Raw genomic sequence first — 144,179 nt, 5'->3', positions numbered from 1 at the left:
TCAGGAAAAGGACCTACGAACAATTCACCCTCACTGAAAAATCTTTCTCTGATACTTGCATGCTAAGCAGCCAGGTCAGCATTTATTGCATCATTAAACAATATTTGCTAAGTTCTGCGTTGCCTCACAGTGATATTACCAAACTGAGTGGTGTTGAAGCATCTTTTGCTTCAGTAGTACTATCAAAACATGAAAAAAGTCTCTTAGACTGAAAAAAACCACCCTATATTTATATGACACCTTCCAAACAGGCGCGTATGAGTCAGTCCTTGACGGTGCTGTGTCATATGGCCCAGGGTGAATCCTGGAACAATTTTTCCCAACCTAAAGATAAGTGTGCATGACGTCTGGCCTGATTCAAGAGTGAACATAAGCCTTTCTGAAACTGGATTACAAAGTGTATTCGCTTCAGCAGGTGGTGCTGCAGAACAGTCCTGCCCTAACTGTGTCTGCTTTTGTAATACTGTATTTGAGAAGTACTGAATTTATACTTTACATTAAGCTGATTTTCAACAGTTTTCCTTTCTTTTATATGTGCTACAGAAGTGTATATTACTTAATGAACACCCTGATAGGTACGTGTTGCTGTGTAATTAAAGGCTGGGGGGCTGAAGGCAGCACAGCATGAGCCAAGGCAGGTATTTGAAACAGAACAATAATTCAGCAAGCAATCAAAATCCTGAGCTTCTGAAGCTAGAAGGTTCAAAGCACTTGGACTAGCATAAGTGTACTAACACAAGTATGATAAAACTTCAGGAGGCAGAAGCTGTAGGTGTCCGGCACCACAGGAGGCAGGATTTGCTGAAGTTAACTGCGAAGCCAGGAAATTGGAAATTTTAACACCAGAGTTCAGGAACTGAAGTGCTGGAGAACTGGAGAAGTTGGGACAGAGAGAGAGATGAAAGGCTCCAAGTGCAGCCCTAATAGGGGTGGGGGGAAGTTGATTTATTTTAGAGAGACTGTGGCTTGTGCCAGAGTGATTTGGTCCTCCAACTGTAAAAGGAACGAACTAGTGAGAAGTGTTCACTGTACATTGTTGTCTTGCAAGGTATCTAAGAAATCTTAGACAGTAAATCTTTAAAATTTAAAAAGTGCCCTCAGCTGTGGGTGTTTAAAAATCTGTTGCTGCTTTTAGGACGACTTTTTTGAAGAGTTGCATATTCTCCATTGTTCACATTTTCTTTACTTTCAAGAATGCTCCATCAAGGATTTGCACCAGACAATAAAATACTCAGCCCATGGTTGTAGTCATCAGACCTAAAGCAAAGGAAGATGATCTTGCAGCTAATGCTCTTCCCTGGGACCTAGAAGATTTTAGTGACTGTGTCATCCCCAGACCCCCATCAGATCCTGAGGAAGTGCTAACAGGACAGACCTGGGCTTGCCTTGCCTGGCAAACATCAGGAGGCAAACCAGCCATGTTGGCTTTTATTACACCTAAACTAATATTCCCCCTGAGAGGAAAAGATCACCAGAAGTTCTTTGTCTCATGAGGTAACCTGACAATGGAAGAAAAAAAGAAGGCTACTTAGGAAACCCAGCCTGTGGATGGGCAGGAGACCATACGTAGTTCCTGGTGGGAAGAGTGGACTGTCTTAGAGAGGTTGGCAGGGCTTGCATGCAGGAATGGGGAGAAATTCCTCTGCTGCAAGGAACCAGCCTGGTATTTGCTTGAGCTTGGTTGCTTTAAAAGGACAAGGCAAAAGGGAATATGAGGAATGCGACATTAGAATAAATATTTTGAACAATATCCTAAGATTTTTTTAATACGTGGAACTTTTCACAAAGCTCTGTGGAGGTAGCCAGAAACTGGTTGTCTCTAAAGCCAAGAACCAAAAAAATATTGGTTTTTTTTATAATTTTCTATACTTTGAAACATGCACATTGTTCAGGTAGTGTAATTTTGCATGCTTCTCCTCTATAGCCATCCCCTCTCTTTCCTGACAAACAGTTAAAGTAGATCCTCACTGCATTTCAAAAATAGATGTCTTCTATCTCACTGGGGCTATGGCAAAAAAGAGGGGAATTTTCTGTACTAATAGTTTTGAAGATCAGAAATCCATAAATTACACAAAACACCGAAACAGTTTCCATTTCCACAGCAAATACCAAGTTCCAGGCTTTCAGATAGCATAGTTAGTGCTGTGATTAGCAACATCAGTTACCAGTGCAGTTGCCTCAGGTTTCCTCTGTGACATCTTTGCAGTATTAACATAGATACTTTGCAATATTAACATAGATACAGGACCTTTCAGCATTACGTTATGCAGTCTTTTAAGAGGCCTTCCAATTGCCATGATATTACGATATCAACCATGTGCTTAAAAAGAAAAAACTCTTAACTTACTGGAAGATTTTACAATATATTATGAGTCTTACCATGAAGAAACACCACATTTTTATTTAGCCCCATTCAGGCCTGGTTTTCCTAACATGTTTGTCCTACTTTTCCCCAGAGCGACTGATTTCTAGACACATGCTGCAGATTTTCTGCTCTGCAGCTCATACAAGTCCCCAGAATAAGCTGAGCTGGTTCCTGATTATCCTCAAAGCATTTGCAAACTAGCCCAGCTTTAATGAGCAGATGTAACACAAACAACACAGGTTTGCAGGTTAGGCTGATGCAAATACATGCCCCATGCCTTTCTTCAAGATGCCACTTGAAAAAATCTTCAGTGTAATGAATATCCCCTAAATAAAGTGTAAATTGTCTTTAGACACAAACCCAGGATTACTGAGCCCAAAGGTGAATGTGAACACTCCTGACAGTGCCACATGGCTGCAAGAAAGCCAGGCTGGATGCCTGGACACGAACCTGGATTTGCTACATCACACCACATTTTGATGCAGTCTTTTCCTGCACTCTGTAACACATCAAGAGGAATATTAAAGTATAAATATTTTCTCCCTGAATTACAGTCCTTCAAACTTATTCTGTGTTTAGGATAAGGGAAATGTATACGTTGAGATGCAAGCCCAGAGTATATTACACAAGAAAAGCACCTCTGAGTGAGTCACAATAGGAAACTTAGATGCCTAAAATGTACATGCAGTTATGTTCACTGCAGTTTAAAAATAAGTTAACGTGCTTAAAGCCAATTTGAATAGGACTGTAAGGGGCAGCAATGCTTATTTCCAGCATCTACTATCTTGTTTTTATGATTTATAGAATATATTTGGGAAAAGAATTGTTTTCAGGTTGTTCCATCATGAAAATTAGGTGAAACCCACCCCTGTATTGCTTGTGGAGATGAAGCACTGCATCTGGTTTGCATATTGGAAATCTTCACCTTCTTGAGGTGTGCAAGGCAGCCTAAGGGAAGCAAAAACCACCTTGCATCCTCCCGTGCAACGGGCACCGCGCTCCTTGGCGAGAGATGGAAACGAAAGAAGAGGCATTACTTTCAGCCTGCTCGTCTAATCCAAACAGTCGCTTTTGCAGCATGTTTTTTCTCAGCAAAGGGAAAATCCATTTGGCTGGTGTCATTTCCTCAAAGCACCAGCTATTTGCAGTCCTTTTGCATTTGCAGGCTTTATGGCACTTGTGCGATGGGCGGTTGGGTTTCAAGGCACTCTTACAAGAGGCGGCAGATACAGAGCATGCCACAGGTCGATCCTGTCTTGAATCATAACCACATTAGCTGTCCCCATGCAGTCACAGCTGAGACTTACGCACCTCAAGCTGATTTTTTTCCTCTCCATTTGCACATGATGCTCCAGTTAAACACTTGCCACCCACCACCCCAACTGGTGGAGAGAGAAGTGGGACCTGGGAACAGCAAGGGCTGAGTGGGGCTGAGGGGCTCCACATTGACCATCCCCTCCCTAGCCTAAACGTGAGCTAGTTCTTGCTCTGGCAGTCCCAGCCTGGAGCTCTGCTGGGGAGGGGGAGAGTAGCAGGAAGGTTTCCACCAGAGGCAAGCTGTGGAAATGCTTTGGAGCAGGGCTCTGTGCAGACAAAACATCAACTCAGCTGGCTGGCAGCCCCTGCAGTAAGGATTTTGTTGCTTGGTCTGAGGCCAGTACTAATGGGGACTTAATGGAGGAAGGTCCTCACACTGTTACTCCTCTCTCTGGAGCAAGGGCAAAGCAAGCAAAACTAGAGTCAAAACCTGAGCAGAGTATCTATCTAGAACTGTCAGGGATCTAGCAGCAAATCTGTCATTTCTGCTCCAGTACATTCGTCAGCTACCTGTCTCTGATTATTGTGTGTCCAGATCAACCTGCAGAGAAGCATAGTTCTGTTACTTCAAAGGCTTTCTTACTGGCTAAGGATTAAACGAAAATTCAATCAAAAGAACAAGACAGTATTTCAACTGCAACCACTTGAAGTTCCACTCTGAAAATAAAGGCTACACAAAATAGCATTTCAGACTTTGCAGTAAAAAATGAAAAAATGCAATACAGTCACAGTAAAATAAGGAAAAAGAAGATTCCTCTATATGCCACCCCTAGAGACACAAGCAGTAAGGACCGAAGTGCCGGTATCTGCAGTGTCTGCTTCTGCCCTCTAATATATTTATGCATGCTGGGATGTACTTTGTGGCAATGTATCTTCTTGGCCCTGTAATTATTGCTTATGAAATAATTCTACTGGCAATCCACTGAAAGGAATAAAATCCTCCCCTGCCCTTTCTGAGCACAGGTCGGTAAAACCCAGCAGACAGAACCAGAGGGTGAGTTTCCAAGGGCTAGGAGCAGGAGCTACAGTACTCCGTGATTGTCAGCCTGGCTGTTATACATGCACAAGTCCTGTCTTGGGTAAGAGATGATGTCACTGCATCAGCATGCACATCCTTCCTGGAGATAAGCCCCAGATGCACACCATGGGGTATGCGAGGTGGATGCACAGGGACAGCAGGACAAGGTGGGGCAGTGCCAAAGAGAGAACAGAAGCTCCTGGGAAGCTCTCCCAAGCTCTGACCTGGGCCTCCTCTGGGTATTTCTCTGCGAGGGTGGGATGGCACGAAGCCCGTTCCCTTGGTCTGTGGGGACCTGGTGTTTTGTGGGAGCAGAAAGTCCCAGCTGTGGGAGGTGTTTCCCAGTGGTGGTCCCACCACATGCCAAGGGAAGGTCCTGAGCAAACAGATGTGCATCCAACACATCTGCTAGGAGGTGTCTGGTGAGTGGGAAGACACTTGGCTGCTGCTGGAGGGGCATTTTTCACAGTAGAAACTTGTTCTTACCAGCCACTAAATCCAAACAGAAAGCGTGGGTTGCTGTCTCGGCTGTATGAGTTGATAGGCTGAAGTGGCCTAGTTTTAATAGAAGAGGCACTTTCAGGTGAAATGTTGAATCTTCTCACCCCCGGGAGAACATGTCTCATCAAAATTTCAGATGGCCTTGGGATCTTGGTGTTTTATAAACAAGGCATTTCCAGATGCATAAATGAGAATAGACTGGAATACCACAAATTGGTCATCCAGGGAAAAAAGTAAAGGAAAAAAAGAAAAACTCGGGAATTTACTTAAAATATATGGAAATTTATATGCAGGCTCAGGAGTTTTATCCAGCAACAATTCTGTTGCTCTTTCACGCAACTGGAGTAACTGGGAATTTCCTACATCATTCCTTCTCTCTCCCTGGGGTACTTTATACCATGACCTTTGAGGTGAGGTTGCTGGGATAGGTGGTGTAGTCTGTGGGGTGTAGGTCAGATGGGGTTGGTTTTAGGGACCCTTCTGAACTAAACATCCATTTATATGGCTATCTCGCATTACATGGGACAGGGCATGATGACCCAAGTTGTCCCTTCCAGCTTCTCATTAAAGAAAAGTAGTGAAAGAAATGTTTGTTGTTCTAGGGCTCTTTTTAATTGCCATGAGGAAGCTCTCATATAGTAAAGCATATATTGTTATCAGTCATAATACTGTAATGCTAAAAGAAGGTTTGATCTCTTTGTACTTATCATCCCCCTCTCTAGTGAAAACAACATGCTTTTCTTTTACATGAAAAATAAAACAAAGCAAAAATTACTATTTGTGCTGAGTTTTTTCCAGTCCAGCTATACAGAAAGTAATTTTCCAAAACTAAAAAATGTGTTTTAAGTCTTTAAGGAAAGAATGAGATCCTTGGGCTGGTATTGTTAAAGTACTCTAGGGTCTTTAAAGTGCTGCATTCGTTCCTATGCAATCTTTTCCATCCTTCCCAAATATCCTTGTAATGATTCAGATGGTTTTCTCTATTGTGTATTGCTATTTTTCATAGCCAGAGAGGCTAGGGAAGGAGTAAGGCCCTGCAGTGCTTGTTGCTGTGCTAACATGGAGTGGTAGAGGCAGCCCTTGCTTAGGGTGACCCACAGCCTACACACACACACAGACACTCACACACTCTTGTACACACAATCACACGCACGCTGATGTTGGCATTTACTAAATTCTGAGACTTTTTAATCACAATGCAATCTCAGTATGGAATTTTTGTAGCATGTAGCCATATTGTCCTTGGCAGGCTGTTGTATAAAGATCCTAATCAAAAGATCATTGCAAGTTCTGGAAAAAAATGGTTTTGTTTTAGAAGAACAAGCTCCTTGACTGCTTTGGATAACCTGTTCCTAGCATCTATCAGTGAGAGGCTGCTCCCCGCTTTGGCTCAGGTCTTAAGAGTATTTAACAGGTACAATTGCTCTTCTGGCAGCAATATTGCAGTTCTTGGCAGTTTTCAGAGCCTCTGATATACTGTATCCCACACAGCTACTTAGTGAACCTGGAAGTTATGGAGTGCTAAAAATCAGGGAGATGCTTGGAAATGTGCTTGCTTGGAAAGGCTGGATGAGGTTTCCATGTCCTGCTTCCTCCACATGCCACTTGTCATTTGAAAATGTTCTGATCAGGTTGTTAAATCACTCTGATGCTAATATGCTCCAGGTGGTCCTACGCTGCTGGGAGCTGACATGTGTTTCACCACGGAGAGACACAGCAGTAAGTGCTTACGAAATGGAAACACTGCAAAGGCTGCCAGTGTTCATTTGTTCAACAAGCAGAATGGTCACCGCTGATTATAATGCACCACCACACCTCCGGTGCAATCCCTGAACCACAAACAGAACCCCTGCAATAAACACAAATAAAGCCAAGAAAGGGCTGCTGAGATGTAAATAAATAAAACCATCTGCTAAAAATTGACCTAACCTCCCTTAGAAAAGCCCTCCTTAAAACGGAGGGTGGCTGCCAAAGGTGTGCTGCTTGCCGCTGTGCTTAGGGAACCGTGGTGAATGGCTTTTCCAGGCTCAGAGTGGATCCTTCTGGGTTCATGAGTTCTGCAAGTGGGTCCTTTTCACTTCAGCACCTGAACCTGAGTCACAGCACCCTTTTGGGTCACCTCTGTTAGGAGTCTGGAAATCAAAAGCAGACAGTGGAATACCTTGGCTGACAACAGGCTGTATGCTACACCCAATGCAGTAGAAACGTGTTAAATTTTCCCTTAAGATGCCTGGTGGCCAGCCCCAACCTCTGCTTTCTTTGCAGAAGACTTTTACGTAGCATGATACTTACACCTCAGTACCTTGACAAAAGTTAATCCAGCATCATGTAAGTCAACAGGAATAGAACGTCTTTATGAGAATTAGATTTGTGTGCATTGGATACCCATCACCTTGCGTGCAGGTTGGGATTGTTCAGTGCCAGCAATGGCCTGTATCTTTCGGCAGTCTAAGCCCTTTAGATATTTACGGGTGTTGTATGGAGTGAGAATAGATTAAGAAACCCCTGGCCCAGTCTGACTTGTCAGAAGGAAGCCTCAGATATTTATGACTGAGAAACCCAAGGCCCATTGTTAAATTTTATTTTTTTACTATGAGTCTTTGACCTGGATTTTCAAAGACATGTAGGTGCTGAGGAGGACCAAGAGGTTAGTCTCCCATGGGTGGAGCAGACCTAAGCTGCAAACAGATCCAACAGAGAGTAGAAAGAGCTTTCTGATGGAAAGTGTGCAGCACTTCAACATTTCTCCTGGACATGGCTTCCAGCAGGCAGCTCTACTTGATCGAATATTGGCTGGAGGATAAGGAGACAGAAACAGGCAGTAACTGGACAAATGTATTAAGCTCTTTCCTGGGTCTTTCCCTCTGGAGGGATGGTGACTGGTCCTGCAGCCAGAGCACAAGTCATGCCCTGAGGAGGGTCAGACACCCCATGGCCTCCTTCCCATAGTCTATCCATACATCATCCCAGTGTGTGGGATAAATTATACAGCCAGCATGGAGATCAGAGCACTTCCAGTAGGCAGAAAAGTATTTTATGGCAATATCACCACCCAAACATAAAATGTCTTAACAGAGGAAACTATCAGCCATGAGTATCTGTGACCAAAGGCATTTTTTAAGTTCCAAAATATTCTGAGTTAGCTAATATAGATGAGGGAATAAAAAATATCTGTCCTTTCCTCTGGCCTGATGTTAGTGGACAATTTTAATAAATTCCTTGCTTGGAGCTTCTGCTCCTCAGCAGCATGCCCATGCCAGCACGGGCTTGGCACCCTTGTCATTTGGGTGCTGCATATAGTCATGGCATACAAAGACCCCCCCTATTTTCTGATCTTGCAATGTGGCTTAGCTGACATGGACACACCACAGCTGAAGGTCTCGGCACCTTAGGGCTGAAAGATGAGGCTAAATAAAGCCTCCCTTCCTCCCTTTTTAAACGGTAGATTAAAAACGATTGAATTGAATCACTTATGTATGTGGGAGCTCTTGTCTTGTAAACTTCTGAATAATATAACATGATATACCAACAAATCTAGTATCTCCTCCATTTAACGTTAATATGAACAGCATAATTTTAATGGCAAGGTCATTATAATGGTTCCTCCTTTAGCAAACCTCATACCACAGCCCTAAATACTGAGTGATGTTTTCAGCCACCAAAATACCCCCTCCCTTTAAGTATCAGAAATGTCTAAGAGAATGAGCATCTAAATGTTTTCCAACTGTTTCACTGAATTTGTCAGCTTGCTGGTTAAAAGTATTTGAAGCCAATATTTGTTTCAGTCACACTGGAAGTTCGTTTTCCATCAGTTCCTTTCTGCTTATTTCTGGCATTTCTTTTACTAAATTTAAACTACATTTCTCAGTCTGTTTGTAAAATGGGGTTTTTTTGGCTTCAAATTGTTATATTAACTAGCTACTATAACTAACTGCTATACAAACTATTGTGCTAAAACTAAAAATAGACAATTTGTTTATGAAACTGTCTTTAGAACTGGGGAAACTTTCAAGTCAAGGGATACATTCCTACTGAAATCTCACCGTTTGGAGAAAGTTGTCACTGTCTCTGTCTTTATAAGCATTACATTTTTTCATACGTAAGCATACAGCTTTTCATTTTGCTTTTATAAGGAAGCACCTTTTCCAGGTCAGTATTGTCTCATTTAGATTTGGTCTTGTTTCTATTCAGCTCTGAAGTCTCCTCAGGTTATTTGGCAGCCACCATGATTTTAGCTTGATTGTGATTGAGTACTCCTTGATATTTCCAAGTATTATTTTCATCATTATAATTATGCCTCTCATTCTCAATGTAGTCATTAGTGGGAGGAGTTATACCTAACTATTTTACCAAACAAGTATTTTTCAGATGTCGAACTGCAACAGCAATAGGTCTGCAAATAACCTGTGTGCAAACTAGCTGAACCCACCATGCCAACTTCTGGGTCTTCTGAGTGAGAAAGAGCAGAGAACTTCCACCACGACTGTGCACATTCTGCATGTTGAGACATTTATCAGTTCAACAGAGACATTTATCAGTTCAAATTTCTGCTCTAATAATCCTGGTTTTCATCTACTGAATGTTGTGCCTTTTCACCCAAGAAAGAGTCAAGTTCTGCATCTGTTATTTTTTTGGGTGGTATTACCATTAATAGGAGACTTTCACTTTTATTTTCAAGGGTAATTTATTGTACTGTATCTCCATGCTAAGTGATTCATGGGAAACCCAGTTTAATCCATTGTTTGTGGAAGAAAATCCAACTAGAATTTTAACTAGATGAAGCAAACATAAATTATTTTGTTGCTTCTAAGTGGACTGCACACTGATCCAAATTAAAAAATGTCTTTGAAAGTTGATTTGGGACTGCTAATACTAGACTGATTCTATTCATCCATCCAAACTACTGGATCTTATTGACTTTATCAAGTACAAGGCTAAAATCTTTTACTAATCCTCAGCTCCTATCAGTCTTTACTGTCATACACCACCTCTGGGTTTGTGTGTGAAAATCCAAGAAAACATCTTAACTTTTACAAAAGCTGTGTTTCAGCTGAAGCATCAGTAGGGCATCTCATTCTGTAAAGGTACTGCTTTAGTCCTCTGATAGATGTCAGCTTTACTGTGTGCTCCTGGATAAGGTTGGGGATCTCCACTCTTGGACCATGGTGTATCTGCAAGAAAACAGAAAATCTCTAAAAAACATTTGGTCATATAAGAAATCCCATACTTTCAGTTAATTTAGGTTTAATTAAAAGAAAAAAATATTATATATTGCATATGAACCACTGCTAATTGAAAAATGTGAGTCCAATCCCCTGAAATATGAAATTAATTAAAGTAAAACATTTGGGCTTTTTCTGAAGATTGCATTTACCCATTATCCACGGGTTTCCTATTTCATTTTCATGTTTGCCTTCCCAGCCATATGGGCTAGAAATGAACTTCTTTTTCAAAGAAATTTGAGACTCTTGCACATTAAATAAGTTTAGCTGATGGACCTCTAAAGAAAATATTCATTACCAAGCGACTTGCAATAAAAACTTTCATCAGTGGCATGGTGCGTGCAGTGTTGTTTTTTGTGAGCTGGCTCCTTTGAGTGTTTGGTGTGTATTGCTCTCGGGTGTCTGGCTGACCTCCAGCCCTCTTTCAGGGTCAAGGCAAATGTTGGAAGCCTACTCAGTGAACACAAGTCCGTGGACTGGCCTCATTATTGCTGCAGGTGAGTTGGTTACTCAACAGGTAGTGTTCCTCAAAAGTCAAGTATTTGCATTCATCTATTTTCACAAGAGATTCTGCTTATACTTTTGACTTTAAAGCAATCACTTTACGTGCTTTTGACATGACAAACACTATGTAAATAATAATGCATTTTTTGTTCTAACACCTGAGACTCTTAGGAAATACCAAATCTATGCTGAGCTAAAGGAGGAGGAACTGCGAACACTAGAAAATAGAGCAGGCCTTGAACCAATTAGCACCACATGTTTTCATTTAATATATTTATTATGGTTTCTATTAAAAAGCCATCATTTGCCCAGTTACATAATGCTATCATTTTGTGGATGGCAGCACTGGAACTGTCTTTATAAAATATGATATTATTTTGGCTCATTATTCCAAGAACTTTTTTCACTTTACTCCTGCTAAGTTTAAGGAAGCAGAGTGAGGCTGATCCTGATAATTTAGAAGGAAATAGGTACAAATTTTATAAAATAGTAGCTGAGAACTAGTTGTACAGGTGAAGTGAAATGTACAGGAAGACACTGTCACAATTCCTGTTGCACTAGACACCATTGATAGAGGAAGTGGAACAAATACATAAATCAAATTACTTCATTGCTACTCAGGGTCTGCCACATAGCCCGGGACAGGCCCAGAGTCTGCAGCTTGTCTCTTCTTTGTATTTTGTCTCACTCCAAACTATGGAAGTTCTTCACCTCTCTCAGCATGAGCAGGATATTCGCCAACACTAGCTGATGTCACTAAGGAAAAACTCCCTATGTTGTGGTTGAGGCTCTTACTGAGGTAATTTTCTCCAGGCTGCAAAGGTGACTGTAACATGCCATCCTGAAATGAGGCTAGATTTTCCAGTGCCCCACATTATCAAAATGAAGGTCTGCAAAGTGCTTTCTCAGCACTGGTCAGGGAGCTTAAACCCATTAAACCTCAAACTTCAACTTTTATCACCCCTTGCTGATGTCACAGGCCCATTCCCAGTCCCTTAAGGCAATTTCCCAGCTAGTGAGTGACTTGCTGGGAGTCTGAGAGGGGAATACTTAGTTATCTATGTTGACATCACTGAGCTGATATCAATGTACATCCACAGATTTATGTCATCTAGAGATCAAGGCTTGGGGATGTTCCCATATCTTAAGAAAATAATACAGCTCATTGTGCTCTTGCCCTTCTCTTCTCTTTCCTCTCTATCTTCTTTATTTATCCCAACCTTTTGTTGCAACTTCCCCTCCCCTTCTGACACCATTTCCCATAAACAATTACATTATACTTATTTTTGATTTTGTACTGGTATGTATCATCTTACCATGTGTTTCTATATAACAGACCATATACATTTCTACACCTTGACTTACATGAAAAATAAAAGGAATGAAGTCAGACATTTGGTTAAAATTTTCAAATTTTGATTTAAAAGTTAAAGAAATAGTACAGATATTTAAAAAAAAAAAAAAAAAGGTTGGAAGAAATGACATTTCAACTCATCATTCTGAAATCTCCTGTCTCTCTGCCCTGGTTCGTGGTTGAACTGTTTGTCAAGACTCTCTTCAAAATGGTCTTCTCTGGATCTACTCTCTTTGCAGAGCTGGTATTTTACATCTGAAGACAAGCACAGAAACAGAAGTTTGTGATTCCATTGAATATAGGACGAATTCCACTGATTTCCATGGTATTATTTGAGCAATAAGCAACCATTTGATATATATTTTTTAAAAAAAAAAAAGGAAAAATCAGATCTAAAATCTGAATTGAGATCTCTTTTCCAATGAAAAGTACCTTCAACATCTGGTCTCATTCTGCTTAATGCCTGACAGTGCTTAGACTGAGTATTTATTACTGAGAAATTGTTTATTTAAATCACCACAAAATCACAAATATCTGCAAATAAAGTACTTGGGGTTTTCTACTGTTCAGGACAAGGACTATATCCACAATGGCCCAAGTTTTGAGTATATGATTTCTTGGCCATATCATTCTAAGTTAGTTAAATAGAACAGTGGGGTTTTGAGGATATTGTCTCTGGGAATTCCAGCAACAGTTATGTGGATTAGCACATAGCATAATCACAGTTTTACAAGAGTTAGTTGTTCTAAAATGTAGGATAAAGATTATATTCCTGATGCACAGCCAAATAGAAAATTACCCTTTTATTAATGCTCTAACCTGAGAAGAAAAAAACTGTGACTCGGGACTCATTAGAACATTAAGAAATATATTAGGATCTTTTCTTCTTTTTCTTCACGCTTTCCGGCAGTGATAATAATAATAATAATAACAACAGAGGCTCTACCATTTATAAAATTGAATATATTGTCTTGGTTGCAACACAAGGACTTTGCTTAGCTCACCTGCACTCAACATGGTATTTGTTTATGTAAATTTTTATTAGCATTTAAGGTTAATAATTTTTTTTTTTTTCGGTGATCGGGAAATAGGGTTAATTTTTCTTACTTTCAAATGAAAGCCCTATCCAAAGGAAGTCAACAGGACATGTGTCACTGACTGCAGCACTAACACCACCAAATTCAGTACACGTTACCCGTGTCATGTACCACACAGCAGTTATGGCACAAGGACCTGGTAACTTGAAAGGTGGGACACCAAACTGTCCTAGGTCCCATGTCCTTGGTGACTCATGTCCTTCTCCCTAGCACAAGGAGAGAAGAATGCTGAGTAACACCATGGACTTATTCTTCCACAGACAGAAGCATCTTCTGCCAGGGACTGCAGGGCAATGAGTTCAGGGATCAAGCAGAGGAAGGCTTTGGGGTAGGTCATCACCTTGGCTCCACAAAACCTGAGCTCTGAGGGTACTACACTGGCCTCTTCTCAAGAAACCTTCACAAAGGCAGAGTGCATTGCCTCAGCTGGTCTAAGGAAACCAACAACAGTCAGGATTCAAAGCCGTACAGATTGAGGAGTGCCACTGAAATCTCTCTGCTGAGCTGATCTTGTTTGGTTTTCTTTACTTCACTTAAAGAACATATCTGGATGTGCTTTTGTTACTGGAACAGTCTCTGGAAAGCGTACAATGACTGTAAGCAACAAAATATATTTTATTAATGCACCGTGGGTTATTATCAAGACATGGTTGCAAATTTGGAAAAATCTGTTCTTATTTAAATATAATAAACAAGCTGGGTTTGAGATTTGCAAAATAGTATTTCTGTCTCCAAGTGTGCATTTGTTCACACTGATAGATATGAAGAATAACTTTCTAGAAGTTGCACTAGAGAAAAATGAGTGTAGGAGAATTAAGGAAAGGAATCTGAAGCAGAAACCACAGCATCACAGTACAGGAAAAAAGGAAGTATCTGTTGTAACTTGTACAGCAAATTTATCTATTGCACTGACATTTTGAGGCTGTAGTTGGGGGTGCTTTGAGAGTAAATATTATTATACAAAGAAAAAGAGATTGCAGGGTCCTGACAAAACTGGATGCCAGCAACTTGATTCATTGCCTCGAGTAATTCTTGCATGTAAACAGAAGCCCCCAAACCCACCCCTACATACTACTGAAAGTGTTCACTGTTTTGTTTTGTCAGCTGGATGAAAGTCATGTCACAGTTTGTTTAAAGAAAAAGCTTTTTATTTCAGAAAACATATTCCACAGTAAGTCACAAGAGACCAGTCTGTATAGCAGAAAGTGCAACAGAGATCTAGGGTAATCCTTACCCTGAGCATACAAGGGTAAACAAAATACATTTTCTAACCTAAGAAATCTCTGCCTTTGTTGGATATATTGTGTGATGAAACCACAATGGTTTTACCTTCTAAAATATAAACAGTTTTTTAAGAAAAGAAGGAAAGGCTTCCATTAATGTTCCTTCTCTTGAGTCTGTCCTGGGGGTGAATAACTAAGGAATAAATAAATTCTTTGTGTTGCTGCATCCACACCAACAGTGTTTGAATTCAGTGATTTTTGCACACAAAATGTATCTACCTTTTCTGAGAACTCTAGATATCTGTCACAAATGTACTGGTGATCTTATCCTGGGGACTTAAGATATTTTTGCCTTTAAACCTTCTCTCCTCCCAATATTTAAATTCACATGCTCTTTGGGATCTGCTATACACATTTCACATGCATCCTTCACCACTTAGTGGTGACAGAAAAGAAGAAAAGACAAATCAGCCAGAAAAGTCCAGCTCCTCTAAGAGAACAGTAAATAGGACAATTTAACTTCAATTACTCTGTTGTGTCTTGGGAACATTTTGAATACTTCTGGCTTGGTATTTTCCCAAAAAGTCAAAATTGTCCAGACACACTAATAAAAAAATAGAGAACAATCAATTTAATTTCTAACTGGAGCAGATCAGAAAACACTCTTGCATTTATTTTTCTTGTCCAAGTCCCAAAAAACATCCCTCAACTCTGTGCTTTGAATTTGTGAGACTGAAGTCAGACAAAGAATGAAAAGCAGCCAAATACTGAGTAAACATTTCTCAGGGAAGGTGACCATGATAGCCAATCCATGATAACTCCTTGGCTTACTCTCTTTTTAAACTAAGGGAAAACCTTTTGTTATAGAATAATTTTCTACAGATTTTTTATAATGTACAAAGCCAGTGAATATTAGCCTTTTACAATTCTATCCAAATTCTGTAATTTTTAAAGATGTCTTAGATATTCTCTGATTAGCTGAAAATAGAATCACTTGAATAATCTTTTTTCAATTAAGATGTGATCTTTAATAAAAATGGATGTTTCCATTAAAATATTTTCAGTTTTCTCTCCTTTTTAAGATTGGCTCAGTGCCTGTAAAGGCAATTGTGTACTTGTAGCCTGCATGGGCTACAGCCTGAGACAGAGTTCTTATCATTCCAGTAAAGCACTTTTATTAGAATATAAGGTACAGACAGGCACAAAGAGCTTTTTTTTGATGTTTCTGAAAAAAGCCCAATTGAGATGACAGGTCTCCCAGGCTAAAGAATAATGACCAGACTGAAGACACTAAAATTAGAGAAGGTTTCTCACCTTCTCACCTGGCAAAAAGTTTAAGTTGGCACGGATTTGTTTTCATCAGTTTGTATTCAAAGCACACTCATTGCTTTTTTTTTTTTTTTTTTTCCCCCCCAGAAAAGACTGAATGCTTTGCAGATAGCAGATTAAAGCTGGCATCTCCCTAGGCCTTTTTCAATAGTGGACTTTGCCACCATGTACTGAGAAGATGATTTTCTTTGCCAGAGACAGCAGAAGGTTGCTGTTCAAACACAGTGCACTCTGAAAAGGCAGCTGCAAACTCCTCACCCAGTGATTTCTTCCTTTGTTCCTGAACCTGAGATTTACTCATTTTCCCCTTATTTATCAGTTGGAAAAATCTCCTGGCTTCCATAGTTAAAGCATTTTAACCAGAGGATGGGAGAAAGAAGAAAATGGAGGAAGAGGGGGAAAAATACTTTGCCTAACTCTTAGCCACCAATTGAGATGGAGGCTGCTAATTGCCTCACATATTCACAGCTTCATGCCATGTGTTTTGTCAAGATCACAGCCTTTCTCCAAAACCACGTCAAAGCATCAGTCAACTCAAATGATGTCAGCACACACAGCCTCCCCTTCCATCTTTGCCATCTCCACGCAGTTCCCACGGATGGACAAGTGGTGGGACAACCTGTTGGCTTTATCCCTGCAGCTTTGTAACACTTTGGGGGTCAAAACTGAACATACCATAAGTCTGAGAATTGCTTTGAGTGCATGTGGTGAAATCAGCAGGTCTCTGTTCAGCATCCTGGTCCCACGGCATGCGAGAGACAAGGTTCATCGAGGCATGCCATGGCACAGCTGGCTGATAATGACAACCACAGCAGCACAAGGTTGATGGTGGACATAAAGGAATATTTCCTGCACATTGCAAAACCTGTGCCACTTTGACAAAAGTTGCTTTTTTTTTTTTTTTTTTTTTCAAGCTGGCTGATGCTAGAGAGTCCCTGGAGCCCGCTGGGTCTCGAAGCTGGTGATCTCATGATACTTTTAATAATCAGAAGTTACTCCCATGTGGCTGGGCTGATAGACAGACTGACAGGATCTACCTTCAGGGTAGAAATTGGTCTGAAACTGTAACTGCAGCACTGAGGGATTGATGTGGAGAGGTGCTGGGTTTTCATGGTTGCCCCGGAATCCGCAGGGGTAGGATTGCTCTGTACTAGCACAGGATGAGAGGTGGGCAGAGAAACGGAGCTAGAAACAAACCCAGCATTTCTATTTTTTGCTTTTTTCCAGGAAGCAATCCCTCTCAGCCGGGGGCTTTTGCTGGAAGGCATTCAAAGCAATGAGATTATTTAATTTATTTCTTTTAGTTTGTATAATTTGGGTGCTTTAAGTCAACTGGACCAGGTTTTCTGCCGTTGCAGCCATGGCAGTGCAGCTGCCACGACGTGGCTCAGCAGTGACCGCCACCATGGGGCTTATGGCAGTGCCCACTGCGGGTCTTCAAACCACCATGGTCTCCCAGAGGAACAGGGGAACCACCAGCCCTACCGACTGGGCACTGATTTCAGAGGCCACAAGAAGGGGGAGCCTGTGATCTGCAGACAGGGTGGCTCATAAACACAGATTACAAGGTGGGAGGGAATTGCTCTCTTTTCCATCCCCTCTGCCTTTGTGCCCAGCCCTGGCTGCTGGAAACAGAAACTTTCCTTTCCCCAGTTTGTTCTTTCTAATTACCACCATTTTCAGCATGCGGATTTTACCATTAATTTTATTGCTTCTTCAGCTATGCTTCTTATCCCCTGAATTCCCCGAGCTTTACATCCTAGCAGGGTGACTGTACACTTTGTTTATGCTGGTAAATCTAAATTATATTCCTTAATCACATTTGTATGGAAGATTAGTAGCTAAGCAGGCTGAAGAGAGGCGGTAAGTCAATCAATGAATTAACCTCCTGGTTAAATGCCATAGCATGTGACAGGACAAATGCATCATGATCCCTCTTTCGTTTAGAAATGTAAATTTCAACAAGGGAGATTAGTGCAGTTTATAATGACCTAGAATGTTTGCCTTAAAAAATGATACCCCAGATGTTGGCCAGCAGACAAGGATTCAGCCTCTAGAGTCTCAACAATATGCTTGCAACATGAAAAATGTGCTCTTATCAAGGAATGGAGACTCCAGGCTCAGTATTGATTTAAATTTATGAGCATATTTCAAAGGCAGCAGAGGATTTATTTAGTACAGACGACTGGCTGAAAGAATTATTTAGCTTGCTTCCCAGGGCCAAGCAGAGAGGTGCCTGTGCAAAATTGTACATGTAAAGCCGTTCCCACGTTGTACAAAGGGGGAAACCCAAATCCTTCCATCCAAGTGACAGGGAAGACAGAGCAGCCATCAGCCTTGAAGGAGAAGCTCTGGCACAGGAGCTTTTCTTTGAGTCCACCTGCAGTACTGGGGAAGTAGCTGTGGTGACAGCTGGAGTCTGGGCAACTCTTCAGTTTTGCATCTGGAAGGAGAGAAGATACCTGACCCCTGGTGGCAGCTAGATGAGCTTCTTGCTCATTAATGAGAGCTGAAGACTATCGTATCCCTTTCCTTGCATTCTTGAAGAAGAAACAGTTTGTGAGAATGACTAGTGAGGATGAAAGATTTACTGCAAATGTCCTCATTTCCCTGTGGATTGACCAGCTGCAGCAGGGAACTTTTTCTGAGGTGACGTCCTTCCAAAACTGTCCATCATGAATTGTCTCATGCCATCCTCTTCGGCAGGCTCACACCACTTAATTTAGTTGCATGTAAGCAATCTCACAGGTCAATGTGACAAGGCAAAACCTTCAGCTTGCAAAAAAACCCCTTAGTATTTTACTATTCATTGACTGTCCCAGACTTCAAATTCTATTTTGAAATGAACATTATGGATTTTTTTTGAAGGAATTCTAAACTTAAATGCTGATTGAATCTTATAAATTTTTAAAGCTTGAGAGAGATTTTAGATTTTCTTTAAAAATTACAACCTCCCTTTTTACTTTTCAAGATCTTCAGCTACTGCTTTCTCCAAACTCTTCAACTCTCTAGAGGTGCCTTATTTCTCTCCATTAGATGACATATAGGTTTATCCATGATAAAATACTGACGTTCAGTTTTTCAAGGACTAATCTGACAATTTTTTTCCCTTTGATTTGCATTTTTAGTGAATAAATCTATCATTAGGATATTTTTTAAACATCAGAAACATTAAATACATTTTAAAATGTACACAGATGTGCATTTTGTCAAATACAATGACCAAAAGTTCAGATGCCTTAAATTCTGTTCTTTATATAATTCACACTGGACAAAATTTAGAAAGGTGCCCTTGATATCTGAACCTATCCAGGACAGACAGCTCTAGGTGGTGTTTAATAATAGCCTCACAAGTTTTCCTCATTCACCCAGATAACTCAAAGGGAACGAGAGAAACAAAAGATGGAAGTAGAGAAAACAATGAATATAACTCTGAAAGAAAAGAGAGAAACTGTAGAAATAGATTATTAATGGAACAGACTTGCTGAAAATGATATGGTCCTTTAAAACCATAAGGCAGTTTTCAGGAACAGAATCTTGTCAGCTTTTAGAATGAGATTATTATTACATTTAAGTGAAATTGAATTTGTCATGTTATAAAAATGGAGATCTGTAAAAAGATATAATAATTTAAAGGAATTCATTTCCTAATGGAGTCTTCCTGGAGAAAAAAATCCAGTCTGGCCACAGTGAGAGCCCTGGCATCTACAGGGAAAATTGCCTGAAGGAGTCCAAAGGTAGAGCATAACCACTGCTGTATCTCTGCCATTGATATTCCTCAATATCCAAATAAAGATATCCATCCCAAACCACAGGAAACTAACTATATGTAGAATTGAATTAAAATTAGAATTAAAAACCAGTAGAGTTAGAATTTTTGAAGAAATTACAAAACATTTAGGGGGGAAATGTAAAGACGCAGTGATTCGGTGTGCAAGAGTTACTTGCCAGGTATCAAGGTGTAGAAGGAAATAGTAGTGAAAACTAATATGGTAACAAAGAAAAATGAGGTGCATGATGTTGAGGTTGTATATAACTAAAGGAACAATCTCCTATTCCATGTCTTTTGGGAGATCTCAAAAGGTGAAACTTTTATTTACACAAATTTTTATTTGTAATCACTTTGCCTGTATTTACATTGCCACACATATCATCACAAAGGTCTGCCTCACACTTTGTAGATTAAATGTTCCTTCTGCAACTCAGAAAGCATTGACTAAAATTTGTCTTCTGGCCTGAGCGGAAATCCACTGTTGCTTTATTAGAAAAGTTGCACTTAATTTCTATTTGAGGGCTTGTATCTGTCCTATGTATGAGAAAAAATTCAATCAGCTCTAGCTACATTAGTGGCAATATGTGGCAGAAAATACAGGAGAAAACTCACAGTTTAGATCTACACTTCAACATCTGGTGATTTAATCTAAATGAAAGCTTTTTGAAAAACAGACCATTGTGAGTAGAAGGGCCAATGACTTTTTAAAATTCTTCTAGATTATTTTAATAATTTAACAAGTATTTATTTCCATTACTTACACTTAAGAAAAAAAAAATCTGCCATCTTTTTAAAGGCATATTTTCTTGTTGCATATACATTTGTGGTTAATACAAATCAAAAGCCCCACAAGATTCTTCACAGCGCTTTAGGGGAGGTTTAGAGGATCAGACAAATTGAGATTAAATACATGATGTGAAAAGTTAAGCTTGTTACTTAACACCTTCATAATAAAGGTCTTTGCTGCTCATATGATGTTCATAAGTATGACAGAAAAATACAGCTCTGTGCAGTAGTAAGTATGAAGTGTGTGTCTGTTAAGTTGGGACAATTCTTATAACCTGAGAAGTGTTACAGCATGAAGACACTCCAAACTGAATTATGCAGAGATACGTATATTATATACTACACCCTATTTTGGAGATAGACCCTGAGGAAAGAATTTCTCACTTAAAGGGAGACTAATTATATGACCTTTGTATTTTGAGGATCTGTCTGAAGAATTTTAATCACTCAGACAGCATGAATGGTTCAAGTCAGCTCTACTTACAATCAGTTACAATGTGCAAGAAGTTTTATCATTAGAACAAGCCAGCAAAAAAAGGCACCTTGATAGAAACAGTGCTGTTTACACTGCATGCTATGACATGTATTAAGATTTATCTTTTTCATGATATTAATCAGGAAATCAGGATACCAACCCTGATCAACCTATAGCAGCAGGAACAATATTAGGCCAAGCTGGGACTGAGAAGAAATGCAATATATTTTCCAGTTTAAGAACACTGAGTTCTACTGACTTTTTTAAAAACATTTTGTGGGATATGCTGTGTTATTTTACACAGCAGTCCAGTGCCATAAACCTCTCAAGTATCCTTAGTAAAATCATGCTGTTACTAAGGCCACAAAAGTCAAAAGAGCACAAAGGAGCCAGTGCTGACTAGCGCACCTTGCAAAGGAAGCAAATATACTCTTTGAGGTCTGCTCTAAGGGAGCTAGAATAAAAAGCTTTGTAGGGTCTGACATCTGTCAGCTAAGATAGATCTAGGCATCCTCCAGGCTCTGAGTAACACAGAAGCATTGCCTTTTGGTCCCCTTTGGACAGAGAAACACAGTCAGGTGAGAAAGGTAAAGAAGGAGATGAGATGCATAGAAGAGAGTCATCGAATGGAGAAACTGCAGTTTGGATGGCAATAGAAAAGGAAGAAGATGAAAGACATCAGTGGAAGTGTTATGAAATGCTTGTGCTACCTCCACTCTGTAGAGATTTTATATGTAGCTGTGCATTTCTCACAGTCATTAATAGTCACCAGACTCAGAAAAACAGCTTTGTATATCTTTTTATAGGCTTGCCAGCTGAGGAGATCAATAAGATCACTTATCCCCCTTCTAAACATAGAATATATTAGAGATAACTTGTTTATCTCTGTAACTTGCAAAGATGTTTTCAATGCAAACAGGAGACTCAGCCTTCACTTTGTTAAGCAGAACAAACTTGAAGTTTCTCATTGTAAGACATCTCTTCTAGGCTTTGAATTATGTATTACTTTTAAAAAGTTCTGCTTCCTTTTCTTTGTAGAACTTACATTTTGTTATGGAATACTTACCCCCAATTCCCGTTAAAATTAGGGCATCAGACTACTTTTGAAGACCCTGGTTTAAGAGCTTACAGGTTTCACCAGTGACTGTTACATTCTCCTGATTCATCTTTCTCTTCTGATATCTCACATTTGATCATATCCAGCTACCTCAGCCACGTGGTCTGAGATTCTTTGAATTATGACATCAGAAATATGAAGTAGCTTCAATCTTTTGTCCTGGAGCAGTTCAGTAAATTTCCCTAAAAGACTAACTTGGCTTCCCTGTATTTATAAAGATGAATACATTTTACTGTTCATTATCAGAGAAGTGAATACTGACTCAGTACTGACTCACGGATAAGAAAAGGCCACAAAAGGACAATTCAAACCTTTGGCATTATTGGGAGCTTCACACATAGAAACTCTTGCATCGCTATTGCACTAATGATGAAAATAGGTTTTAAGAAGCACAAGACAGGCAAGACTGTATCTCCAGCCTGAGTAGATTGCATATGAAAATACCGAAACTGAGCTCAGCTCAGAAATGGAAGTTATTGTCTCACTTTTCAGACACAGCAGGTCCTTAGACCTGGGCTTATGTGATGTCTTTTCTTCCCAGATGAATCTAAGACCAAAGGGAATGTAATACACAGTTCCGCTTGAGCCACAGGTCATGAATCAAGTGAAGAGCTCATCCTTGTGCTTTTGTTAAAAGATTATTTTTTATATACATTATATTGCCAGCTGATTTTGCAAGAAGTCCTTTGTTATTTACTTAAATATTAGCTCAGCCCGAAGGAAAAACAAGAAAACAGTTTGGAGACTTTATCATCATTATTTCAAGACTTAATTTTGATCCCAGTATCTGGAGCTGAACAAAAACATTTCCCTTAATTACAACTCCATGCAAAGATATTTCATCATCCTGTAAACAAACTGACACAGAGCCAAAGAATCTCTACCTCTGCACATCTCTTCCATTTTCTACTTTTCTGATGAGAGCATGATGAGGCAGGACACTAAGAGATACAAATACCTACAGACGGTCTGAAAATTCATGCAGAGGTAATCTAAAAGGTTCTTTCTTTGTCTGCCTGTTGTCCTCTTTGTTGTAAGAACTTTTTGTAGCACATTGCAAGGTTTTTGCTAGCTCTGCTACAACGATAGTGACCTGTAGTGGCCATGGAGCCAGCATACCTTGGCCCCTGCAGAATCTGTGGGGTGGAAGTCTCTGGGAATCAGCCAGTCCCAGTTATCTGCATAAATATGGAGACACCAGCAGCAAAAACTGGGTGTGAGGATTCCCTAGTATACTGCATCAAACCTATTCAAATCCAAAAAATCAAACACTTCTCCTTATTGAACTGACAACTTTGATTTGATTCACTTCTGCATTGAAACCTAAGACCAGAAATTCTTGTTATGGGCTTAGGGATATCTATAGTAGTGATAAAGATAGTAACACATTTGTAATTTGAAATACATGATGATTTCATTTCCAGAGACAGACTCTGCTATCTGATGGCAATAGACATGAGGGAAGCCAGTAGGTGGTTAAAAGCAGCATGTATGGGATAGTGATTACCCAGCCCTTATGCTCCTATTGCTGATCCTGTTGAAAAACATGCTGGTATAGCTGGGGGGCCTTATAGAAATTTGAGTCCTATATTCCTATAGGGGAAAATTAAATAAATAATTTTCTGTTTCAACAGCTGTAGGAAATGCTTAGATGTACCCTTTAATTTCCCTCATCAATCAGTTCAGATTGTTTTTAAATGGGGATCATAGGGGAGCCATATGCTCAGAGATATTCTTAACACGTAGTTCAGTCAAACAGAACTGAACTTGCTCCCTAGGAGGCTAATTTTTCACTGTAATGCTGTATTCTGATTGAATTTCCTAGCAGTTGGTGGTCCGTTACATTGTAGAAGGGCCATTTCAATGAACTCCAAAATAAAGTGACAGAACAGCTCGTCTCGCTTTCTTCTAATTGCTTAAAATATCTCCATATGCGACTGACAACACAAAGGTTTTGCAGAGAGCAGTGATAAAGGTTCCTGATCAGATCAAAGCAGAAGATTGTTGTAAGATACTGTATTCATTATTTCAAAAAAGACTTTTCTTTGTCATAATCAAGACTCATAAATGTGGCTTGATCGGCCTTTTGCTCTGAGCACTCAACAAAGTCTGTGAGCTTCCACCTATCTTTCCCTCTAATCAGTAAGCTCCTCTTTTGTGGGGTTCAAGCTCTGCAACATTAATAATTTGAAGGAGATCATACATGCAGGTCCTGCCTCAGATCCCTTCATGTGTGAAAACATGCGTGCTTCCAAAAGGAGTGGCTAGCTCTGAAAAGTTGCTGACATTGAAATGCCCACAGTTGTTTTGAGAGAGAAATATTCACAAATGTCCATTTTTTTTGCAGCCTTTTATTGCTTATGAAGTAGGCCCTTGGACAGAAAGGGAAGAATATTTCAAGTCATTTGCAAAGCCTCCAGCTCCGTTCCCTAAAGCCACCACTTCATCCTGGGATGGTTAAAGACCAGGGTACCTGGCTCAGCAGCTCTGGCCGTGATTGTGACACACAGGCAGCAGCTCTGCAATACATCGGGAAGGTGTAAAGTGTGATGGCAAGTTGGCTGTGGTGGAATACCCCAGAACGGAAAATATTCAGTTTTATTATAAAAAATATTATTTCTTTGTGTGAAAGTAGAAAAAGTGAGCCCAAGAACATATATTGAAAGAATCAGCAACAAAGGCTGAAGCTTGTGTCCCAATTTAAGGCCAATAACTTGTTCATTTTTTGAGACATGCAGTTGCACCCTGTTGCCTGGGTAGGGTAGCCCAGGAGGGAAGGTCAGCCACTCACTTGCTCTTGCTCTTGAAAGGGACCAGGTTCTTTCAGACCATGTAAATCAAGACTGAATCCATTCTGAGTGAGAGATAAAATATTATAAACTGTTGTACACAGAAGGGAAAAAAGCAAGAACACTGTTTCTTTTGCTAACGGCATGTGCTCTTTGCAGCCTCTAGTAACAGCTCTCAGCATGGGAGATATTTTATATAACAACATCTGGTTACATAGTGCAAATAAAACAACAATTTACATAAGGGCATGTGAAAAGGTTTGACATATGGTATGTATTTATGAATTTCAAAGAGCTGCCTGCATTTAGTTTACATTCAAGTATTCGCTGTGTCCCATGAAAAGACCCCATGTATAGGCTGTATACATGATTGGATCTTTTTGGTGTATTTATGCATGATGCTGAGCTAAGGTAAACTCTAATTGGCAGACTCAGATTAAGCAGAGATTAAGCACAATCTCCACACAGTACAGAGAAATATGGCAATATTTTCTACAATAAATATCAGTAACAAATTCAAAACTGAGAAAAAAAGTATCCCAATTCATAGAAAAGGATTATGCACCAAATACATGTTATTTACTTTATTGTAAGAAATTTCTTGTCATGACATTAAACATCAAACATTAATACCTAGTTTTGATCCAGAAGTGGTAAGAAGTCTCCCATTAAGTAGGACTATTTTTTATTGTTTAGATGGAACATATATCAGAGCACTTTCCTAATGCTTGTCCTGCTGAGAGAAGATGAAATGTGCCTAATAATCTAGAAGTCATATTGATGCCAGTCATTTGGTTGAGGTCACAATGAACTCAGCCACTGCAAATGTATAAACTTGCTCATTTCTGCTCTTATCTTCTGACGTTCTGAGTCTGTGAAGTGGCCTCAGGAATAAAAGATGCATGACTAAGTAACTTTGTTATTAGTTTACAGACCTATAATGTCCACTTCATGCCCCTATGTGAAAATGCATCATTTTCCAGTAACCAAGAACCCTAAATTAGCTGATTTCAACTACTTTACCCTGATTTCTCTCCAAATCTTAAATTCAATACTCAAATGGTATTTCCAAACACTTTGTAAATGTATCAGGCTAGTGAACTTGCATAACTAAAATTCAAACAAATGTGAAAATTCTGTGGACAACATTTCCATCAAAACAAATTTCTAGAATACCAACATATAAAACGTAAAAATTACAATCATGTTAACCCTCCCAACCTCAGCTAATGACATTTTCCACAGAGGAATGAGAAGCTGTAAATTTGGGATGGATTTTTATGGTTATCCATTCTGATCTACTACACAATACAGGCTAAAAAGGGAGTTTTATTAGGTTATTTCTACACCAAAATTCATAACTTTTAAAGTCATTCTCACTATCACATCTGTCACCAGTTGAGTTGTTCCAATAAAGTTTAGCCTTGCTGTTAAAAATTTCTGTTTTGCTTTTTATTTGTTTTATCAGTCAGTTTCAGCTACTAGAGCTGATAATTCCATCATTTGCTGAGCCAAAAGAGCTCTCTGCTGTTGGAAACCTACTTCCACCCAGGGGACTTCTAGCCCACAGTCAAGTGTTCAGTTGCATAGTGCAAAAACAGTTTTTTTAGTTTTTGGAAGGCAGTATTTCTTATGCTGGCATCCTTCCTATAGCTCTGTTCTGAAACATTTCTAAAATTGCCAACAGTTGTGTGGGCTGGCATTGCAAACACTGGCATTTCAATTGTGGTGAAACTCAAAAATACTTTCTCACCCATCTCTCTTTCTCAAATTTTTTAAGTCTCAGATTTCACCTTGAAATAGTTATTCTTCAAAACAGCATTGAGAAAAATGGCTCAAGTTGAGATGTTGTCTATAGTGTGAACCAGGCAAACACAAGAAGTGACACTGTTCACTCTTATAGAGAAGGCATCTTTCTGTGGTATGGTTGGTATTGTTTTGGACTATATGTCATAGCATAACCACTTCATCCAGAGTAGAAGAAAGACATGAAGTTTAAAAAATGTAAGATAATAGCCTCTGCCGATGCCGTCAAGGCTAGCAACAGTCCAAAGGCTGAAGCTTTCTAATTTATTTTCATGCCTTTCGTAAAAATACAGCTCTCATTAAAAGTGTGGAAATGGACCAAAAGCTCTGCTTCTGCAAAGTGAAAGCAATTTGCTGGTTGAAACTCCACATTTACGTTCTTTGAATGTTAGCTATGAGAATTATTTCTATTCTGGCTGATGCTACCCTCACCCTGAGGACTGGACCTGGATCCCCTCGGGCTTTCCCTTGCATCACCCAGCTGCTCTGGAGGCTTCAGGGGCTGAATCGTGTAGAGCAATCCACAGTGAAGCTTGCAAGAAAGGAACAAGGACCCCTTCTGACAGGCACAAGGAGTGTCACAGCCTGTTACATCCCTCTGCACACCACAAGCATTAAGGGGCACATCAAGAAAGAGAAATGAGGAGCGGACAGGGCAAGCTGGCTGCAGACACATCGTTAAGGACACTCTTTCTTCCCTCCAACAGCCTGGACAGTAAATTCACTTAGTGGAAGGCAGGACTGGGTCATCTATTCCAGAAAACCTAGGCAGCCAGAATGAAACATTAATTTTCCCTGCACCAGATTTACAGCAATTTATACCTACATGTGCTTTGTCTTGTATGACCAGTTCAAACCAGTATTCCTGGTGTATGTAGCTGTGGCAGCACTGATGGGTCTCAGCGTGAGCCATGCTGGGGTCTGGGTAAAGGAACATGTGTGGTCCTTTCAACTGCTTTCATTATTAATTATAATGGTCATTTATGTACAATCCCATTTAAGTGGATCCATCACATCTGAGATGATTTTAAGAAAATGTTGAAGAAACTAAAATCAAAGAGGCTCCCTCAAGCCATACAAGATGACTTTAGTTCTGTTCGCTGTCACCAGTGGCACTGAAGAAACCTCCATGGATCTTCCTTTTTAGTGCCTCCTGCATTAATTGATGTCCAACAGTTGAGCTGAGCAATGGCCTGGACACAAGATCTTCCTCACCTTTTCCTGATGTTCAGAGGAGACTCCAAAGTTATAATCTACTGGCTGATATCTTCACACCATGTTAATTGTGAACATGTGATTAATTGTGAACATGTGATTAATTTTATTAGTGTTCTAGATGTTGTTACCAAATCCCAGTTGGATTCTCTAATTAGCCTGTTCTCTTAATTAATTAGGCGTTTATATCCATACTGTGAGAATGTTTTTTCTAATAACTCTTGTTCCAGTTGGCCTGGCTCACTGGATTTTGAGAGAGAATATGGAGGCTGCAGAGATTTAAAGTTACTGCTGATTTCTTTTCCCACATTCTTATTTTCAAGAAATGCTGATTATTGATGCTCTGGGTAAGGAACAGCCCATAGTTTGAACTGACTTGTTAACAGACAGCAGAGAATTTATGTGGGGTGATACACTGTAAGTAGCTCAGTCACCATAAAACATTATTAATTGTAATTTTTATTGCAATGGGTTACTATGTAATGTAAACTGTCATAGTTTCTGTTCTGGTTTGGAGACAGATATTTGGCCTGATCTTGGAATCCAGCTACTTCTTGGTGCCTGCCTACATGCAGCTCTGCTCAGCATTGCCCATGGACTTCAGGGAAAATCAGAGAGGCTAATGAACCTGGGGAGCTCCAAACCACCAATGCCCGCATGGTGAACCCCCACAGGGCTGTACACAATAACATACTAACAGAAGAGGGAAGGAAAAAAAAAGTATATCACAACTCACTATTCCAACAACATAAGGGAAATTATGGGAACCTAGTGTTTAGCAACACAAACCCTGAACTGCCACCATTAATTGCTTTCAAAACAGTCAGGAATAGTGCTTTGAAATAACCGACAGTGACTCTCCACAGCACATCTGCCCCAAAACACGCACCGAGGTCCTGGTGAACACCTGGCATCATGATGGACAGACAGCACTCTCGGGGAAGCTATCAAAAGCAGACAGGGTTTCACACTCCTGCAGCTAGTGTCGCATGAAGATGGATTCTAGGGTCTTCACTGGGCTGATTCACTGCCTGTCTGTGGGATACAGTAACATTTTCTGGGCATCTTCCAAAAATTCCATTTACAGTTTAAATTAATCCATCAGCCCTGGCCTTGTCATAGGATACATGGTGGGGGGATCCAGGGACTCAAACAGGTCTGGACAGGAAGGATTGTTTGTAGAAAAAGTATCAATACAATCAAGAAGCAAGAAACCTCCTGAAACAGCATCTACCCCTACAGGGAGGGACACTCACACCCTTTTACTACTGACCTAGGATCGTTATTTATATTGAGCTCATCTGCATGTTATATTTAGAGGTTGGCTTGGCTGTTGCTGCTGTTTATTTGGTATTACGATCTGCATTTATTTAGAGATGTAACAGTAGCAATTTGAGCTAATCTGTTCTGACCACTATCATGTGATAGAAGCATTAATCTAACTATCCAGAGCCACACAGAAAGAAGAATTAATTAATACTGAAGTCACCCACACATATCACCCTTTTATCAAGAAAAAACTGCATAATGACATCAGCCTTCGAGAATGTCAACAGACATTTTTAAGAGTTTCTGCTGCTTTTGTCCAAGAGCATTCAGCTCCTCTGAGCTTCTGTAAAAGGAGTTAAATATCCAATTATAACAATTTTTACCATCCAGATCATAGCCTATTCTTCAGAATTAGCCTGAATTAATGATAAGTGTGGAGAAAGGAGAAGTTACACATCATTATCAGCTGCGTGTTTTTCTGGACAAAACCAAATCCCTGGCCTCATTTTTAAACCCTCATTAGCAGCACTTGTAAAGGAGGTCAGCCTGCTCTGCATCCAGCCAGCAGAGCTGGTCCCAGCAGAGAGGGACTGCGTTGCCCAGGGCACACGGGCCATCAGGCCCTCGCTGCAACACCTCTTCCTGATGCTGGGCAAAGGTTTAGCAATCCCTCTTACAACCAAAATGGCAGCGATTCATGGCCAGCACCTCCGAGAAATCAGAACTGGCAAAACCAACTCCCTATGAGAAGTCCAATTTATACAAATGTGGTCCTCTTGTGATAGTAACCCTACATTCAAGTACTGCGAAGCTTTCAGAAAACTAACTTTTCCTTTCTCTTCCCTTTCTTTGTTATATCCATCCCTTCCCTCTCCTTAGGGCTATCAAAGAGCTTGTCTTTCGACAGCACCCTTGATAATGTGATTTGCTGGCAAACACTGTGTGCTCCCAGCTTCATCCATACTATTCAGTATAGATGTGTTTCCTAATAATCTGTATTATTATGTTACTTATAGGGCATAAAATATACATTACAATTATAAATCTACATATTGCATAAAGTTATATTTTGAGCATAACTCAAAAATTTGCATGCCAAATTTCTGCATTAGGGAAATATCTAATTTAATACAAATTTTCAAACCCAAAATTATCTGGTAATATTGAACCTGTGTTCAATAGACAAATGTACATGAAAGTACAAGTGAATAATGCTAATAGCTCTTATTAGCGGCATAAAAATGCACTTCTTCCAATGAGAATAAACAGAGAAAGTGAGTTACAGGAAGTTTAAGCAACATGGTCAGGTTCACACAGCAAGTCAGTGTCAGAGTTCAAAGCAACACTCAGCTCTGCTACGGCTCAGCTTTCTGTGCTCGTGGCTGGACCACGTGTTGTTGCTAGTGCAAAGAAGCTGGACAAAAGGAAAATATGCAAAAAGTGCTGCTGTGCCTGGGGTAAAGGGAGAAACTTAGAGAAAAAAAAAGTTTTCCTCTCTCGAGTCGTATGTCTGATTTTGAAAGAGTGCAATATTGCTGCTTGTCTGTTTAGAGATGAACATGCTCTTCTGATTCTCCAGAATTAATAGCTTTTGATATTTTATTTATAGAAGCACAATTACAGTCCACTCCGAAGAGACCAGAATCACAACTGTCCCATTTTAAACCTTCCTTTATAGCACAGACATTTATTTTCTGACAAGGAAATGAAAGAGACTGACAGACCAAGCAGAAATGTCTGTCTGTAAAGGCAGTATACCTCAATAGATTGCTGTTGGGCTGATAATAAAACCTTCTGGTTTCATCCTATTTTCTTGGCAAAAACAGCTATTGGAAAAATTTGAGGCACTGAGAACACCAACACTGTAATAAATGGAGTAAGGAGCCACGTGAAATGATGGCACAGGCATTAAGGACCAAGCTACAAAATAACTGGGTGGTCTGAAAGGGAATTGAGATAGAAATTCAGGGGATTGTTAATTGATGTGGCCTGAAGAAAGTCTTTTTGGCCCAATGGAGCCTGGAGCTGGCTGTATGCCTTGGCATCGTGGGGCTGCCCACCAGGCAGAGCTGCACCACTGGCTGCCGGGGTCCCCAGCACCGCTGACACTCACAAGTGAGGCTCTGTAAACACCGCCTCATTAGGGCTCTTTGAAAAGAAAATTGTTGAGCATTAGAGCTGGGAGTGATGTCTGCACGAGGTTTGCAGCCAGCGGACTTTGCGTTCGCGGCAGGTCACAGGCGGGATGAGGTTTTCATCTGAACCCAGGCACGTGGTTCACCTCTCCCACTGTCACTGCAGTAGATGAAAAATGGCAATGCTCTTTATGCAGAAGTATTTAAATACTAGAAAGTTTAAACCAACAGAAACCAACATCCGCTTCCAATAATCTTAGATATTGCAAGGATTTTTTTCCAGATTAATGATTATCTGTGGAATTTGGCTGTCTGTCTGGAATTTAATGTGTCTTGCTTTGCCTTTCCCTACCCTACTGTTGTCTTTTAAGCTTCTGGTGTTTTCCAGAGCATTTTCAACATTGCCTTTTAAGTATTTTTTCTTTCGTGACAGTCTTAGACAAGTAGGCAGGAGGAATTTGCACATGATTGCGCAAAATAACAAAAAACAAATCTTTTCCATTGCAATTACAAGGTTGGCCTCCTCATATAAATTATTTATGGAAAAATACACTTAATACTGTTACCCAGATTTTCCAAGATAAAGGAAGATGAAGCTAAAGTTGCTGCACTGTAATCCATTAGTCTGGTATGCATGATGGATCACAGTTAGAAGCGAACCATGTAGAAAGTAGCTGTAAGTGATCCTCCAGCTGACCCGACCTTTTAAAGCTAATTTTCCACTACCAAGGTGAAGATACATCTGCTACAACAGAAGAAAACTTTCTAGGCACATCACATCCTTCTTCCCTGCTGTGCTGGCCCTCATGTTGCTTAGACACAGTTCACTGTGCAGCCCTGGAGGCAGTAGATGTTTGTGGATATGGGAAGGCTCATGACATAGAGTATTTCACATCTGAAAATATGACACTTGGAAAACCCTCAGTTTGTCTGAGTGGATTCCTGAGTGTCTAGAATAACTAACGTTGCCTTGCAGTGAATTGCTGGGACACACAAGAAGATTTACGGGCATCTAAGGGAGATGACCACTGATGAGCCTCACGTCTACCTGAGCATTCTCTTCCTCCTCCTTATGGCTCAGAGCCCTTCACCCTTGTTCACAGGCTGCTAATTAACTCAGGGCTTTCCCACCCTGTTCAAATGGTTCTCACCAAGGTCTTGAAGCAATCCACCTGCTGAATCAAGAACCAAAATAGTTGCAACTCTAGAATTAAAGAAAGAAGGACTGACAGCTCAGCTCATCATAAAAATTCAGGGAAGAATATCTGCTGCCAAAGACTGTATTCATATTAGTTTATGAAACTAATCATGACGCATACTCACAGCTGTTAAAAAGACCAGAAGTTCTTAGCAGTGACCTGAATTCCACATATGGCAACTTCATTGGTAAGGCAGGTATTATGAGTGAAGTTTCCTTTTTCTTCTGCACTTAAGATAAATATATGTGATTTAAATCGAATGTGCCTATAAAACTCCCTTCCGTTTGGTGATGTGCTGCCTACATGTCTGGAAGCTCACTCGGGAAGAACTTTCATCAGTCTGCTCCCCTCCCTTGCCTGCTAGTCTTGCGAGGGGTTTGGAAATCACACACCAGAAATGTTAGTGCAGAAGTGGCAGCTTCGGACCATCATTGTCTCCTGCATGAAAAGAGCAGCAGTACCTCCCCTCTACAGATGGTGCATTTTCCCCCAGGGGAGACCTATGACACAATATTTTGGCCATAGGCAGAGGCACTGGAAGAGCATTGCAGCCTTTGGGAAAAGGGAGGTTGATGTAAAAATAAGAAAAAAAAAAAAAATCCTGAGCTTGCAGCAAATGTCCTGGGAGTACTGGAGGCACAAGTAGCATGTGCAGGCAGAAAGGACACTGAGCATAATTTCTTCTGAATTCTATGTCCCCTATATGGCTCTGTAATAACTTGATGCCTATGGCTGCTCATCACAGTGACTTCAGATTTTCTTCATATCTCCTGCTCCCCTGTCCTGACTGAGTACCTTTGGCTCACTTCCACACCCCCAAATTGCCGTCTTGGCAAGAGGATTCACATGTTTGCATTGGTCTGAAGCTATCTGTATGTTGAGAAATCAGCTCGCTAAACAGAACAGAAAATCATTAAATTCACAGTGCCGTTTCCATCTCTGGGTTTATTAATTTGGATGTGTTTCCACTATTCAGCCAGTTTTCATACTATGTGAAGGGAATTTATTTGTCATCTTGATTTTTCCATTCAGTTCAAATGAAATCCATCAGGGATTCCAGCATCACTAGCGACGAGGGCACTGCAGATGGACAGACATCTGGGAAGACAAGCGGACAGACAGCTTGGTGACAGTGCAACACATTGGGACAGGTGTTTTCAAAGACCCTATTAAATAAATTATCTTCCATGGGGTTTGAGGGAGTAAGGATGGAAAAATGATGCTTCTGTAACACCTTTGGCAGTTTTAATTTGTTGGAGATAATCCAGAAGTATAGGAAGGGTGTGACATTTTTATATAATCACTGTTTTTAGATGAGTGTTTACAAGCAACTTCTACAATTTATAAAACATCACGACCTCATATGACTGTAATCTCATTTAAAATACATGTAAAGTACCCTTAAAACCTAAAGCTGTCACTCAGCATTAACTAATCAAAATATGTGAGTGTATGATGGAGTTCTCTGGAGAGAGAGGAGCTAAGTTTTCATTTTTCCTCATTTGCTGTCAAAGAAGCCTTTGGTAATGTTCCCTGCAAATGATCTGGAGCCTCTTGTGAGTTTCTGCCAGGATTTTGTCCAAAGTGAACAAAATACGGATGATGAATGCATTTGAAAATGCTTGTTTATATGCAGAAGAAGCATCATATTTAATACACCTTCAAATCACCTGTGAAACTAGATGTGAAAGGTAATTACAGTGCAATGTTATGCCTACATAAATATCAGGCCAACCTCAAGGCTCAGGCCTGCAGATGTCCCATTCCCTGGGTTGCCAGCCTTACAGGAGGTCTTCTGATCTCATTCCAAAACCACTGCAAATCTTCTGAGATTTCCCATGAAGTGTAGCTCTGAAACTGTGGCCGCTGAGAAGCAGGAAGAAGCGATGAAGCAGAACAGAATCACAAGTGTGAAGGCATGTCTCAGTAGCAATATTTGTATTAAAATCTGCGCAAGTGACACTGAAGAATCAGGGACCCTGCTTGACTATATAACACCTCACCATCTGGAGAAGCAGCATGGGCCTTGCTCTGGGCTCAGCCTCTCCCCTGATGTGCTGTGGTCAATGCCACTCAACAAAGAAGAGGAGACCCATCCTAAGGCAAACGTGTAGGGACATGGGCAGGAGAGGAAGAGAAGGTCATATGCAACAACTGCACATAACAGCATCCTTAAAAATGCCAGAAGAATTTTGAAATCACTTTGTACCAATTTCAGTATCAATCCAGTTATAGCAGTAACAAAGAAATAAGAAACTCACTTGTCTGGATACTGCTGCAAAGGAGACAGCAGTTCTTTTTACTATTAGTCACAAGTGATTTCCTTTAAAAAAAATTATTATTATTATTGTTAATATGATTATTTCTGAGATAAGCCATTTAAGTCCTGACGGATGCTTCTGGAAATTACTCCCTACTCAGCTGACAAGTTTATCTGGCCTCAAGTGAAGTTGAGGTATTTTACTTGGACTGTGTTTGCCATAACCAGTACACAGCAAGCAAAACCAAGCTGAACTGCACTATGGGGTGTATTCGGCTAAGTTTCAACGTTTCCAAAACCCAAATTCAGTAAGTCAAATGTTAATGATACTCCTTATGATATAACTCTGTTGAAGTCAATAATATCTCTAACAGTGTTGATCCCATTAATGAGTGGGATATACAACCACACTGTGAGAAATAAACCCTGTCTTAGACATCTTACAGTTTAAAAGGGAATTAAAAAGGGAGATGCTAGTCTCCCAAAGGTCACTTTCAACTTAAGACATTCTGTGACTTTTAGAAACTAAATACTTAAGATAGATTTAAAAGTGCAAGACGATTTTCACCATTCCACTTCCTTGGCAGAATAAGTGCCAAGGACCTATGCAGAAAAATATATTAGTGTATTTCAAACAGTTGGGCATTTGTGATTTGAGATGGAAAAAAATTCTCTGGAACTTTACAATTTATGTTATGCCACATATTAGTAAATATCTGCATAGCCTTAAAGCTTCACTGCATCTTTAAGCCTATCACTTCACCCTTTCGAACAGTTTTATCTAACATGCTGGCACAAGCCCTTTTTTAATGGCTATAAGTCAAGTTCAAACAAGTTTATTACACAGCTGTTAAATTATATTGGCATATCTGGTAATGTAAGTCTGACAAGAATCTTTGATGCCTTCTGTATGACAAGTGAAAACTCATTTCAGAGCTTTTTTTTCCCCATAAATTATTGCATTTTCACTGTTTTTGTAAGTGAATGCATTATGGAAGGTATTTCCAGCATATTGTCAGAAATATGTGATTACAAAGATAAACAAAATCAGCTCTTCCCACCTTCAAACAAATACATTAGTTATAAATAACGAAACTTCACTAAATTACATTGAATTCATTTGACTTTGGACATAAGATACACAGAGACATAGTTATCATATGGAAGTATTATATTATGTGTTTATTTGCCCAAATGAATCACAGCCATGAATACTACTTGTATCTGAAAGGAATAATTCCTTGCTGTTCTGTCTTTAAAATGCAATTCTTAAATACAGAAATTTTAAGGACTACTCTCTGATGACGTTGCATTTGCCAGCTCTGTTGCATTTAACATGACAAAGGCTACTACATTTATGTGTCTCCTTCAGCTCCCACCAGACTGAGAAGTCCATGACTTCTCAGGCTACACTTATGCTGTGGATATTGAAGAAATCTCAGGAAAAATGGTCTTGGAGTAGGTTGCAGACAAACTCCACATTGCATTTCCCTTCTGCTGCTTGGGATGTGTTAAACATACTGCTCACACTCCACATGGCACAAGTACGGCAATTTTGGTCCAGGAAATACCAGACTGAAATGTGAGAGTCATTACTTTTTGAAATTCCAATGTTGGCAGGTAGGTGATGTCCATGGGAATTTGTTGGAAGTGGCTGTTTTCATACAAGTAAACCAAAAAGGACGTTCCAGTCGCACATCACCAGCAGCCTGGCTGTGTGCACAGTGGGGCATTTCATCTCATTTTCTCCAACTGTTCCATGGAACTACTGTCATCCAGTCATCTCTGCTGTCTTAATGCTGGCTCAGTCTTACATGCATATAAAATTTACCCATTTTTGAACAATGCAAAAAACTCTAAACCACTGACTAATGCAGACCTGCAGTCTTTCAAATACTGACAAATCAACCAAAAATGAATAGAGTTAGAAAAAAATAGTATTAGTTCTCCTTTTTGTATTGCTAGCATTACAGTTTTTTTAATCACAAGGCAGCCTCTTCAGTCCCTTTCCTAGTGATAATCCTGCTGGCTTTGATCCAGCAGTGGCTGCCAAATGCCAGGGCAATGTGTTGTCAACATAAAATCTACGGGCATTCTGGGGCATGAAGAAGTGTAGCTCTCATCATAAAAAAAAAGAACTATTGCATTCTTTGCAAAAATGCCAGAAATTCTTTTTGCTTTGTTTATGTCACTGGTTAACGTCGCCTTTCTTAAAATGGTTTCTCCTCATCCGTTCAGCACAGAAACAAAAAGTAGAGAAAACTCTGGAAAAGAGTACGTAGAGATTTTTAATTTCTCCAGCAGAAATGTACTGATGCAGATACATCTGATCTAAATATCCCTAAAAAATAATGATGATGGATGCAGTCTCTTCTCCACATTCAAAGCATTTCTGTCATTAACTGAGTCATCACCTAAGAGGATGACTTTGGGATGCTCAAAACATGAAAATCCCACAGTTACATTTCTTGCTAAGAAAAGGGTTCGTATAGTGAAAATAATATCATAGCACAGGGAAGTATAAAAGAACAAGGAACTTTTGTTTCCATGGCAATCTGAGCTTCTTCTCCAGACACGAGCACAAAGGCAATATGCTGAATGATTATCCGAAGGTCACGTTGTTCATACAAGAAAAGTTAGAGAGAATACACTGAGCTAATTTCCCCCGTCAGGATGCATGTTGCTTTTCTAGCCAAGTTAAAATAAGCAATTGCTAAAGGAAATAATTGTCTTCATTAATGTCATCTGTTTATTTTAAAATCTGTTTTCCTAAAGGAAACAGCAGCCTGCTCATGAGGGAGGGGAGCATAACTGGCTGTTCTTCAGACTTTATGTCATTATTTGATACGCTCAGAGACAAATGTTAAGATCCCACTTATTTTTGACATCCCTCACCTGGTAAAATAATGACATTCCCTTTAAAGTCAAACGCCTCTTATTAACAAAAATGAGAAAAATGTCTCCATATGAGACTTTGTTTTTGTTTCCAGTCATTTTTGCAGTAAGAGCCTCTCTTTCAAGGATCTGTCTTATCAACAAGTGCAAATAGGCTTTTAAATGCCTGGAAACCCCAGGGATGCACGCGGTGTAGGCAGGTAAGCAGAAGGACAGCTAGCTAGTACCTGTCTCTGCTACATATGTAAGAAAAAGGCATCTAAGAGACACATAAATGTTGAATGCAGTTTACTTTGTATTTCTCAATGTCAGTTTTAGGTTTCCATTTCCTCTGAGATGGCTTGACCTTGTTGACAGCAGGGCTAAATGCTTTATGCACAAAAGAAAATGACTGTTTAAAACGTGTAATTCTGTTTTCTTGCTGCATTCTGTGCTCCATGATTTACTACCGGTCTGAAGTACAAAGGAACAGAAACTTTACTAGTGTTCAGAAGGGGAGTTATTTTTAGTGTTGTTTTGTTGCCAAGGCATATAGAAACCTTATGTTCTACCTCAGAAAGTTACCATGGAATGGCAGTGAAAGAGGGATGCCTATTTCTTCATCTTTTATTTTCAACCACAAAGCCTTTTTCCAATTAAAAAAAAATGATGCACATATTCCAAAGGCAAAATTGCAGGAATTACCAAGCAGTTTGAAGTTGAATTAAGCATAAAGGTGCAATCCTTGATTGTGTAGTACAAATACAAAAGAAGATCTTGAACCAGGACAGTGCTTACACATACAACTCTACCTCCCTTCAGTAAAAATGCATTCCTGAATCTGAAGTTCATGGAGTTATGGCTGTTGACTACCAGACAGGGAGAAACAAGGCTGCAGAGGTGGGAGGGGAAGAGCGTGACACATAGAGCCTATTTCTCACAAACACAAACACTAGTTCCACTAAAGCCATATATTGTCAAAATGGTGTATGTGAAATAAGAGCTGGGAAACACCATCCTGAGGCATAAGAATGGCAGGAAAGGGTGGCTTATGCATGTCCTCTCGCCGCTGGCACCTGAACATCTCCAGCCTGGGGGTGACATGGAGACTGGCCAGGCTAAATTTTGCTGTAGCTAGGGGTGAGGGGGAGCTGGGAGCACCTCCTGTTCTAGGGGTGTTGTTGAAACTGGCTCAAAATACACGGCTTGAGAAGTATTAACTCAGCTTAGAGGGTGAGCCATCACCTTTTAAATAAATACATCTTTGGGAACAGAGGGGGAAAGCCCTCCTCGTTTGCAGATAACAAACATTATGTTTCACTTCAGCAGGACAAAGATTTAAAGGAAAGTGTAGAATGACTTACACATTATCACTGGCATTCGTCCAGGAGGGGAGGATAATGCTAGTTACAGTTGTTCTACAAAAATATTAGTTTGCTTTATCTCCTTCCACATCGACTACAAGTTTTTAGAAGCTATTGTGATACTTCACAGGCAAAAATAAGGAACAGCCCTTAGGCCAACAACATCTGAGCTTTCAGTGAACTTAATACTCCCGTGCCACTCTAAGAAGAAAAAACAACTCCTTTCCTGTAAGTTGTGTGTTGCTAGGATGCTGACCGAGAGAAAAAAATGGTAAAAACATCTTATGGTGAGGAAGACCAAAATTCTGCCTAGATACAGACTTTTGTGTGGTTCCAGCTGGCTGAATTCATGCGCCCCAAAACCAGAGGTGGGTTGGGAAGGAGCAGCAATACATCCATACCCACAGGAAGTATTAAAATGTAAGAGAAATAAATATAGGGGAACTGGTTATTGACACAGATCAAGACACAGGAATAGAAATTGATAGGTGCATTTGGGTGAATAAATCTCTTTTAAAGTACACATGGAGTGAAAAGAGAGAGTTATTTGTGGTGACTGCAGGAGGTGAAGGAGTGGATATGGCACTGCCTGATGTTCTGCAAAGTTTTCACCTGCAGAAGTGGAGGCGTGCAAGCAAACCTTGAGCCCCTCGCTGTGTCCTGCTGGGTACATCCTCGTGGCTGACCACAAATTGCTCACCAAGCATCTCCTCTGGCTGGGGTGTCCCCAGAGGCATGCTCTGTCGTGGCTGCTCCTGTTCCCAGCAACGCAAGCTCACATGATGGCCTTTCACCTCAGATCACTTGGTGAAGAGGCCCTTGCAGGGACTCTCAGCTAACTGCAATGCATGGAAACTTCACTGAGATTGTCACTGCTTTCTTGCATTTGCTTGTAATCTGCCAGCAGATTCAGAAATTATTAAGAGTGAGATGAAAGAAAGATGAAATTGCTGGCAGATGATTTGGCCAGTAATTTTGCCACCAACACCTCACTTAACATGAACATTCAGCAATGAGTTTTTGGATACGTGAATAATAAGGTATTGTGATGGGTGATCTGGGTAACATTTGGGTGGATATTTGTGTCACTTAAATGTATTTTTTTACATGTATTAAATAAGTACAGGTCTGCTGTTGGTAGGAGAATATATTTGCTGCTGTACTATATGAAGCTATAGTCATGCATCTACATATGTAGAGCTGCTATGCATACTCACCTATTAAAGAGGTCCAAACCCAATATGACACATGGCTATAATATATAGGATAAACTAAAAAAAAGTCCACACAGTTGTCTCTTTATAAAAAAGGTATTGTATGGGAGAGAAAATACATGATGTTTACATGGATACATTATTGAAATGTACACATGTAAAGTTGCCAAAAGCAAATAATGTAAAATTCCCCCAAATTGCATTCCTCAGTTCTTTAATTAATGTACACTTGAATTTATACTTTATGAACATACTTCTTGTTATGCTTGGAAATGTAAATCCTCTTCTGTTTCTAACCTCTGCAATGAGTTAAATAATAATTTGCAGCTAAAGCTCCTTTAGTTACTAAAAAAAATAGGTCATTAATGATGTCATGGAAAAGTCTATTTTTCTCTTACTTCCCTAGGTATGTCCACAATATTTGCAAAAGAGTGACTGTGATACAAATGGAAACAAAATTATACACATTTTCTGTAGCTTGTGCTCTGCCCTCAGAATTTAGGACTAAGGGAGGAGAGGACTGGATACTTTGGAAAGGGAAAACAAAGTAAGAACATCTGTGAAATCGCTAAGACGGGATATCCAGGATATTCCGCCTGCCACTGAATACAGAGAACAAGCAGTCTGTTTCACATACCATAACCAGTGGGTCTTAGCTCCCACATTGCACACTCTGTACCAAAGGTGACAAAGCCATCTATTCCAGATAAGACTATCTGAAAAGTTTGATGGGAAGTAGTTTGTCATCAAATTTTATTTTTTTAATTCAGTAAAGCAGTGAAAAAGCAAAGTATATTTTATTCTAGGTTTAGAAAATGAAAATTTAAAATAGAAAAAGACATAGTTTTCAGATTTTAAAAAATGTAAAATTGAAGGATGAAAATAAAATTGCTAGTGAAAACACATTTTCATTTGTCTAAAAGGAAGGACAACAGACACAATATAATCACTAAAGTCCTTTTGGGATAGTGACTAAGAAAGCAAAGATGGTCGTTAAATACATGGGACTGGATCACCCATAGTCTGGAAACCAACTATACCAAAAGATGTAGGTACTGAGATATTAAATTATGGTTATTATGGTATTAAAGTTATGAGAAACACACACATGATTGCAAAGGCAGAATAAAGAGTGGGGTAACAGATGTAATACTTTCTCCTAGATGACTGAACAATGACAAGAAATACAATATACATGATGAAAATATAAGCTGGTATTTTCAACACGGGAGTAAGGATTCGTATTTCATGTGAGTCAACTGCTGCACATTTCCTTCAGCACTGAAGGTTATTTTAGAGGTATGAAAAAGATGAAAGATAAGTTTTTATTCTCAAATTGATTCCATTAACAACACTGGGTTGCATGTGTGCAGCTCTTAGCACAATACATCCTAATCTGTTTAGAAGATGTTTCAGAGAGAACAAAAGTCAGGACCACTCCAAAAAGAGTGAGAAAAAGGGCCACTGATGAAACGTGTCCTTCCTTGTTTTCAGCTGGGCTGAGTCCAGGGAGTTCCCTTATACCCCAGGAGAAGCCTCTTATAAACTGGCACATGCTATGTGTTGAATTATAGTAGTTATATATAATTTACATAACTTTATATATATAAAAACTATATATAAACTATATATAACATATATAAACTATATATAACATATATATATCAACTAATATAAACAAGGGAGGCTGAGACTGGTGCTGGAGAGGGATTCTACATTTGTAAAACCTAAAAGGAAAAAAAAAAAAAAACATGAAAGGGAATATAGCACAACATACATGGAATGAGGATTATTTGCCACAGACCACATCACACATCTCTTCATGTATGCCCAGGGTCAAAGCACAGGCAGATGCACCCTGCCAGCCACTCTGTATGCCCACCCCCATCTGCACAGCATCTCCTGGGGGAGGGAAACACTTTTGTAGGCAGGCTGGGAGGCAAAGGCTGGCTGCCAAGTTTACTTTTCTTTGAATAAATGCTCTCTTGGATCAGCTGCATGCGGGAAGACTAAAGAACTGTTAGGGGATTTAGCTGAAACTGGCTTGTAACTCTGTTTTTGGAAGAAAGCAACAACAACAACAAAAAACAAAGAAGAAAAGCAGCAAACTAACCGCGCTGGAGATCCCACCTGCCAAACGCCGGTGGAGCGGAGTGCTTGTCCGTCTGTCTGGCTGGTGAGCCCGACGATCACATGCATCCCCGTCCGGCCCCCTCCCTCCGCAGCCCTCCGTCCCGCTGCGTTCCTCGCAACTTTTGCGAAACTAGCCCAAAGCAGAGGCACTTTTCGCAGGCAGGCTCCTGTAGCCCTCTGCGTCTCCTGGGGGGAGTTTGCCAGCTGCCAAGGCACTCTGTTCTCCCTGTTTCCAAGTAAAGTTCTGGGACTTGCAGAGGAGATTTCTGCAAAAACAAACGATAATGATTGCCCTTAGCAAGAAAGGCTCATGTTCTTCTCAACTCTGCCTCGCTCTCTGCGCCTTTGGGCTGGCGTTGCTGGGGGATGTGTCCCAGGCTGTACCCATGGACGATCAGGATTATTACTTGCAGGAGATTAGCAACAGGGATCATTATTATTCCTTTCCGTATCCCGGTGAAGAGTTTTTTCCTTTCACGGAGCAACCTGGAGAGGAAGGACCTATCCGTGCTGCAGAGACAGAGGAGCACCCAGGGTTCAAACCGAGCAGGAAAGAGTTAAAACCGAAGAAAAGCAACAAAAAAGGAAAATCCATTCTTGAAACTCCACCAGGTAACTTTCCACCTCCTCCTCCAGAGCTTGGAGTCTGCTGAATCTCATGCTGACTCTGACTTTTAGCATTAATGAATATCCAGTTCATGACAGTCTTGGTAATAATAACAATAAATGTGCTCGTGGTGATGATGATGACAACACATTATTAAAAATTAATCTCACAGAACAGATTTACAGAACTTTTATAGGTTTTTTTAACCCTTTCTTCAGCAAGTAAAGAGATTTTAGAGTGGTAATGTATTAATTATGCTGCACTCTAGCTAGTATATGGACTTTTCCTTCTTAATTTCATCTGACAACTGGCTTGCTGTTAAACCTGCTGTTCTATAAGCAAAAGGAGAGACAGATTCCATAGTAAAAGCTGATTGTATATGGTGACACCTTACTTTATCCCTTGTCATTGTAATCTAAGAGTGGTTCCTGAGTTAATTTTACTTATAAACCTGTGAATTTCTTTGAGATTTCACTTTAAAGCCCTCCAGAGGAAGATCTGTAAACAAAGATCTTCCTGTAAAAGATTAAGCCATAATAAGTAAGTTAATTATTGACCTGTAAAGTAAAGAAATTAAACAGCAACAAAAATGCCTTATAATAAAAAAGGCCATCCTTAATTCCATTTTCTATTTCCTGCATTTAATTGGATGAAAATATGCAACTATTAAAGTTTGCAGAAACTTGATCAGCTTTTACCAGCCAGTTGTTCCCATTAAGACCTCACTGTACCACCCTGAGAGAAGAGCAATTTCTTCCTATTTCCTGAGTGTAGGGAAGGTACTTTACTGGTTTGGGACACTTAAGAGTAAGTTTGGCCCATGAACTTTAGAGTTGGAAAAATTGGGGCCAAATCCCACTCCCCTACAGCTCTTCACTTCAGAAGGAAATTTTAATGTTAACAGCTGGAGCATATGGCACAAAGTCTGCAATTTAGAGCCATTAATACATGCAGTACAGCAATACAGATCAAGGGTTGTAGAGTGGCTTTAACTTTTTCCAGTTACATCTAGCAAGTAGTAAACAAAATATTTTCAGTTTAATGTTAACACTAAGAGAAATTAATTTGCCTTTGATTAGCAAAGATACAAGCTTTTAGAATAATAAATAGTGCTAAGAAAATATAATTTCTGAAACCTGGAAAACCATTTGTGGGGCAGGCAGCTTGGATTGCTAATGTAACTCAAGGCAGAAGTCAAGGATGACAGCAAATATACCTTGTCCAGGGGAGCAGAGACACAGGGTATGTCTGCCTATGGCTCCCTCAGGGGCCAGCAGCTGAGCAGTAGCTTCCCAAGCAGATGGTACTGCCTGGACCGTCTCAAGGACTGGCATACTAAGTTTATTATCTAACCATGGGCAACACATAGATTTTAAGGCTACCTAATTAGGTACCAGACTTTCTTCTTCACTGTGGTGGGGACAATACAGCTTTCCAGCCTGCAGTGGGATGTTCTGCAGTTCAGCTCTGCTTTCACCTTCCCTGTTGGTGTTTTTTTGATTTCCTCAGCATCATAGCTTCACACATACTCCACCAAACACAACAGTGATGAGGATAGCATCTAATCTGTGAGGTCAGTGTTCATTTATCTTTACAGACAGGCATCTACCTTTTTCCCAGCCATTGCTCTGAGAAGGCTGCAGCTGTACCAGTAACTGCCTCCATCGTTGTGGAACACTCATCCCTTCCAAACCTCTTTTTGTTTATGCGCTGTAGACACAGCAGTACAAAATTCAAGCTATACTACATGGCTGAACTACCGGGGGAGTCCACTGAGTTCTTACAGGTAGTCTGAATTTGGTCATTTCCTAAGAATGTTTGATTCTACAAATGGAATTACATTAATTTTTCTATATAGGTAATTATGGAATTAGAACGAAAAAAAAGACCTCCTCAAACCTTCCCCAGAAAACACTCCATTGTGTGCCAACCAATTGACTTGTGCAAGTTTTATCTTCTAATTTATGGCTTTTTACTTTCCACCTTGCCTGACTGAGTCCAGGGAGTCCTTTTATTTCTGTAGTCAGGTGACGTTCTTCCTCAGCCTCCTCCACTTCCTTGGCATGGTCAAGCACAAGGTCAAGGGGAGCACAGGAGAGGCTCGTGATGCACCACCAAAAGCAGCTGGAAATAGCTCAGTCCCTCCTTCCACAGCAGGCACACACTCTTTTGACACAGCTGAGTTACCAAGCTCCAAGCTTTCACCAGCCATGTGCAATAAGAAGTTTCAAAGCCTATGAGCTTTTAAAAAAATATCCAGAAGTACAACAAACAACTGATCGGCTCCACCAAACTTTTGTTTCTTGTTCCAGCGCTTCGAGGCTTGACACCAGTTCAGCAAACTGGCTGTTAGATTACTTTAATATGGGAAAATTCAGTGTATTTCTTCAGAAGCAACTGAACTATTTTAACTGAATTAGCCATAATAAACCCTAAGGCAAACACCCAACAAAGCGAATGGTTACCATTTGTTAAAGATGTAGGTGAAACCAGGAGGTTTTTAGCAGGAAGCGTCAGGTGATTTTAACTGCAGACTGTTAAAAGTTCTGGCTATAATATTTGAAATTTCTCCTTTCTCCTCTCCCAAAGGCAGGCAAGGGCCAGGTCCTGCCAGTGCAGTGACTCCAAAGCTTAGTGCCATGTCACCATGTCACCATGTCACCGGAGATCAGTTTGAAGTGAAGATCTGAAAATCTGGCCCCTCACAGAGATGCCTAAATAATGATACATACCTATAATTTCTCATATTTGGCTTGTTAAGAGGACAGCTAGAAATAATAATAGCAGTTGTCAAAGAGATATCCATGAATATCCATAAATCTGACTGTGTAAATATGTGTTTTGTGTATATATATGTACATTTATGTGTTTATACACATATCCGGAACTGGAATTAATTTATTGGACATGCAGTAAATACAAAAATTTGGGTTTTGCGAGGCTCACTGGCAGCCGGGGCATGCGGGATTAATTAGTTGTAACAAACAATAGCCTGGCTGCGAGCTGGGATGAAGAAAGCAGAGGAATGGGAACGTGTGATCTGCCCTTTGGCTGAGCAGCTGGTACTGATCAGCCCTAGCTTTGAATCAAAGTTGAAATCAAACATAGCAGTCTGAAGGACACGGCACATAACAGATGACACAGACTCAATTTATTTAAGTCAATTCCTGAAGGTGGTGAGAATATAGATATTTTCAATCTGTGAAATATTAATGTAGAAAGAAATCCTATTGATGCCAGTGGGGTTGCAATGTGTTGGGTTTTTTTAAAGTATTATTAGAATCAATATTTGCAAATACTTGATTCAGAGAACAGTTAAAATATCAGCCTGCCTCCTTGCCTTTTAAATGACTCATAAAAGAAGTGGTACTAGGTCATCCTTGGAAGGTAAACAGTTGGATTGACAGGTTTCTATATATACGTATTTCCATTTTCTAATTCCATCCTTGTTTGTTTAGGCCTCTATCCAAAGCCTGTTCAAATCAATGGAAAGTGTCTTGTTAATGTCAATGTTTTTATTTTATGAGGCCTTTAATAGAGTTTAATATATACAGTCTCAGCTACCATCTGTGGGGCAGATCCCTACAGATGGTTTGCAGGTCTGTCTGCATCCAGGCAAAAATTCATCACTGAGAGGTTTATGGAGTTCAGGTCCCCACAACCACTGATCAGTGCTGCATGTTGCTCTGCGCCATGACTGAACAGTTCCCCCTGTCAACACTATTGCACCCAAATCTGCCACAATTATGTCTGAAATTATTTTGATTTTATTTACAAAACTTGCTATAGTAGTTCTTGTTCTGGCCACACCTCAATTCTGAGTGACTTTAGAAAATAAAGGAGTAATGTTTATTTATATGGCAGTATGCAGAAAGGGGTTTAGTGCACATTTATTTTGTATCTCACAGGTCTTCTACTGCTTGATCTCTACACAATCCAATGTATGTGTCTGTACAGTAATCATGATTTCCTTTGTCTTTTCTTATCTGTGGCTTTCCCCAGGCTTGATGAAACTCTTCAGATGCATCACTCTTGCCCTGTATTTGTTTATTTTTTTGTAATGCTGCCACCCGTTCAACAATATTATTCTTAAGCTTTTTGGTTTGTGGGTTTTTTTAATTGATGTAGGGCACAGGAATCTCTTGGATGGGTTAGGACCTCATTGGACCACATGTCTGAGGAGGAGTCAGTGAGGGAAGGCAAGAAGAGGATAAAATGACCAATGCAAGCAACCACAAAAATTATCTTGCAGAAAGAATGTGAATGTATAAAAATAGACTAATAGTACATTAATTGAGGTGTTTATCAAGATGTGAGATAATGAAAGCTTGGAGAGAGATCAAGGAGTGAATAAGGAGGAAAAGCTGAATCATAGAGACATTACTCAGGAAAAATTGGAAAGATTTTGGTGCAAAATGGTGATGAAGACCTGAAGAGGGTGTGAAGTTAAAAACATGACAAGTTTATGGTGTTACTGGCATTTGAATGGTGAATTTGTTCACTAGGAAGAAAATATGAGAGAATGATATATAAGGCATTGAACTGGTAGCTGAAAGCACTTAAGAGGTCACCAAGATACACCAGGTTTTCAGCTAGAACAGAAGGAAACATAGAAGGAAAAGGTAGCCTGTGAATCAACATCGCTTGCCAAAATTGTGGGTTTGGATGGGATTAGCTAGAGCAAAGATGGAAAGGGGGGGAAGACTGAAAACAGGCAGGCTGACGGCATACCTGGAGAGTTAGGAGGAAGTCTAGGAGCAAAGCGAGTCCTAAAGTCAAAGTTTTCCAAAGACATTTGAAGTCCAGCGTGTTGAACTTTGCTGGCATGTTGAAGGTGTGGTAATGCCTCAGAGCTCTGTCTAGGAAGAAGTCATTAGAAACACTGGCAAGGTGCCTTTGAGTGGAACGCAAGGGCTGAAAGCCAGACAGGGCAGGAGACTGGCGTGGGTCTGGCAGGGAGGAGAGCCAGCTTTCGGCAGCGTGTCAGGGAGATTAGAGGGAAAGGTGTGAAGAGAACTGGGGCAGGAGCAGGAAATACAAAAGAGATTCAGGGGGAGCGGGAAACAGGCATTTGGGTTCGGGAGCCGAATCAGAGGGTAAGATGAAGGTTGGGGATGACTGCGTACATAGGCTGGTAATTAAGTGAAAGCTATTCAGTGATAAACGACTCATATAGGAACTAAGAAGAAATAAGTACAGAACTACCCATATGGTGGGTAATTATCAGCACTGCTGTTTTGTAGCCCATTGGTATCCTCTCTCTTAAACCTTTGCTTCCATTCCTGAGAACCCAGAGAAAGTGGAGCACTCCTGTGACCTAGAATATAGATTGAAATTTTAAAGATTTTGCTTAAACTTCTTATACTAGCAACCTTTAAGAATGAACTCATTGGCCCTAGGACCATATACCCTGAATTTTAGTATCATGTCCTAATTGCCAGATGTGACAAGCAAAGATGAAAACATGTGACTTTTAATGAGCTTTTTTTCATCTACCAGCTTCTATTTTCTCCTCAGCACTTCTGCAAATATGTAGAATAATTAAATGTAACATAGTCCATTTAAGAGCCCATCCATTAAAGAATGTCACAACAAAAGAGGACAAAGGATGACCTAAGAATGAATAATGAGCAATGCCCTCAAAACTGGCCAAACCTTTTTGATTAGCATCCTTCCTTACCCATGGCTTCAATGAATAATGTAACATGAGAAAAAAAATAACAGAGTAAACACATTTGATTATGCGAGAGAAAAACATTTTTTACGATAATTCTCCTAGCAGCCTTCTCTGAATTCAAACTAATTTTTAAGGTGAGAAAAATACCTCTTTAAAAAAGGGACAGTTTCACTGAGCAGATTTTAATAGTAAGAACCTGCGTCTAGACTTGTTCCTGAAATGCCAGCATATTATGAGTCACTCATTATTTGAATTCATTCTTGGTTTTTAATGTTATTCTCTGTTCAGAGAGCTGGCTAGACAGGTCAGTCCGATGGTTCACAATCAAATTTCACTTATTTCTATTGGTTTTGGAATGAAGCCTTCTGTCAGCTATGTGAGCTTAGAATCTGTCAAAAAGATGAAGTAGTGGAAGTGGAAGGTATGGTGCAGAAGAAGTAATTTCTTGAATTTTCAACATCCGAACCTTTTCTTCCTGGGGTTTTTGACTCTTGCTCAATTCATTGTCTATGCAAAAAGCAGACTACCAAAAGATTTGTTGTCCAGGTACAGAGTTGAGATTTGATTGTCATATTCACACATAGTAGTTGCTTGTGCTTGTGTTATTATTATGTAAAGGATGTATTAGATCTGGTCTTGTTGTCAGGCTTCTGGTAAGGTTATGTCTTGTGGTACTGCTTGTTTTATAAAGGAAGGCTTTTTGAAATGAACATATAAATATGTGCCTTTAACACGAGGCTTTTGAGTACTCAAGAAAACGGGAACAAGCAAAGCTCTGATGTATCCAAACTTATTTCCCTTTTAAAATCCAGTGATTACACATGCAAAACACTCCATAGCCTTTACTCAGCTCAAACAAACATTCACCAAGAGAAAACAGAGGTGATAGGAATAATCACTCATGTTAGAAAGAGACAATCACCTTTAATCTTTCTGTCCCTGGGAGCTACCTTAATGGACAGTTTGGGCCTCTTTAATTCAAGAGGTCATGAATCAAAGAGAACATTCGAGTTTCCTTCAATTTTGCATGGGATTTCATTCAGGGATGGCCATGGCTGTCGTATCTGTGCAGTTACATCTCCAGTGTAGAAGTTACTACTCAGCAACCTGCCTGATCACACTATCCATGCCAAGACAAGAATAAAGTGCATGAACAGTGGCATAAGGGTGTTTAGAGGACACTGTGGCCAGCCCCAAGATCAGTCTCTAACACTGCTGCTGTCTGATTATTTTCCTGATGGGGACTTCTTTTCCACAGATGATGCTGATCACTGAGCACATCTCCCTCTTTCAGGGGCTAATATTGCTCCTCTGGAAGCCTTCCTCTGGCTGTTTCTGTTGACTACAAAAGGTGTTTGGTGGGCTTTTCACATATCTGATCAAGCAATGAAAAACTCCTACATTAAACCATTAGTAAACTACACTGCAATGTTAATGTATTACTTCTGATGCAAACACATTTCTAATTTCCTTGTAGCACAGCAAAAGGAACATTTATGATTTCATTCCCCTGTGATTTCACCTGGATATGGGGAAGAACAGGGTATTCTGGGTGTCTGCTGTGTGCTGGAAGGGATGGAACACCATCAGAGGGGAGCAAGGCATTTTATTTTTCGTGCAGTCACCAGGCAGTGCTAAATCAACTTGACAGGAGTAAAAGGAAAACCGTTTCTCTTTTCTACCCATAGCTAAAAATAGCAACAAAAAAAAGGTGAGAAAAACAAGAGGGGGAATGAAGAGATGCCAGATGGTGACTCTGAGAGTCAGAGTGCCTATGAAGACATCAGAGGAAGTACGTGGGGATCATTTAAAACATCTTTTGAGTACTTGGGTTTAGCTGTTAATCTCTCTAGCCCTTTTTGAATTAAATTACAGAGAATAGTCTGGTGAGTCTGCTGATAGACATCTTAAGTCCTCTTTTGGACATAAAATACTTCCCTTCTGGTCAGTAACATACTGGTATTGGCAAGCAAGGGTTTGTACCATGTTATTATAGGTTAAATGGAGATGAGGAAAGATAAGGGTTTCATTCCATGTTTCCACAGTGATCTACATAATTTTCTAAACACAAAGAGGCTTTAAAGTGACTTACTGATTCTGGAGGGGTGTTTAAAGGATCTGCCTTATAAATGGGAATCAGACCCAATACACTGTAAAGTATATATTACAAGAATGTATTGTAAAAAAATATATGAGATACTACTACTATGTCAGAGGTGGAGAAACACATTTTACTCTCGGATTAGGAAGACTGAATGATTTCCTATTCTGACAGGAGTGAGCCCCAAACCTGCACTGCATGGTCTGTGTGGGACTGCGTCGCAGTTTGTCTGCTGGCATTTGATATTGCAGAGAATCACAAAAAAGTTGGCAAGCTTCAGCAGACCATAGTGACTTCCAGTACCTATTGCTCATGGGTGAAGATGAGTATCTAATTTAGTAGTGAAAGCATCCAGATACAGGATTAATCTTCTGTTTATTTGTGGTTATTTACAGTATGGGAATCCTGTAAATGTACATGTCTATAAATAATAGTAAATAATAAAGTTCTGCTCCCACTTTCACACAAGCATTAGCAGGATACTGTATTTCCAAAAGTGCTACTGCATCCAACAGTCCAAACAAAGAATGTAATGAAAGTTGTTGTATACATAAGTTAAACATAGTTCATGTACTGGCAGTTTACATGTCTTTTTACTTCTTTCTGCTACACAGTGTATCTACTCTATGTGCCTCAGTAGCTTGATGTTCAGCAACTTTCCCTGCAAGATGTGCATTCACGATGGCCATGAGAGTGCTTTAGCCATCTGGGCAATTGTTTGAAGTCAGATAAAGGGAAACATCCTGTTCCATTGCCTTGTGTGGTGACCATATTTCTCTCAGAGCTTGCTATGTTGGACATATTTGCAGTGTACTGATCCATTCAGGAAACATAGACAGACAAATGCTCAGTTTTGAGTCCTAGTACATGGCAGACAGATCTTCACCATCCAGAAAGAGACACTACTGGATTTGTTAGGTACAGCATTCACCTGTTCTATAATGGGACTCTGTTGGCTTAAGCACCAGAGTCTCATATTCAGGTTGTTCTTCTTTCTTTTGGACCTCAATAGTTCATCCAGACAATAGCTACCAGAGCTTCCTAAATCTGATTTGTTTGTTTAGATTATGGGGCTTGAGTGCTTCCCGTAGATGACCTCTTCCTCACGCTCTCATGCATCACAAATTTAGTCATTTGTCATTTCCCTTGTTTTGACTCTACAGGTTTGGTCTTCCTGGCTGGGACCTAAAAGGGAACCTGCGGGGGAAACCCAAATGTTCCTGCTTGACTTCCAGAGTTTTCTTTCACTTATGGAGGGGCTCAGGAGGTCTGTGGTCTCTGTTGTCCCCAGATTTGCCTTTTACCTGTTTCCTCATATGAACTTTAGAAAGCAAAACAGTCTCCCATTTCAAGGCGAGTTATGTTTGACAAGAGAGCACAGAGCGAGGCCAAGTATCTCCTTCCTCTAACACATCCAAGATTTACTGTAAACTGCCCAAGTGCATTAATCATCGTGGTGTGCTAGAAGACAGTGTTGTTCGTAATGGGAGCAACTGAAAACCATCTTTCTCATTCTTTCCCAGAAATTAGAGTATTTTTATGCTCTCCTCTTCAGAGATACACTGTTTTATGGTGACAGGTTTATGGCTCCTCTCTAGTTTCAGGGTCCTCCTAAAACATCTGTCAAATGAAGGGAAAAAGTTCAAAGTATCTTAGAACTGATCTCAAGTCTGGATGTAAGCACTCCCTACCACCACCATTACAACCACCCCTTACGCCAGATCTGGCTTTAACACACCTTTTTTTCCCCAAGATAATTTTCAATAGTGTAATGAGTTTGCCCCCAAACACATGACAGAGGATGTCTGAACATGGGACCAGATTTCAACCGTCCCAAAGATTTTTCACTGACTTAGAACAGAAGCTTCAATTTCAGCCAAACAGCCTTTCATATGTGATTGCCTAAAAGTAGAGCTTAAAACTTCAGCCTTTGACAACATGGTTTTTCTTTTCCCCCTTAATTGCTTATGTTCTGAGAAGTTACAGAAAACATTTCAGAAAGTTAGAATTATATTTGCCATCACAAGCTGGATGACAAGTACCCTAACCCAAGGGATAGACCCAGTTTTTTCCCACAGAGTATTTAAACTGCATTTTCGTTATGCACTTCGAATTCCAAGCAAAAATTCCACGGAGAACTCTGCCAAAAGTATGTCTGGGTTATATATGGCCTATGTACATGGCTGTAGGGAAGGCTGGAATTTCCCATAGTAAATCTGGACTTGGATCTGCTCCAGGGTGCAGGTGACCCAACAGCATGGGGACGTGCCCCAGTCTACAATGCATGTCACTGGAGCAGGAGACTTCACCTAAGGTGAGGCAACAGCTCTTACACTGCTGGTGAATGAAGGCCTGAGGAGAGGAAAGGAAGAGTAGGCAAGGCCAGTCGTAGCCGTGGTCCAGCACACACCCCAGCTAAGGCAAAGAGAAAAAAATCTTACAGCTCTTTTGGCAGATATTTTTTTCCTCAGGCTCCTCTGGATGCTCTTGGATCCCAGCAGATGACTGCAGTCCAAAACTCTTGTAGGCTCCTCAGATGAGTGTCTCGCATCTGGTCCGGTTCCTTTGCATCAGGTATTTCATTAGATACATGTAAGTGACAAAAAGGGGCCCCAAAAAATCTTGTTTCCATCTTGCAGTGGAACAGATGATTGGGGGATCATATATAGAGGCAGAAAGCTATGAGTCTTCTTGGAAACCTTTGAAAATCATGACAAAGTGAGCCCAGGTACTGCAGAGGCCCAGAGATGGGTGAGATGCATAAGACTCAGGGAAAAAAATGAATAAATTCCTCAGGTGCCAAACATGCAGCCCAGGAGGAATGAGGGTTGAGGTATCTGGTGACTGAAATCACAAGGTATAGCGTCTGTTCTCTGCCTGAATGACTGAATTCTTTATTTAAAGAGAGGAGAAAATATGAGGGGTGAATATACTCTTGATCCATTTTTTTCTGCAAAACTACTGCTCGTTGCTTAGGGTCTGAAAACACTTCTACAAAAAAAAAAGAGCGTTGTCTGTTTGCAAGCAATAGTTCAAGTCCACAATGAATAAAGGGCAAAGCTCTCAACCAGAAGCTGAAAGCGTTCAGTGTTATTTTAAACTATTAAATGAACAGGGGGGAGAAAAGTCTTGTAGGTCTACTTTCTCAATAATCCAAATCATTGTGAAGGCTAGTTGCATGTGGAATACAAAATATTGCAGACACATCTGAATTGTTTGATATTGCTAATATGCAAACAGCAAATATGTACTTGGGTTTTTTTGATGCTTGAATGCTAATCAAGTGGCAATTGTTTATTTAGAGCCCATACACTCTTATAATAAGAATAGAATGGGAAACTTAAAAATATGATAAAAAAATGCTAGTGTGGAGTTAGGCAGCTAAAATGCCACAGAGCTCTTTGAAAAAGTGGAGAGAAAATAGCACAGAACTATTCTTCTGCAAAACCATTCCATATTCCTGTTCATTAATCCTGAATCAGATTTTTTTCCTCCCAATTTGAAAGTTGAAAAATGGGGGGGGGGTTTATGCTCAGGCAAGCTTGCCTAGAAGCTTTCTCTATTCCATGGCTTTTCAAGAGCAGAATACCTATGCTTAGTAAATACTTCCAGCTCCTGTGGGTGGGAAGGAGGATGGGATCTCTAAAGTTGGGTTAATGATAAGTCCCAAATCACAGCCTGCACTTTTCACAGTAGCACATTCGTGTTTTGCAGTGAAGACAAGGGCTTTCTTGGTAACAACAACAAGGGCTATTGCCAGCACGACACTTTTCTCCAGGGAAAGGATGTCAAACCTCACTGGGCAAGTAGTATAAATTAGGGTTTGTCTGAATGCTTTCCTGAGCAGTCCTCACTGGGTCCCCAGGCCTTCAGTTTGGATCTTTGGACTTTCAGCCTTGAGCAAGCAGACGTGTGTGCATGCAATTTTAAACTCACTAATAACTCCCATTTCATGTCATTTGAAACTTCTGACACACTTAACTTTGAATCAGTGAAGCCTATGTGCTAAATGTTTAGCCTGGGATTATGAGCCTTTGCTGGACCAGGGCTGAATTGTTAAACAAAGCAGAAAAGATGTTTAGACAGAATGAATTTTGGGACTCTTTTGCAGGCTGCATAAAGCTGCAAGATTGTAGGAAGCTGGAATAGGGAGGAAGGACCTCTGAACGCTCAGTCATTTGAGTTGGAGAGGTGCCCACCCTTTGAGATATTTGTCTGAACCTTGCTTGAACTGTTTCAGCTCCTTCACTCTGTAGCGTGGAGCTGGAGCTTCATAACAGCTTCCCTGCTGAACCTCTAGTTCTTCCCTCTGATCAGCTCAGAAATATCAAGAGCTATGTCTTTCTTATGGTATTTTTAGCATTTCTCTTTCTGCAGGCAGGAAGCTCAGAGACTTGTGAAAATGCTGAGTGCTCAAAATTTAAAAGATAGTAACCAAGCTTTTAAAACCACAGAATCCTGGTACTTGCTTGGGCTTGAGGCTTTTTTTTTTTTTTTTTTTTTTTCCTGAATTGGCTCTTCCATGACTAGTTTGAGGGCAGGTAGAGAGGGGGATGTGAAATGAAGGATATGTGCAAAGTGCCATTTTTACAATGGACATGTAAAAGATAAAAGTCATCTGGAAGCTGAAATCATTTAGGAATATGAGCAAAAGCTCATGGGAAGCACAGCTGGTAAAATGTGGGAAAGGGAGAGCCTGACTGCAGAGTGTGTTTTCTGAGATGCTTAAAAATCATGCCTTTTTCAGAAATTACTTTAGGGAGTCATTAATCACCTTTGCAAGCTGGGCTCTGTCCTTAGATTTCCTCATCGATGGTGCATTTTCCAGTGGGATTCCTGTGCTGCCCTGGGGTTCGTGTCCCCACATGGAGCCCAAATGCCAGTCATAGACCTGTTACCAACAAAGGCATCCCTCCTGCACCCCTCCTTGCACCCCAGCAATTCCACTCCTCTGCTCTTTACACTTTCCCTTTTTTTTTTTTTTTGTTTGTTTTTTTTTTTTTTCCCAAATGAGGGTAGTTACACCACAAATCCAGGCCTGGATTTGATTTTCTCAAATCTTAGAGGTTTAATTGTTTCTTGAAGTTTTACTTCCTGTTGCTTTGACCTCAAATATTCTGCTTTCAGGGTGCTTCTCAAGGGTGCAACAGCTTGGACATAGGGTGCTTTAAAGGAAAGAAGAAAGCTCTGTGGTATGAGTTCCTAAATCTTTTGATTTTTGGGACTTCTGGGTATATCCAAAGAACCTCTGGTTATTTTATATGTGCACTTGGACAATATTTATCCCTCCACTGAAACAGTTTTCTACTGTTTGGGACTTTAAATGTATTAGACACTTCTGACTTTTTAGTATTGTCTTAGAGCTCCACTTGAATCAACCATGTGATTAAAAAAGAAGTCCATCAAAAAGAATAATGAAGTGAAAAACAAACAAGCCAACTAAACTTATTTTTTCTTTTACTGTGCTCTAGAAAATACAAACTGATTCCTTTTCAGGGTTGGGAAGGAGCACAAAGTTTGAATTCAGGTTAATTGCATCCACACAACTTTCTTCTGAAATCATTGCCTGAGCAATAGCTCCCGGCACTACAGTGACTTCTATGCTTTATGAGACATGTTTGTTTTTATTCATTCCTCTTATTATTTCATATGAAATAATAACAACAGATGTGATGTTAGGGAAAAAAAAAACCCACAACGTATAAATGTCTAAACTTGCTGCTAGAGCAGACACACCAGGTCTCCATAAAACCGAGACTTGCACTTTATAAAAGGTTTTAAAACCAAGTTGGATTGATTTTAGGTATTTCCTGTCACAGGCTCTCTATATAGGTCGAGTATTTAGCCCAGATGTGCAACCTGGAGGAGGGTCAGGCAGCAACTGAGACCAGCCTGTGTAGGGTGACGACTCACAAATAAACTCTGAGGCTTGAGCAGTTGCTCCCACCCCCTCAGTGATGCTTCCTCACAGTGGGCAGCACAAATGCTGCTGCTGGAGGAGGAGGGCTATTAACTGCAAGGGGTATAAGCACAGTTGGGTGCCAGGGTATGATGGTTGGCGTGGCAATCTCTGCTGAAGTGGTCAGCCCTCCTTTGAGGGTCTTCTTGCTTATGCATGGAGGTGTGTTTGCAACTATGTGTTTGTCTACATGCAGAGGAGGCAAATTTTAATGTCACTTTTGATTAGCAGCATATAAGATTTAAAATTGACGAGGATTAGTTTTTCACAAGCCAGCAGGGGAAGCATGACTCTCAGAAAGATGATCTTGCACTATTCACCTGTGTCTCACTGCAGATACAGACTGCTTCTATTCTACGTTCTGTTGGTAAATGCATATTTTTAGTTTTAATCATGAAAAAATGAAAGATGACATTTCAGCTCACAGCTAAGATGACTATGACTGTCTGCTGCCTAAAGGCATAGCTCATACTACTTCATCAAACTGGCTCTGAAGTTTGCTGGCTCCCATTGAGAGCTAAGTCAGAAAGCTAAACTGGTAGAAAACAGCTTACTATGAAACCCAAAACTGAACAACAAAGTGATTCTATCTTCATCCCTGACTTGCTTGTGTTAGGCTTTGGGCTGCTTCATCAAAAGAAGCTAATGCATCTCTATCAGTTCATTTTCAGCACATTTTCTGCCTTATAGAAAAGTAAAAGAGATAGTTTGGTGTATGCTAGAAGTTAACTTGAATAAAAGCTGAATAACATTAAGTAGTCCTGACCAGAAAGTGTCTGATTTCAGTCTTTCTCAGGTGTAAATTTAGTACTTGGGAGTGGAGGTAACTATAGTAGTGGTGATAAAATTTAATGGCTCATCACTGCTAATGGGATCTCCTTTACAATCTCTCCAGTTTGTCCTGCTCTACATGTGTGGGCTTCACCTGCGTGCTAGGGAGAGTAAGACAGTAGTGCCACCTATTTCAGTGAAATTAGGTGTTTTTAGAGAACCACTGAAGCTGTATTTCATCACTAAGTCTACTATAGCCTCAGGTGTGCAATTCTGATCCTCCTGATGGAGCATGTACAGCCCCTTCCCTATGTCCTCCCACTTGGATACTTCCCTTGTGCTGCCTGAGATCCCCGTTCTGCTCCAAAAGCGTGGCTGTGCTGCAGAATCCTTAAAGATTGTAGAATTTTTGGCAGATGTATATTTCCAGGACCCAAAGTTATGGACACTTTCCAGGTTATTTATGTTTAAGGAATTTCCTGACTATTCTGTCACTCTGTACGACTGCGTAGTGATCGTGCTATACCTAACTATGGATATATTTACTTCTGTATAAAGTTGCTCCTACAGCTTTCATAGGGGGGAGGAAAATAATTGCACCATAAGCCAATTTTGTACTCATACTACTGTTTTTATGCAGTTGTACTATTTTTGGTAAAATACACTCAAATGGAATTGTTGAAGTGGTTAAACTTTAGCACTTTTAAAGTGTCTTATTTACTGAGCCAGGGTTGTATCTTAAGGTAGGAACTATTTTCTGTCTTGATTTTGTACTTGTTAATGCTATTCCAAGTTTCAACGTTTATTTTTAATGGCTACAATTAATGTTCTTATTGTAGAATCTTTGGTCTTGCAATATACCTCAGTGATTTGATATTTTAAGTTATTTCTGGCATGAAGACATTGGACAGATATGTGTTTTTAACGGTAATTTTACTCCTATACCCAGCCATTGTGAGAGCAGTCTGTCTCAGTGTTTTTCTCCATTGTTTGGCTAAGTCTATTTGTTTGGCTCTGGAAAAAAGAAAAAGGATGGTTCTCATTTTTGATGGCTGTACTCAAGTTTTGTGGCTTTAGCTGGAATTACAGAAAGTCTTCATCCTGTGCTTCAGAGAAAGATCAGAGGAGACATTTTAAAATTAATAGCACAGAATTCAGCTTTCGTCAAAGCTCATAATAAAAAGTTAGGAATTGATATGATATTTTTCAGGCTCGGGTTTTTTTGGCAATTAAAGGTAATAATGTCTTTTTCAGAGAGCCTAAATACACATATTCCTTTGTAGAGAAAGTGGAGGACTTGTCAGCTTTGGACACAAATGAGCATCTGGAAACCTTTCCTGGGCTATGCCTACAGTAATACTTAATGCCTCTGTATGCTGATGGTCTGCACTGAATGCAGCTTGTCCTCTCGCATCGTTTCTTTTGTTAATGGCCTGGACACCATGACCATGTTCGCAATATGATTCCCACCTTCGTCCTTTCCCATGTCAGGTCAGCAAGGTGGTGTTCCCATGGGCAGTGAGGCAGAAACTCTGGGATGCTCATCTGCAACTCCCCTTCCTCTGCCTTTCTTTTCTCCTAAAGAGATGTGGGGAGAGAGAGATGAAGCCAGCTAAAGCTATACCTACCCACCTGGAGGAGGCTGCTGTCTGCAGGCATTCATGGGTGTGGTTGCTTCTTTCCCCCCAGGCAGAAGGACCACAGGCAGCAGGAAACAGAGCCAGGAGGAAAAAATGGGAAATGCTTCTTGTGCCCAAGCATCCTGACTTCGTGCATGTGGGATCAGGCTCCTGCATTGTCTATGTCATAAATCACATCATCTCCTAGGCAAGCTGTACGATGGCAGCAGTAGGCAGTTCAGGGAATGTATATAGTATCTAGAGTTTAGATGAGCCTCCTGAGTGGGAAAGCTTGGCCAGAAAACTCCCAGAGAACAGGCTTCCTGAAAATTCCTCCTTCCAGCTGTGACAGGAATAATAGAAGCTCCTCCTGCTAAATGTGTGGTTTTGTTGCATCTAGAACAAGCCACAGCCTGAGTTTGTGAGGGAGCAAAAATGTGAAAAGTAATGAAAGTTAAAAAAAAAAAAAAAAAGGTGAACATTCTGAATCTCAGAAATGTTTGGTTTCATGTCAGACCTGATTGAAAGGATCAAGATAATTCTTATTCTTTATTTGCCTTTAACTGCTGAATTTTCCCTCAACTTTGGAAGCAGAAGAGACACTTTTACCCTTGCATAGAGTCTGTACCTTGCAACTTTTCAAGTAATTGTAGTGCCCAATCCTGCCAGCTGGTGCACAGTGTTTAGGTGGTGTAAAGAAAGTATGGAAGTGTACAGTGTCTGCGCCACAGCAGGGCTCGGTGTGTCACTAATATCAGATATGATGAGGACAGAACTTTGGTGGTCTTGAAACAGTCTCGGAGCTTTCACCCCTGTCTGCTGCCTCTGACTCCAATGGACACCTTCCCTGTCCAGGACTGGCCTTGTGCCGTCAGACAGGAGCTATTGGCAACCTCTCTGTAACTACCACCCTTCCTAAAGAGCTGGTTCAGTTTTGAAGCATGGGTAGTGCCAGAAACAGGAAAGACCATTGCAGCAAATCTTCGGGTGAGACTTCTAGCAGGGAAAGGAGTGTGTTTACCTGGAAGACAAAGTGGTGCCTTCAGAGGAAGCTAGGATTAAAAAGCACCTCCCTCCCCCGCAGTCTAGGAGGCTGTCAAAACACAGCTCCTTGGCCCAGAGGCAGCCCCTGGAGAGGATGGTTACAAGGAAGAGGCATATCTGATCATCAAAACCAGCTCTGAGGTATCAGATGGGTAACATTTGTGGGAACCTCATTCAGGTTTCACCCTCACTTAGAGCCTATGAAAATGTTCCTCCTGATTTAAGGAAGCTTTGGGTCAGACCCCCTGAGAGAGTTGGGTTTTGTGGCTTCTAACCAAACGTGTTTAATCTTCAATAGCAACCATAAGGATAAATGTGTGTTGCAGTTCTGTCATAAATATTGTCCTTTCCTTCTGAGAGCAGTCCCTGACGTCTTAAACCCCTGTGCAGTATTTGTTGCTAGTCCTAGAAAAATATACAGCTTTGATGCAACATTAGAGAACAATTGATGTTGTCTTACGATAGAAAATTTTGGCATCTTTTTAATCCTTTATTTGATCTTTGATCTGGGACTATAATTCAGTACTTTAACTACTATATAGGGGATTTGTTGTAAGTGCACATTGCTTGCTTTGTTCTTTTAGTGCTCTGGGAATGGGTTTGTAAGGAAAAGCAAATAAAACCAAACTGTGTGTGCTTGAAGAACCTTCCTCTGCCTGTACTGCTTCAATTAATCTGGGGTGCATAGGGGCTGGTGGCCTGAATTCAGGCCAGAAAATAAACTAGTATGTATTGCTAACAATGCTTTGGATGTGAACAAAGTCAGAAAACTGCTCAGACTGAAATCCTTGGACCTGTTTCCAGGGAAAAGCTGGGCCATACCAAGTATAGAGCGTGACTCATGAACATCTGTGGAAATTTCACACTTCCACGATCACATCATCAAAACAGCAAAATTTAGCTAGACCACATTCCCCCACAAATGTCCTAAGACTGTAAATATAACAAATTATTTAGAAAATGGCGAACCTTGTTCTGTTTAAATCAGCCCCCACAAAGGCTGTCCATCACAGAAAAGCAATCAAAAGATATTTTCAGCAAGTAGCAGGTCAGCAGAAATCTGCTTTTACTGCAATTTCACCTTTCAGGTGCACTGCAGTACTAATACTTTGCATACCTGTGACCTAAGTATTATTTGAGATAGGAATTAGACTGCCAGAGTTTCCATTAAAAGTTTCTGTTGTTGAAAGATGAATTACCGATGCTTTACACAGGAAAAGGTCTAAAGTTAGCTGTTAGGGTAAAATTTATTATATTAACCTCATTAAGAATTTTAGTCCAAGACCATAAAGATCTAAGAATAGTATGATTAGTATGATATGTTTAAGCATTTTGATTAAACAAGGTCTAAATTCTGCATCTACCCTGGGATGGACCAGAAAAAGAAACAGGGAATCAAAACCTAACACTAAATCTGTCTTATTACATGGGATTCTGCCATGAGATATCTGACCATACTGTTTTGGCAAGATGTGTGTTGAGTACCCAGAGAACAAGGTCTTCAGAGAAAGGATGAGTCTGTAGCCAAGTCTGGTAGGCAAATGTGTTTACAGAGGAAGAAACTGGTATTAATTACATTGCTAGGTTGTTACTAGAAATAGAAATAGCATCCCAGAGCACATTACACTGGCACCATACCTGCTTCCCTTCCAACAGTGACAGATCATGTCTGTTGCTGTAGGTACCTGCAGGCCACTGTCCTCCCCTGACTTGGGCAAATTCTGGCCACACTAAGGCCAAGATGTTCAACATGGTTTTGACCCTCTAAACTGACCAGCATAATTTTTAAAGATACTTCAGTGTCAGTTGTCAAACACAGTAGTAACTTGGGATGTGCTGCATTACTGAAAATCATACTGGCTGTGTATGTTTTGATGGAAAATGCACAACTTAAAGAAATCAGTTACACTGGAAGGGTGATGCGGTCTTCAGATTTATCACAGTGATGTTCTGTTGACTTTGGTGGTGGAAGCTCAAGCCCCAAATGCAAAGCTACAGATACCAAGAGCAAAACCAAAAAATCCTGTCACTAAACCATTCTTTGCATAGAGAAAATTCTGTGTTAACTCACCATCAGCGCTGCTTTGACCTCCTCTTGTCTTCTCTGAACTTCTGTATCTCTGGTAGTGTAACATCCTTTCTCCCCAAACAAACATTTTGAAGTGCAAGGGGATTCTTACATATTTTAAAATGACAAAGCTCCTGGAGCTTAAACACCTTTAGAATCATAAAAAATAAATAGCCAGAGTACATTCTGCCTCCAAATGTCAAGACCATCAGCCTGCACAATGCTGATATTTCTCCATTTCTGGATCTGAGTATCACTGTGCATGACGAGTTAGACAAGAACAGACTTGCGGGAATTGAAAGGATTATAGGTATGGCTCTTAAAAATATAAGTGAAGAGGAAACATGATGCTTTTTTTTCCTCACCATTTGAAAAACTGAACATATTCCTAAATTGATGGAAAATATTCTTTAAATAAAGCAGTCATTTGTCTGCTGTGCCTCCAAAAGAACAGTACAGAATGATTTCCTAAATGCATCCTTATTAGATACAAGAGCTATAATGGCAATCTGTGCTTATCTGACAATCTTTATTTAGATCAGAAGAAAATAAAATAAATGAATAATTTAGGCAATAAAGATGAACAGAAGTGTTTTCCTTGCCCTGCTCATATGTATATCTTCTACTTCTGGAATTAATATGTTTCTAAGAATCCCTGTTAATACAGTTTTGTCATAAAGAACAGCTAATGTTGCAGCAGAGCATACTGCAGGTGTAAAGACAACCAAGCTGACTCTGCAGAAGGTGGGCTTTTTGACCAGAGTTTCAGTGGAAGGTGCTGCATCAGTAGGGCACAGCTACCATGGGACTGAAACTGCTTTCAAACCTGGGCTAATATGCTTGCACAGAGCCATGCTGAGATTGCAAGTTGACTTGATGCTGGTTTGAGAAGGGAGCTCAGTAGCTCCTTCAGGTACTGCTCACAGTATAGGCAAGCCCTGAATTATAACTGCTAAATTCAAATTTCAAGAGATGAGGTTGTGACTGAAATAATTCTCAAGTGTTTCCCCCTCCTGACTTCAAGGGACAGGTGATTGCTAACGGTGTCGAAGTATCAGAAATGCCTTGGTGCCCTCAGCTGAGATATAATCATCTGTCTGGCAAGTAGAAGCATAATTGAAAATAATGGACACTGAGATATAACCACTTAACATAGCTAATAGGAAAGTTATTTTGAAATGGAAACCTCACAACAACACTGCTCAAGATGCAGATGTTATTAACTCTGAATCCAAGCCCCATCCCTTTTTAGGTCTTGGAATTAATTAATTTGATCCAGACATCTTATTAATGGCTTGTTTTTAAAGTAAATACCTATTCATGGTTGCAAATCACACAAAAAATCATGGTTGGATATAGGCCAGGAAGAGAGAAATGTCCATAACTCAGCTTCTTCCCTGCACCTGCAAGCTTAATGCCTGCTTTTCAGTCTCTCTGAAACATAAATACTCTAGCTGCATTTCGTTAGGAGGTTGTTATGTACACAGTATGTGGATTTAAGTGTCTTCCAAAGCCATAGTTGAATTTCCTGCATTTTATAATGACTATTTTTTCAAACAGTTAAAGAAATGGCTGGAAATAACTAGGTGATTTCCAGCTGAATATATAAGGTATGAACTGCTCTGTTTATTCATGCTACCCAATTCCAGAAATATTAAGACAGTCTTATTGATTGTGTGGCAATTTTCATTGTTACATGGAAGATTTCTTCAAGTTAAATAAAATATATTAAAGCAATACTTTAAAAGTATAGTCTTTATGAATGCCATAAATCAGTTTATTTTTCCTGTATGTTTTTCAAAAATAAGTTGTCTTGATTAACTCTATTGGCTTTAAGAAGCAGGGGACACACACACCAACAAAATAATTTATCTAAAATTAAATTCACAATATGACTCAGGACTTTTTTTTTGGTAGTGAAATGGTAACCTTAGGTGGATTTTGTTGTATTATAATGAGTAATTTGGAGTTAATCAGATGAGGCCATACTGAAAAATTTGCCCCCACCATCTCTGTACATTACAGACTGATGTTTTGGTCTAATATGCTGCTCTTTTCATCCCTTTATTGATGCTGGAATTCATATGCATGTGGAAAAAAGTAATATTCCTAAAGTGTTAATAATCAAATATTACGGCTATAAATAGAAGACGTAATTTCACTTAACAGCAAAATCAAAGGTCTTCTCTTGTGGAAAATAGCACAAATTCCATACATCAAACCTACCGCAAACAATAGGCTTGAGGACTCCAAGAATATCATCCCTGTGCAGAGCTGCACAGATGGAAACATCTAAAGGTCAATCGTCTTTTATGGAGAATCCTGCTGCTCTGTTCCCAGTTTGGGATGGTCACTGGAGAAAGAGGGGCCAACTGTGAAAGGAATGCTTTTCATTAATTTTCAGTCAAGTATTAGAGCAAAATACTTGATTTTTCTTACCAGGTTAAAAGAAAAAAAATCTTTACATGGTTTGGTACATTAGTGAAGTCACAGTTTAAAGTCTAGTTCACTTCCAGAGAAAGCAAGATAGGTGATCTCCTACTAATTTATATAAATAACAGTAAAAAATAGATTCCTGGATACTATTGAATTGACAGTAAAGATCCTAATTATTTCACTTTAAATACTGTAAGGCTTGAACACACCAAGAAAGGACAGTGTATTGTTAACAATGTATTGCAGTTTTTATCAAAGGTATCTATACTGCATATCGTAAATAGCTCGGGCCTGCTCTTAGAGCCTAATCTTGCTCCTGTTAAATTGAGCGTTTCATAATACTGGCCTGTTAATCTGATGCATTCACAGACAATACAAATAATTTGTCCTTGAAAAATAAAGAGCAGTCAGGCATGTTTAACTGAGATCCACATGAACACTTTTGAGTCTATTATGAGGCTTCAGTTTCTCTAGAAACAGAGATAATACACACAAATATATACAGGCAATTTTTTCAGCCTGTAAATACCCATCTTGTGGTCTAAGAAACCCTCGCTGAAATCCACAGGCAACTCAAGAATATTGCAGTTTTACAGTAAGTTAGTAACATTTCAGTCTGAATAAAAGCAAACCCACTCCTCGTACAGGCACTGGCAGGTGTGTGTCACTCCAGGTAACTTCAGCCAAGTCTGACAGCTGCCAGGCTCAAAAATAGTGCATTTCCTACATGTTTCATGAAAATAGGTCTCCATACGGCAGAGAGCAGTGATGAGGAAAGGGACTGCAGATCGCGTGGCTGTGTGTCCTGCAGAGCAGCGATGTGCTGACTGCCTGGGGGGCAGCTCTGTAAACCCTTGCTCCTGTTCAGTAGCAGAGAACGGGCTGAGACACGCAATCTGGAAGAGACCGAGCTTCAGTGGATCCCCTGCTGATGGAGCTGGCTATTCCCTTTGCGGGAAATTTTCTACTTTTTTATTAACTCCTACCAGTACCTGTAGATTGCCCCTCAGCCTTGTTAGGTGCGGTATAAACTGAATTAAATGTTATTTTATGAACAGAGTACATAAAAAGCAGCTTGCTTTTATTTTCAGCTTAGACCTGGCACGGGTACTTCTGGGGAGCTTTTGAGTGCCTGGGAACGGTGAGACTGTTCACAGAGCAAAATATACCCAAGTGCAAAAGCATTTGCAGGATTACACTGAGATTGATTTCCAAACCTGTATTGAGGACTGAACGTGTTAAAGAAAAGCAGGCAGTTCCCAGCTATATAATTTACTCCCAGTAGAGATCTGTCAGAGCCTGAGACTTCTTTCTGTTGGAGTATGGTGAAGGATGAAACACTCTATGAGGAAATGCAATTAAAACAATCAGCCAATGAAATAAAAATCCTCTGAGCTATTCCTTCTTCTGGCTTTTCTTATACATCCTGTCTCTTCTCTGTTTTGGATAATTAGATTGAAAGCTCTTTGAAATGAGGAACTGTCTACATTTTGTCTCGTGTAAGACTAAGATCACTGTTGGTACTTTAGAAAATACATTAATATTTAACATTTGTCTTCACTGCCTCTGATGGAGCTATTTGGCCCTGGATTTGTGTGAGAACTTTCTTAGTGATGAACAAAGAGCTACTAGTGTGAACTGACAGCATGTAACATTTTTCGTGAGGGATTTTAGGTTGTTATGAGCTAAGGATGAGCAAGGAAGTCTCATACGTTTTGCCAGTTTGTGCACAGTAATGCAAAACTACACCTGAAAGTTAGACATGGCCAGGATGAGATTCTCAGGTATGTACACTCATGACATTTTGGTGAGTGATTAAAAATATATATGTAAGTGGGATACAGGCATGGAGTATAGGAGTGAACTCTTAGACAAATCTCCAGCAACTGTGGCACAAGTCAGACCATGATCCCAGCTGTCAGGCAGACGGTGAGGAGGGATGATTTGGAGACTGGAAGTGTGGCCTGCGTTCCATGGCTGGTGCTTGTCTCCTGTCTCTGTCACAGCTTGTTGTGCAGGTTACAGCAAACCTCCCACACTCGACTGCAGAAAAATTTTGTCCTCTATCCAAACCCAGAAGTGATATGGCCACAGCAGTGCAAAACCTAGTCTAACCTAACAAGTACCTGATCTAAATAATGACACTGCTTTCCACCTCTGCTGCATGCAGACTTTCCAATTCCAGCTGCCGTTGACTTAAGAGTCTCTAAATTGTGCTCTGCTGTACAACTTAGGTGCTCCCAAAGTGCCTCACAGTGCTTTGTTCACCTCCTGTGAGACACTGAGAGTGGGTCTTCCCCATCTCACCATGATATCTTGAGGATAAATATGCTAAGCATTGTGAGGGACTTAAATGCTGTGGTGGCTGGGGTCATTTTAGAGCAGAATATTTTTCTGATAATCACAAAGTAGACTCTTTCCAATGTATTATCTTCCAAAGCCAGAGCTCCAGGCCTTAGTTTGCTGTGCTGCTGGCTAGCTGCTAAAGTAATGTCATCTGCTTTTCTTTCTTCAAGGCTTTGCACAATTTGGAGCTTAGAGAGATGGCCCCTTGTTTCAAAATTGCCCTTTTTGTGCTTAGTCATTAGCTCTGCAGAGATCACTGTCCGGCCTCCCAGACCTCTGTAACAGATGCTGTTGTGCAATGCGAGGGACGGTCATTGAAGTTTCCAGAACAGATTTTAATTAGAAACATAACTTCATACAGTAGCTTGGAATGAGTACGGGGGGGGGGAGGGAAATCAAAACAAGAGATGAAAAAGAAAATAAAAAAGAAATAAAAAATAAAAAAGAAAAAGAAAAGGCCATTTTACTGGCTTTTTGTACTGAAAAGCACTTGACAGGAAATACTGTGCATATCCGTGAAAAACTGAAGTGTATAGAAATCAGTAATAACTGAGACCCTCAAAAAGCCAGATCCTCAGCTGGGGTAAATCAGCATTCCTTCAGTGATTTTGAGAGCTGCCATTTCTCATTGACTTCAGTGATGCTGTGCTCATTTGCACCAGCTGAGGACCCCAGTTAGTTTGGCACAATTGAAATCCAGGAGCTTTGAATACTTGTTTGTTTTGTGTGTTGGGTTTTTTTTTTTTTTTAATTTAATCAATCTTTTGTTTTGTAGATTGTCCTCCGCTTGGTCTAGAGACATTAAAAATTACTGACTTCCAGCTCCATGCCTCTACAGCAAAGCGATATGGCCTTGGGGCCCACAGAGGAAGGCTTAATATTCAGGTAACATCAATTTTTCTCCTAAGTGGGAGAATGGCTTAAGGTTGTTGTACTGTTGTATAAAAAGACCCAATGGATGGTTATCAGTTCTGACTACTTTGTCAGCTCATGTAATTCAAATGAAGGGAAAACACTGGAATTACAGATGTGAATAAGGTTGATGGATAACCTTTACATTTGTGGGGCTTAGTTAGAAAAAAAATCCAGACTTAGTGTGCTGAGGGTTCAAATCCAAACAGACCTCTATGAGCAAGCAAGGATGGAAGCAGTCCAGAGCTGCTCCCTTCCCAGCTGCAGGAAATTGTCCCAGCTCCCTTAACAATCAGCCTGGAAGGAAGCTCACACAGCAACTTGGGTTTTTTGTTGTTTGCCTGTAGTTAATGACAATGGTTAATTGGAAATGTGGTTTCAAGTAAAGCACTTGCCCCAAGGCAGTTTTTCAGAAGCAATGATTATACTACCAAAAAATGCTTTAATTCAGAAGTCACTAGCCTACAATCTGGTTTAGCTTTATTTCTTTAATATTAAAGATGTACTTAGGTGCTTTGCAGGACCAAATTCTGTTTTCCCATTCCTTGCGTTTTCCACTTTATTAGTGCTGTTTTCTGAATTGCAGTCTATTCCAGTGTAAAAATGCTACTTTTGCATAAAGGAGTACAACTCAAACTCATAAACAGGATATTAACACCAAGTCAACAGTGAAAAATCTCTAAAGTTTATTTATTAGTTACCTTTTATTATTAGACCCTCTGTTAGATTTTTTCTCCAGCTGAAGGGGTTTGTTAGTTACTGAACTAAAATTTGGACTAGGAAGGATGAGCTCTAATCAGCAGTGCAATTTCACATGGTGCCCACTGCAGTGTAATGGTGGGCAGCTGCTGGAAGGAGAGAAAACTCTTAGGTTAAAATCCCATTGCCCCCCTTTACTTCAGCTTCTTCTAATGTCTCTGTACAAACAGCTCTGTGAGCTTCTCTACAGAGGAAAAAAAAAAATACACACCCCCCCCTTTTTTTTTTGTTGTTTATTTTAAGGAATTAATGTTGGTCAGAAAGCTCAGTAAACCACTTTGCTATACAGCTACATAAACAGCAGAGCCAGCTGGAGGTGAGTAGCAAGACACCAGTACAGAGGTAGGAATGGGCTCTTCTTCTCCAAATTAGTGTGCAGGTACAGCAGGTTGGGTGCAATGTGAGGTCTTATCTGCAGCCTTCATACTGAATTTTTTTTGAGATCTGAGTGTCACCTGTAGTCTTCATATTTAATTTCTTTTTTAATGTGAATGAGGTAGTTTGCTTCTCCATTTTTCTCTGCTAGGAAAAAAACCCCACATGAACACAAAAATGGTATGCAGATGATATTCAGATAGGTTTTATAGGAATGTTTAATTATCTTACTACAGATTTGTTTATATGGTGGCATAAGACCAAAGACTGTGAATTCTCTGTTGGTTGTCATTCCTCATCTTTCATGCTGGTGTTAAAGTCCAGTTTATTTAAACACAAGGATGACTGGTTTAGACCAGGAGTCCATCTAATCAGGTGTCCTGTCATCACCAGTAACACTACATTAAAATAGAGAAGTGTAAGAGTCTTACCTATGGATGATGTTTCCCCTAAATATAGTCCAGAGCCTCCAGCAGAAGCTGAGGAGACAGTCTTTTCTGGGAAGTAAGCAGAAGTGAGGTGCCATTCAGCTCTTCCTTCCTGAAAGCTCCTGGGGCTTGGATGAGACCACATGTGTTTCTTGTGGTGTCCTGTGTACTAGGACCTCAGAGCCTGCATTTCTCCCATCCCACCATCACCTCCTGGGTAGGTGGTGAAATGCTGAAATGCTTTTGCCAGGTCTGTGGCAGTGGTTTCTTGCATTTATTGTGAACATAAGCTCCCCACCTCTGTGGCACGGGGGCTGTTGTGCCCTCCCTGGAGTGCTGCACAGAGACTCAGGTGAAAGGACCTTCTGTCCAGTACAAATTGGGTTTTTGCTCTTCTTCATTCAAAAATGGTGCTTCTTTTCCTGTGAAAAAAAGGCTTCACAGTGTCACACCTCTGCTTGATACATATTTTAGTGTTCCTGAGCTGTGAAAATTCTGCATGGATTGATTCTCCTTATTATCCAAAAGCTGTTTTTACTCTTTTCTGGTATAGGGACTTACCCGATCCCAGGACTGGGGGATGCTCATACACAAATAAACCAACACCTGACTTATAGCAAAGTGACTTCTCTGGCTTACTTTTCTTATTTAAATGTAGCCCTCTTTCTCTACTATACCTTTACCTCTAATAAAGATAAATAGTAATTCTCAAATCAAAAGCTTTTACCTTACTGAAAGCTTATCTGTATACTATAGTAGCAGTAATTCCCTAAGGCACCTGACCACTTAGAGTTACCACCATGACTGGCAGTGTGAAAAGTATGGGCTTGCATTTATTTTTCTTTAGGTACTGTTTCTTTGGGATTAGCTTAAAATTAGTAGTGCTTTCAGATTTTTCAAAACCACTTAGAATTTGCAGATCTCTTCCCTGTCACTTGGCTTCAGTGGTTAATTTTACTTTGCATTAAGACTTCTGAATTTCAGTAGCTTTTAAAAGATATATGCTTATAACCAAGAGTAGGTACTACAGGTGACTGACGTGTCAGATCATAGAATCATTTAGGTTGGAAAAGACCATTGAGTCCAACTGTTAACCTAACACTGCCAAGTCCACCACTGAACTGTGTCACATCTACACATCTTTTAAATACCTACAGGGATGGTGACTCCACTGCTTCCTTGGGCAGCCGGTTCCAATGCTTGACAACCCTTTCTGTGAAGAAATTTTTCCTAATATTCAATTTAAACCTTCCCTGGAGCAACCTGATGCCATTTCTTCTAGTCCTATCATTTTTTACTTGGGAGAAGAGTCTGACACCCACGTTGCTACAACCTCCTTTCAGGAGTTGTAGGGAGTGATCAGGTTTCCCCTGAGATGGGTAACGAGGTCCCTGGTGATTTCTCTTTGCTGCTCAAAAGGTCAGGTTGCAGCATGCTGGGGAAAGGCAAAAGGCACTGGTATTTATGCAGCTGTGTTTTCATGCTGTTTAGTACTGCACATGAAGAAAAACCCTTGGCCCAAATCAGAGAGACTCTGAGGGGCTGATGTTGCTGCTGAAGTTTCACCAGAACACTATGCTATATGTATGGTGATGAGCAATTTTATGGGCTGCTGCCCCTGTGGCATGGTCTGGGTATCACTGCAATGCCATCACAATATTCATGTGACTATTGTTTTCCTCCCCAAAATAAGACAAAATCTACACTCTGCTCAACCTCATCATCTGATGCAAAGTTAGCTGAGAAGCTTAGGGCTCACCCCAGGTAACTGGCACTACTTCAATTCACAGGGAATTTGCAGAATAATGAAGGTTTTCAAAGGCTTCTGAGGGTTATTTTTTTTTTTCTTTTTAGATTACTTGAAGCATATGAAATTAGTCGGTGTATGCTTTATTCTAAAGGAGGACAGGCTTAGCAGGACTGGATAAGACCTTCTGAGATCTGCTTCTCTTGTGACCCTGTGCTGTGCAGGACCTGATTTTGCTCCCAGTCCTGTATGAATGTGGTGATTGAGCTGGGACCTCTTGAGGGCAGGAACAATGCTACTAGAGCCCTGTATATTGGAGATCTAGCTTGCAATTGCAATAGTGGCACAACCAGTAGTAATTTAACCTCATCAGGAAAAATCATAGCATAAAATAATATTCACTGAGGCGCTTTGCCTTCAGGGATAAAAGCCATTAGTATTTGTCACTTGTACAATAATTAGCAGTGGTTAAAACCTGAAATAATTAGTCAGGTTATGTTTCTTCTGCTTCCTCATTTTCATGGTTGGAGAATTCCAAACAACGTTGAAGATTAACCAAGAAATGCAATCGTGTATGCAAACAAGCAGGATGTATTGCTTTTTGTCTTTTCAGTTCTTTGTTTCACTAGTTCCTTTTGAAAAGCTCCATTATCAAAACACAAGCAAAAGACAAAATTATTAAAGTTCTACTTTCAGCCTGTTTGCTTTAATTCTTCTCTACTGGCAGTGGTTGCTATAAATACCTGTGATGAGTAATGCTGCTTTTTTTCTCCCCTCCCAAACTTCCAATGGTAAAATAATGTTTGTGATCACCCTACTGGGAATGGAAAAGAATTTAAGCAGAAGTGGTTTGATATTAGGTATATTTTTACTGCTGCTCCAGCTGACTTGTGGAAGAAGACTGAAATTTCTTTCTGCATTTGAATACATTTAGACAGTAATATCTTTCTCCTCATTATAGAATAAGACTTTTGGAACAGTGGTAATGTGAGAAAGTGTTTATTCTGTCTTACACATCTCTAACTCAGAAGAGAAACATGAATTAAAATCAGAAGTCATATTGTTTATAAAGGAATCGTAACCTTTTAGTTTCCCTTCATCTTGGTTTCTGGGTACATAATAAGCAGTTGATTTCTTTTATTTGAATTACAATTTTAAACATTCACATCTATAGATAACTTATTCAGGAGTCACACAAAAAAAGGCATCAAAAAGGTATTTTTTTGTAAGAAACTGCATATTGAGAAATGTTTTTGCATTTGGCCGCAAGTGAAATATGAACTAGACTTTGAGCTGTTCTAAAAATTCAGTGAAGGAAAAAAGGGTTTTCTTAAGACCTAGTCCTTCCAGTTTTCATTAGCTCCTTCACTCTTCTACTTATGAAGATAATGTGTTTAAAACATATAGCTTAAAGTTATGTATGCTATAACTTGAATCAATTATCTCTGTTAATTCAAAATACAGTTTTTAAATTCAAGTAAACATCTTCCTGAGAAAAGGTGTCTTGATCTATATTATTTGATTGAACATTTGATGGCAATTGTTCTCATCTTTCAGGAATGAAAATTTTTCCAAAGAAAATGAATCGTAATTTTAACTACTAAATATTTGATTAAGTTTATAAAGGTTTTTCATAGAAACAATATTTTGAAGTGGCTATAGGGCAAATTCAAAACCTCAAGGACCTCAAGCAAAAATACAGACTTGAAGCTTGAAAAGAGACATTTCAATGTAAATTTATTGGAAGTCTTTTCCTTTGGAAACATTTCTAATAAGAACTTCTCATTGATTAAACCCTTTTTTTTTTTTTTTTTTTTTTTTTTTAGGTAGTACTCTGTGATAGTTATATGCAAACACCTGCTTATTTTTACCTGGTCAAAATATTCTTTTAGCTTCAGAGAAGCTGATGTCAGAAAATAAGAAAGCAGGAAGAAGTAGCAGCACAGTTTCTTTTTTCTATGTTTTCTTTGTCCCTATTTAAGGCAATAGTATTTTAAGTTGTGTGTAACTGTAAACATGTCCTTTAGACTCCCCATATTTGCTATACAACTTAAACACATGCTTAGTCCAGTTGAAACTGTGGAGACTTGAGTATGTAATTTAGGGTTGGGTGGTTTTTTTGCAAATAAGCTCTTTTTTCTCTGCTTCCCTCTTCTCACTGTAATGTGGAGGAGAGCTTTACACCCTGATGAGCATCACACCAATGGGAAATATTCTCAGTCTGAATGAGGACCAAAGATGCCAGCTAAAGAAATGAAAGATCTGGGTACTTGGTCTGCAGAAATTGGTAGAATTTCATCAGTGTGAAGGGGATTAGCATGATGCTGGTTCAAGGTGCTCTGCAGATCTTAACGCTTCCTGTCAAGCATTGGTTTTAAAGCCTAAGGCTACGTCAAATTCCATCTTATTTTAAAATGCATTGAAACCTTTTCTTGTAAAAGGTTATAACTCAGGTCAGTGATCATATTTATATTCTCATGTTTTCCCATTGTTCAGTTCTCCTTGAAGAATTTATCTCCCATTGTTAATAGTTTTTCTTTGTATCTTGTAACTTGATTTTTATACAAATTTCACTTTAAAATATCAGAGTTAATAGAAGTAGGTGGCTTAATGTAAATTTGGTAGTTGCAGGAAAACAACTAATTTTAAGCTGCCCTATCTCACATTTGAATATCTGAGAAAACAAGAAGTTTTATAAATTAAACTTAGGAATAAATTAAATTGTTTTGCAGCACTTCCTTCAGGTGCCACCAGGGTTGCATTGGGAAAAGGGATTAACAACTGCATCTTCTCTTTGTGCGTTAGATCCACCCAATGCCATTTTAGTAGAAACCTTCTGTAAAAATGGAGGTAGACAGACCTGTCAGTCTCTGTCACTGTAACCCAGCTATGACTGCAATATCTGCTAATACTGCTCAGTGGGAACCTGAGGGATAATTCAGGAAATTTAATTGGGAGTTGTATTCTTGGGTCCTTCGCTTACATTTTGTATATACACACACACCAACTGAAAATATACCACCAAACAGGTCATAGCTGTATACCAGAGCTTTAAGATCTGTCTTTAATGTAAACTTACAAAGTTTTCCAGACTCTTCATTTATATTTGCGAAATATTTAAGGATATTCATTCTTGGAATTGCATGGATGACAACGGTAAATCTACATTAAATACAGATGAAATATCATAAAAATACACATAGCCTCAGAGGACGATATGGAAAAGCTTCTTTATGGCAGTAGCCAGCTTGGTGCCAAACATTTCCTGGGCTTTAGTGACAAGATAAATATCTGAAGACCTCAAATGCTATGTTTCTTTAAAAGCTATTTCAGATGTATTTAGAATACCGCTTGCTCAAAATACCTTGCAGCTATTTCTTTGAAATGTTGAGAAGGTTGTTTGTGGTGTTCTTGCCAACATAAACTGGGATATATACTGGTACACAAGTAGGAGTACAGCTGGGCATTCCTAAATTTTTGACCTTTGATATTAATTTGCTTAAGGCTTGAATATCCCTAGTGATGAATACTAATAGTTATGGGATTGAAAATTGGTGGGAAATGGTATTACAGTTTCCAGATGCCCTACACTCTCCTTTGCTGCTTCCAGGAGAAAGAAGATTGCTCCAGCACTGATCATTACTTACATGGGTTGGAGATGGCTTTTTAGGACTTCCATAACTCTGAAAAACATGTGGATAATTTGTTCTGGATAAAGGTTCTATCAGGTCACAGACAGGTGGACTGAACTGAAGCTCTGCTCATGTTCTCTCACTCTAACTTAAGTTTATATGTAACAGTTCTTAGTTTTTTTGAAGGGACTCTGTACAATTTCCCTCCCTGCCTTCAGTAAGAAAATATTTTGGTTGCTCCATATAACTGTTGAGAATGACAGTCTCAAGGGTCTTAAAAGAGAGCCAAAAGAGTAAGTGGAATGAATGATGACTTCATGTTTTCTTTTCTTTTTCCCATGAAAGACCTTCAGTATCTTGGTTCTGATTTATGAAGACAATTTTGCCTTCTTTTCAGGCAGGTGTTAACGAAAATGATTTTTATGATGGTGCTTGGTGTGCAGGAAGAAATGACCCATATCAGTGGATTGAAGTAGATGCTCGAAGGCTAACAAAATTCACTGGAGTCATCACGCAAGGAAGAAACTCTCTCTGGTCGTAAGTACATGCTTATGTTTCTTCATGAGATTCTGAGCTTTCAGACCAAGGACTCCATGTTGTGTTATGTTTTGGTTCTTCAAGGAAAAAAGAAAGAATGGAAATGCTGTGTAACATCAAGTAATTGAATGGAGAAAAAGTAAAAGACAAAGTGCTTTTGAATGGTATAAAATACAAGTTTAAAGGTAGCAAACATTTATAGTCATTATCTGCATCTGGCAAAGAAAGCACCATGATTCCCTTGGATTATACGCCTTTATCCTCACCTTGTCAAATTTGCTTGTATTTAACTTCCTAAATATTTTTCAATATTTAACTTTATTAGTTTATCATCTTAGAGAATAACCAGTTATCTTTGAGATTTCCTAATACATAAGCAATCGCCAAATAATTGGTAAAATGCCAAAACAACATGATTTTTAAATGAGCAATTAAAGCAAATTTTATATCTATACTTTTTTTGTTCTATAGAGGAATTTATAATATAACCAAAACCCACACAGTATGTGTTGACCAGGACTGCAGTGTTTGGTAGCAGGCATGCTGTGCTGTGTTTATGGATGCTAGGAAGACTCCACATTATTCAAGCCTGCCTGCTAAAAAGCTTTTAGAAAGGAGTGCTTGCCACAAATAAGGCACCTGCCTTGCTGTATTGGTCTAGGGAGGCAATCCAGCCATGCATAGCCCAGGAACTCAGGTTTGGTCTGATAGTGCTACCCACTTCCAATGCTGAAAGCATTTGTGAGCTTTCTGGTTACTGGCTGTGTTACAGAAGGAGTATACAGCACTGGGAAATAACTGTTTTGCTCAAGTTTGTGTGAATTTACTCATTTGTGACCTACTTCTAAGTGTAGGTCCCCAGATTGCTCTATAATAAAGCCAGTGTGAATGAGGTGAGAATTGTATATGAGGAATACAGCAATCAGCTGGCACAAACAGGAACTGGAGGTGATGGTTTATTTTCTCCTGATCTTTACAGTGTTTGTTCAATCTCTTAAATTCTTGTTGAGTCCCATTGCATTATGTGAGCAAATAATCCCACTTGTGCTGTTAGACCTTTTGACCAAATATGCAGGAGATGGACAGACTTAGATCCATTCTGGTCAGACCTCTCAAGAAAATGAATGTGCTATATAATAGAAGACAAACCAGAAAAATACCACTATATCTATGAAAAAAGAAAAAGTCTTTTTTTTTCCATCTATAGTTTATTTTTCTGGGGTTTTTTTAACTTCTTTTAATGTGGCTGTGGGAATAGGAGCCTTTTTGGCAATAAGGTTTCTATATTTATTACACATTGTTCTGTGTTAGGTAGATAATTACTGTAGCAAAGTCTCATTCTTTTCTATATTCATACTCTTGACATTGCTGTTCGTATCGACACCAGTGCTGCACTGCTTTGTCTTGTCATACTGCTATTTTTAGTTTGGCTGTATTGCGAGCTTACAGCAGGACCTGACACTCTATTTATAGCTGGTATTCACAGTTGGATTTTTTTGGTTTGGTTTATAAATCACCGAATCCTGGTTTTGCCCTCTTCCCCCACAAAGAGTTGGTGGGCAGATCTCTGAGGGTCTGCAGTAGGAGCAGAGTTGATGCTGGGAGAGCAGGTACGGGCTCCTCTTAGATTGTTACTCAGATTTGCAGAGAAACAGGCCCATTTCTGCTTCATAGGAGCAAAGATAGTTTCAACTGGACTAGCTGCACTGTGGGGCAGGCTGATGTCTCCTGGAAAACACGTCTTGTAAGATCGAGCTCAGCTCCATGGAGAGGCCAGGGGAGTGGGGAGAAATAGTCCCAGGAAGGAGTGATCTCCTTCCCTACCTCCAGTTTACGCACAAGCGACTGCCATGGAGGTGGATTTTCTTGTCAGAGTGTGATGGCCTTCATCTCGCTTGGTGTCTCTTGATACAGCCTTGGCTGTGGGACTGCCTTCCCTGAAGTCCACCTCATTTTCTCTCTCCCCTCATCAGATTGAGCAGATTAAATCAATGTAGTTGATGTTTTGTGCTCTGCTTCTGCATGTGTAAGTCCTCAGTAAGTAACTCAGTACTTCCTGAGGTACCAAAGTAGGTGTTCATGTTTTCAAAAGAGTTTAGGCTGATGCATGCAGCTCTCATCTGGGCCAAGAGTGGTGTTCCTGGGGCTTCCAGGGTCTTGGCACCTGGGAACATCATACCCAGCAAGATAGCAGATGCTGCGTTCTGAATTACTCATATTGTTGCATTTGAAAGGTGATCTTCTCAGTATGACTTTCTGCCTCAATTCCTCCAGCACTCAAGAAAGTGAGAGAAAAAGAAAAAACCATGAAATCCTGGTGTGTAGAAGAGCTATGCAAAGGGAAATTGAATCCAGACAACAGTAGACCCTGAGCTTAGAGCAGAAGTTGCTTTGGGATGGGGTTCAGAGGCACTGGTGGAAGCTTTGGTACTTGTGGCAAACTCAGGAGACAATGACCTGATGGTAGTCATAGGGGTTGCATGCAGTGAATTGTATTTTGCAGGCCAGTCCAGGAGAAACAGGCTGGTAGAACTTTTACTGGTGTGGTCAGGTTCTTTTGTGACTGTTTTGCTATAATGGGCACTAGAAGCAAAGGAGGCTCATTAGCTTCCTTCTCTTATACTTAGCTACTGACTGTGATGGTATCAAAAATGACTGTTTATGATATGAAAGTTTGTACAAAAAGATGCCATTCTGTTACCTGAGGCACCTGCCCAACTTCATGAAGTTATGTGACAAGAATATAGTGCTTTTGTAACTAATAGAAACATATGTTGGAGAATAAGCTTGATTTCAGGTAGGAGAGCCAAAAACCACCCCTCTTATCTGTGTTGTATTAGATTCAAAAGCCTGCTAAGCTTGAGAGCCAAGGTAAGATTTTTATTTAAGCCTTGGCCACTTTCCCAGCATTATACAAAAAAAAAAAAAAAAAGACACTAGAATATATGTTAAGTTCACTAATGCTATTATGTGATAGTGATAAAGAATTGGAAAAGCAACCTTTTTTTCCCTCTTTGTATTGAATAAGAAACTTTAACAAAGTGGAAAAAATTACCTAACTGAAAGTCCTCTCTGAGCTTCTGCTTAGATCAGATTTGTGCCTGTCCTGGTCCCTTTTAGCTTCCTTAATGAGGACATGTAAAGTGACAAGGGAGGACAGGCAAGGACACCCTGCTGAATCCTGTATCAGATAACTTTGTCCCTCACTGCAGGGCCGCAACATTTGAGTTATTAGCAGTCTGGCCTTTGATTCTGCTTGTATGTCCAATGCTGTAGCCAGAGCTAGTATACTCGTGGTGGAAGCAACCCTTTACTCCTTTATAGCAGCACTGGGAACTGTAGTCTGGTTTTGCTGATAGCCCACTCCACCAGAGACAGTCTATTTGCATCCATCTTTGCTTTTTTTTTTTTTTTTTGAGCTTCATAGGCAATGTTGAATTGAAGGTTACACTTGACACAATGCAAAGAACACAAAAATGCATGGGGTTGTCACTTCATCTTGGCAGGAACAGCTTCACCTCAGTTATTCCTCTCCCAGTTTCACCTGAAAAGTTGCTATTTCTTGTCTGTCTTTCCCCACGGGGCTGTAGCTCTTCTTGCCTGTCTAGGGCTCTTGTGTTTGAGACGTGAGAGCCTTGAGGAGGAAGAGGCCAAGGTGCAGAAACAGCTCTTGAAAGCACACATGACCTAACTAAAGAAAGAAGGAAACCATGCTTGGTTTGTAATGAATACTTGAATTGTTCAATCACTTCCTTTTAAGGAAAAACCTTTCTGAGTCAAATTTTGTGCTCAAACTGCCTGGCTGAGAATGCCATGATAGTCACATAGAATCAAATCTTTCTGCTTTTCCTTTTTCCTCCTTTAACAAGAAAAACCAGGCTTTGAACAAAAACTTCTGAATTTGAGGAGTTCTTCCTTTTACCAAAGCAAGCATGTGGACTCAAGGGCTATTGCTGTTCAGGCACCTCAGTCATTCTTGGGAAACCTGAAATCGTGGCAATTATTGTTGTAAATTACAAACTCTGCTTATATTATCCAGAAGATCTACAGATGTGGAATTTCACAGATAAAGTGGGGCCCAGCTGCAAGAACCAGGATTTCTTTTTGATTTTTACACTGAAAATATCCAAAACTCAGAAGTGTCACAAGTGTTGGTTGATATGAATAAAATCTAACGCCCTGAGACTGGGCAGAATATCAGTTCCTTTGCACGAACTGAGAACATCTGGAGATCAGTGTCTCTGGGCAGTTACCACACTGTTTCACTATGAATATCCAGTAATCAATGGACGTTGGCGACACCTCTTTGCAGAGCTGTTTTGTTTGCTTTCTCAGGCTAGAGAAAGTTGTGTGAGTGATGTGACTTTTTAGAAAAGCATGTGACATCTCCTCTGGGATGTGGATGGTGCCGTAGCTGGACTACAAGGGGGTATATGGCTGAATATTTGTGGGAGAAATACAGTATGTAATTCTTTATATTTCTGCCAATACATCTGTCAGTTTTATGAACCAAGTGTCTTTAAACAACTATTCGAGGTAATTGAGTGGGACACTGGAAGCATCACTGTGGAATTGTGCCATATATTTAAAGCAATGATGTGATAGTTTAAAATATGCACTCTCTTGACAGAGGGAAAGAAAACATTAATCACTCTTAGCAGTTTGGCAAAAATCTAAAAAACATAGGAAACATGTTTCCCACAACCCAAACTATCTTCTGATAATTCAGCACCATCATTTGTATCAAGAGAAAACCCACATATCTAAATAGTCAGTGTCTACTGACTGTAATATAAAGCTTCAGACTGTTTCAACACCGAGGATGTTTGGATTTTTAGAAGAGGATGCAACATTTCAGTAAGATGTATTTGCGACTTGATGTATTTTTCTTAAAGTTAACCTTTCAACCGTGTTAAATTATGCACTACCACTGCATGTCATGAAATAACAAACTGACAATAAGAAAAAGCATGGATGAAAGAATCTGTGCAGAATGCTCAAATTCCAAAGCAAAATGGTGAAATTTTTAGAAAAAATCAAAATAGACTTAATCCCAAGTGTGTTTCCTTTAAGACTTTTCAGCCTCATGAAAATATTGAAGATTTTTTACTTTTATGCAAGATATTTGTCTTTATGGAAAAAAAAAAAATGAAGGGGTGGCAATTTTCAAAGTCGTCTTTGGGTGGAGGGTAGTCCACATGCCTTGCAAACCTGCAACAATGCTTAAAAGGTTAGTTGGTTAGAGGAGACAACAAATCATTGGTGTTGCTGGCTAGAAGGAATAATTACAATGACTTATATATATTGCTTGCTTCTAAACTGACACACTTTTAAACTGGTCACTTTTGTTCATCACTATTGAAACTATGTGTTAACTAGAAGCTAGTATAGACACCATTACATGCTCTTTACTGTGTCACTTGTTTGATTTCCTTATGCTACTCTATAGGGATAGCAAATAATAAATACCCAGCAGATTTGATTTTGTGTCTGATGATGTTTTTGCTAAAGACAACATATTTGTAATTGAATAGGGGAGTAATTTTGCTTTTTTTTTTTTTTTTTTTTTTTTTATAGCACACCCAGCCTTCTCTGTGTGCAGCACAGCCCTTTGTGATCCCCCAGCATCCCTTTTGACAATCTACCCTTAGGGAACTGTAGGTCTGTAGCAAGCTGGGTACCTTCCAGAGAAAGAGTTGAGCATAAATTTAGGTCAGTGCAGTTTACTTGCTTCTAATTTTGGCAGTACAGCATTCTGCTCTTTCTTTAGTCACAAAATAAATGTGTTGCCCCAAATGTTAAGTTATTGCTATACTCACTGGCAATTCCTCAGGAGCTGAGATTTGCTTTTATGGACGGTCTGTATGTGAGGATTGCAAGGTGGTGAACTTCTTTGCTTGCAGGAGGGTAAAAATTCCTTGCTTCCTCCCCAGTTTATCAGCCATTCATGGTATTAAGATTGTGGTCTCAGTAGTAAGTTTGGTTTCATGAAGAGATAATCACATCAGCGTCTTCAGTGTTCCAATAATAAGAGTATAAAGAGCAGTGATAATCTTTTCAGTGTAACTGCGGTAGCATTTGGGACAGTGTAGTGGTTACTCAGGTATTTTAGTTGTTTTTACAGATATATAAGCAAACAGAATTTTGCACTGTACACAGGAAGAAGGGGCAAAATACAACAACAGCATGATGCTGCTTTAGAAACCATAGCAGAATTAACTCTAAATCCTGTCCAGCTCACAAGAACAATGAAAATACTTGGCATTGACTTTCAAAGCAGTATCTCCTATCTCCACACAGAGGCTGTGAAAACACACCCTTATGAAACTTCAGCAAATTCAATGAAAATGTATTGATGTTTTATCCAAGTTGTATAATAAAATAAGCAGCTGCTCTGTACTGTCATGAATTGTTATGGTGCATCAAATCAGTGCAAACTGTTATTTGCCCTGACTGGGTGACAGGACCACAGAAATTATTACAGCTTCCCCAAAGTCAGACTCTCATAGAGTGAAATTGTTCCAAATCCACTGAAATCGTATCAAATATATTGATGTGAGTTCTCAAACAACCTGATTTCAGTGTAGAAAGAGCTCCCTTGATATATTAATGTCACTAGTTACATATTATACTAATGTTTATGATTAGCTTTCTTACTAAGTTATATTTTCCGTTAACTCCGGCTTGGTGGAGCCATCTCATGGGCTTTCAATTGTTGCAGCGCTGAGAGTCAGTCTTTGGCAGTTTCATCCTCGAGTGCTCTCCACCTATTTGCTTCACTTCAATCCATATGCCACATTCATCTTCCACCTCTATTCGTGTGCCCTACACAGGATTTTCGTACAGTGTTCATCCCTATACTTGCCATCCACTCCCGGCACTGGGGAGCTGGGTTTGTGACCAGCTCAGATGATCCCGTGTAGGTGGAGTTCTGACAGCACACCCAGAAACGTATTTATACTTTCACAAGTTTGACGAAAATGTCAAAACTGATGCTGTTTTGTTGCGGGTATGATTTGTCATGGTTCCCTTGCTCTAGTTACAACTCTTTTGCCAAGGACTCGGTGACTCACTGTGGTGCTGGGAGGGAGCAGGTCACTGCCATCCCCAGGAGGAGGGCTTCTGCCTGGTTAAACACCCCTTTGCACTGCAAAAAGGGTGGTGGGGGGTGGAGAGAACCTGCTTTGCACCGTGAGGCTCACTGGGGATCTTCAGAAGAAGGAGGAAAGCTTTTTAACCTCCATGGAAGGGACTACAATGGGCAGTTTGAAGTCAAATGAACTGAAGCCTTGAGGAAAGGGATACATCAAATGAATAAGGCATCTGCTGCAAAAGATTACTCACACTTATTAATCACAGCCTTGATTTGTATATTTTGCATGTTCATTATGACTCATTGCAATGAGAATGATTGGGGGGGGGGGGGGGAGGGAATACCTAGGAGACATCAGGCAGCTGCTCCTTTCCCCTCACCCATGCCCAGCATATCCCTTCTGCGAGCACCAAGTGGCACTTGGCCACATCTTTGTGTGCACTTGGTAGCTATGAGCCCCTTCTGCATTACTTTAAATATGCTCACAGCTGTGCACACAAATGACAGTATTTGCTGATTACTGTCAGAGCTTTTCATTTTCCATTACTTTAATATTCATGGGAAGGAGAGAAAAAGACATAGTGAGGCAGTGACTATATAGTTCAGATTTTTCTTCTCAAATATGTGACTGTTTTGCGAAGGTGTGATAGACACAAACAAGAATGGAAAAATAAAAATGTCACAAAAGGAGGTTTAGAAGTAAAGGAATCATAGCTTGATCATGTTTAGCAGATATATAAGATATGAATGGGGAAAGTCTGGTGTAGGAAGAATTTCAAACACATACAGATCTTTTTGTAAAGAACAGCCCAAAATCATAGGTGTTAAGACCATAAAATCTTTGGGGCAGAAGATGTCTTTGACCCCACGCGGGAGACCTGGCACCTTCAGGTGTTACTATCTGAATGTACAACAGCAAAAGGAAACAACCACAGCTGGCACTGGATTTCCCTGAAAGGTCAGAAAATTGGAGATTAAAATCTTGTAAAAACTTGCCTGTAAGTGGGAAATGCATTTGCAAACCCAACTCTTCCTCACTGAGAAGAGAGCTTTGAAAAATCTGTACTTAATTCAGTCTGAGAAAGTGAAATGCTGGCCCTGAGCTTTTCTTTGTAGGGCCTCCGAAGAGCTGGATTTCACAGCAGTATATTCATTTAAGTCAGCTAGAAGCAATTTTAAAAATTAAACATTAAAAGATTTCAATTATTAAAAAAAATACCCTTGCTTGCTAGTCAGGCTCCATCTCTTAAATCATGTTTATTTTAATTAGTTTGTAAAACTTGCTGGGCTACCTGTGGTTAGCCTGAGCATTTTCTGACTTAGCTTGTTTTTGAAACTCTTGGGCAGTGGGTGATTTAAAATTTTATCAGCATAAATATTGTTATAGAATATTAATATTAATGGGTTTACATTTAATTGCATGAGACTACAAATTACTTTTTCAAGCAGAAAGCCATTTAATTGCTGGCATGCTGATTCTGTTGCATAAGTACAGTTTAATCTAAGGTTTGCCTAACTTTTTTTTTAGTATAGAGATTCTGCTATTTCAAGTGTTTTGGCTTGTCAATTTATACATTATTGAAGGATACACATCTGTGTGCCTGTCTGGTTCTATTTTCTATTAATTTTAGGGTTTTGTAATGCAGATAAATCAGATTATCATGACAGCAGAAGAATAATATTGTCAGCTGGAGCCAGGTCTATTGTAGATGATACTAATGTGAACTCTGCCAATGTTTGCTAGTCTCATCCCCAGCATCTCTGCCACTGTGGACTTGAACTTCTGCTGACCAGCACCTGTCAACCTTTCTCATTTATCTCAAATCATGTGGGGCTTTACTGATTTGGAAAAGCATCCTTAGAGACTAGGATAAAAAGTATCAGATTTATTTCACCTGTTGCTTATTCAGCTTTCCATAATTGAGAAGCTTGGCCTTAAAATATTACATCAGCAGATGCTGTCCAAACAAATAAAACTGTACCCAAATAGTCAGAAGTCTCAGCTGATGTACTCGCCTGCTAGAGGCTGGGCAGCCAAACGTCTGGCACCCCTCCACTGCTTCTCATTTAGTAATCGCTGTGTGTTGTGCTGAGTTGAGATTCATCTATGTGTCTGATACTCATAAAGAAAAGTAAGCAAATTATATTGGGGAAGGCAAGGCAGAAAGATGTTTTGCTGTTCTGGTGCTGTCATGATGTCTTGTCTTATGCTCAGTAGCCTGATGATGTGGTTAGATAAGGAAAGCCGATTCTCCGGACAGGAACCTGCCAAGACTGTAGGAGATCTGCTTTTAATTCTCCACTTTGATACAGGTTTCCTCTCTGTCCCTGGGCAAGTCACTTAATCCCTCAGCTTGTCTTTTTTTTGGATGGACATGAATGAGCTGAACATTTCCATGCATCACAGGAAACTGAATTTAAAGTTGAAGATGTTCAAATAAGCCTTGCCTAAAGCTAACGCATTACAAATAAAAAACAACTAATTAATAATATTTTTTAAAAATCCACCACATTAAGTGAATTTGAATCATATTTTGATTTTTACATTTACTTTCTGTGAAACGAATTGATTAATGTTGGCGATAGATACTGAGATTTTTCAGATAGGTTTCTCCTGAAGAGATAAAGCTGGCATAAATTTTAAGAAGGATTATTAATGGGAAGCACCTGAATCCAAATGATTCCTGTTGAATCTGTATGTTCTGATCCTTTTCTAGCACTGATGAAATTTGTGAGGCAGTCATGTACGTAGCACTTTGTGCTAGAGCATGATGAACTAGAGGTAACCTTGAATACTTTTGAGGTAACCTTGAATACTTTTGAAGATACTGCCAAGCAATAACTTGTGTATTGCCTAGCTTCCTGCCAAGAAAGAGCTTGATAACGCTCTCTTTTCTGAATGCTGGCATAGGGCTTTCCCTGAATTATATCTACCTGACTCTACAAAACCAACAAATATCTGAGGAGTATCATAGTAGGTCCAGGGAGATTTTTTTCAGAAGAGCTTCTCTAAAACAATGGCAGGGACATCCTAAGTACTGTAAAGCTTTATAGCTTTCTTTCAGCTTTGCTTAGATAGCTTTAGTGTTCAATGCTGATGGGCCCCAAAAAGATTCAGTGTGACGTGCTGCAGAAATTGATGTCTGCAAATCCCAAACCTAATGAGAGGGATCTTTCTGTCATCGGGTAACAACACGAAGCAGATGACATTCCCCAAAACTTCTAGCGCAAGACTTTGCTTTAGCTGTCATGTTTCTGTGATGGATTTCCCTGAAAGCTTTAGGTTTTAGTGTCTACATGAATAAACTGAGCACCATGTACTTATTAAACTCTTCAGTTCCAGGAAGCACTGTGCTTACTGTAAACAGACCGGCTGTTGATTCAAGCATGTGCAGCACATCCATCTGCTTCCTGGAAGCATCAGACCTCCTGTGCTGCACATGTGTAGAAATCTGCAGCTTTCAGAAGATTTAGTATGTTGAATGTTCTTCTGCTGCTCTGTATCTGTAGAAATATCTGGTATTTAAAGATACTGAGCTCCCTGGTCAGAAGCCCTGTTCATTAGCTTCTGCTAGTTTTCCAGATACTCTGAACACATGACTACATGCAGAGGTCCCCTTCTCCACCACAGGGAATGCGAATTTAAGGCAGAAGATGCCATTTCTGAGGGGAATCTGTATTTACAGCAGCCTTCTTAATATTGGCAGAAGCTGTTTTTCTTACGACATTGGAAAAAAGGGGGAGGAATTTAAACCCCTAAAGGTGGTTTTGCATTTAGGGCCAGTGGGAGAAGGATCTGGTCACCTGTGATGTTTTTATTCTACATCTCAACAAATGCAAAGAGAATGCTTATTCCTTACAGGCAAGCACAGTTAATAGGATGTGGTGTGTGACTTAATATATTACACTGATGTATCTCCTCTCGTGACCCTCTGTATTCCTTCTATACTGCAAATGTACAAGACTGGATGTAGTCCCATTTATATTTTAATTGGCAGACTGCCTCTGAAAAGCATGTTACTGGTTGCCACTCAAGTGTATGATTGATTAGTATACATTTTCCTTTGGGAGAAGTTTGAACCTTTGTAACTGTAGGGAGTGAGAAAACTAAAATATGGTAAATAAATTCCTAGCTTGGAACTATTAATGTAAGAGCAACATTTTCTCATGCCAGTAAATTGAGCTGGTTCTTTTAAAAACTTTCTATATGTGTCATGGTTTCTTACAAAATTCTCAATTATAAAGGATGTCCACTGTTGTCTTATTTTTATATGACTGGTATTCTGTTTGAATTTCTTTTCCAGCTGTAGAGTAATGAATACGGATGTATTGTGTTTGCCCTCCTAATCTTCTTTTTGCGGTTGAAGTGAAAAAAGTTCTGTAATACTTCAGAAGCAATGATGTTTGGTTTGTGACATTGCCTCTTTTGGTCATTTAACCTGATGTTGAAAAATGGCCAAGAATATGAAAAAAACCTCCAACAAACCAAACCCTGACAAACCCACCCCCCCCCCCCCCAAAAAACCCCAGACAAAACCAAATCAACAAACAAAAAAACCAACATCATTTTATGTGCACCGAGTATGTACACTACCCCTGCCACCCTCATTCAAACCCATGAATTTTACTCTCAAGCTTTTTTTTTTTTCAACCAGAAAAAGGTATTTTGCCTCTTCCTGGGGTTTACTGTTGGCCATTTACAAAATTTATAATTTCCATTTTTGCTAGAAGTAAATCTGTCTTCCATCAACTCATGATCACAAAGAAGCAGATGGAAGAAAGTTCTTTGCAAGAATTAGTAGAAACTGAAGTCACTGTCTATTTTGTTGTGTATCATTTTACAGCCATGAAGACTTGAGATGCCACCGTGGCACTTCATAGATCTCCAGTAAATCTCCTGCCCCAAGAGATCTTTCACTGACAGGCAGACAATTAGTATTTTCAGAGTGCTGCTAACTTGTTAAAGTTGTTTAACGAATGTTGAAGTAGTGTGTGCATTACAAATGATAGACGTATTCATCTCTTCAATACAATAATAGAAAGTTCAGTCTCCTTGGCAATAGTCAAGATTTTTCCATTTAAACTAACATGAATTGCAAAATCTATTAACTGAAGACTGGTGAAAGATTTGCAAAGGACTGGTTTAGTGTGTAAAACAGAGATGGGTTTGTTCAGTCATTTTTTCAAAATCACTTATCTTTGACTTTTGGGGGTATTAGTATACCACATACAGAAGTGCTTTTGTAAATCCTACTAAACACTTACCTAATCTTTGGGTTTAGGTGTCACTGTAAGTCTGGACATCAGTCTGAATCTTTTGTGTAAGTGGGACCAATGTTACTCAGAAAATGAAATAGCAGATGGAAATACAAAATTATATATAATTATTATAATAATACTACATGTGATATGTATTATATATTATAATATTATAATGCAATATAATAATGTGCTATATAATTATTTTATATGAGTTTTATTATATATCATTATTTATAAAATAATTATATTAAATAATTCTGCCATGCATTGACTTAGGCATTATCTGAAGCTCACTATTTTGTACAAGACAGAGCTGGGTGAACTTGTGCTGATCTTGTGGCTGATGAATTTGCTCTTGTTCCACCCTTGCCACTTTTTTGGTCTTTGCCAGAAGACTGACTCTCTTTTAGTGAACGTATAAAAGCTAGTTTGTCCCTTTAAACGTAAGCACAGTGAAGTCAGCATGTGTGTTCATAGGTATTTTGATAGTATTATTTGTTGATTTTAAAAGAAAGAAAAACAAAGTTGCATTTGTATGGGTGCAGTACAAGGGGAAGCTTTTCTTAGGTGTGTCTGTCCTTCCAGATATCCCTTATCTCCAGTCCATACGCTCTGCTGCTTCTCCCATAACTGCCCAAATTGCCTCTATTCTTCTTTCTAGTCCCAAGAGCTTTCCTTACCCTGGTTTCACGCCCAGCAATCAGTGTGTAGCTTAGCTAAGAACCCGTGTCCAAGAATGACTGCTGGTTACGGACGATCAGTTTATATACATGAATATAGAATTTAATCATCCTAGACTGACTTTACGGCACAAAGATACCTTCAAGCCACAACTCTCCTCCAAGTCACTGCCTGTTGAAACCAAGAAGGTGTTAGCAAAAAAAATAAATTACTGCTGCTCTTTCAGATGAACAAATATGAAAGGAGAGTCAGGGCATTACCTTCTCCATAGCTGTATACACATTACCATGGGGAATGCCCAGACTGTGTAAAAGCTACATAGCTTTAACTCCTCTCAGAATACAGGAAGCAGCATTTTATTTCCCCTCATACTCTTTAGCTGAATACAGAGAAGGCACAAGTTAAGTACAAATGAAGATTTTGCTGTTTTAGATTGAAGGGGATTTTGCTGTAAATCAGATAACAGGGCACTAGAAACATCAGCCTGCTGAAGATTGATGTAGATATTGTAGTAGTGCACAAGTACTGTGATCAATTGGACTCTACTGTGCAGAGACAGAATTGTCTCTTTGTTCCTATCTATTGCTAATAAATACAAGAATGACTGCAGGCTCCAGTCATTCTTGTATTGGAAGAAATGAAAATTTGGCTGGTTGAAATTCACAGACTTTTCATCCTAGAGGATTTATTACTTTTTTCCATCCTCTCTGATAATAACAGAAGAAATAATAAATGTTCTGTAGCTGAAAAGGTGAGATTTTTGAACACTGAATACATCTGTTCTAGATGAGCCATTTATCCCAAACTCTGCATCTAAAAGGAAAGGAGAGCAATAATCCTTCACCTCCTGGAATCCCAGAATATTATCTTGGGGGGTTTTTTGCTTCTATGTGCTAGGCTTTTTTAATTATGTGTTGAATCTAGATTTGTATGTCACTTTTTCAGCCAAGAGTTGGCATGACTTTGCCGCGTGGGATCTCCATTGCTAGCAGTCTTACAAGCTTATTACATTAAACACAACTTGCAGTCATTCTAAGTTATGAAAAAATAATTTAGATACTCTTTGTCTTTTTCAAGGAGTAACTGGGTGACCTCTTACAGAGTATTGGTGAGCAATGACAGTCATGCATGGACTGCTGTCAGAAATGAATCTGGAGATGTGGTGAGTATCATGAAATAGATATTTTATGAAGAAGAGCAGAGGTGGGAAAGTGGGTGCTGTCCGCATGAAGTTTTGATTTACCCTATTGGTCAGTATAAGACTACAAGGCAATATCTCTCAGTGATCCCCCTAATTTTAAGAGCAAGTCATGTAATATAGAGAGGGACGCAGAATATCCTATGTGACAAATCTGCATGTGTCTGCCTATGGATGTGACTGCCACCCTGGCAGTGGTCTTGCCTGTGATGAGATATGTTTCTTGTTGCATGATCCATGCAAAGGTTAGCAGCAGTCTGCTGATCCCTGGGGAAATCTCATGCCCATGAGGTGCCTTTTGTTGGAGAGAGGGTGTAGACCTCCAGCTCCTTTGCCCCTCTCTGAGGGACATGGGGAGATTCAGCTCTTTGAAGAGCAGTTCCAACCTGAGCCACCATCAGTCTGGGGCTGTACCAGGTGACTTTGTTTCTGTTACCAAAACTGCTAAAAGGCTTTTTGAAGGACTGATCTTGCCATTTCTGTATGTTTGGCCTACATAGATTTTTGAAGGAAACAGTGAGAAAGAGATCCCAGTTCTCAATATGTTGCCGGTGCCCCTGGTTGCACGCTATATCCGTATAAACCCCCGGTCCTGGTTCGAAGAAGGTAGCATCTGTATGAGACTGGAAATCTTAGGGTGTCCTTTGCCAGGTAAGAATCTTTCTCAGTTGGAGTTGACATGGCTGCCTGTGCCAAGACTCAGTAATTTTATTTCCTTTGTTTATCTTTGCTTTTGATAGAATACCTGTCTTTAATGAGTAGAGTCATGCGAAAAGAAACAAAAATATCTGTCTAGATACAGGGACAGTATCAGGATAACTCTTCAAATGCAACTGCATAGTATCTATAAGTGGCTCTATTAATAAAACAAGATTGAATGGATGATCTAACAAGATTTTCTCTGTTGTTTGGGCTGAAGTGCAATGCAATTAATCTTACTGAGTGCACAGGTACTAGGGAGGCAATAGGATTATATATTGGGACAGTCACTTGCAGATGTCTTAAACTTTTAAGTCAAGAAAGAACCATTATAATTATGTAGTCTGATTTTTAAAATTATTTTATTAGTCATGCCATAGGACTTCCCTGAATTAATTTGAAGGCAAATTTTATACTGAAGTAGTGCTTATCTTATAGGGGGGAAGGAGGGGCGTTGGGGATGTAAAGAATTTCTATCAAATTTCAAGTGTTATCAAATCCAGCATGAGCCTTGGTAAATCTCATGTGAAGGTAAATCCTTGGCAAAGACTGTGGAAAAGACACAACCTGATATTTAGCACAAGCTTCAGGTGTTAGCTGTTTCTCTTATCATATGAGTGCAAAACACAATTAGGGTTTTGCTAAACCATGTATACGAAGTGAAACCTTATACAAGGCCAATTAAAAAAAGGTCATTCAAGTCATTCAATACTGCAAATTATGGCAAAGACATGTTTCTATTAGGCACACTGCAAATAGTCTTTTGGTGGATTTTTGTCTATGTATGTATGTATATCAATATTTGAAAAACTGTTTGTTCAAACCTTTTCTAAGTTGCCCACTACTCATTCCACGTCTCCCATCTGCTTTTTTTCCTTTGACCTTAAATTCTGGCACCTTGGGGATAGCTCTTTCTTTTTTTTGCAGGGGGCTATGAATAGTATTTTCAAAAATACTAGAGCCAGAAAGAGAACTGCCTTTCCAGAGCCTATCATTACTGCTTTAACTGTTCCTGCTGCTGTACGGAGACTTGCTGCCTCCAATGCCACTGTTGATGTAGGGTCTTCACATGCCAAGCAGAGGTAGCCTAATTTTTGTCCTTTAGATGTTTAAATACTCATGGAAAAAAAAGGATCTGGGGCACGGAAAGGATAATTCTCTGACAAAGTATGGGGCAAGTATTGTCATAAAACTTAGTCTGTAGGTGTATTACCATGAAGCAGTGAGAGTTAGCAGGACTTGACCAGCTGCTTTTCTGGGGATGACAAATACATCCTGGACTTGAGTGGCAGTGACCAGGGGTGTCCTGTGTATGTGAATATTCATGTTTTCAGTAGGATTCTGATTTATTTCAACCATGGGTTTAGAAAACTCCAGCTCTGTGGGTTGCTTGTTTCCCATTGTACCTTTAACCCTGGAGGAGCAATTCCAGAGCCAGTATTTCCCTTCAGCTCTTGAATGAACTGGTGGGCTGCCGGAGAGCCGTGATCTATCCCATATTCCTGTGCGGGTTTGCAGAGGATCTACTCTCTATAACACAGGGTGTGAGGCTGAAGGAAAAGCGTAGCTTTCTTCTGCACTGTGACTTTACTAGCATGCAGGATGCACACAGAGGACCCCAGGGAATAACAGAGATGACACTCAAACCATTTTGGAGAACAATTTGTAGGGAAACTCTCACAATACTTTTCTATTTCATAAAACTACTTAAAGAGGAAAGAGCAAAAATGTCAATATTTTGAAAGGTGATTTTTATTAAATGCAGCTGTTATTTACACTAGATTCTTATTGGGTATACACCCATACAGGACCAAATTCTGCTTTGCAGTGTTAACATCTGTCACCCTTCAGTTTCACGGGGCTGTATCAGTGGGTGAAGGTGCTACCGAGGTAAGAACATATCTGTTCTTTCAATACTGTTGCAATGAGTGCTGCTACAGCTTGTTGCAGGACTTGGATTAGCATGGAAACAGCATCAGTGTTTCCTCTTGGTAGTCATTTATTGAGTTAATTGCCTGCAGTGGCTGATTCAGTTTATTCCTGAAAGAAAATACCAGAATCATTCACTGAGAAACACAATGGGAATGGAGTGTCTTTATTCAAAATGTAATTTGACTGAAAGAACTAATAGGTTTTGATAAGCTGCTGACCCGTCTTTTTAGCTCAGAAAGAACTGACATTTCTTCCTTCTAGCTCATTTTATTCATCGCACGCAAGGCTCTCAAAACAAAGCTGTTCCCCAAAAACGAAGCAAGTCTCCTAGATTCATCACAATCAGCAATCTGTCAGTTCACACACCTCTATCCTTTCCAAAGCCCAAAGACCCATGAAAGAATTTATGTGATGCTCAATTTCTTTGAATACCTGGTATGTTTTTGATTGTATTTGCACCCTGAGTGTGAACATACAAGAAATCAAGTTGTCAGGAGGAGCAGTCTGGTTGTGTTTTAGAGCTTCCACGCACCGTGTCCTCCTGGGGCAATAACAGTGCACAGGCAGATGGGGTGTAGGGAAATACCCCAAGAAAAAAAGTGAGTCTGAAGGAAAGTAAGTAATTTTTCATGAATGTGAATTTCTTTTCATGTCTTTAAAACGTGTAATATTAGGTTTTATGTCCTTATTAATCCCTGAATAAATTAAGCAATTTGCATTCAGTCTGTACTCTATATCAACTTTCCATCATGTAGGCTCACAAGGGAAGGTAAGAAAGGAATACTAGATAAAGAAGAAACCTGAATAAGATATTCATATTCTAGGAAAGCTTGTTAGCACTGGCAGAATGTGATGGAAATGGTTAAAGACAGCCAGGACCCATTCCTGTGGGTAGGGCTCTGTCAATAAAATCCCCTGCATATTCTAGGTGCACTAAAAGTTGGACAAGTCATGAGAAAATACTGTTTAGATAATTAGAACAGAGAAGATATTGATTATCTAATGGTGTTATCTAAGATGGTTGTAATTTTTATCAGTGCAATGTTTATATATTACTCATACATTTTTGGTGTATTGTAGGCTAGTTTTGACAAACAACCTTTTCTACACTGTTACAATAACTCTACAAATAAAATCTATGTTATCCAACTGTGTCAGTACCATCTTTCAGGCAACAGAAGTGATTTGCTGTTTCACCAAAGGGAAAAACATTTACCTATGGAGGAAAGATGTCAGAAAATCCTACCTATAGCAGAAGGTAGTGCTGCCATTCCTTGCTGAGGAAAGAGAGGACAAAAGCACCAGCATTTAATTTCTCTCCAGTTTCCAAAAATGTTGTTATTTACATAGATGTAGACTGACACACACAATCTTTTGCAATTGCCTCAGAGGGATGGATGTACTTTCCTTGCCTGTTCTTTCTCAAATCTAAGAAAAATCAAAAAGAAACTGCATATGATCAAAAGTACCCAGAGATAGGAGAGAGAAAATTAGCTGAGCTCTTCATGCATTTATTTATACTGTAGAGTATTCAAGGCAATAGGCAATTATTTTAATGGAATAAATTTGTGATGAAATTTAATTTTTAATAATTCTTATATAGAAAACTATCACTGGTGTCATGATTATGCCATCACTTTCAACCCAAGATAAAAAATTAACTTTAACTACTCTGTAATGGAGCACTGTGTTTTGCAGTGGATGCATCATTCAGTCCTATTTTCATTGTTTTTCTCTTATTGCCAGGCTACGTGGTTAAGTCTAGCAGTGTGTTTATTTTGTATAAAACTGTGACTTTCTACAAGTATCTTTCATTATAAGTGATCGTGTAGACAGCAGTACTAAATTCAGTGAACTACTTGTGAGAGTAAATTTTTGCTTAGAGTGACAGTCTCTCCTTGTGTTCTGCTTTTATCATTGCAAAACTAAAACTTAATCTTGGGCAATTTAAAACTTTTTGGGGAGTTTGCCTGAGCAAAGGCTGAATAAAAATGAGGCCAAATTCAATAATTCTCTGGGAAAGGCCAATGTATTATGTTTCTCCATGCTCATCAAGACAGATGTGTAACATCCCCCAGCAATGCAGTGGGTGTCATTAAAAGGTTTTCTTTCATATTTTATTTGTAAAATGAAGCACGTACTATTCTGAAGAAGAATTAACAATCCTCAGACTTACCATTAGTGTCAGAATCAAACTGTAGGAAATCATTAGAAAGAGAAAACCTTTATGAAGCAACTACTGCAGGTAAAGAGTTTGGGTTTTCTCTTAGCCATTATTATCATTCATTATTCTTAACTGGAATTAGTTGTTTGGTATTTGACTATATATCAACATATATAGAAAAGAATCTATCTATAGTTGAGGAATAGTATTTCATTGCTGATTTAATGCTCATGACTGCCACGAAATAGATCATGTGGAAAAAAACTTAGAATCATCTGATAGGTCTGCTAGCAGATTTTTTTCAAGATTACATGTGTGCTGTCTGTGACATGTTCAGTTTTGTGAAGACAAGTCAAATTCACTTATGTTACATGGAAATTAAAAAAATCAGTCATTTGCAAAATGGCACGTTGAGGTATTCAAGGCAGTCTGAAGGATTTAGACTAGAATATTCTTTTTATTAAAAACTTATCTAAATCACTTGGATGACTTCGTTATCTTGTCCATTTGGAGCCGCATATGAGCACCACTTCTGAGCTTACAAGCTCCATCAGTATGATACCGTACAACTCACTGTAGGACTTCTGTGAGAGTGACACATATGAACAAATCGTGTTGGGAATGGATGTAACTGTTACTTACTAAATGAGAGAATTTTGGTAATATTGTTTTGTGAGTGATGATTTCATCTTCAAGTCATTGCAAAGCTCACTTCATACCTTTCCAGTGCCAGTTAAAAGAACACTGAAAACTAAAGGAGGAAAAAAAGACCACCACACATTGTTGTTTTTAACATAATAACTGGAAACCCACTGGAAGCATCAATGCTCCACTGCTTGAGGTGCTGTGTAGAGGTGAAATATAGCATAAAATCCCTTCTATATGTCAAACCGCTGAGCAGTCGGTCCTCTCTGGTACTTTTTATGGGCAGTCCCCAGAGCTCTCATGCTGGAAAGAAGCTGGGCAATTTAGAGCTTCCTAGACACTTATCCATCTTTACAAAGAATAGAAGTACGAAGGTAACAAGCTACCTTTAACTGCAAAATTAATTAACTATACAAGACAGATTAGTGATAGAAAAAACTAATATATTCCTCTGTATAAATGGGAGTGCCACACTTTTGCAGGATCTTTTCTCCTTGAAAGAAAGACTCTCTGAGGTAGTGCCATGAATAATGAGTGTATTTCAATTCTAATTCTTCTATGGTTTGAGTTTCTTAGTCTCTTATTCTCTGTATTAAAGAAAATAATTTTACCAAAGTGGACCTAACCAGCTGTGCACAAGACTTCTATGCTTTTCTACATTTTAGCTTTTAATTTTCTAATCTGTATTCCTTCTGCAGCAGAAATCCAGTGATCCAAGCAGACTCACAGTAGAGCCTGGCAAAATACGAGGGTTAATTCTCTAAGGAGCTGTCAAATTGCGCACTGTTTTTGAGGAAGGACCAGAGATACAATCATTCTCACTGTACGATTTTTTTTTTACGTTTCCACCAACTCTACAGCATTCACAGTCATTCCCATGATATTAATGTTTGATGTATGGAAAAAGTGCCAGACTTTGAAAGGAATGGGATTAAAGTATTAGGAAAAAATATCGGTTGCTGTATATTTTGGCTCATGGTGATAGAGAAAGCCTTCAACATCCTGGCAGTTTTATGATGTTTATTTTTATACTTTTACAACAGGGCCATATTTTTACAATTGTGGAGATATTCTGTGTGGCATGAAACACATTGTCTCTTTCTAGAAGAAGTGGATTTTTTATTATTTCCATTTCTCAGTCATCAATATATTAACGAGTAATTTCCACAAATTAACATGGGTTGACCTTTAAGGGTTTGCTATTCCAAAGTCATCTGCAGGGTTAGTGCAGCATCACTGTTGTCAGTGGACTTGCATCAGTTTAGCCTGTAGATAATTTGGAAAGAAGACCTAAAAATTTATGAATTATGTGAAATTTAATCATCCTGATTGCTCAAAATTTATTTTCTTTTTTAATAAGCAAAGAAATCTTGTTTTCTCATCTGATCAGGCTCCAATTCAAGTCCATTTCCAGGCGGTCTTGTTATAGAGTAAGTTCTCCCTGGGACGTACAGACTGCACTGAATAATCAGATTTTGTTGAGGCAAGATGGTTTTTTGACATTTTTCAGTCATATTTTAGAGCAGCGTTCAACTGACCTTCCAGTATTTCTGCTCTAGATTAGGGAATGGAAATGGAGACAAGCATGTGAATGAAGAGTAAGTAGGTGGTAGAGACATGGGGAATCTTATAGTGAAGCTTAATGGAACTTGCATGTTTCATTTCATAAATAACTTAAATAGTTCAAATTTTGCTTTCCTTCCACATAGGAAAAAAAACCTTAAATGCTTTTAAAATTTTATGGGCAGAACAAATTTGATAATTCAAAGGTTCTAATGTGAAAAATATGAAACTTAGAAATGTTAAGTTATAAGGTATTTTTAAGTGTTATGAGTTTTTCATAATTTCATTAAGGCTTGTTGTTGCAGGAAGGTATCTATGTATTCTACCTACTAACAGTTATGCTTTTTTTCCCCCCAAAATATCACAACTGATAGGTGATACTGTTTTAAAACATCATTTTTCTTCTCTAGAGACAGTGTCTTTTGGCTGTGTCGCAATAAGACAGGATGATGTTTAGGATTTCGTATTTGGCTTTTTTCCCAATAATTTTAAACCAAATGAAGATGACTTTGTGCAAAGGGAAACAATTCTTCATAATTGCCTGACAACCACTGGTTTGACAAATGATTACTCAAAATTCCAGACATCCCAGATATGGCAAATTAAGAAATGTGTCTGATGTTTTCCAAATAGGCTTGTTTATTTCTAAAAATAAACCATAATATGTTAGGTTAGAAGCACATATATCAAGGAATATAAAGCTAAGCCTTAACAGTCTTGGCCTGTTTTTTGTCCAGGTGAATGGCCTGGAAGGTCAGGGAAACAAAGGGGTTTGTTCTATCCACATATTCACCTTTGATACTTCAAAACTCACAAACTATAAATTATATCCATATAAAAATAAATATGTTAATTTTAAAGTAACAAAGACCTCCAACTTCCACAAAAAATGTTTAGGAAAATAATGAGGAATGTTTAATATGCACAGTAGATCCTTTCAGTATTTTGCAAGCAGTGCCTAGACTCTGAAAATACTCATCAAGGAAACCAAAAGATAATTCCTTGTAATAGGAAATTAATCAAGTAGACACAAAACATTTACTGGGGCTTTTTCCTCTGATGTGATTTTTTTCCACTCTTTTATCTTGCATCTGACTCATCATTTTCCAGTGTCTTTTGCCCTCCTCTGCAGCCTGAGGATACCCTTCTGCTTTTCTGTTGAAGTTTATTTGCTCATGCAGAATAGCTGTCTAGCAAGCTGATGCCTGCTGCCTCCTTGCTTCTGTTTCAATCTATATGAGCTGATTTGTATAGTAATTAGGAATATTTCAAATTTGTTAGTTTTTTGAGTTTTGCTTTTGAAAACCTGTTTAAAATACATATAGGACAGTAGAATTCAGATTTCCACGTTCCTTGTATGCATTATGGCTAAGCATCTTTATATTTGAAATTCATAAGAACGTGAAAATCCTTTTCTTTCTTTTCTCAGACCCAAATAATTATTACCACAGAAGAAATGAAATGACAACCACAGATAATCTTGACTTTAGACATCACAACTACAAGGAAATGAGGCAGGTAGGCAGAGACAGGTGTGTGACCTCTTGGATGGAGGGTGGATGGGTACAGGCTTTTGAGCTCTTATGGAATCTGAATTCTACCTGTTAAACATATTATTGAATGGTGTCTGCAATCTATTTAAAAAATCATTTTTTTCTGTTTTAATCCATTAAAAGCAGCAATCTATTAAAATCCCAAAGTCTTAATTTTTATATCATTTAACCTTAAACAAGTGACACTACACGACAGAGGGAGTATCTACACATAATGTGCCATCATTTTTTTTCCATGTATATTTGAGTGGTGAACGTTACGGTCGCTTCTCCTTTCAGATTTGACCCTGATTTAGCCATCAGAATTCTATATTTCAGTGGTTTTGGATAATCAGAATAAACTATACAGAGTCCAATTCTGTATTCACAATTGTGAAAATCAGCAAAAACTCGCCAAAAAACACTATAAAAAACATCCCATTAGTATAATTTTAAATCTACCAGCCTTGTTAATCTTGTTCCTTTAACTTCAAACAGGCAACATTGTTGTTGTTTTTGTTATTGTTTTTAATCTTGCTTCATATTGCCACAGGCACAGGTGTGGGTTGTCCTAAGGAAATTTTCTGTCTGCTTTCTCTTCAACTATAAAGTTAATATGTTTGGACTTGAAGTGTGTGAATCATTTGCTGTGTGCTGAATTTTCAGTGTATTTATACTGCATGAATCACCATTTTTATTGAGCAATTGTGTACTGAGTCACACACTTATTTCAGTAGAGATTTCATGGCCTATATTTCTTAGCACAAAGATTAGACAAGTAGAAACTCAGTTGGCATAATTACTGTCAAGAACAATAAAATAAAATGTATTTTACATTCTCATTGCAGAAAGACAGGTTGGTCAGGTTAGAAATATCTTTGGGAAAAAAACTACAACTTTAAAACAATGTTTTTCCACTTTTCTTATAAGTAGCAAACTTGTGACTGGCTGAGAGCTGGTCAGTTGTGAACTGTCTTTGACCATGCTCTCCTAATTTCTAGTTTTCTCTGTGTCAAAATAGTTAATTTATTTAGAGTTCATTGGATTCTAATTGGGTTCTACTGCTGGTAGACAGAAGATTGTGAGTTGGGTTACAGTAAGTCTTATATCCCCAAAACTATTTTTAGAACTTCATAATTTCTTTCCTGAATGTAAAATGGAAAAAATAACTGTCGATTTCGAGAGCCAACTTAGATTTTTTTTTAAAAAAAATAATGTACATTATTGTCAGTTCTGTTAGCTACTTCACTGCCAACATTCTTAGAAAAACACTGTTCTTTGAAGTTATTTATCATAAACACTGAAGGAGGAGAGGGTGTTCCCTGGGCCATGTTTTGGAAGCATTACATTACATTGCAATATGTCAGGTATTTGGAAGAAAGAGGGATTTTCTCAGTGTCAGATTATTTTCATAGAACTCTCTGTTTAGGAAGATGAAATTTATGGTACTGGTTTTTTCTCTTAAAAGAGCATTCAAGATTCTTCTTTCAGTCAGTGGGAACACTTGCTGTATCTCCTATGCAGAAGTCAGCATTGTCTTACGGTCCAAAATATTTACATGATTTATTCATGCTGTATAGGAAGCTCTTCAAATGCTTGATAAATACCCGCAGAAATAGTTTGAGATGGACATTTGAGAACAACATTGGTTTTGAAATAACAAACCCAGATCATATCTTTCTTACGAAATAGGAGTGTTAATTCTGAAATCCATTTAACTGGATGTGACTCATATCTTTGGGTAGGCCAGACTTCAAGCACCCCTGAAGCCTTACACTGCTCTTCATGGACAGCTGTCTTTATGGATGTGCTGTAATGATAATACAGAACATTGAAGAACACTGTATATGTTATCAATTGAACAGGTTTATTTGAGGGTGAAACAACAAAATGTAGAAGACTAGAGCGATACCCAGCAAACCTCCTAGGTTGCATGCAATGCCAGGTTGACAGTCCCTATCTGATAGTCTCCAAGCTCAAAGAGGGAGGTAGTTTCTCTTTTGTCTCTCAGCAGAACAAGAAATAGAGATCTTTGGAGTGTTAGGTTAACAGTTGGACTCAATGATCTTAAGGGTCTTTTCCAACCTAAGTTGTTCTATGATTCTGTGATCTCCACAGAGGATAAAGAATAGCTCTAACCCGAAAGGCACTGACCGAGTCCTTTTGCCTCCTCTAAGTGTAGATGGCACTTAGACCTACATTTAATACACCTTTTCTGCAGAATGGAGGAATTGGACCTTCAGTTTTGTGGGGCTTCTTCAAAGACTACATGCAGGTTTTTTCCAGGGCGCTAATAGGGTAAATAATTGGTAGTGACAAACAAATAGGAACTGTCAAATAAGAACTGTTAGTGAATTTAATTGTGAAAGTGTTTCACAGTCCTGCTGGTTGTTAATAAAGCCCTGACTGACTGTTATCATCAATTGTCTTTGACAGTTTGTACAAAGTGCAACGAAAATGCTGTGACATTTCAGGTGACCTATTGTGCCATATGTAGGAAATGGGTATGAGAAAAGCCAGTATGAAATATGTTCATTTTCAGTATTGTATTTACATATAAACATTTAACTACATTACTATATCTATACTGTTATCAAAAGAGCCACAGTGAAGTCTACTCCAGAGGCCCTAATTCAGGAAACGTTCTTTGTTTGACTCAGAAAGTAATCACATGCTTGCAATTAGAGAGATGATGAGGAGTTTACTGAGGCCAATACAAATACTTCCAGTCTTTATAATATACTTTGAACTTGGTTCTAGGAATTTTTCTTGCTAGTAATGAACTTTTAATATACTTTTAACTGCTTTCCTAAATTGATGTTCTTGGTATCCTGCACGCGCTGAAGCGCCAGGCACATTAGGAAAGCTTCTGCTCTGCAGCTTGATTTCAGAGACAGCTCTGAGAGGACAGGCTCATCTTCTCTATTTCACAACTTGAGGAGCTGCATGGATGCAGCGATACATCAGCCAGGAGGGAGTTTCCTGCACTTTGAAGAGGGTGTAAGGAGACAAACTAGTAAACACAGGTCTGAGACAGTAACATTATACATTACAGAAAGCCATTTTCAGCCTGCTAAAATAGACCTTCTTTTAATGCAATATCTGTACTCATTGGCAGAGTGAAAAAAAAAACCAAAATTTGTCGCTACTGGAGAAAAACATGGCATCTGATCCAATAATAATCCACTTCATCCTCATGACAGTAGGACATAAACTAATAATCCCCACGCAGTATACCTTGGATAAGTTTTGGTCTGTGAGGCTCTAGCAAGAGGTCCATAGCTCCATATCCATTAATGGTATTTTTGGTTCATTATGAGCAGGTTGACCATGAAGACTTGAGTCAGTCTGTATCAAAAAGTTAGTAATTGACTCGTTTAAATCAAACACTATAAAATGTAAACCAGTGTCCTCTGGCTTCACCTGCGTGTTTCAGCTGGAACATCAAATGATGTCATACCCACTTACATATGCCTAGAATGTTAAAAGGAGTTCTATGGAAATAGCAGCACAGTGATGATGATGACAGTGGTGAAAAAAGTAGGTAAGAAACTAGACCATACACTGAAAGAGCATAGCTGACTATTTTTCAGACAAGTGCTGAGTTTAGATTTGCAAAAGAAATTGTTTCTCACGTGTATAAAACTAACGTGTGAGATGAACAAATGTACAAAAATACCATCTTTTTGGTCTCTTTGCAACATGATTATAAATAGGAGGGAAGCCTTTTATGAGAGGAATTTTAATGATGTTCTTCCCAATGTGAATTGTGTTTCCACTTAGATTTGCTAAATGGTGGCATGGGAATTGGACACATCTAATTATTGCATTTTTTAAATCATCAGCCTTGTGATTATCCAATATTGTTTCTAAATTAGCACTATGTGAGCAAAGAGTTTTGTTATGCTATAATGTTTCTTCAATAATGTATGTTTATGAAAAGATTGTCTAATTAATAGTCCCTAGGGCTCCAATTTACAGTAAAGTCCTTATTTCTTTCTTTAATATCTTCCGATGGAAAAAAAATGGAGACAGATAAATTCTTGTAATTAAAGCTATTTGCAGTTACTTATTATTAACACAAAGAATTTTCAGTCTTGTTTGTAAATTTTGACATTCAGCTGAAATGCCACAGTAAAGTGTTTGATGGTGGGACAATTTAGACTCCAGATATCCTTATCTGGATGACATCTGTGTAACTCCGTTGGTTTAAACAGAACTATACCCTTAAGCATGGCCTTCCCTATGCACTTTAGTAAGCACTAAGGCTATTTGATTATATTTTGACAATGTCATGCAATGTCTCCAGAAACAGTGAATAGAATAGATTTTGATGGGAGGAATGTCTTCAGACAGGCTGTTGGCATTACCATTATTAATTCTATGTTTTGCTGAAACTTGGTAAGCAAATTATGAAGTATCTATTATTTACTGAAGGAGTATATCTCGCTGTGTTTATGGAGTCATCCAGATTATATCTATTTCGCTATTTTGGCCACATCAACACTGCCTTTAACTAATGATTTTTCTATATGAGATTTCACATTGTAGTTAGTACAAGAAGGATGGGCTTGGTTTCTACCTCAGTGGAGGCAGGTGTCATCAGAATTCACTGGGAAAATCATGTTTAAACACATTATATTCTTCTCTCTTTGTTTGTTTCGAATTGAATTGTTGCTGTGTAGGGCAAAGGAGAGAGAAATCTCCATTACTGGGCAGAGCGTGGCTGTGGCAACTTGTAAGTACGTGCATTGCCATGCCACTAACACTCTGGGTCATCTCAAGACACTTAGCTGTAGTAAACCACAGAGTGTGTTGAAAGAAATGTTAAGGTGGCTAATTACTCTCCCTTGCATAATATTTTTAAAATGTGTTTTACTACCTCTTGACAGTATAGTAGTATGTTTTTGCTGGTTTTATTCCTATTGGACTTCCCCTTCAAGTCTTTAATTTTGTGATAATATTGCAAATACATCTCATGTAAGAAAGACCTTGAACCTCACCTACACTGTAATGTTTCAGCTGACAGTATTCGGCTTGTTCCAGATGAACAAACATTATATTGTGTGGTAACAGAGCTATAAGTTTATGAACTAAACATAAAGCATTTACAACTAAGAAATAATCAGGAAAGAAATTAAGAGTTTTTGCCACGACCAATTTGGAATGAAATAATTAATAGTGGGTCTATTTTGCTGCTGCATTGTCTAACTATATGTCATTTTTTTTGTTGGCAGTTGATGAAAACTGTGAATAAAATGTGCCCGAATATCACAAGAATTTACAATATTGGAAAAAGCAACCAAGGATTAAAGCTGTATGCTGTCGAGATTTCTGACAACCCAGGAGAACACGAAGTTGGTTAGGATTTAGTCTAACTAAATCTGTTGAAGGGTGTTGGGATTTGGCTTCTTTTCCCCTCCTCATTCTCTGTATCTTCAGTAATTATCACTGATAGAATTATATTCATGGCAGCAAAGATTTCAAATGTATGTGGGAGGAACTTCAGCACTATATTTCTAAATTGGGAAGAGGAGGGTGAGCACAAATAGAAGGCATTTTGAATGTGGAATCAAATTCTTTAACGATAATGAGTTTTATTCTTTACAATAACAAAATAAAAGTGAATTTTAGTACTGGGGAATGGATTTTAGTTGTGGACATTTATGTAGCTTTGGATAGAAGTTTACCTTTTATATATGGGGTAAATGCATTGCAAGCAAGGACAGGTCAAATCTCCCAAATCATCTTTCACTGGTGAGTGTTGGGGTACAATTTCCTACACTGATCTAATTCTTCAGAATAGAAAATCATTCAGTCTTTGGTCTTTCTGTGGAGAAAAATAAAGATCTCACTATGATAGTGCCTGGAGCAGCTGTTGGAATAAAGGCATCTTGTGCTTTGCTATGTCCATAAATACCCTGATATGTGTTCCTACCACAAAAGGAAGTGTGCTGCGACATGCTCCTGAGACATCTTTCTGCTTTGCCATAAGGGATGGAGCACAATAAACATAATCTCTCAGTAGGCTTGGAACTGACCTTAGACTGCAATCTCTGAATCTCAGATGTTAATACCAGAATAATTTGTCTAATCTGCTTTGCCCGCTTATTTACCTATTTTTGAGAGTCCTGCAGAAAATACACAAAGGGTGTGCCATGGGCTAGACAAACTGGGAGGGTGGATCCAGCCACAAGCCATAGCTTGGCCAGTTAGGCTGTCCTGTTGATGTTTGCAAGTGTTATTCATACAAAGGACAACTAAATTATGGATCTTTTTTTAATAGCTGGCACTATTCCTGTTCATCTCTGAAGTATTTTGTAGTTGAGTGCAACTATTGTGGCATTCAGTATAACCTTGAAAAATATATGTGAACCTGTTTTTTTGATTAATGAAGGAAAAGGAGTGTGTGAAGTCAGAGATCAATTATCTACAGTTACTAACCGTTATCTTTTAAGAGCCTTAGCATCTGTCCCAAATATCTATTAGCAATGTATTTTTCATGTTATTTTTAGACTATCAGAACTTTTAAGATCTAGCTGTAACATGCTGAAAATGTGCGTATAATTAAAAATCTGTTTAATGGAAAATAGGTTTTGGAGGTTTTACACAGTGGCTTTAGATATCACTGATACGTAAACCTGTTCTTTTAAAATAGCAACAGAAAGTAATTATTTGTTTCTATAAAGTTACAACTCATCTATCATTTGTTCAGTTAAGGCATTTCTCCAACTCTCCTCAAGTCTCAAATGTTTTGCTGACATCAGTGAAATTTGGTTAGATATTTATTTGCTGCTCTGACTATATTTCTGCCCCGTGTGTTTTCAACAGGTGAACCAGAATTTCGGTACATTGCAGGAGCTCATGGGAATGAAGTACTTGGACGTGAACTAATCCTTTTGTTAATGCAGTTTATGTGCCAGGAATACCTGGCTGGGAACCCACGTATTGTACATCTCATTGAGGATACCAGAATCCACCTCCTGCCCTCAGTCAACCCAGATGGATATGACAAGGCATATAAAGCGGTAAAGTGAATATGAACATATCAAGGAATTATTTTACTTCTAGTAGATGACTAAAACATGCTCCTGCTGTCATTTTGTTTCAAAGATTATGTTTTACAAGCAATCAAAATAAAATAAATTTAAAATAGATACATCAAAGCAAACATAAACCACTGATACATCTTACTCAGAAAAAAAGCTGAAAGAAGCAGTATTCTATGTGGCATTGTCTAACAGGAAGATGAGTATGGAAAGGAGGGTCGCAAAGACTGCCAGAACAAACCAAACTGAGGTGTATAGATCAATGGGAACACCATTATGGAAAATGGAAAATTCATGCAATCTGTTTCTTGTGAGAAACCAAGCTAAGCACGTGAAAATTTGTGTTTCTCCGCAGCTGAAATTTAATAGTGCGTCTTTAAGGAGAGCACAATGTGTTGGGCATTGTAATAATTCAGTCTGGAAGAAGACAGACACCAGGAGGAAAAATTGCAGGGGCTGGTCAAATGCACTGGAAAATCTTCCAAAGCATCCTGTAGAAGACTGGAATACAGAAGTCACGCTCACAGTCGTGGAAGGGAATATGTGCTATCACCGTTGCAACCCAGGGGAAAACCAATCTTAAAGAGAAACCTGGAAAACAAACCAGAACATTTTGGCTAACCACAAGTAATTTTTCATGGGTTTTTCTTCACCTCATTCAGAGTTTCATAAAAAATGAAAAAAAAAAAAAAAGGCAATTATTTTAAATAATTAATCCTTCCATTTCTCTGTATAGAAATATTTCTGACACATCCACAAACACTTTGCTGAGGGCTTACAGGTTGTCATATTCTGAATGAATATTTATCTTTTTTTGTCTTTTTTTTTTTTTTTTTTAATCTAAGGGTTCAGAATTAGGGGGCTGGTCTTTAGGACGATGGACTCAGGACGGCATTGACATCAACAATAATTTCCCTGATTTAAACTCCTTGCTCTGGGAGTCAGAAGATCAAAAGAAAAGTAAAAGAAAAGTTCCAAACCATCACATCCCGATCCCTGACTGGTACCTGTCCGAAAATGCTACCGTGAGTAAGGCCAGAGAGAGGGGAACACAAAGGCGGGTGCATGCTGAAAGAGTGAGCTTTACATTTCTCAAGAAATTAGTAACTTGTGGGTAAAGTTACATACTTGATCTAAGCTACTTGTCTAGATTTCCTTGTTAGTCAATGAAAATAAAAATGCACTACAAAAGTACCATTCACCTCCATATTTTAGAGGGAACTGCTTACTGGAGGATCCTCTTTTCCCCAAGCTTTTGTAAGAACCTGGAGGACTCAATGCCCAACTTTTAGGCAGCAACACGTAGACAAAGAGAAACCTACCGCAGGGCTCAGTCTTCTCCCTAGTTTTGTGGCATTGATGAGCTCTTTGCTAACTCAGTCGCCATACAGATTTCTCCTGGGGTTTTCTTACTTGTTCTTATTTGAAATACGTTCTTACCTGAAATAACACAGCAAGTGCTGAGGTATATGCAAAACCTATGCAGTGGCTTATGCTAAAGTCATTTATTGGATCTTAGTGCCAAAAATTGAACTTATTTTTGCATGGCCTTTTAAATATAATGGGAACTATTTATAGTGGCTGAGATCCCCCCAGTTTGAGGGGAAGGTGCTTAACTGTGGCAGTTCTGTTGGCTTTAGAAATATTTGTGTTTAAAATCCCTTATTTCAAAAATCATTTCAGCTGATGGCAGAGGGAGCAGTGTCATGATCTGACATCTCTGTCAGTTGCTGCTCTTGGCCTCATTCTACATAGATATTCCTGCTACATAAATTACTAACATTAAGGTTTTGTTAGTTTTTATGGGTAGTTGGTGACCTCCCAAGCATGGCTGGCAGGCACCATGATTTAAAGAAGCCCTTCTCCTTGGCCACATTTCTGTGCTGGCTACTCGCTCCATGCTAAGAAACTCACAGTGGGACTCCTGCATCTGGTCTGACTTTGAAACAAGATTATTGCATTTCACGAGTTGAATCAAAGCTGCTGTTTCTTTTTCTCCCAGGTGGCAGTTGAGACACGGGCAATAATAGCATGGATGGAAAAAATCCCTTTTGTGCTGGGTGGCAATTTGCAGGGAGGAGAGCTGGTGGTGGCATACCCCTATGATATGGTGCGGTCAATGTGGAAAACCCAGGATTACACACCTACCCCAGATGACCATGTCTTTCGCTGGCTTGCATATTCCTATGCCTCCACGCACCGGCTGATGACAGATGCACGAAGGAGAGCATGTCACACAGAGGATTTCCAAAAGGAGGATGGCACTGTTAATGGAGCCTCCTGGCATACCGTGGCTGGAAGTAAGTGTCTGTAGAAACTGTAATTATCATTACCTTGGTAAATATGATAATGCTATCTCTGCCTGGTATACACTGCAGAGGCAATGATGGTAAAACGTGCCCTAAGAGGAATATTTCCCCATCTGAAAGTCTGTTCACTACATTTCATCAAGTATCAGAGCACTGAAGGAGACTGTGTCACTAATAACCTGGTGACTGTTTCATTTGCTGCTGAGGTTTCCAAAAGTTCACATGCAATACATTAGTTTTATGGATTCTGTACCTACAAGATGGTTTGTCAGGAGAAAATCAGCCCAGTCCAAACCCACTAGGAGCGGGGAACATGTCAGCCTTTGCCATCTCACAGGATGCCAGCAGAAAACTGCTGCTGAACATTAAAGGTAACCAGTGTCAGAGCCAAAGCAACGACTCCAGGGAGAGAATCCAGTGGCCCTTGGATAAGAAAATCATGATTTCAGCCTCCTGCTCGCTGAACTCCGTTGCAGATCATCCCCCACTCATGTTCACTTTGAGTTGTAAAAACATGCTACAAAAAGCTGCTGCTTGCCTGCTACTGTCCTAGTTTTAAAGAACCTGGACATCCTTATACTTAATTTTTGCATGGGTTCCTCAGGCATTTCTGATGCCAGAATAAATTACAGACTGCATCGTTCACCATATGCCCAAGCCTGTTGCCCTGTAAGGAGCATGAAGGGGAAGCCATCACCTGGAGTGCAGACAAAGCATCGATTTCCAGGAAAGCCCAATTAGAAGCACATTTTTAACAGCAATAGGCAGTTATGTCTGTGGGTGTACACTTCGAGCAGACTCGGAATCAGGCACTCTGCTGATTCATCACAATTCTGCTCAAAATATTTTTTTTTTTTATAAGTACAGCAGTTCAACAACATATTCTGTGAAATCAAGAAATGAGCTGTGCATCTGCCATCACTTGAGTGACAACAGGAACAACTGCAGCAGTAATGGCAAACAGATGCAAGTGAGCGTCTGTGCACACCACGTTTTGTTGGAGCTGGCTCATGTTTGTAACTTGCAGGTAGTTTCACTGCATAAACGTTTCTAAATTCTGGACGTGGTTTTTATGGTTTTTACATTGGCCCATGTAAAGTTAATGCTGGCCAGCCTTTAAAGGCTAGAGCCAAGAATTAACCTTTCAAATATTTTTTCAGGAGGTTAAAAAGTGCTGGGTGAATTCAGGGGGAACGATTGAACTCCTAGATCACAAGGCCAATGCCTGTCAATACATTTCTGTGCATTTCTGCAAATTCTAAAAAAAAAATCTCTGAATACTAACTGGACCATTTAATTATTGAATTTATGAGTTTAATTTTCCTAAGTGCTATAAGAAACATAATTATGAATTGATCCAGAAAAGACAACATTGGCCATGTCACTAACAGCTGTCACACTAAGTTACATTAAGTAATGATGTACAATATAGATGCTGAATAGTATCCTGATTTCTTAGTAACAATTGCTTATTGGATTTGGTTCATCTGATATGTTTTATTGCTTTATGATGTTTCTCATTATACTTTACATCCTGCTCTCTTACATTATAGTAAGACTTCCAAGACTGTCTTTGAGAAAAATGCTGGAATATTGATTTTACTTTCAATTCTTTACACCTTGGGCTCCAACCTAAACCTCAAAAGATGTGGTTTCCATTTTATGCTCAGCCTCCAACCTGCAGGATGGTTTTAGACTTCTTCTTTACTTAGATAAATGGAAGAGAGTGATTTGCATTGCAGATATATATATGCATACATTTATGTGTATTGCAGCTCCTAGTTAATCAACAGCACCTTGCGTTGTAAAGGGTTGCCCAAATATGATTCCAGATTTGAAGACAAGTTTCTCCTATATTTCTTCACTCTGTAATTCCATGACTATACAAATGTAGTTGTATAGCTCACTCCACTTTTTCTATCTCTTTACCTTTTAGATCAACATGTAATACTTTCTTTTCCTAAACCCCTGCTTGCATAAGGTCTGACCTGAAGGTGACACACTGATACTGCTTACAAAAAGCTGCCCCACCTATCCCTTGGTGTGGATGGCATCTCCTTGTTGTACCACAACTTGAAGCTGCCCATCCTCTTTCTCCTCATCCACCTTGCACTGATCATGCGTATAAACTTTTCACTGCTCATGCCATGGGAAAATTTATAAGGGATTTTTCTAATTCCTTTTCAGCACCAGAGAGTCCCTAGAGAAGTATGTGCACCACAGATATCTTGCACAGATATCAAACACCTCCCTATGCCTTTGAAATCAAGCCATACGATTTTCTGCACATTTTTTGGACTGCAATGAATGCAAGTTCTTCAGCAATTTCACACATAACGTTTCTGCACTGGGTGAACTGCACAAAGGCAAAGAACAGATGAATTTAATTTTATTTCCAGTGTTTTCAAGGCTGGATTTGCATGTTCAGACACTACACGAAGTGTTGCTCTTGGCAACATTAAGCCATTTTCTTAAATACATGTATTAAAACTGAGCAATTACTGTGTATTGCAAAACATTTCACAACAGATTAATCAGGATGCAATACAGTATGTGAGGGAAAAATAATTGTGGCTGTTTCTCAAACGGAGGGGAGGCATGTTTATGCAGAGTAGCATATGCCACTGTCTGATATTTAGGCTTTCCCCATCAACAAAAGTGAAAAGCTTAACATCTGTATTGTATAATCCTCCTGCTCTGCATCCAGAAGGCACTGAGGGCTCGTTAAATACTTGACTACTGCTCTATGGCAATTAGGCAGGACTAGGGGGTTTTTTTAACTCTTTTCAGTCAGAAGCACTTGGTGAATGCATTTTCTGCTAATCTTTGCCATTTAAAATATAACAATTATCATTAATAAATCTTTTTCAAAATATTCTTTTAATTAAAAATGCAGGTGGAATAAGAAATGAAGTTCACCTCACTTCTTCCTCTAGTGTTCATGTACTGTATCATGTTATCTGTGTGATTGTGAAGAACTAATAAATGGAATTTTCCAAAGGAAAAATAATTGTTAGAAATGGGAGAGAAACCTGGACAATGGAAATGTTTGAGATCTGTATCTAAATACAGTCTTCCTTGGTGTTCAGGACCTTTGCAAAGGTTACAGCGCTCTCTTTAACATAGACTTAAACCGCAGCTCCTCAGAGGTCAGAGGCACTGAGGTTCCTGGGTTTTGATCAGGACATATTTCTAATGGAAATCCTTATTGCAGAGCAATGGTGCAGATTCCAGTCCCCTGCAAAGCCACAATAGGGAGAAAACAGAATAGATCCTTTCATTCCTTACAAGCTAGCAGACACCATATATAACGTAAAAGAATTATATACTACTTTGAGTTTTCTGCCTTTCCTATCATTTAGATTACTTATGTAGGAAAACATTTAGACTGAGAAGCTATTTCATTGACTGCTCTGATAAATCACTTTTACATAACAATCACTGTGTGCACGTTACTCTGTGTTCTGGCATTTAGGGTTGTATAAATTCGATTAATGGCTGCACATCCATGCAAGCTAACATAGACCATCCCATTTCTACCCAGGGCAATCATAAGTGAGAGTTGCTCCATGGGAGAGTGTCCAGGATTAGTAAAGCTCAGTGACACAGTGGCCCATGCTGTCATGCTGCAAGCTTGTGTCCTCTATTTTGAACGTGTTGATAGGACACTCTTTTTAGAAAGTCTTGTTTTGTAAATGTATAGCTCTGATGTTGCTCTGGTGCTTTGTTATGAGATGTGGCATTTCTAAAAAACTTCTGCCCTGCCAGATCTGCAGACTAAGCCAGCTAGATAAATATCCAGTTTGTGTTTAAATAAGTTATATTACTTTGCATAAAATAATCAGATCTGATCAATATATTAAAAGAGGATGTAAAATAATTTATTTTTTACCCCCTATTGACAGGCATAAATGACTTCAGTTATCTGCACACAAACTGCTTTGAGCTATCCATATATGTTGGCTGTGACAAGTATCCCCACGAGAGTGAGTTGCCCGAAGAATGGGAAAATAACCGCGAGTCCCTGATCGTTTTTATGGAACAGGTATTCAACAGAAGAGTAACTTCTGAGTAACTTGATGACTGCTTTCAGACTGAAAGGGAGTTTAAGGTTTCTGATATTTTTCTTGCATGACTAATTACATGATTATTGGTATACCTGTCTGGAGCACAGGTCTTACAAGGAGCGGCTGAGGGAGCTCGGGTTGTTTAGTCTGGAGAAGAGAAGGCTGAGGAGAGACCTCATCATCCTCTACAACTCCCTGAAAGGAGGGTGCAGAGAGGGGGGATGAGTCTCTTGACCCAAGGAACAAGCGCCAGGACAAGAGGGAATGGCCTCAAGCTGTGCCAGGGCAGGGTTAGACTGGCTCTTAGGAAGTATTTCTTTGCAGAAGGGGTTGTTGGGCGTTGGAATGGGCTGCCCAGGGCAGGGGGGGAGTCCCCATCCCTGGAGGGGTTGAAGAGTCGGGTTGACCCAGCGCTGAGGGATCTGGTGGAGTTGGTAACAGTCGGTGTGAGGTTCATGGTTGGACTGGAGGATCTTCAAGGTCTTTTCCAACTGAGATCATTCTGTAATTCTGTGATTCTGTATTTGTGATAGAAAGCTCACCTACAAGCAATAGTGGCATATCACTTCAACCAGGCTGTTTTGATTTAGGAGAACAAAACAATGAAGCTTGTTAAAATTTGATGTGAGTGTAGAGCTTGCTAGAAAGGACTGCCAGGAAAAAAAACTTATATCTGCTGCTTTATCTGCTCATTTTATCTATCTCTTGAATTTGATGCCTCAGGAATCCTGACAAAATTTGTAAGCTGATTCACAAGTAACTAACGCCTGGAAGACTGATACTGGGTTAATAATGGTATTTCAAAATTGTGTGAAACATAAAGTAGGAATACAATACGTTTAATGCACATATGGAATTAATAATTTGTTGGATCTTCCCAATGATAGTACTGTTCATTGCTGTGCAATATTTATTTGTTTGTTTGTTCTCTCAATAGGTCCATCGGGGCATCAAAGGCATAGTAAAAGATGTGCATGGAAAGGGAATCCCAAATGCTGTTATTTCAGTAGAAGGTGTTAATCATGATATTCGGACAGGTAAAAAAACAAAAACAGCAGTGCAAATAAACAGATTTATGGTTTAAAATCAAAATACAGAATCTCATTGCAACTTAGAACTTTTTTCTGAGAAAAGCCAGCAGATACTATATAGTCCAAGGAGAGTGTTGCAGGAGTGGCATGTGAGGAGTCACTTCTTTCCATGGTCCAGCTGCATAGACTAGAACTACGACTTTCCTCTCTACTCCTCTTCCTCTTTTCACCTCTTTTAAAGTATTGAGAAAATAGCCTTTTATCTGCCCCAGATCAATAGCCTGAGTAAGGCTGTGTCTAAAGAACTCTTACTGCTCCTTTTCTCATGTAAAGGTAGTGCAAATCTAACCCAGAATAATTATAGCACTGAAAAACAAGGGTGTAGGTAATGCTTTGTTGGACGAAGAGAGTTTCTCTGGCTGTTAACAGTTATAAGACTGTGAATGTGTTACAGATGTGATTTATAGCTGTGTCCAGAGGAGAAACAGCTGTTGGAGGGAAAGGGGAATTTCACAACCTGAAGACTCTCCTGTAAAACATCACAGCTTTATGAAAGATCATTTAAGGAGCTCAGTAGAAACACTGCTTTGCATAGGTGAATTTCAGCCCAGAGAATTACTTTTCAATATGTATAGTTTAAAAAAACCCACACAAATGGCTATTTGCCTTGTTAGCAAGGTCTCAATCTACACCCAGACATGAGTATGTATACTCAGAATAAACTCTAACCCTATTTAGTAGCCTGGAAAGTAGTTATGGCACTAAATAAAGAACTGCTTTAAATAGACACTAGCCAATTACAAGATTAATAATAATACCTGAAAATTGTTGTTGGCAGGTAGCAGGCGGGATAGCGTCCAATGGCCATCATGTTTGTGTAGGTACTGTATCATCATTTAAGACACACAGTCATCTTACATGGAGAAACAACAGAGGGGATATAGCAAGGAGAGGAGCATGCAGAAAGAAGTAGCAAAACAAGATGTCAGCAGGAGTCTTTAGTGATTGCACTCAGAGTGCTGGTTGCAAGAGGTTTATGAGGTTTCTGTTGGATGTCTATGGAAAAGTAGCATCAAGGTGAATAATCAGATAAAATCATATTTTTGCGTACTCTAGATTTGATTCAATATTAAAAATGGGAACATTAATTTTATGTATTTTTCATGTCCTGACTGGCATTCTGTGTCTTTCATTTGCTGCCTCTTTCACGTGCTTTGCCACTGAAGTACGGTATGGCACACTTTGACATGTAATCTGATTTCAGGCTGTGGAATATCATAGAGCTTTAGATAAGAAACTTCCAAATCCTTAATGTTTGCTACAGTAGATTATCTGAGCCAATAATAAACCTTGGAATATTTAACTTAGTTTAAGATTAATGGCATTTCATTGCTACTGTGTCTCTGTTGTAAAAGAAAACGTTGAATGACAGATATTTAATTAGGCAATAATGATTCTGCCTTGAATATTTCAAAATGGGACCACTGGGAAATGATAACAGGAATTAAAGTAATCAGTTGTTTTTTCTTGTCTTGGGAGTCTTGGCAGTCTTGAAAGACTGCCATAAACTGTAAGTTGTATTACTCTGTTAACAGAATTAATATATTGCTCGGGTTGGGGCCGAGTAAATGCAGTAGGCAATTAATATCCAGCTCTAAGTACACTGGATTGCCACTGGATGAAAGAAAAATCAACAGTTTAAAGACAGTAAATGTGCATACGAAAAGGAGTCCCAGTGGCATGTGTCATAAATGTGCAAGATCCCAGAATCCGCCTTGTAACATTTGGGGAATCTTGGAGCTATTTACATCTAGACTTAGAGCTGAGCTTCTATGGCTCAAGGCCATCTGCACTTGTTAGTAAAAATAAAAGTGCTTATTTCATTCTTTTTAATTCTTCCTTTTAATGAGATGTTTAAGCTCTGTTTGGGAATCACTTTGTAGATGGGAACATAAAAGTTCTATCTTGTTTTATATTGTATAGATAACAATATATATCTCATTAGTCTTTGAAAGTAGAGAGCCAAAAAGCTAAAAAGACATGTATAACTCCAGAGAAAGAAATCAAATTGTCAGCAGTCTTCTTCTGTTTATACCTTTTAAAATGAAAAATGTATGCATTTAAACTCTGAATTGCCTTGATATAAAAATAGGCCAAGCAGGAGACAAATTATGGCTACTATCTCTATTCATATGAGTTTTGTTTAAAGTGAGCTAAGCTATAAGGTATCCACTGTTTCTTTGCTACATTAATGTGGTCAACTACCCTGTAGAGCAATACAAAAGTTGTCTCTAAAGGCCCTCTAATAACGTTTATTTGTTTGAGAAGATTTCTCTGCTTCTTCCTGTGGACAAAATAAAGTGCATGGAAAGCACTTTTTTTTTTTTTTTTTTTTTTTACTTTCTCTTGGATGTACAATATATCCTATGGGAAGACAGGGTTGCTGACACTAAGCTAACAATATTAATAGGCTAAATACAGTCATTGATTCTGAGAGTAAGAGCTTTGTGGAAAATTATTCCATTTTCTCTTGATGCAGATGTAACTATTGATTAAGTCTGAGTGATTACATGTTGCTATGGTTAGATGTGGTCTGTGCTTTATGAGATAACCTTTGGAAAAGAGTTCATCAATTGGATGACCTATTGTACCTGGACACCTTTCTCTCCATGGTACAAAGGCAGTTTAGTGGGTTGCTTCCTGTAATTGCACATTTTGGAAATCTCAAAGCAAATCTTGACGAGGAAAATGTACAGTTTCTTTCTAGTGAAGCATTTCTGTATCGCAGCCAGAGTTCGAAGACAGATGCACATTTCTCTGTGATTTTTACAACAAAGCATAATTAATTAAATTTCTCACAATCTTCAGAGAAATTTTTATTAATATTTTGGTAAGTTTTGTATGATTTCAGTATAAATTATGTAACCAAATCCAAAGATTTTGAAGTAAAAGTTAATAATATTTAATAACACAAGTCTAAGCTAAGCATAATTCTAGTATTATAACTCTTCAGCCTCGTTCCTGGCTGCCTGTTCAGTAGAGAAAAGATAAGTTTTAGTTGTTATATGCATTGGGTGTGCAGTACTATGGCTAGCTTTCCTGGAGAGCCTTTTATATGTAACAGAACATTAAGCCATATTTTTATAATGTACTTAAATTAGTAAGATTTGGTACATTTAAGTGTAAATACGACATTTAATTGTAACAAAGGTCTGTCCTATCAGACTCAAAGAGTGTTCCTCTTAATTGAAGTGTTTATGGAGTCACCTGACACTTTTAATTTATATTAATACTACCTTCATATTTTTATGCATTGTTATTTTATCTAAGCAGTCATGGCAATTCTTTTGCAAACCCAATACCTGGAGATAGATGTAGTCTGCCTCCAGCCTGCTCCCACTGGAGCCTATTCTTTTAGCAAACCTATTATTTACTAAATTTATCTGTATTTTTAATTGTGTTTCTCTTGCCATCTGCTCTGAAATTTCTTACTGCATTTAATCCGATTTGCAAAAAAACCCCTTTTAGTCTGGTATTAAATTCTGGGCAATGACAGCTGACAAATACTAATGTCTACTTACTTATAAATGGAAAGGAGGTAAAGTGCACCCTGCTAACAGCTTAATATCCAGCTTTGTAATAATTTCCTGGTGGCGTGTGAGTGTGTAGATTTTTTTCTGGCCTTGTGCAGGGGTTGTGATGAACTGCCTATTAAATGTGTCATAAAAATGTGGGTCAGTCTTGCATACCATGGGCTAAAGCCAGCCTCTGAGCAGGGATGCATTCACAGCCACGCACAGGGTGATCTGTTGGCTTTTGTCAGCCCTGTAGTATAGTCAGAGCATTTACAGCTAAAAATGAGCCCTTAGAGATAAATTCAAGAAACTTGGACAGCTTTAGATTTTGTCTTTTGGTTAGGGTGCCAACAAACCCAATAGTAAGGGAGAACAAAATAAAGAGCTTCTCAGCCCTTCCTAAAAATGTTTGAGTCCTGAGAAATACAAAATCTGGACCTTGATCACCCCCATCGGGGTCAAACCGGCTGAAGGAAAAACCTAAGCACGTTGGTATGCAAGAAGTAACCTGATCGGGTGTGCTTCTTGCACACAATTTCACACTTGAATTCAGAGACTGCAACATCAGGGTATAGTTGATGTTGCTGTTTTGCTAACACGGTTTGCAAATATGTTTTTCATTTTACCAACCCCTAAACTAAAATCCTGTTTCTTTTCTGTGCCCTGGTTTTGGCTGGGATAGAGTTCATTTTCTTCCTAGTAGCTGGTGTAGTGCTGTGTTTTGGATTTAAGATGAGAATAATGTTGATAACACACTGATGTTGTAGGTGTTGCTGAGGAGTGTTTACACGAAGTCAAGGACTTTTCAGCTTCTCCTGCTGCCCTGCCAGTGAGGAGGCTGGGGGTGCACAAGGAGTTGGGAGGGGACACAACCAGGACAGATGATCCCAACTGACCAAAGGGACATCCCACACCATATGGTGTCATGCCCAGGATATAAACTAGGGGGAAAGCTGGCCAGGGAACTGCTGCTCAGGAACAGACTGGGCATTGGTCGGTTGGTGGTGAGCAATTGTTTTTCATTTGCATCACTTGTTTTATCTTCCATTTTATTTCACTCTCTTTTTGTTATTTTCCTTTTCATTACAATTTATTATTATTATTTTATTTAAATTATAAAACTGTTCTTATCTCAACCCCCGAGTTTTCTCACTTTTACCCTTCCAATTCACTCCCCCATCCCACCAGGGGGGGAGTGAGCGTCTATGTGGGGCTCAGTTGCCAGCTGGGATTAAAACACAACAAGAGGCTAGCTAGTCTGATGTTTTCCCAAATATAATATTTTTATGCAAATCATTCTTGGTTTTCACAACACACTGCTTTGCTAGCAACCCAAGTCTAGTGATAGTAAGACTGTCAGTCCTCATCAATGTTAAAAAAACCCCAACCCCTCTTTATACAAAAAATGTTGCATTTCTATTTATATATATAATTTCATATTTGGATATGCACTTTCATTCCACAGTGGGTTTTCCCAGGACAGAGTGCAATACTAATTTTAGATATTAGTGTTTCACCTTTTTCAGTCAACAGCTAAGCATACGTGTTAGTTAAAATAATATTTAAAAAGAAGTCTAAAACTATCTTTATGTACTTATGGGTAATCTGAGATCATTTACAGGGAAAAAAGGAGAAACAAAGTCTTATTCAACAAGGTGTTGCTTTGTGCATTAGTAGTTTAGTTGATTACAGGAGTTCTGTTCATGCATTTACAGGTAAGCAAGTGGTTAAGTACCCTGATGAATTATAGTCTGTAGGAAAATTAGTGTAATAAAACTCAGTGTAAGATTTTATAGAAGAGGATATTTACTTAGATGTCTAAGTGAGTTGACGTTATGCATTCACATGCTTTGCATACTAAATAGCACCAAAATGCGTGTGTCCAGGCAGTCTGGCCAGGATCATGAGTGCGATGTGGGTACCCCACTGGGCATCCTCTTGATCTGTTAGTTAGAATTAGTTTGGGGAATGTCTTTTATACCCCTTAGGAATCACTAACCATTACAAGACAACCCTTTGCCTCAGGATCTTCTTGACTTCAACTGACAAAAATCTTGATTCAGATTTAAGCCTGTTGTCCTTTTTTCATCATTTGGAAAATATGTTTGTGGTGTGTTTTCCTGTAGGGTTGGCAGGACGGGGAGGGGTATGTGATGGGGGGCAGCCTCTTGACACCCTCCTGGTGTGAGGATGCAGAGTTGCTGCCTGCAGTGTCACCTTATCCATGTGCAGGGATTTCTGTGTTCTCATAAACACCTTCCTCAAGGAGAAAGTGCCTGAAAACCATCTCTTTTCCTACCAGGAGCTGATGGGGATTACTGGCGTCTTCTCAACCCAGGGGAATACGTGGTGGGCGTGAAGGCAGAGGGCTACACCACTGCCACCAAGACCTGCGAAGTCGGCTACGACATGGGAGCTACCCAGTGTGACTTCACCATCTCCAAAACCAACCTGGCAAGAATCAAGGAGATCATGAAGAAGTTTGGGAAGCAGCCGATCAGCCTGTCCGTGCGGCGGCTCAGGCAGAGAGCTCGACAGTGGCGGCAGCAGCGATAGACCTCAGCCCGGCAACCCGTGGCGTCCTCGAGCTCTGCTTCTATCAGCCTGGCTGTAGTCGTAGTGAGAGTTACATAGCCCATCTCTTCATACATATTTCTCTGCACGAGGCCTTTCTGTTAGTGGAGCTGGATGAATAGGGGTTCTTTTGTTTGGCAAAAAAATCAGAAGTTGAACCGAAATAAGCCCCGGCTTGGGGGAAAAGGCAGGAAGAATGTAGAAAGATGTTTTGAGTTAACCCAGAATTATTTTGCTTGTTGGGTTATTTAATCCTTTGTAAATCTGTTTTGTTTAAAAATAGAAAAAAAGAAAAAAAAGAGATACTTATAAAGGAGAAGTATTGTTTTGAATGAAAAACTGAAAAAATGTCATTTCTAAAGTATAAAATTGGTATATTTTTTAAATTCAAAATGTTTTGACACTCTATGTTTTATTGTCATATGGGAGGAAAGCTGAGAGGGGACAACTTCTGTTGAATATCATTAAAATTTGTGTCAAAATTTCAGTCACCCTTTCCCTGAAAGTCCACCTTTTGACAAGTACCATAATATTTGGAGAAAAATCCTGAAGTGAATAACCCACCTTAGCTTTCCTGCTTGGTTTGTTTAATATTAAGGATGTCTTGTGATTCCAGAGTTTAATGCCAGGAGTATTTTCTGCTCTGGCTTTTTAAGGCTGCGTTTTCACTCTGTGAACCAAACCTAATGAAAAGGGCATGGGATAAGGACCACTTCAGCACTGTGGCATGGCACCCCTTCTCTAACCTGGGAGAAGGACTTGAAACAAAGCTTTCCTTGTTTTCCTTGATTCCTTGTGGGATACAGCCAGTCGTATCACGTGTATGAAAGAAGAGGCTTGGTTGCTGATACGTGCATAGTTCACAAATCCACTGATATAATCTTTTTGCTTGATTTTTGGCCCGCCCATAAGTGCCTTTTGTGTTCATGCACACCTTGTGCCACTATTTTCTATGAAGTGCAAGGGATTGTATTCCTCTGCATGGTCTGCTCGTCTTGCCACTGCAGCTGCTGCTGCTTTTCTGGCCTTATGACTTTATGGGAGGAGAATTTGTGCTTTATTATTGGCTTTTAAGTGGCAAAATTGTACAGCAGGATAGGATTGAGGTACAGGAAAGATGCAGATCACATCTAGGAAAGAATGAACTAAATAAACACTGGACAGAGTATCAGCTGGTGAAAATCAGCTTTGTTCCGTTAGCTTCAATGTTATGACCTTAATTATACCAAATGAAGGGCCAGCTGTATGATCTTAGCCAGTGAAAAAATCTGTGGTTAAATAAAATTCTCTTAATTTGCTTGATAGAAAGACTGCGGCAAACACTTCCAAATACAATTCTGTTTAAAACATTTTAATTGTTATTGCCTATTTGATATGATTCTTGGAAAAGTCATTCACCAAAGTATCATTCATGATTCATGAGGAAAAATAAAGTGCAAATAGAAAACTTACTGTAAAAATATCATGTGCCATCTGTATTAAACATTTTTTCCTGTCCACAAATCTTGTAAACACATAAAAGGCAAAAGGTTGTAGAATGAATAATATAATCATGAACCTTGCATAATAAAGAGTCATATTCTTAAATTTCTTAGAAAATTGCAACCCATGCTTGTTCTGCAGATACCATTAAATAACAGCAATGTATTTGGCAGCAAGGGCTCAAAGAAAACAGAAGAGTGCATACATAATTTTCTATAACAGATTATGCAACAGTCAGCATCATTTAAATTAAGTAATAGAGGTAAACAAATAATCCAATAATTACATTAGCATTTGGAATTATATTTTAGTTATTTCACTCTATTTACCACCCTTACAACAATTTCTATATGTCATATATTTTTGTATAGCAAATGACAGAAAGGGGTTTTTTTGGCAGCCTAGAAGGGATTAATGATGTCTTTGTGCAGGTAGCAATGTGAAATAATTTTGGAATATAGAATAATAACAGCAGACAATTGTTAGCAGTTTAATTTGACTTGTTCATTGGCATATGTGGATTTTGTGACCACCACAGTAGATCAGGGCCATACTCAATTTTTTGTGTTATGAACTGATGGAGTTTCTTAAGTGGCTTCTCTCTGGAGTCCCTCAAAGGCTACCCAGTCATCTTGCTGGGGGTGGTTGGCATGCAAACGAGGAATTAACCAGACCAATTTAAATCACTATGATAATCAGATTGAAGGTGAAAACCACTATTTTAGTCCTGTCATGTCAGTTCTTTCTACCTTGAAGTAATGGTTCAGGCTGGTTTGAGATTTACTTTACAGACCTAGAGGTCCATATGCTTTGTTCTCAGGTATGAGGTTATCTCCACAGGAAGTTATTTTTTATTTGATAGCAAGAAGTGGATTTGATGGAAAATTCTTTGATGCCTATTAGCTAAAATTAGATGCACTCTGATTGCTGAAGACCTCCATAACATCAGATGCTGAAGACAGTGGCCTTGGTGCTCTTTACTGGTTGTGACTAGTGCTTACACATACTTGGGCACAGCAGAACTATAAGTAATGCAGGTGACCTTACTCCATTTTAGTCCAGTCATTACTAAATAAATGGCCTAATAGCTGTCAAGTGTACTTGTCTGTGCAATTATTTTTTGATTGTCCAGCACCTTTACACTTGAAAACACTCAGGTTCAAAGGACTTTTACTAGGAAATTCATATGTGTGAATATCTCATGCTGAGATAAGATGCGTATGCCTACCCTGAATATAATAATACTGAACTAATGTGTGCCCTATCTACTGCTATAGTTATGCATTCTGGAGTTAAAATGTTCATTTTCTTTGAAATACATAGCAACTCTAACCTTTAGATAGATCCAAACCACAAACCAATAATTCTAAATACCAGTGTTTTCTATTTATCCACCTTTTCCATGTTTTTAGAATAGGTAATTTCCTCTAAATTCTGTGCTTTTAATCTCTTTTCCTTTTGGTATTGTAGGAAAATAGGCAACCCTGCAGAAATTACAGGAAAACTTGAAGATGGACACAATCCTATAATTACAGATCCATTTGGACAACTACTTATATGAGGACTTTGCTAAACTTTAATCATCACTGATATAAGAGAAAAAAATACAATCCCTTCCAAATAATAAGAAATTCAGCTGCACAATCTCACAGAGTAAAGGTTAAACAAATAAAAGGTTAAAATAGGACATATTCCACTCTCCTTGATAATACCAGCCATCAGTCATCTGCTCCCATGCAGAGCTCTGACAATTGTAAAATACAGTGGGAGCTGGCTGGTTCCTCCTTGACTATCCATGTCATGCTATCCAGCTATTCATCTTTTATCTGTTTAATTATCACCATTTTTATCACCCCGTATCTCAGTTTTTCTCATCCATCTTCGTACTACAAGTACGCTAACCTCTCAAAGACAGACCTCAGTATCTGCAAGTGAGCTTAGGAATGCTGAAGCCAATAAAACTATATCTACTTACACATGTTGGTATAAGTGTAGTGAATCTTGGTAATCTCTAACCCAAATTTGATCTGCTGGCACCAGAAGACTGTTAGGAGTATCTGAGTATAGCTTTTACCAGGAGGTTCAGCTCTGTGTGGGCAAAACACACTGATAAAAATGAATTTAAATTGTTATTGACTACGCTGGTAAATAAATGCAGTTTTTTCACTGGATATTTTAAGCTTGTCACATATTTTCAGCTTCTGTGACCAACTACTTTCCCATCTTTTATGCATGTATAGTTATGTTTTTTTCCTCTAACTTCAGCTCATTATTTTCAGTGAATTTGGGACATCTTCCCGAAATGTGGATTTCAGCAGTCAGTGACGGAGTTATACAGCCAGATTTACTTGCCTCTTTTATCATGCTGTGGTAGGTGGTTGACCTTTTTGAGAAACACCAGAACAGAGATGAGTTAACTTGAAATAGAGTACAAGTGGTTTCACACCAATGACTTTCATTAGTTAACCTTTAAAAATTGCCATATAATATATTTGCTAGGGGTCTGAAAATGCCCAAGGCTGGAGGCAAAAGTGCCTCTTTACCATTTATCTTTGTAATCAGTCTCTGTGTGAATTTAGTCGGGTTGCAGCCATAAGCCTGCGGGAGGACATGTAAAAGCACATACAAGTCATATAAATTGCGGTAGCATCACCTCCTGCTGCAGTACACGGCTATGCTGGCATGGGAACACCACAGGACAAGCAGCTCTGTGTCCACCTAACAACTACCCAGCAGGAGCCCAAAGAAGCTCTATTTCATCCTCAAACAACCTTTCAAACATCTTTTTCCATTTTATGAATGTTTTTTGGCTTCAGGTGATTCACTTGTAGAAGTTTTATTCCGCTATTTCATTAATTTTCCAAGTTTACATCACATGTGTACACTTAATAAGTCTAATATGCTTACCAGTCTTTAATCTTTTTTGAAGGTCATTTGGCTTGAGATGACATTTTTGTATTTCACTCTAACACTATAATATGATTTTTTAGCAGCAAAATTTATGTTCAACGAAGCCATCACGGTGAATGCAATCTTGTGCCTGGAACAGTAAGTCACTAAATAACCATTTTCTACCATCTTCCACTGATCTGATCACCATTTTACAGCGTGCATATCCAGTTCATATCTAGCTGAGACTTATAAGCCCCCCAAGTCAACATTCAGTTTTGCAGGACAATTTATTGATGAGCCGTTGTGTTAGCTTCGCTAGCCTCTTAACCTGACAAGTTACTCAACTTTATTTCGTTGTAGATATGGATTACTGCTTCACACGAAAACTTCAACAGTGCTCTCATGCTCATTATTTGTTCCTTGCTCATTAGGCAGAAAAAGGACATTTTTATGCCTTTCGTAAATTTCAGAGGGGCTGTATTGGACAATTTTTGGTATAAGTTTTCAACTCATAACTGCCTGGAATACATTTATCAGTAAAAAAATGCCAAGAATGGGATCTTGGAAAGCCTGTGAAAAAAGTTGAGGCAGTGAACATAAAGTTATTTCATGTTTACATACTTAATCTGCCTTTAATCATCTGCTATAGTGCCATGATCACAGAGGTTAAATCCATCTTCCCGTCCCCTGTGTCTGGTGGCTTGCACAGGCTGGATTAAACAATATCCCACACTGTTTTCTGCTCAGGCTGCTTTGCTTGACTCTCTTTACAAAACTGATCTTCAGAGACTTTTCAAGCCCTTACCTCTCTTCATTAGCCAGGCTCCTTGGATGAAGGTCCAACCTTCATCTCTGAAGGTCATCGGAGCGTGGCTGGAGTGCCAGCATCATATCTGGAGATAACACTTGGGCTCTCAAGGTACATCAACACTTCTGAAACTAGAGTTTTTCAGCAAAATACTACAAAGGAGCATTGCACTTCTCTGCAAATGCCTACTCTTTTAGCTTAATACTCTTCTAAGAGAAGATGTGGGCCATTTAGAAAGCTCTATTTTTCTGATCAGGAAGGACATAGGTAAAGGAAAAGCTGAAGGACTGATGAACAGCAAATGTTGAAAAAAGTAAGATTAAATGATAGCTCCATAAGGAATCCTTTGCATTCAGATTTTATAATTGCTGCAGGACTTTATGAAGAAGTTATAGATGCATTTAAAGTTGTCTTGCAACACCTATGAATTCCATATGAAAATTAGTACTTTCCCCCAGTGGCTTAAATAATAAATCATTCTACCCTTCACTCAATACAGAGGAATTATGATGTCCAGTGTAGACTGGAGGTGAAAGCAGCTGAAAGGTACTGTCTCACAGGGTAACGCATCACTGTGCACAGTGGGTTTCAAGGCCAGAAAAAGGCATACAGAATAAGACATATAGAGGTCTAAAGAAACATATAATCATAGAGACCCAAGATGTAGCTTCAAGTAGCTTCAAGCATTACAGTTTGGTAAGTGTCCATATGGAGGGAGCTTGTGATAAAAATATATATATATACATAATGGGCTGTTCCATGAGAATGAGATGGAAACTTTCCCCCCCACACACCCCACCCCCCAAAAAAAAGAAAAAAAACCCAAAACCCAAAACCAACACTTTGTTTTTTCACAAGCAAAAAACCTCCTCTGCAGGCTTGAAATAATGTTTATGAATAGTAATACCAAATCACAATTATGAAGAGAAAGCTTTCTCTTTTCTTTTGAATTCTTTTCTATTCCAAATCTGTACTGTATATTCTGAAATACTGATGTTGTTTAGAGAAAGCAGTTAGTAACATTGCCCACCTATTACTATATGAAGTAATATCAACCACCTGATATTTTAATTATTCTAGTCATTAACTCTCACATAATTTGCAGCAGCTGCTTTCTAGAATTCAATACACCACTTATGTCAACAACACAATAATTCTTATTAACTCTGTACTATCCCAAGAGCAACAAAAAAGAGCATTCAGCGTAAAGCATCATTTAAAGGTCTAACAAAATTCAGCCTGCCTTATTGTCAGCAAGTGAAAATATGAAAAATGGAATTACTTTTTGTGGTTTAGATGTGACAGAAATTCAATACCTGGGTTAATAAGGATCAATGGCGGCATAATCTTACTTGAATAGACCCAGGCTATTTAAATTTGAGATCTATTTCTTACCACAAGGATCTGGATCTGATTACATGGCTTCAATGTAAAAGGCATTAAAATCACATTTCTATTTATTATGGTTTTGTGAGACCTCTAACTCACAGGTGAATGGAATCATTAATTTGGTTGTGTCAGTGGCATGCCACAGCTCTAACCCAGCTCACTAATCAGCTCCTGGTAACTCCAAGGTTGGATCAGGCTCTCACAAGCAGAACTGGTAGCTTTACAGTATCATGTGGAAAGGAGTGGAAAGTGAATGGAAAAAGAGATTCTGCTTCTATAGTCTACCCTATATCTGCCTAAATGCAAAAGTTTATTTTTCTATATTTGGCTAATGAATGATATCTAGAGCCACTGTAATGAACATAATGGTTTCTGGTAACATTTTAACCCCCTATGGTCACGCTGAAGGACCAAGGCCATCAACGCAACAGCTCCACCAGAAACAGCTTAAAAGAAACAGCTCAACAGCTCCACCAGAAACAAAGTGTAAGCTGTTAAATCTACCTATTCAGTTTAATTATAAATGGTTTTATTATTGTTTATTGCTATATTGTCATTTTAAAATGCTAAAATAAGTTCATTGGGTGTTAGAACTTTGAAAGTTATTCTTCAGAAACCTATGGTATCTGGTTTTACTGAAATTTCACAGTAGTGTTTCCTTGCATGCTTTCTACCACTTTTGCCCTAAGAAGGTCATCAGTTTAATGACTCTGAGTCACTATAAATTTGAGTACTGATGGTATTATATCGTCAATAACCATGCCACCTTCAGCATTAAGCGCTGTACAGAACACACATGATTTGGAGAAAATCCAGTATTATAAAATCAGTTTCTCACTAATGAAAGTGTTCATACAAATTAATTGATTAATTTCCATCTTGGCTTCAGAAGCAATCTATCATTCTTAAAGCAGTATGAGTCTCCAGAGAGTACTTTTCAGATTATCACATTCTTTAGATGTATTATTAGTTCCTTGATTTGCTATTAGCAGACTGAAAATCAAATGTAATAGGTGCTTGAGAATGACAGGGTTTCATCTGGCTGCTTGGTTAGTGATTTACTGGTACTAACTCTGGGGACAATAATGAAGAGCAAACTTTTCCGGTGTTTGAAAATGTACCATTAATGTTGATTGAGAAGAAATACTATGAGACAGATCTGCACAAAATATAAATCAATAGAGCTTCCCTGAAACTCATCCTTGTAATCTGCAGGGAACTTGTTAGCTTCTTGGGTCTAGTGCTTGGGAAATGAAAACAGAAAAAGCATGAGATTGGGGTGGGAGAAAGATAACCGCTTTTTCAGAGTAAAACTGAAACATGGAAAATAAGATTCAGGTTGAAATCTTCTAGTCTTCTATTTGTCTTGAATAATTTTCCCTGAACATGCCTTTTCCTCAATTTTCTTATAGTCCTTGTTTTTGAAGCAGTGAGTGAGATGACCATCAAAGAACAGCTTAAGTGGTGGCATATCAAGATTTCCAGTCCAAGCCAGATGGTTCAGAAGCAGATGCTGTCATATTATTTTTCCCCTAATGTTGATAACTGTAGTTTTTCAAATAACAGAATATTACTCTGAATTTTGGGATCTGGCAGGAAGGAGAAGACTGGGTATTTTTCACACCAAGGGAACTGGAAGAGAGCTGGTAAAAGCTCAGTGTAGGAAATGAGATGGTCAAAGAAGCATTCCTTCAGTGAGTATGTGCTTTGACACAAATCTCATGTTTGGTGTGAAGGAGGAAATGGTGTTATATCCTTTTCATGGCAGGAAGATGGACAGTCAGCAGAGCATGTGTGAATTAAGCCAAGCCAGGTCTCTGTTCACCTTCTGTTGTCCAGAGTATTTGTCCCATACCAGGCACAGGAATGGTTCTGAATCATCACTGTCCCATAACAGAGAATCTGGAGAGAGGTGTTGAGTTTCTAGAAAAATATTATAGAAGTATCATGAACTGCTGAGGGTGTGGAAATGATCCAGTCCCAATTCAAAATAAAATAAATGTCTGTTATTAGAGATAAAAAAATAAACTCTAGAGGGGGAGGAAGGAGCAAATAAGAATGTTAAAAATAATAGAGTAGAAATGAGTCTCTGTGACCCACAACAATACTGGGGTATGTGTTTATGTGCCTTGTGTGGGCATGTTGTATACACTTCATATGTTTACTTTCAGTAGACAGAAGTAATTACGAGGACAGGCAGACCTCAGGGGGCATCAACACTGCAGAACTGCCAATCGTTAGACGTTAGAAAAACCAAACTGTACGAATGTAGCCTTATTATAGTAACAATCAGAGCAGAGTGTAGGAGTCTCTAGTATTTATCAGCTTTCCTGATTATATCTCATTGAATTTGTTTCAGTGATGAAGCTGCAGCCTAAGAGCTCAAGATGTAAAACAGTGGTTTTAACATCCCTCCCACCTTCCAAAAAAAGAAAAAGGGAGGTGAAAAAGAAAAAAAGAAAAAGAAAAAAACCACAAAGTCTCCTGTGTCTTCTGTATCTGAAAATGTTACCTCGAAATATTTAGAAACTTGGCCATGTTTTTATATGAGTCAGGTTATAAAGAAGCTTTAGAGAGGAAACGAGAGCAAATGCTCATCCACTGAAGCCATACTAAACCTGCTGACATCAAGATAAGATTACCCAGCCACTTTGCCCACTCACTTTGTCACTGCATTTGATAGACTGCCTTATCTGTAATTTAAGGGCCAGGGTCATGTCTTGTCAAGAGTTAATTTTTATCTGATTCTTACTGTGAAAGTATGATGATTTTCTACATCAAAATTTGTGTCCTATCTCCACTTGAATGTTTATAAAGGGTCCAGCACATTGTGGGTGCTGCTGTAAATAAAATACTAATAAAAATATGTCATTTGAGCTCTGGTAAAATGCTGCCAACACTTTATTTATACTACAGATCTCCCTGGAAGAATCTTATCTTTTGATTTTTTTAAAAGCCTTCAAATTTGTAGAATAAAGCCAAAGACCAGAAGTTTGCAAGCATCTGGAGAAACCATGGCCAAATACCAATGTCATCAATCGTATTTTTCTGTTAATTTCATTATTTTTAAGCTGAACTCATGACTGTGCATGAGCCAGACTAGAATTTTTAAGACATTGAACTGGTACTGTGATAAGGATATTTTGTTTCTCACTTGCTGCTTCATAAGACTGCTTTTCTTATATGGATTTTGTGTTTAATAGTAACAGTGAGCTTATAAGAACATTTTCTGTACTTATGAGACCACGTTCATCATGGTACACATGGTACACTATTGTCTCTGCCTCTTCTTCCCTCTCTAAGTTGTATGCACAATGTCTTAATCAATAAGCATTAGCCTCCCAGAGACAGACCCATAGTCCAAGCCACTGCTGAAAATCAGCCTGTTTTGCTGAAAAAAAGGTTTTGTAATGTTGTTCTGCTGGAAAGGGGGAGAAATGGGGAACAGCGACAGTCCCAATAGAGATAGGTGTCACAGTAAGGATGCGGATAACTGGCACATCCAGCATTGTATATTTATTACACATTGTACAGAAAACTCCCTGAAATTCAGCTGTAACTGCCTCCCTTCATCAACTAGCCACGTATCAGGAGCTGATCGCTTGTTTGTGATGGTATAGATGACTGTGAGAGAAACTGTGTAAGGGTCTCTATATTTTTTTCTTGTGAATGTAAAGTGGGAGGGGAGGGGATGGTGGCAGCAGTATTCACACCAGTGTTTGGTAGTTTTCCATTCACAGATATGTTGTTCCAACAGCAAAGGTACAATTTTTAAACCTCAGCAAGCTAAATTAGATTTAACAATGCACATATCTGCATGTTATAAACAAATGCGTGTTGGAAAAGCTAAGAGACTAATTCTAGAACAGCACTGTGTTTCTTGAGTAGGAGTTCACAGGAAGCATTCCTAAATAAGAGACATCTTCTTAAATTTATAGAACCTTTCAAATACCCCATATGCCAGCACATTTCTTTCTGCAAGGCAAAAAAACCCCAGAGGTCTTGAAAACCTGATGTAAAAACATGTTAATTTAAAAAACAAACAACAGAGCAGGAGAGGTCTTCACAGTCAGTGTGGTAGCTAATATCTTCTTATCACTGATTCTTAAGAAATACCAGAAGATATCTGAGGTAGTCATCTTCATCCCTTTGCTCCAAGGCAGCAGCAATGCCCATGTATACCCCCTCTGTCCAGGCAAGCAAGATATTTAAAACAAGCTATTACACCATATCAAGTGACACTAAACAGCTGCCTGGAAGCTCTCTTATTTTTATGCACATCAGCCAGTTGGACCAGAAGGCTGAAGAACATGGTATGGAAAGACAAAAATGTACAGGCTCTACATGAACAGAAGTCAGGACATACATCTATTTTGATGCCTTAGTGTTTCAATGCTCTATCCATAGAGGCTGCTGCCACCAAGTTAGCACTGAGGCGATTTCTGTTATGCTGCTGCTGTAGGAAGACTCTGCACACATGCATTAATGATGAGAAAAGCTCTGATAGCCTGCTGAAGGCCAGGCACGCCACCAGGTTAAGTGCCAGTCTGCAAGGTGCCCCCCATGGCATTTCAGAAACCGTATGCTCAGCTCAGCTCACTCTAAGCAATCATGCTCGTGCCTCCCTAGCCCAACATATCTGAAATATCTTGAACAACTTCAGTGACTCAGCAGCTCCCTAAAACTGTGAGTAGGCTAGGGACAATTTGTAAACAACAAGCAGAGCTAAATTCAATCAGCTGTTCACAACAAATAATTTGAACTGCTCTGTGTGTGCAGTTAAAGTAGATAATATTAATGTGAAAATTATGGCAAATACACAATCACTTTAATGGGATGATTAAGAACTGTGGGCTCCTGGGGAAAACATTTCAGCAGCATGTGCACCTGCATCTATTAAAAGAAGCAAAATACACAGAATAACAAGCAGTAGCTCGTCAGCCCATCTGTGGGTCATGGCATGGGCCGGTAGGAACTGAAATGGAAAGGGGAAAGAGAAAATATGTTGTAAGGCAACCTGGAACAATGCAATGAAGGTCTTGAGCATAACTCGAAAGATAAAAGGACATTGTTGGTTCAGAGCATGGTGCAGAAGCTGATGGGTGGTGCGGGTGTGCTGAGCAGGGAGCAGGAGACTGGGAAGTCATGTGGGCCACACTGGATGCTTACCTCCCTCAGGAAACTCTTTAAAACTGATGGAGATTTTGGAACACACATGGAATTTGGGTTATGGGAGAAGAAAAAGTAAAATTAGAAAGGCACAAGTAATATCTTTGCTACCTAATCAACTCAATCTAATTCACTCATTTTTACCATAGACAAGAATATGCCTCAGTCCCTGAAAGATGTCTGTGCAGGGTGGCCAAAAAATAGAGGAGGAAACAATCTAAAGTAACCAAAAATTCTTCTGAGATTATGATCTCACTGCCTACGTATATTTGTTGTTTGGTGGTATGCAGCAGTATTCTTTGAGTCCTCTTGACACAGATGAAGTGAAAATAACTATAATTTCAAAATACTAATCTTTTTTATAAATATAATTGCCTAATTTTTAAAAAATAATAGTTTTTATTGCCTTTGTGGTATAACTTTGGAGGAATACATTTGTAAAACACATACATATTTATATGTAATATAAATATATAAGTATATAAATATGAAAAATGCATATATTCCCTTCCTCTTCTTTCTTTTGCATTGCAAAGGAGGAACAAATATGAGTAAAAATATCTTTAGACAAATACTGCCTGGCTCTACAGAGTGGTCGTACATTGCTGGTTCCAGGATTATAGCAACATGAGCAAAATAAGGCCCAAGAAACTTATTAATTGTGTTTATACACACCCAATAACTCATAGCTGGAAAGAGGCTTTTAGGCAGCTGGCTGGTGCTTCAGCCAGCAGTTTATCAGACCTGACACACAAGCTTTCACTGATGAAACATTTGGATGGCACACATGCCCTACTTTCTACCCTTCTTTAGAAAACCTCTTTTGTAAGTCAGCACTTTGCTGGCTAGACCTCCTGCCCAGGTCATCTTGGCCTTTCATCTTCTTTTGCAGGCACAGACATGGGAAACTGGGGAGACCTGCTTTCTCCATTTCACTTATTCACATAACACTTTTATTACAATGCTGAGCAGCCTTCCTGGAAACATGTCCTAGAATGCTGATGGTAATTTTTGTTGCCTTTTTAGTGTTATGTTTATTTTCCCCACTGAAATAGAGGCCAGCTACTACTGACTCAGGCTACTTTGCAAATGGCCATGTTAAGCCTACCAAGGTCACAGAAGAAGGTGACGTTTTGTGTGACTACCAGTGACAAATATCAAATCTAATGTAAATTTATTATTAAGCAAAATTGTAGAGATGGCAAGGAAAGTGAGGTAAAAGCCCTGCAGTACATAGAAATTGATAAAGTGATTTCTCATCCAGATAAAGAAGGCTGGTATGTCCTTCCTATATCAGATGTATGTCCTTGAATTATCAGGCAGCACTTCTTTAGGTGGAACATCTACCTGCTGCTAAATACACCGTTATTTAGAGAACTGTCTGAGTTCAGCATCATTTACATTTTCCTTTAGATTTAGATACCATCTGCTGCTCTGTTTTCTTTTGCCTACTGTCACAGTTGTAAGCATGTAATTACCATACTCCTACTCATTTTTTTCTTGTTCTTTTGCATTACAAGCTTAATTTCAATCAGTTTTTGTCTTTAGCTTTCTTTAAACCTGCAATTATTAGAAGACACGTAATAAGATCAACGGCAATGTTTCGTGCTGCATGGATATTTTGGAAATGGATTAAATAAGGACAGATGATAAAGTGCTGAAAGAAATCTTTATATCAGAAAAATGGAAGTAAAAAGCAGCCTTCTTAAAATTAACATACCATGACTTTGTATGTATTAAAAACTTTAAATGAACTATTTTTTGTCATAGTGGTAAAACAAGAATTTGCAATCCTAAGGAAGTGTAGACCTTTATAAGTAATCAGTGCAGCAAAGTCCCACCCTGGCTCTTGGTCTTCTGCCCAAGTTCAGAAAAGACTCAATTCAGATCAAGCCTCAGCGTACTCCCACGTTTGCTGCTAGCTTCTGGTTTGTTCTGCTGTTGGCATTTTTATCAGTTTGACGGTTGACTTTTGTGGCATCCTCTCTCCCTGAATCCACAGTGCACAGGTGGACCTTTTTCTAGCAGAACACCTTGTGCTAACGATTGTCGTAATTGTTGGCATTTTCAAATTTTAAAAAAGCACCTGTTTTTTGTAATTACTATTTTGATCTCCAGAATATCCTGGAATTTTTAGCATCTGAAACTGCCGAGAGGCTGATCTGACACGCAAAGGCAGCACGAGATCTATGCTTCACCAAGAGCAGGAATTGACTGAACTTGGATTGAACATAGAGAAAAAAGGGTGATTCTGCAATGGCTCTGTTCTAGGGACTGTGACATGCAGGGCTGGCCTGGGGGAGCAGGAGTCTTGTCCCCATTCTCCCTGAAGGGATGTGGGGGTAGAGCCTGGCAGGCACGTGGCTCCTGTAGGACTTTGGGATGGAAGTCTTGGAGATGGTTTCTGTTGAAGGCTCAGAGATGTTACTACTCACCCATCTTATAAAACAAAAGGGGATGTAGATGTTCTAAAAACATATAGGGGAGGGGAAAAAATATCCCCTTTGGATATGTTCATTCCATTTAGACAAGAATATTCACCTAAGAGCAGCATGGAGCTCTTGCGATGGCATTCAGAGAAATGAAAAGGACATTGATTATAAAAACACACTACAACTTTTAACAACCAACTTGCCATCCCTGGTAGCTGGCACCATTTAATGGATATGAGCCCTGGTCCTAACTGCTGGGATCGGCAGAGGAGCTGATGTCAAGTGGGATATTTAGCTCCTATGTTCCCTGTTTACCTCATTTTAGTAGTGAATACTTGTGTGTATGGTGGAATGTGCTGGAGTCATTCCAGCATGGAGAGAGGCAAGGAGGAACTTGCCAGTGCTACCTCTGTTTGTATGTCATCAAGGTCGTAGGTTATGCATATTTTATATATAAAATGGCATCAAAAATGTTCATCTATAGGGCATTGAGTGGGGAAAAGTTAAGGTTTGGACTAAGTTTTTGGTAACCAGAATTTTGAAAAGGTGGGGTTTGTGTTGTTAGGGGTTTTTTTCAATTTCTTAATATCCTGAAGTCTTTTAAAAATTCTTGTGTGTCACTGTTGCTGTTGACTCGTTAGCAGCTTGGAAATAATGCAACTGAACAGTGCCAGCATCCCAACCATCTGCATGGAGAGTCTTATTGTGCAAGTGTTTATCCAATTCAAAGGGGTTTTGCAGGAGAAAAATGCTGGGAAACTTTATGGGGTTTTTTTCTGAAAGTTTCCTTTTTATTTTTGTTTCTTGTAAATAGAGCTTTAACTCTTCCAATTCTCACTTATTAAAATATTTCCTTCTGTAACTGCACCTGAATAAAATAGTTTAAGACCTATACAGTTTGCACCAAGGTTTGAAGCAATAAGTTAGATACTATAGAGAGTAACCTACCTATGGCTCCTATAAAACTTTGAAATATTCTGGAGAGGATAGAGGATTTGTGGAACAACAATCACTGCGAGTTTTAAGAAACAGGTGAGGCTATCCTATGCTGGAGCTGGATTAGTCATAACTGAGCCTACCTGGGTGCAGGGAGCCCCAAATATCTGATTCATTATAATATTTTCTTTAACAATTATTTTATTATGCTCCAGTCCAAAGCATTGCAGCTGGAAGTGATGTTGTTAGTGTACACATGAGAGATTAGCTGTGATTGTAAATCTAATGTTTATGCTTTCTGGATTGCAAATAGGGAATTTGAGTCAAACTCTTTCAAACCTGGGACTTTACTCCAAGGGCCCCTGGAATTGGTGGAAAGTCTCTACAAAATCCTGTCAATCGGGTCCCTTCAGGCTATCTCTTAAGAAATTTCTGCTGCAACATATTATTTTAAATACTTGGGTTTGGACCTATAAGAATTTTAGCTGTTTGGTATTAGTAATAGTTCTAATAGAAGTTTTCACTTTGCTGGGCTGGCTGTTCATATCACATTTATTTTTATGAACAGTATGAAGTTGTATAGATTCCAGAGAAACCTCCTTTTAAATGAAACAATTTGATTTTGACAGTTTGCCTGTGGGGAGTGGAGGGTTTACAACAAAAAGGAAGTAGGAATGATAAGATAATAATACAAATATTTTTTGCTGGATCCTGCCCCAGTGGGTCTTTCTCTCAAACACTAGCAGAATGAGAGGTTTATCCCAAGACATTAGTGAAATCTTGTGATGGTCAATTTGAACAAATGGTAAATTTAAGATTTTGGGAGTATTAGGTTCAAGCACACAACTTCAGAAACAGAGGTATAATAGAACAAATCAAGCTGTTATTTCTTCCCATATGTCATGAAAGTCAGGATATTTAATACATAACAACAGGAATTACTGCTCTGTAGAAAAGGTATATAATCATTTATTTTACAGTTTAAGAAGCTTACAGAACTAATGAAAGCAAAAATGACATCACATATAGGCAGATATAGGAAAATACTATGTAACTGCAGTTAGTAAAATGGGAATTAAATGTGATACCTGAACAGCTAAGGTGCAGTATTAATTTTTAAATTATTAAGTCAGATATAATGATGAAACCATTAGGAAAGATGTCAGAACATCACTTGTCATCTTGGAAATAGGTTCTCTAAAGCACTTTCAGGAAGTGCTGAAAAGAAAAAGAAATCTAAAAAAAAAAATTTGCAATTTAAAGTGATAAAACTCCTTATCAAAACCCAAAGGCAAATAGCATTAACTATGTCCAACCTCAACTGGAAAGCTGAATCATTTAAACTGCTTAAACTCAGAATGATATGCAGTGTTTCCTCCTGGTGTTTCTTTCAGCTGAAGCCTCTGTGCATGTTCAAAATTTTCATCAAAGTTAATTGATCCTAATTATCAAATATAATGGCTTGATATATGCATATTCAAATATGGGGCTTAAAGATTAATAAAGTAATTACCTGGAAAATGTTGTGCTACAATGATCTGAATTTGTAGAGTTTAATAATAAATTTTAAAAAAACAGAACAAAACACTCAAAGAGTTTACTTATTTCAGTGTCAAGGTGAGCTCACAGCAAGTGAATAGCCAGAGTGCAGGCAGGGCAGCAACGGCTGGAGCTGCTGCTTGCTCTTTTATCTTGCTTAACAGGAAAAGCATCTCCTGAGCTATATCTCCTTCTAAAAGGAGATTCCTTCTCCTATGTTGAAGAGTAGCTGTTTAATCTCCTTTTCCTCTGGAATGCTTTTTCTTTCTGTTGACACAACACGAAACGTTAATAGGTGCTTATTTACTGCCAGATAATTGCGTTTGGTTTGCTTTCTTTGATTTTGTTTTTTGTTAGAGTTCTTCTGTCAATAAATACATTGGGAATACTCTGGGAGGGACACTAACACAAATAATTTGAGTAAATGACACTGATATAGGTATTTCTGCATTGTTTGATGGCATATCTGCACATGTCCGTTGGAAAATGGTTCGTACAGCCACACACAGGGATATAATATCAGTTTAGGTCAGCTTGTTGTTATCTAATGGCCCGTAAACCACCAAATTGTTCACAGTCTTTCCCCTTCAGAGGCCTCTTGGCCACCCAGTGATGTATTGAGGTTTACTCATGTACCGCTGCAGTGTGCGGGGACCAGACTGACTCAAGTGATGGGTTACGCCTCTAGGAGCCAGCATACATCTCTTTTTTTATTTGTGTTGGGACTCCTACAGATTTGACTAGGCCTCTTTTTTACATTGTACATGCTACTAAATACAAAAGAATAAATAGTTTTATTGTTTGAGGTGTCTTGCCATGCTGGATACATCCACTGTGTTACTGGCATTACAGCTTGTTTCCTTCAAAAGTCTGGGTAGCAGAAGTTGGTATAAGGCTTCTAACTGTGTTCTAGCACGATGCTGGCAAAAGAAAAAAGTTTTATAACCATGTGGATAACAAGTCCTTTGAAATTACATTTCCTTGCATTTTCCAAGATAATTATTCTGCCTCTGCTAAATCTCCAGGCAAAACTTTCCAGGAATTAATATTCCTTTGCATCAGCCTTTGTAATGTGAAAGGCAATATTTAGGTCCTTCCTAAGGGATGAAAAGAAGCAGTTGTAATGGAGACCAAAGCAAAATAAACCTCCTACAGATTCAGAGGGAACAGCCTCCCAGAATCTCTCACATTGTGTTAGCAGGTTTCCTTTGAGTGTTTGTTTAAGCCTGGAGCCCAGGATGGATCTGTGATGCTGGGAAATGTGTTCCCCCTGTGAGAGGACATTATTGTGGCATTGAGGGTTTGCAGAGACAGCATGTCTCCAGTTTTTTCTTCCAAAGACAACAGTGAAAGCTTTGCATCTGAAGCCTGATTTGCACACTGCCCTCAGTACAAACTGAAAGTGGCTATGAGCTGAACATGAATAAATTATTTACCTTGTCCAGCCCTACCAGCCTTTCTGAAACCTTGGTGTTAATCTGTAGAGATTGTCTATGTGTGTGTGTCTATGACAAGAAGGGAGAGCATGCACAAAGAAAGGTCAAAACAGAAATTTATTTGCTGAGCTCTTTAAAATAAAGGGGGGAAATAGGAACCAAAGACATAGCACAAAATAATCATGTTGGTTAAATCAGAAATTATTTGATATCTGAGAATTTGGAGCTCTTCTGGGGTCCCTTCTGCTTTTCTACAGCAGAGATTTAACACCTGTAAAGGAAGCAAAAGAGCCCTTAAGAGCCCTAATCTGTGCACTGGAGTGGAATTTAATCTTCAACTCAAATCTCTGTCTAGAGATCACAGGGAGAAGACTGGAGATATTGCTGTTGATTTCAATGAACGCTTACCCACATCTGAGTATTGAAGTTATGTTGTTGTTATTAATGCAGTTAGTGATTAAACCCTGTGAGTCAGCAGGAGAACACATTTGGGGACCAAGAATTTGGACTTTACATAGACAATAAAAGACTGATGCTCTGCAGAGACAGCCAGCTATTCCCTCTGCAAGGGCTGACTCTTGGGTGGTGTTCAGGATGCATCTGAAACCTCCAGAGACCTTTCTGTGGGAGCTCCGGGTGGGCAAGGTTGCTCAGGGAGCAGGAAAAGGGAGCCCCACACTACCAGCGCCCCCCCAACCTTGGTTTCACACCAACTGTGAAACCTGCTCACAATGTCAAGGAACAGCTAAATTTAAGTAGGACTGTGTGTATTAAGACTAGACATATGCATTATGTATTAAGGTTCTCCAATTAATTCGCTTGTGTTGCTCATATTGCAGTGAAGTAATACTCCATTGCAATTGACTTAGTAGTTGTTTTCCAAAAATGAGCAGGACTGAGCAGGTCACATCATTGTGATGACATTATGAGCTTGACTTTTGCAGCAATGAAGCAAAACAGACTTTTTAAAATGATAACTTTTATATGAAAAAATATCTCACACCAAGTCATTTGACATAATCACATTTCATTAACAGTAAACTTAACAAAATCACAATATACATATATAGTATGTATTTATATATGTCACTTTGTCTTAACCATTAACTCTATGTAATAAAAATATATTACAACATTTCTTATGTATTCACAAAGCACAAGCCATTGTAAACAGAATAGACAGCACAGGCCCTATTATTCAAAAATTTGAAGTCAGAATTAAAATTTATTTTATTGTATTCCTTTAAACTGTAGGTGCTAATATAGCAGAATTTTATGTATCTGCCTTTACATGAATGAATATGTATCTCTGAAATATCTACTGGGAGACTATTGCAATGAAGCTTACCTGGGACCTTAAAGTCCATGTTAACCCATGGCACTCTTGAGCAAATTGGTCTGTGCATCTCTCTATCCATGCAATTTAGAAAGTTTTTATTTATATTGCCATTTTTTCCTAAATAAATAGTCCCTGCAATTACATCCCATTGTTATACAAAAGAGTAAAATGCAATAAATTATAACAGTATAATTATAATAATATAATCAAAACATGCCCTATCTACAGCAACTATTATTAATGTTACTTCAGAACTATCTTTCTTCAGACTGGCTAGGTTCTTTTAGAAATAGGAAACCATCTATTTTCATTTGCAAAATAAACCAAAAAAGTTTAAATACACAGGCCAGACCTTTTCTACCTCTCATTATTTGAATGGTCCTTACTCATCCAAGGAACCCCACTGTCCTTGCAGCAAGGGTGTGTAAAACCTCTTACTGTAAACCCCTAACACTTTATTTAAAGCAAATAATCATCTCATAATCTAATCTAGGGAAAAATATTTATATCTAACCATATCTGGAAGGACTGTTAATATGTTACATTCCTGCAAGAATTCAGAAGGGAATGATTAGTGATTGCCAAACAGATGGGATTTTTTATCTTAAAATGATCTTAAGAAAATAAAAACACTGTGAAAAAAATCTAAGGTTTAGAAAAATGCCCTGTGTATAAATAAAGGTAAATCAAGGCACCTTTTAGTTATCTATGTCTATTTTCCAAGGCAATCTGTGATAATGATTTTTCAAATATCTTATCTGGGAAGCCCTATGTTTCTGTTATAAAAAGACCCATTCTTTACTCTGGCTGACACAGGTAGCTTTATTTTACTTGAATGAGGCTGGACAGGATGGTAGAGCATGGAGAATATGTCCCCAGCCTTGGCACATGTTTGATGTGTGACCCTAAGGGCACCGAGTATTTTACTGACATTTTTTTCCCAACAGAAGTCATTCAATTAATGAGAATTTTTTTTTCTCTGTATCTCATTGATCACATAAGCAAAGCAGGAGGATTAGAAATTACCTGTCTTTGCATAAGGATTTCATGGTCAGAAGGTAAGGTAAAACGCTTTGATATTCAACAGGGCTTTTTAAAATATTTGTTCAAGAGATCAAGGTGGTGTAAGTGCAATATGACTGAATAGGACTACCTAGGATGGTCAGCAAGAGGAAGGCAATAGCCAGCTTTCCACCCTGGGCAATGTTGCATTCCCACTAATATCTCACTAGGATGCATCGACATTTCATTCAAAAACACAGCTTTTCTCTTTTCTTAAGACCTCTTGCTGGATCCAAATCCCAGGAGGCTTTCCATTTTTTGCTGTTTGTATGATTTTTTTAAAAAGGTTTGCTTTAAAGCTCTAATTGTATAACTACAGTTACTAACAAACAGTTTCCTAGGATTCTGTAATAACTCCAAATGGACATCCTTTTCCTAATATATCTTTGTAGATTATTAATCAGCCATGTGGACTCGTGCCTTTGGGTACATTGTAACCATGTGCAATAGTACTTCTTCAACAAAAAAAAATCACATTTACTACACAATTACCGCACATGCATGCTGTCATATACCTGATGCATTTGCTTCTCAATACACACATTTCTGAAGTGCACTTACAGTCTATAGGGCTAACCATCTTTCTTATAAATATAGACATATATGATAAACTATAGCAACCTCTCTAGTTCATTAGATCAGCATTATTTCCTTAAAAACCAACAACCTTAAATACATATTTACATGATACACACCGGGACTACAGGTAAGAAGTAGACATTTTACAAAGACTGCAGCAGCTCTTTCTCTATGTAAACTTTTATATCCCCCAACAGGGACAGCTGCTTTTTTGAGCAGGATGGTTTTCATAAAGAAACTTCACCGATCAAAGATTTTTGATATACTGAATGCCAAAAGCATAAAAAGCAAATTTAAAAGAAAAATAGATTTAAGGCTAAAATGATATTGTTCTCACTTATTCAGGCTTGGGTAAATTACAGAGATATAATCCCTGATTCTACAAACTCATAAGCCTATGCTTAGCCCTAACTATCCAGGGCTACCCACTGAAGCAAACACATAGTGACCACAGGGTCAGGATCTAACTGAGCTTTCTGTACTGAATGTGCTGAAATATTTAGTGATTTTTTTAGGGTCAAGTAACAATGAACTGACATAGGTGTGAAGTCTCTGGCTTTGCTTTTAGACTTCATTTAGTCACAAGAACATTTAATGTGGGGAGAAGATAGCTCTAACAGTAGTGAAAAGCAAGCAATTTCCAAAGGGTTGCATAAGAATGTATAGGACAAGATATTCAGAACCCTCAGAGCCTTCTTCCTTTAGGATTAAGAGGCATAAGGGAACTAAGAAACCTTAGGCATGTAGGTCCAGAAAAAATTACTTTCTGCAAGCTACCTAAACGTGCCGGCCTTTGAGGCTCATCCAGGTGTAGGTGGTTTATGGTCATTCAAACAACGCGAGTAGTTTCCATATAGCCCATCCAAAAAACATTAGCGTCTTCCCAACCCAACAAGGATCCTCCTATGGATGCTGTGCTGCTCTTGTAACCTCAGCCCACTCTATGGCAGCTACTGGGCTTTGACAGAAATTTTGCCTTTCTCTTTAACATAAGTGGATGTCTAAGAGACCTGGAGAGCTCTCAGTGTAGAAATAGGTCACTAGGAAAACCTCACTGCAGTCAGGGTAATGAATATCATTGCAAGGGCAGCAGTTTATAGTTCCCAACCTTCCTGACCCTCAGCCTCCCATTCATATCTATTTCTGTCCCAGTTTTGTAACCTTTAAAGTTGTTCTAATGTAGCTGGTTTTGAAGCTAAGTCTAAGATGTCTTCCCAAAATTATTTTTTTAGAAAAAAACTTTCCAGGAAGATTTTGTTGTTGACCTGAAGCAAACTAAGATCACTTCCCAGCACTACTGCACAACAAACAGATGCATTGGCAAAATTGAGATGGTAAACTACAAGAAAAGGCAGTAATGTGTCCCTTGGGGGCTGGGCAAGGTGACGTCCAGAGGTCCCTTCCAGCCTCAGATGGCCTGTGATGCTGCAATATGTGTGGCAACTGCTGCAGCAGTCATCAGGCTTCATAAGGATTTGTCCGGAACATTTTTAATATTTAGATCAAATTTTTTTCAGAAATAAAAGAGGTTATAAAAAGTCTGATTAAGGGCTGCTGAAAAGAGTTTGTTGGGGTCTTTTACTCAAGGAGTAAAAAGAGGGATAGAACTTCTTTAGAGAAGAGTTGTGCAGTTGCCTGACACTGCAAGCAGGTACATGCACACAGGAGGAACTCACTAAACCCCATTTGCATCTTTCCATTTGTAAATACCATGAAAACCCAGTCCTACACATTTAGAAGACAGATCTATAAAACCTTGATATAGTTATCTAATGGGACCCGATCCTCAGGTGAAATAACCAACTATTATGTTGATTTATGTCAGGAGAGGACCTGGTACTTATTATTTATTCAAAAACTCTTATCAGTTTCTCAAAGTTTGTGCCAAATGCAATTACACAGATCTTCACATTCAAACTGGCTCAAAAACATAACATAAAACAGGATCCTAGTTCACGGTCAGGGCTCTGAGATTGTATAAATAACTGTAAAGTGAACGGAGGAAAAAGCTCAGAATCTGCAAAATGACATAGTGGACTAAATTCTCTTAATCGTATGCCAGTGTTCTGCCTGCCAAATTTACAAGTTATGAAGAAAATTTTAATTGAACATGCATGTGAGAAATAGATATTGCATGTGGATCGCAGATACCAACAAACAGAAAACTGCACATTGCCTAAGCAGCTGCACAATTTTTGCACATGCATTTCCATATTTTGGGCACACATTGTAGCCATACTTTACAAACTTTTTTCAAAAATATTTAAATAACAAATGGAAATTCACACACACACACACACGCACATTTGTTAGACAAGAGAACAGTTCTGCTTCATGATCAGAGATAATAAAGTATTCTGCATTACATTTACCATCATTATTCTAACTCACTCGAATCAAAGTGTTGGATAGTACATATAATACTCAGCAGACAGATAGTTACTCACATCTACATTCATCACTTAGACATACATTTTAGAAAATTTTGCCAGTTGCCTATAAGAATTCAGCTGAATATCTAGTACTTAACGAGCCACAGTATCATATTTCTAGTATCTTATAAAATGTCATCAGGAAATGTTAGGGTATTACTTTTATTTTGTATACTGAGTCAGTTTGTCAAGCACCAGCATTTACAACTCTCGCTTGCTTCAGATGGTAGAAATATGACAATGTGTCAGAGAGCTGATGTAAGGGGAAATTATATTTATTCTCTGTTATAAGATTAATTCTAGAAGAAAGGCACCATGAAAGAAAGACAAATTTTTAAACACATACAAGGCGAGAGATTTATTGCTCATGGTGACACATAAATCAATCAGTGACTGACTGTGATACACAAGCATAATGAGACAAATTCAATGCTGTATTCTTCACCTTTTACTAGCCATCCTAGATGTACAATGTTTTTTCCTGGGAAATTATCTTACTCTATTTGAATAACCGATTTAAAATCTGAAATCCTTCTGGGACTAGGTTTATTGACATACAAACCTCCCATTGACTTTGGCAGCAGCCCCACGTAAAAGTTAACAACAGCTATGGACTTTAACAATCATCCTGTGGCAATTTACTTAAGTAAAAGTGGTCTTAGTAAAATGTTTAACAATCTGATAGAGAGCTTTTTATCTTTTTAAACTAACTAATAATCAACTTCCTAATATCCTGTATCCTGATACAATCAAGTCATCAAAATTACTTGAATTTCTTAAGAAACAAGTATTGAACTGGGTGATTTTATCTATTGCACCTGAGAAAATTATGTTAAGCCTAAAAAGTAAAATGATTAAGTTGAGGTAGACTTTTTAATCTGGCTAAGGACTAATTTTGAATACAGTGTTGCAAAAACTTACTTAAATTCTGTGACTATGTTTGTGTGTATATTTTATTGTAACTATGTTATTTTAATAACTAAAATTAATAGTGAAACTGAAAAATTTTATTTACATGGTAGCTGATGATCTTCATTATATTAATGCTTCCATTTATATAGTAGGTAACAATGTAAACTTATAGATTAACGTGGTCCTTGCAGCTGTAGTGCCATGCCAGAGCGAGGGCTAAAAAGCAAGGCTCTTCAGACTGACAGCTGCGGTATTACCCCACGTTCAATGACTTTGAATTACCTCTCTGGGCTTTGAATCACTGGCTAGGAACTTCAGCAGCTTCAACTGATTGCAAAGTATGAGATTGTAGTTGCCATAATGTCTATTCTAACAAAGACTGATATTCATGGTAGAGCTTGCAAAATGGAGCATGCTAATGTTTGCAAAATGACTGATATTGATCATTTAGCATAAGTGATAGGGAATGTACTAATTTAGCTCATTAGCATTAGCATACCAGGGATTCTGCAGAGCTATAGACACCAAAAAGTGCCCTTTGCCTGGGGAACACAGGAGGTTGTAACTAAAAAGTAACACACATTTTTAGTACTTAGGACTTTATTTTCTCAATATGACCCTAAGCATATTTTCTCAATATGATACTGACAGTCAGAATATGAGCAAGGATAGGCAGTAATACAGCCAGCTATATCAGCAGTTATTTAAGCTGCTGTTTCCTGCATGAAGCCTAATTAACCAAGACTATTCAAAATCTGGGCATGTATTCCCCATTTAACCTCACAAAAGAAACGGTGTACTTTATGGCCACTGGACAGAAGCTTTATTGACCTCCCTAGCAAAAATTAATTTCATTTCTGATGTTAACTTGCTGTTGTCTTATTGACTTCAAGTAATTTTCTCGAGAAAAATGTGTGTAGAATTAAGGTCAGAATTGGTAGTAAGACTTTTGCCAATCAAAGTATAAATGTGAAACATTTGAAACCAATAGTTCTTCACCTGAATATAATTTTGAGATATTATGAGGACAATACACTTTGTT

The 144,179-nt window shown here is 38.9% G+C and overlaps 1 protein-coding gene across 1 annotated transcript; it reads left to right on the top strand.

Annotated features, from left to right (window-relative positions):
• Window positions 1-42,292: 42,292 nt before the first annotated feature.
• Window positions 42,293-120,317, top strand: CPXM2 (carboxypeptidase X, M14 family member 2). The gene is made up of 13 exons (XM_074831479.1): window positions 42,293-42,950; window positions 67,742-67,851; window positions 75,217-75,356; window positions 89,470-89,554; window positions 90,091-90,241; window positions 98,023-98,111; window positions 103,363-103,486; window positions 104,957-105,153; window positions 106,020-106,199; window positions 107,177-107,474; window positions 111,389-111,528; window positions 112,488-112,587; window positions 118,459-120,317. The coding sequence occupies exons 1-13, from the start codon at window positions 42,623-42,625 to the stop codon at window positions 118,710-118,712; spliced, it is 2,196 nt and encodes a 731-aa protein (XP_074687580.1). The 5' UTR covers window positions 42,293-42,622; the 3' UTR covers window positions 118,713-120,317.
• The last annotated feature ends 23,862 nt before the right edge of the window (window positions 120,318-144,179 follow it).

Source organism: Strix aluco, chromosome 7 (genome assembly GCF_031877795.1).
Source record: "Strix aluco isolate bStrAlu1 chromosome 7, bStrAlu1.hap1, whole genome shotgun sequence".
Lineage (NCBI taxonomy): Eukaryota > Metazoa > Chordata > Aves > Strigiformes > Strigidae > Strix > Strix aluco.
This window is presented reverse-complemented; position numbering and strand designations above follow the sequence as displayed.

Bases quoted from the DNA above. Each gene is read 5' to 3' on its own strand.
- CPXM2 (XM_074831479.1), top strand. From the start codon at position 42,623: ATGATTGCCCTTAGCAAGAAAGGCTCATGTTCTTCTCAACTCTGCCTC. The intron at 75,357-89,469 runs GTAAGTACATGC...GTCTTTTTCAAG, and splicing joins GGAAGAAACTCTCTCTGGTC to GAGTAACTGGGTGACCTCTT. The intron at 90,242-98,022 runs GTAAGAATCTTT...TTCTTTTCTCAG, and splicing joins CTTAGGGTGTCCTTTGCCAG to ACCCAAATAATTATTACCAC.